Consider the following 110073-nt stretch of genomic DNA (forward strand, 5'->3'; position numbering starts at 1 on the left):
TCTTGTAATGAAGCTTTATAAATGAATAACTTGTATTTTATCATAAATTATTAAACAACAACCGTCTTAGTATTTATGAGAAATAATGAAATATTAATTACTTTATTTAAATGAGTTTAATTATGTTTTGTGCTTAAGTTCAGGACAGAACTGCCCTAGACGTGTGGCGTGAGAATATTTTGGAATTTGTATTTTCATAAACGAAGTTAGAAGCTAGTACTTGTGAGAACGGGCATCATTTTTCTTCGTCACGCATTAAATTCGAAGTTTAAAGAACGTAGAATAATACTCTCTAACGGCTGGGAACCAGTAATTACAAGAACATTGTTAAAATCACAATTTATTTGCAACGGTTGACACTGTATGTCGTCATGCGTACCCCGTTTAGTTCACTTTAAACAGCTGTTACACCGTTATACGGATAGCTTTCGTCTAGATAAAGCACTCGAATTGTAGCTGAAAGAACGTAGATTAATCTGCTGCTATTGAAAATAATAATAAACGACCAGAACACTGTCAAAATCGCATTTAATTGCGGAATACCACTATTTTTTCGACCGGTGGCGCCACCCGTGGCAATTCGCTCAAACTGCTAGCCAAATTATATCGACAGGTGAGTGAAAATTTTCTAGTGATGGAAAAATACAAATATCTCAGTAATTAAGCACTTAAAATGAACGTCATTAGTCTCAAATTGTCCCTCAAGACTTAATGCATGGACCCAATAGTGCAGAACCCCTGAATTAGTAAAATTAGTTATGCCTGTATTGCCGTAGCCCCTTATGAGGCGGCAACTCTAATTGCGAAAGATATCGATCGCATTTACACCGCTAAACGGGCATGATTCTTCTTCGTTTTGCATTCGATACAACGTTTAAAGAACGTAGATTACTATTCTCTAACGGCTGGAACCCAGTAATCAAAAGAACATTGTTAAAATCACATTTGTTTGCAAAGGTTGACACTGTATCTCGCCATGCGTACCCCGTTTAGTTCACTTTGAATAACTCTTCCAACGTTCTATGGACGAGTCACGTATTGACCAAGCATTCAGTTTGAAGCTGAAAGAACGTAGATTAGTCCGCTGCCATTGAAAATAACAATAAACGACTAGAACACTGTTAAAATCGCATTTATTTACGGAATACCACTATTGTTTTGACCTGTGGCGCCACCCGTGGCGAATAGATGAAACTGCTTGCCAATTATATGGCTAGTAGTTTCAGCGATTCGCCACGGATGGCACCACCAGTCAAAAAAATAGTGGTACTACGCGATTAATTGCGATTTTAACAATGTTCTGGTCGTTTATTGTTATTTTCAATGACAGCAGATTAATCTACGTTCTTTCAGCTTCAAGCTGAATGCTTGATTAAGACGTAACCTGTTCATATAACGTTGGAAGAGCTATTCAAAGTGGACTAACCGGGGTACGCATGACGAGATACAGAGTCAACCGTTGCAAACAAATTCGATTTTAACAATGTTCTTGTAATTACTAGTGTCCAGCCGTTATAGAATGGTAATCTCCGTTCTTTAAACGTTGTATCTAATGCAAAACGAAGAAGAATCATGCCCGTTTAGCGGTGTAAATGCGATCGTTATTTCTCACAATTAGAGTTGCCGCCCCATAAGGGGCTACGGTAATACAGGCATAACTAATTTTACTAATTCAGGGGTTCTGCACTATTGGGTCGATGCATTAAGTCCTGAGGGACATTTGGAGACTAATGACGTTCATATTAAGTGCTGAATTACTGAGATATTTGCATTTTTCCATTACTAGTAATTTTCACTCACCTGTCGGTATAATTTGGCTAGCAGTTTGAGCGAATTGCCACGGGCGGCGCCACCGGTCGAAAAATAGTAGTATTCCGCGATTAAATGCTATTTTAACAGTGTTCTGGTCGTTTATTGTTATTTTCAATGACAGAAGATTAATCTACGTTCTTTTAGCTTCAAACCGAATGCTTGATCAAGACGCAACTTGTCCATAGAACGTTGGAAGAGCTATTTAAAGTGAACTAAATGGGGTATGCATCGCGAGATGCAGGGTCAACCGTTGCAAACAATTGAGATTTTAACAATGTTCTCGTAATATTGGTTCCCACCTGCCAGAGAGTACTAATCTGCGTTCTTTAAACTTCGAATGTAATCCATGACGAAGAAAACTGATGCTCGTTTAGCAGTGTAAACCCGATCGAAACCTGTTGCAATTACATATACCACTAAACAGGCAACACTTTTCTTCGTCATGCATTACATTCGAAGTTTAAAGAACGTAGAATAATACTCTCTAACGGCTGGGAACCAGTAATTACAAGAAAATTGTTAAAATCACATTTCTTTGCAACGGTTAACACTGTTCCACTGTCATGCGTACCCTGCTTAGTTCACTTTGAACAACTATTACAACGTTACACTAACAGTTTTCGTCTTGATCAAGCATTCGATTTGTAGCTGAAGGTACGTAGATTAATCCACTGTTATTGATAATAACAATAAACGACCAGAACACTGTTAAAATCGCATTTAATTGCGGAGTACCACTATTTTTGGACTGGTGGCGCCATCCGTGGCGAATCGCTGAAACTGCCAGCCAATTATGTGGCTAGCAGTTTCCGCGATTCGCCACGGGTGGCGCCACCGGTTATAAAATAGTGGTATTCCGTGTTTAAATGCGATTTTAACAATGTTCTCGTCGTTTATTGTTATTATCAATAAGAGTGCATTAATCTACATACTTTCAGCTACAAATTGAGTGCTTCAGCTAAACAAAAGCTGGCCGTATAACGGTGTACGAGCTATCCAAAGTGAACTAACTGGGGTACGCATGACGAGATACAGTGTCAACCGTTGCAAATAAATGTGATTTTAACAATGTTCTTGTAATTACTGGTACCCAGCCGCTAGAAAGTACTAATGCACGTTCTTTAAACTTCCAATCTAATGCATGACGAGGACAAATGATGCCCGTTCAGCGGTGTAAATGCGATCGAATTGTGGTTGCCGCTCCATGAGGCACCTGCGGTATTACAGGCATAATTAATTTGACTAATTCTGGGGTTTTGCAGTATTCGGTTGATGCATTAAGTCCTCAGGAATAATTTGAGACTAATAGCGTTCATTTTCAGGGCCTAATTACTGAGATATTCGCATTTTTCCATCACTAGAAATTCTCACTCACCTGTCGGTATGATTTGGCTAGCAGTTTGAGCGAATTGCCACCGGTGGCGCCACCGGTCGAAAAATAGTGGTATTCCATGTTTAAATGCGATTTTAACAATGTTCTCGTCGTTTATTGTTATTGTCAATGGCAGGGCATTAATCTACGTTCTTTAAGCTACAAATCGAATGCTTTGTCAAGACGAAAGCTGTTAGTGTAACGTTGTAATAGTTGTTCAAAGTGAACTAAGCAGGGTACGCATGACGGGGTACAGTGTTAACCGTTGCAAATAAATGTGATTTTAGCAATGTTCTTGTTATTACTGGTTCCCAGCCGTTAGAGAGTATTATTCTACGTTCTTTATACTTCGAATTTAATGCGTGACGAAGAAAAATGATGCCCGTTCAGCGGTGTAAATGTAATCGAAATCTATCGCAAGTGGGATTGCCGCCTCAGAAGGGGCTACAGTAATACAGGCATAACTAATTTTACTAATTCAGGGGTTCTGCACTATTGGGACCATGCGTTAAGTCCTGAGGGACAATTTGAGCCTAATGACGTTCATTTTAAGGGCTTAATTACTGAGATATTCGCATTTTTGCATCACTAGAAATTTTCACTCACCTGTCGGTATGATTTGGCTAGCAGTTTGAGCGAATTGCCACTGGTGGCGCCACCAGTCGAAAAAATAGTGGTATATCGTGTTTAAATGCGATTTTAACAATGTTCTCGTTGTTTATTGTTATTGTCAATGGTAGGGCATTAATCTACGTTCTTTGAGCTACAAATACAATGCTTGTTCAAGACGAAAGCTGTTAGTATAACGTTGTAAGAGTTGTTCAAAGTGAAGTAATTTATAAGTTTCGAGGTTGTTGATACAAGAATAAATTGAAATATCATTTTTATTAAGATAATTAATTACGTGCTTAGTATTGTACTTATTTATACAGATTTCTTTAAGAAGAAATGAAGTAATAAGAATTGGGAGGAAGGTTGTGATGGAATTAATGAACAACGCATATGTACCGTTTTATTGTCTTTTATATAAACAATTCGAAGGAAATATACAGTTTATAATATAAGATCACAACCCATATAGCACACAGACGTCTTTACGACGGCTTAAAGACGTCTGTTTCAGTCGTTCCAGTCGCCTTTCAGACGTCGTGAACAGCTACCAATAACCATACGTCAGGTAATATAAGCTTCATTTCATCGATTTGCGTTAAATATAACTGCATAAACAGTGTACTATCTTATACTAATTATACTAGATATACCATCATATCCAAGATGGCGGAAAAACCTCCAAGTTTGTGACGCCCTCGTGAGGGCCTGGGGACCCCCACAAATATTATATGCTGTGTTTACATAGAGTATATTGAAGAATATTAAAATTCCTATATTATAAATTTAATATTCTCTTCTGATTTCATTATTAATCATATATCAAAGTGATGAAACTATTAGGAATGATTCATAACGCATTTCTAAATTTTTTTCAGATTTTTCCTGAATTTTGTCCAGAACATAACAAGGAAAATGATTGAAAACATAATGTTAAGATCATTGTATGATTCTCTTTGCAGAGTTAAAATGCAAAAGGTAAGAGTGATACTCTCAATTTGTGGTTTGTGTACATATATATAATCTAAAAACTAACCTTTGCAGCATTTATGGTTTCATCCATTTCAAGGATATTCTCAAGTAAAATTACAAAAAATTCTAAACGATAATATAAGTAGAGAATTACTCTTAAATAAAGAAAATGAAATTTTAATAGCAGCACATGAGTGTGATAAAGAAAAATTACAAAAGTGAGTATAATAGGTACCATTATAGGTTAACATTAACCTATTGATAAGAAAACATTAGTATATTATGTAGGCACAATTTTTAATTACTTTATCATAATTAATTTTACTGTTACATAGATACGTTAAAGGACCATATGCAGAGACAATAATATTGCATTGTGTCACAAATGGGCCTTACAAGTCCTTTAATGATTTGTTATCCATAAACAATATTGAGAATGATATAATGAAGGAAACTTCTATTTCAGTTACTGATAAGAAAGTCATAGACAGACATAAAAGATGTAAAATAATACCTACAGTGAAGAAGATGAAAGAGGTATGGACAGATTAATTGTAATATTTCAGATTATGTTCATGGAATTATATAATTATGGAAATTACTTTAGAGGCCAAAAGCAACATTAGGAATTCATGTTGGTCCTTCCATGATAAGCTGGGCATTTGTAAATAACGATTTTAGAGTATTAAATTGGGACTGGGAACCTTGGTGTAATATTAAGTCTAAAAATGTTACCTATAATACGATCAGTATGGTGAGTATTCTGACATTTAGTATCAAAAAACAACTCAGTGTATTAATTAATTTTCTGTCTGATGTTAGGCATCAAGTATAGTTGAAAAGTTACCTGAAGCCAATGCTTATGTAATTGAAGATGTGCAAATTCTAAATAAAGGAATAAATCGGATGATGTTACATCTGCAACAACAACTAATTGTTTCTGTAATGGCTTGTCTTAGACTAAGAGGGAGTATGTTCATATTTTATTATTCAGATTATCGTTGTATAATCAGTGGAACGTTAATTAAATATCATTTACTTCTCCAGGGCAGTTATCATCATCTTCTGAGAGTGATGTATATGTGATGCCTTACAGTACAACAGCACGCATGTTTAATCTATTAGTTGGGTCTGAAATAGTATCTTCCAATTCTATTGTGAAAAAGATAATAGGAAATGCTATTGAACCAAATAACAAAAAATTGTGTGTAATTATGGACATAGAAATTAAAGAGAAATACGCACGGTTGAATTGTGATGAACAAGAGCAAGCAAACTTGTCTCTATTAAGGGCCTTATCGTTTTTACGTTTAATTGAAATTCAAAATGATTTAATGCCAAAAGTCGAAAGATGGAGCTAGTTTGGAGTTTAGTGTTTTCCAACCTTTTTTTCTGTTCAAATAACATGATGTAAAATATTGAAAGAAAAAATAAAGTGAATGTCATTGTATTTAATGAGACATTTACAAAACAATAGCTTCATTATAGAACTAGAGAAAACAACATACAAAAACGTTTGCGTCTTCTAATCACAGTTACTTAACTTGAGAACCAGCAGCCAAAATTTCAGGGAATCAAACGAAAAACAAAATGGGGACTTTCGACGGAGTAATATGTGATAGGTGTACAGGTCCATTCATTTATTATATATTAATTTTCATTATACTATCTATTCATAGTACACTGTACGTCTAATGTTTCTCGCTTCTCGAATACGAACTCGTCTCGGGCAAATAAACAGACAAGTAACGTTTTTGACGTAATGGTAACGGCCAGTGTCGTGTTCGCCCATACATGTTTACCATTCACGAACAATTTGAGTAAGTATACGAGAGCAAGATGTCAGAGTAGTGACTGTTTCGTGAACATAGTCAACGAATTTGTACGATGAACTAAAAGTACATGGTTTGACAATATCTCTGTGTCGAAACTTGTAATGTCAAATTAGGTAAGGCTCGTCAATAAAGATAGTAACACCGCTACTTAATCCGGCAGTGATGCTGTATAAGAAGCATGTAACTACGTATCATTGTTTAATCGAGCACGGATAAAAGCACATTACGTCACATAGTTCTCTACTGTATGTATCCGAAGTTTCGCTTTTCAGTACAATCACATTGACCACCATCGAACACTGCACTTCCTCACGGCAAGAAATATGTGTGAGAACCGAAGACTGACTTCACCGATATTCGGTAGAGAAACGAGAATTGATTAATATCCTTGGTTACGGATTGTTTTAATCGCGTGTGTCTATGCTCGTGTGGGCTGTAAACTTGTCTCTTGGTTGGAACCAATTAATCTATCAGAAAAATGTGTGTAACAACAGAGGCAGAAAGGGAATCGATCGGGAAGTCAACCCTTTAAGCCTCTGGTCTTTTCTACATCAGTGTTATATAAACAGAATAGCAATTCATAAATGGACAACAATTGAATTTCAATTCCCGTATTCATGTGAAGAGACTGTTTCACGCACCAATTGTGTCATTAATGATTTCGTTTTGCAAACGATGACTTATCCATACCGTTTACCGGTCTTAATATAATCGCATATAATTGTTCCTATGAGTCGAACAACAGAAGCATTAACCATTGCACCATTTTTTCACTTTCATTGCCAATGGACTACGATTTCACTAAACTGTCGTCGACATGACAGTGTACGCTATACAATAAACTATATGTGATTGCACGCGCCACTTTTTCCATATAATGTTTACTCGCAATCGCATCGCTGCCAGGTTAACGCAATTTATAATTATTAAAGTAATACCCGATCAGACCAGCTGGAAACGAGTCTCGACATATATATGTATATCGACATATCTAATATATAATTCTGTGTATATATAATATATCTATATGTATATATACGTATGTGCACGTCTGTTTACGCTACAACACATCGTGAAACAGAAAAACGTTTAAGTACGTTATTAATAATTACTATCTTCTTTTTTTGTCTGTTTGCTTGTTTGTCTGTCTGTCTGTTTGTTTGTTTGCATCTTTATAGTTTACAACACTTTTGTAACTCGAGAGAGAGACATTCTTACGCAAGCGTATACGTGTATAAAATCTAAACCAGCTTAAAACGTACATCTCTCATGGACCGCGCACCGGAGCGATATCACCCGCTCGCTCGGACGTGCAAAACGATGCGGTTTTGAGCATCATAGAATAGAACGGGAACAGAACTGTGACAATCTCGGTAATATTGTTGTTGCGATCTCGAAAGTACGGATGTTCTGCTCGGTAGACATGCAAAAAGTCGATACGGTTACAACATTAAGTGATTTGATATCGAAATCCACAGTTTGCCTCAAAGTACACAAAAGTATAATACAAGTTCTTCGTACCAATCTTCAGTTGTCACGTAATCAATTTCAAACACGCATGTTTGGATTTACGACGCGCTTTCAAAACCGATTACAAATCACAAAGTATTGTACGAAGAAAATTCTTGCACACTATTCATACATTGTTTTTTTTTTTTTTTGATCACGAAAACATACAGATCGACCGTGTAATTTGAGACAGCCTGTGCAGCCACGGGGCGTTACTCCGCTAAACTCACAATTCCTCTCGCAAAACACACAGATAACACTCAAACGATCTACTACGCATAAAAGAACGGTTCTCCGCTCGTAGGCGGATTAGGGTTTTTTTCAATAACGCTGACGTGTTTTTGTAAATATACTCGAAGCCGCCCGGAATGGATTTCGCTATTCGGTCTAAAATCACGCTAAAGGGGCACGCACTCGCGACGATACACCTTGGTCCATCGCGATCAATTTCCCAACGTGTTCGACGACTCTTCAACCATTCGATACCCTGATAGTATTACAATAGTACGACTTATTTTATTCGAGCGTGTCCCTCGAATACCCGCGCGTTTCTTAGCTCAGTAGAACAGCCTCGATCCAGGCAAAACACACACAGGTGCAATATTCCATTAACAAGACAAGGTCAACGAACGGTTCGACGGCAACAGTTTTTCACGCACACACTCGTTTACGGTAAAGTTACACATCGCCGCGGGTCACCTAAACCCTCGGCGAAAGGACGAACAATTGTTTAAATGAAAGCTACGTATTCTAACCCAGTCTACCCCGTAGGTCACCTTTCTTTTTTTCAATCTCGACCGACGGATCCTTTTTCGAACCTACATCGAACGCTGGGTATTTTGAATCCGAAAGGGTCTAACCGGGCGGACGATATACGGAAATGGGAGTACATTGTACCGCTTGTCCTAGTTTCGATATCAAATATCGTTAATTCCCCTGGCCTGCATGCGATGTACTCTCCCCCCTGCCCTTTAATTACAGACGAGTCTCTCACGGTACGTCACGCATTCCATACGTCGCTGTCAGATTAAGCAAAAACGCAATCGAACCGATGCGATTGCACCGATAAGGCGCGGTGTTCGTCAACCAAACATGTGTATATAACCGTTTCGGGGCACGAAAACGGGAGCAGCATGGTAATCGAAACGCGGAGGATACATATAGACGTGACTGTTTCCGCGTCGTGCGAGAGGCTTTCATACGAATGACACCGGACGATTGTCGATACGCAATCGAGCTGTTTGCTCATATTGCTCTGTTTTAACGGGTCGAAAGATTGGGGAGATTCCCACCCTCAAGACGTCTGGCTATCGCGGCTCGATTTTCTTTTCGCTGGTAGAACCTGCAAGTTATACGTATGATACGGAGCTTTTGCCCAAGGATATAGGCAAGACAATTTGGTCGATTACGATCATTTCCCCCGGGACCGATTATGTACGTACAAAGAATAGAACGAGTACAGTGAACATCGAAAGAAGAACATTAATACGATAGAGAACACGCTTGACCATCAGAAGTCAAAGATCCTGAGATGAAACAAACTAGATAGATATTACACGGGTACTGCTTTTGGGGATCACTATGCGGTTTCCATTCTCTGTACGTGATCCACGTTTTTTTTTTGTAAGTTCTGAAATTCCCTCGTTGGAATTTTACAGAAACTGGTTTATATTTTGAACACAGTGAAACGATACGGAAGCGGTAGCTTAACGAGAACTTTTCCCTTTCTACCACGATCGCGTGAACGTCGTCGGGGGTTGTGACATTATCGTCGCTAACTGTAGGAAGTAGACAAGACGGCGGTGATATTTCGCGTTCTTCTTTCACTTATTTACTTTACACACTCGCGCGCGTTCCGATAGATGCAAGTTTGCCTAGTACGGCGTATGATCTTGTTTTTAGACACACGATTAGAAACAACGAGAGTTAGAAAACAGAAAAGAAAAGCGCGAGTAAAATAATCGCTGGTTCCGTTGCCGTTGTTTTTTTTCGATTGAGATATTGGTCCGAGGGTAGGAGACTGTTACACTTAGACAGGGCTACGCGTGTGTGTTTCAACGTACAAACAAGCTCGGTCTGTCGTAGAACGAGGCGTCGTAGAAGATTGTGCACTAGGAACACGAGATGGTTTTGTCAGCGTCGATTTTTAGAAATTTTGTTTCTCGGGTTCGGTAGAAAGCGACTGCATCAATCTGACTCCCCGAGACTCTATCGAAACACCGAGGAAGAGTCTTCGATTTTTAAAGCGTGTCTCTGGCCGCAACATAAAGAGCCCCCTAATATGATCTACGGACACACACTTCCAACGGATCCGAGGCCAACCATCGATCAACGATGGGCTCGAAACTTTCCCTCTCAATTGGAATCTCGTTAATGTCGCGGCTCGCGAATGATTTACATGGAACGGTTGGGGCGAAGCAACCAAGAAGGTAGTCAATGCTTCGGTAGCACGCGATCCACCGCTGCAACCCATCAACCTGACTCTCTTCGGTGTGCAGCACACCACGTTCTCGCGTGAAGCCAGAAATATTCATTGCATCGCTATACATGGACTAGATTGGGCGAGAAAACGGAGCACCGCGGACTCGAGCGAAACCTGGCATTCCTCTCGAGGTCCGCAAGGATCGCTGACACCGCAACGGAAGCAAAGAAAAAGAAACGAAGAGGATTCAGGAACGCCTGGCACAGCGAGGGCCGAGCTAACGATTTTCGTTCCGGATGCGGCAGAACGCGCTTACGAACGCGGTTCGGTGATTTTATCGCTGATTAGTTTTAATGACGATGACACGAAACGGTACAACCGTACGGGGACGAAAATTCGCTGACGACAGGAGAGGCTCATGCAAATCAAGTAATAAATTACTGGCTCGGTCGCCTCTCTCTCACATACACACGAAGGGCAACTCGTAACACATGTAGGATGAAACCACACTCGGTTAGAAGATACATACAGTATAACGTGAACTGGGTCAACTCTACTTAAGCGTTTACACTTAATTTATCGAATGTTGGCTCCGCACAAATAAGTACGCCGTCTAAATATACTTTTCAATTCGGTGTGCGAGAATAGTCTTCCACTATATATATATACTCGATCGTTAACGATATATATATATATATATATATACATATATATATACACGTCGCGTATCTATCCTCTTTTTTTAATTGTTCGATTTTTCTTTTTCTGTTTCTAATTAGACGTTAACGATCGAGTCACTCGAGTCGCCGATTGGAACTGCTAGTAACGATGCAATCAACGATCAATAAAGTTCGGTCAATCGTGTGTATGGGGAATACTTCAATTCCAAAGATATTTCTATAAGTCCTCCGTGTTCGTTCCTTTTTCTGTTTTCCAGTGTTCTTTTCGTTTTGGAAGCTGTTTTTAATGCGAGATATATTTTTCTGTTTGTTTGTTTGTTCGCATACATAGAGCTACGTGCGAAAGGAATAAAATACTCTGCTGAAAATAATATCACAGCCTGGAGAGACACGGTGGAAGACTAAAAGCCACTTGACTAATGCGACTTTGCGAAATTCGGAAACGATTATAAAACATTTGTGAAACGAGATGATACTAAAACAAACATGGCACGGTGCGCGCTGGAATTCCGATTGAAAATCCCCTTCGCTGTGTACTTATGGATTAAAACAAATCAGGGAGAACAGATTCATTATGCGTAAATGACGGTGGCCTCGAGAAATGCTCGGCAACATAACCTTCGCCGGTGAATACCACGAATTGTTAGCGCCCCTTTGATCGGTAATGAACGAGGAATATACTGTCGGACGTTCTAGAGAGGCTTTAGCAAGCAGCCGCGGTTAGACATTGTTCGCTGAACGTTACGGGTATCTACGCGCCAGCAAGCTGGTCTTATATTATTCGAGAGATGAAAGTTAAAGCATCGGAGAAATGAAGCACCTACAACAGAACAGCCTTGAACAACCAAGTTATTCGACTGTATTTACAAAAGTGTCTCGATACTAAAGCCGACCAAGAACATTCCTCGCTCATACCGTCGAGTAAAACCCTGTTGCTACTTTGCTCCTTGTTTCGTTTACAACACACACACTAGTCTTCTCCTCCTTTCCCCCTTGATTGTGATATTATTTAGAAAGCTTACCGTTTATAATTGAGTTTCAGTCGCACAGTAAAATACATAGTTTCGTAATAATAAAAATTACACATCGTACCGTGTCCGCGGTCGCCCGCGAAGGGAAAACATGGCGGCCCGCGCACGGCCATAAAGAGTGACTAGCATACGCACTTGTTCGCACAACGTTCAGATCAGTTTCAATCCGTTCTTGTTCATCATTCTTTTTATCACGATGCTAGACGTATATCATACATGTATAACGTGTATCATACACGTGTAACAAAAATAGGTTCATAGGTTCTTTTGGTCGAGTCTGTTACCAGGATTCACCGATAAGACACACATGATGAACGTGCCCCAGACCCGGGGGATGGTGCAGCCATTTCTTTCACGGTACCCCGCGCATGTACCACGAACCAATGGATCGCGCGCGATATTAGATAGTATAAGAGACCCTGAGAGATAAAAATACGAAGGACATAGAAAAACGTCACTCTCAATTTGTCCTTTTCCCTTCGTCAATCGCGACACGATCATCGTCCGTTCGAGAAGCGAACCGGTACTATTCTGCGAAAATAATGGCTGTACAATCGAGTCTGCTCTGAAAAGTAGCTGCTCGATTCGTTTCTCTTTTTGTTTGTTTATACGCTGGTACCATAATTTTGAAAATACCTATGAAATGGTTCAATAACCATAGACGTTGGAAACGGTGAATAACAAATTGTGTGGTGATAAAGAGTACTATCCGTAGATTGAAAATATATAGCGATGTGCGCCACAGCAAGCGTTTTCTATTTCAATTTGTAATAAACAATCATAGGCGATAACAAATATAAATAATACGGACATTATCAATATAATTCGGCGCAATCTATTGTGCGCGTCTATAAACAATTAAATAAACGGATGTCGTATTGTGCGCTACACAAATATATGTATACATATTTGTATATATATATATATTTTCCTCATTAATACTTTCTCGTTAACGCAAAGAGCAACTCGTAAAATTAGGAACATGGGAGTTAGGAAAATTGACCTGTTAAATGTAATAGAGATGGTGGTTTCTACTCAGGTATCATCGTTAGACGGAGATTAGACGAAACGTGTAATATTTGAAACAAGGCAACCCCCCTCCCCCCTACTCCTTCAACTTTGTTTCCACTCTGTACTCTCTTTTTTTGAAATCTAACATAAATGCCACGTTCTCGTATAAAATAGTTACTGTTTCTCTGTTAAAAATTGTAACGTAGATTCTAGTAATTGCTCTAACTTGCCCGTTGTGCTCTTTGCCTTTTGCATTTTAATTCATCTAGCATAGCATCATAGCTATGAATTCATTGTAGAAACACACCGATCATCGGGATCATAAAACGTGCAGTTCCGTTACGAAGTCTTCCCGAATAATTAAGCTAACATTTTCACAATAAGCTATAATATTTATATATATATATTATATATATCAATAAAAACTCTTCTTCTACTACACGAAGAAAAACATAACGCAACGATACTGTATCAGTATCTTTAATTCCCTCCGGCAAAACCAGAAGAGACCATCGAGGTGTTCGAAATAATTTAATTCATCGAATAATGAGATGTCATTGTTGTATGGTGGAATTACAGCTCCCAAAGTGTGTCAGATATAAGAATAGAGAATGGCAATAAAACATACATCGTTTGAGAACTGCATGAACCGGTCGATACGTTGCATCAATCCCGAGTATTTCTTTCCCTTTTCTTCCGTAAACATTTCGAATGGACAACCTTGTTTCGTAATTACTCAGACTTGTACGCATCCTGTGAACGATCGAGCACACACGACAAGATAATGTAATACTTGATGATCTGATGCAGTCTTTAGAGAGAGTTCCATCAGTACCGTGTGACGCGACTACGAACGGTCGAGAGAAGCCTATATATGTCGGTTAGCGTTCCATTGTATCCTTTCAGTGTGTGTCATAGGTACAAACTTGGTAACTATTAAACGACGATTCCTTACTGGTACACGTCTAAGTGAACAGTCATTACGAAAGTCGACTTGAGATGATTACTTGAAACACGCGGATGAGATTCATTTAAAGTGGGTGGTACGAGTTTTTCTTTGTGCTCATCTTACATTACTGTACCAAAGTCGTTTAGGGCTCCCCTTTAGTACAGCAGTGCAACGTATCACTACTTGCGGACAGTTCATCGGATATCGGTTACGTTAGCTTTGCTGCCAAAGATTTTGACTAGCTGATCTTCGTAATCGTCGATATTACGCTTCATGAGTTCCATGCAAGGCCCAAGTAAACGTTCGAAAGCTTCAACGTCCAAAACTGAAAAATTTGTTTTTAAACACCATGTGTCTTGTTACCAACCATACTACTTCACACAGAGACACACACCCATGCACACCAAATAACTGATCTTCCACTAGCGTAAGATAGTATTCATACTTTTAAAACTATTAATTGACAGATGATCGTGGTAGTATCAGATTGCTGATAAAACCTGGTAATACATATTAAATAATACATTTTTAGATTCTTTCAACGTCTGGTTATGGAAAGAATTGACCCACAATTTTCTGACTATAAGAATTTCTTGAAAGTTTTCGGATTAAAATTGTATATCAACACTGTAATAAACAACAACCTGATTCTACCGATGGAAACATATTGAATGATAACTTACAGGCCAGCTTTACGTCGCCCACAGCGTAGGCCGAAGCAGCGCGAGGTTTATGTGTCACGAGCGCCAGCTCGCCTAAGTACCCACCAGCGGGAACTCTATTAATCTGCGACAGCAAATAGAATACCAAATGACATCTATACAATTGACAGTGTAATTAGCGTGGCGGTCAGATGTAGCCAACCACAAGCAGTACAAGAAGCCTCGCCGTTTTGAGTTATGTAGGTCGACGATCGTTGCAATTATATTTTACGACGGAAAAAAATGGAAACCAATGTACACCAATATACATACCTCAATCTCGCGACTGAGATCTCCAATTATGGTTATCTTGACGACACCGTCTTCGACAAAGTACATCCCGTCGGCAGTGTCGCCTTGCCTAATTATTCGCTCGCCGTCCGAATACTGTTTTGGTACCAGGGCGTCCGCCAGGTTCATGCGCTCGTAGGACTAAAGGAACGGAATATCTGGTTTGTTTAATACTGTATTACTGTGGACTCACTTAAGTCGACCTTATAGAGGGAACTACTTGTTGCATAATAAGCGGGGTGGGGTCGAATCTGATCCAACGAAGGGAAAACAAAGATCATACTTTCACGAACTACATATTACGCCTTCAGCGACGAACATTACACAAAGTGTACGCAAAGTTTCAGGTGGTCGTACCGCTATAGGCAATCAGATACGACATTTTTAAACGTAGGTCAATTCGACCCCACCTTGCCAATTGTCTCTAACTCGCGTGGATCTGTTCAAGTACTCGATGTCCTAGTGAACGTTTATGTTCCCGTTCTGTCCAGTATTCTCTTCGATTATCACGAGAGGTGGTATCCTCTTTCGGTACGAGGCTATCCTGTGAAACTTGCCTCGAGAGACTTGAGCATCGGGACCTTGTTGATAAGATCCTCGTACATCTTGCGCTTCTTATAGGCGGACTTCAGGAGTATACGCCGGAAGGTTTGCCTGTCCATGGCCCACAATGTGCCACACGTTATGGCCTTGATAGTGGCCGCTCTGGGCATATTGTAAAGAAGCGCGAGCTCGCCGAATGCACCACGGTTATCGTAGACGTGTATCATGGTTTCCACGTTCGTCTGCGGGTCTTTCACGTACACCTCGAATTTTCCCCTGTAAAAACGTAGTCGGTTCCATTCAAAATATAATCCGATTCACACGGTTCTATCGGTGTTTTACATACCGAGAACGGAACAAAAAACGGAAACATTACCTCTCGATGACGTAGAAGTTGTCACCGTCGTCACCTTGCCGGATAATATATTCCCCCGGTAGCACGCTTTTCTCGAACATCGCGTCCAGCACGTCCGCCATTTGTTCCTGCGAAAAAAGAATTCGTGCGTTGCGTGTGTACTGCGTGCCGTGAATATCCGACAACTGGTGTCGGCTGTTTTCTAGCACTCAAGGCCGACAACGACGATCGTCGTAAGTAGGTTCGTTCTGTAGCGAAATTTTTAAACTTTGAGAGTGCTCCGACACGAAGAAACACCGCGTAGTACTATTCCGGAGCTCAGAATATACCCTAACCGTTAGTTGCATTCGTGAGAAATTGCTTCCTATTATAGAATACACGTAGACTAAAGAGTTAAGAATAAACTGTACTCGCGAAGAGCCCTATGTACACGATCGTTAGAGCAGGCCTAGAAATTTTCCTGATTGGCACAACCTGACTAATAAATTAGTGGTTATTAGGTGGGTAAAATATGTATAATAAGATATTGGAAGTAACGTAAGAGGAGCTGCGTGGCAATCATTAGAGGTTTATATTTGTATCTATTCAGATTGGTTCCCTCGGAGAGGCTGCACCCCCCCGGTTTCTGAATCCCAGTTGAGCAGATTACACGTACTCATTGGCATTTCCACGAGTTGGCGCGAACTCTCGGTCGCTCTGTATTCCCGTTTCAATTACGGGCAGAGGCGACGCGGAGTAGGTACGTACTATGTTTAACTTACCTCGTCTAGGGCCCGAAACAGAAGAATATTCTTGACGCTGTCGCTGAGCCTCTGCCGTTGCTCGTCGCTCTTCGGGTGCACCATCTGTAATCGATTAAAACGGAACGATTAATTCGATTTGCCCCCGTGATTACTAGGGTAAAATCTAAGCGACGTTTTGTCTCGTATAATGAATCATAGCCGATAATTTATTTGTACACGGTAACGGCGATTAGAGAGGGTTCTAATTGCAATCGATGCTCATTAAGGTCTCTGCTGTTTAATATTTCGATCGTGTCTTATTCGCGAATTCCTGATTAATCGGCTTACCAGCGAGGTACTCGGACAATTAACGCACACGATAAACATATAACGTAAAGTATACAGGTAACATATGTAATAAATAACGGGAGTAATATGACTAACGACTACTTATATAATGAACGAACCGTGCGAACAACATATTAAACAACAGGAATACCGTTCGAAAGAAAACGACAATTACCGTGAATAAACACGTGTATTGGATGACTACGAAGAACAAATAACAAGCCACGTGAGCGACGTGAATATCGAATGGGGGGAGGAGTATACGACCATAGAGTCACATATCGTGTAATTCACGAAACGAGGGCTGATCTCGAAATATTCTGGAGGAATTACGATCGTCGTCGCCGGTACGCGTCGATATTATAAATTAATTGCGGCGTGATCGATCGAAAACGGTTAGGCCTGAACACGTCTCGGTTATATAAAAAGAAAGGGTTTCCCATTAGGCGCGCGTGAGTAGGTTACACAGCACGGTAAGTTTGAAAAATATGTATAAAAAAAAAAAGAAGAGGAGAATGAACAAGACAAAAATCGAACTCTTCTACGATCGTAGGGTTCAGCTTATCATATTAACTGACTCGTGTCACGAAGAACGTGAATCGGAGTATATAATTGAAAATCACAGGATTCAACGTAATTCGAAATTAATCGAGTCGATCATCTACAGATGTTTCGAATCACACGATCTGCTTTTTTTAGATAGCCAACGGCAAGGGATAAACAAATCCCGAGTCGCTATTTCGTTTCACGTTCTCTGACCTTTCCGCTCGGGCAGGAGCCGAGCTTACAAGACAGATGGTCGATCCTCCTTTTGTTTCCATCCCGCCTTTTTTTTTCCTTTTGCCTCGCCGTTTCGCGGTGGACTGTTAAACGGTGTCGGGTGTCAACCTTTAGTCTCTACTACTCGCGCACGTCTCCGCGAAACACCTGCTACCGTTACACACAAGAGGGGAAAACGCTTCTTCTGCCTGCTGACCTACCAACGCGCCTCGGCGTTTATGCCGTTCCTGTTCTCGGAACGAACGTCTCAATTAATCTATCCGCATCTTAATCGCGTGATAATGCCGCGCGACGCTGGGTACGAACGCGCCGTAATTAACATTTTCAGCCCGCGAAGTTTACTCGGCTGCTGCGCCTGCTAGTTTACAATATATCCCCGCGGGGCACAACTTTCAGAAACTTCGTACCGATAGCGATAAACTTCGAGACAGAGGACAATTAATAACGCATCGGTCGGTGCTTAATTGCTCCAATTAGGATTTCATCGAGGAAAATATCGAATGTTCCGATGAGAAACATATTTTTTCTTCTCGAAGTGCACCGCCCTTCTGTTTATGTTACGCATATGTTATATTCATCGGGTGGTCTATTAAAAGGAACAAGAGGTTTCTACGTCTATACTATACTGTTGTCGTAAAGATATTAAACGAATGTTGTGGTGACAAATCTAGACGGTTAACGTGGGACGAAAAGAGATGCAAAGATCCAGGAGCTATTTTTTTCCCCCCCGGAGTGATCAAGGTCATCGATGTCCCTTCGAGTGGAACCAATATGTCTCCTTCGCATATGATTAGTAGTGCATGTACTGCGGAATATAGTATGACTCACTAAACATGATGAATTGTACCAGCGACCTTGATCATTCCAATACAAAAATCTGTCTGGTGTATAGGATCTTTGCATACTACTCTTCTCCCTCCTTCCCTCCTCGGCGTCTCGAATACTTTCCACGAGACAGACGATTAGATGATTCTGTTTCTAATGGACCACATTATACATATATCGTTGCCACGCTTTCGATCCAGTTTTTAACGGTTCAGGTGCCCGATAATCGTGATCGTCGATGTCTTTTGAAATGCTTTCGAGCAGTACGATCCCGATCTGACGAGGCTCACCCGTGTCTCACCTCTCTCTGTCCCGCTCATTCACGAACACGCTCACGTGCCGCGTATGTGTGTATGTATATCATACATATGTAAGTCACGTCGGTACCAGGTTATCGAACACGCGCTCTGACGTCACAAAGGTACATCGCTCGCATCGTCGAGCAAAGTAAATCATCCCGTTTCGTCACCCGCGCAGCCTGAATACGGTGTCTCGATAGGGAGGGGATAAAAAAAAAGATCGGCTGTTTTTCTATATTTCGTATATATGTACCATGCATACGCTCGACCATCCGACGAATATTCGGCCGATAAACTTCGACTCTGTGAGGCGACGTCTTCTGCGAACCGCGTGCGGTTTCACCCGAACCGATCGGCCGTGTTATTATTCCAACGAGTCATAAAGCATCCATATTTAGATGTTATACACACACACACACACACACATACACACACACACACACACATCGTTTCTGCTTGCTTATACGTGTACAACGTAATGGTGTACGAGACACGTTTAATCGTATCCTCCTCGTCTTCCAATGTACCGGAATAAAGGGTTTTTCGGTCCCTTCGCTAATGGACATATTTAACGCGAAGGTATAATATATATTAAGTCTGTCCTTAACGAATTCGTTTGTATTCTCCGCGCCCAACAGTCGATTCTTGCTCCCCTGCGTCCGATTAAATTCTGGCGATCGATTAACGATTCGATACACGCACACTCCGCTCGAAAGTAAATATCGTGATAGTATGGTTCCTCGTGTAACACGATCGAGAGCGAGATGCGATCGATAATGAAAAGGAAATTTCGTTAAACAGAATTAATGGCTGATAAATAACGAGAAAGATTGACGAAAGTATGATCCATGAATCAAACGTACCTTGGCTCCATCGTCCTCCTCATCTTCCTCGGGATTATAAGTCTCCGCGAAGACGCTCTAGCGAACCTTCCGACCGGCGGTTCTGTAACGGTAGAAGTAACCTTGAGCATTCAAATTAAAGCACTGACACTAACAATATCTTTATTTGTTAAATACTCTTCGAAGTTATCCGAGAAAACCGAAAAATGTATTTAAACCGTGTTTAAAAACGGAGCAATCTTGTAAATAAACCGAAGTAAGTCAATGGTACAAGTTCTGAGTTTTTAAATTCGATACACAATTTATAAAAACGCACATAAATCGCAGGAAAAAGTACCGTACCGATATCCATTGATAGGTGTGTATGCAAATATTTCAGAAAACCGCGAGAATCGGTGACACCGGTCGAGTTACACAGAGCTAACTGAAGAGTCGAATTTCTAAATCGAAGCGGTACCGCTAACGGCGCGTTTATAACTACACGGCGCGGCGGATTATGTGTATGTATATCGGTCGGTTGCGCGACGGCTACTGGACGCGATGGGAAGTCGCATCCCGAATGAAAATTCGCTCGCTCACCTTCATCGACAGACTCGTCCGGCGTAGAGGAGCAGGTCTGCGCAGTGGGCTGGATCAACTGAGTCTGACGGGATTCTCGTAGTTGCGTGAAAAAACCTACAGCATAGTCGATAATATCCACCGGTTGCTCCAATAGGTAGCTGATCGTGAACTCCAACAAAATGTCCCGTAGCTCGTCTGGCACCGTAATCTTGCCAGCGTTCCGTTGACAACTCATTTTTTCCCCACACCAAAACGATGTTACAAGCGACACGCTACAATGGCATACGCCGGCAACGGGCCGGCCGACGAGTCACAGGCTGGTCTATTATCACTGCGCGGAAAAAGTCAACGAGACAACTCTGTATGTCACTTGTCAAAAAACGACCAACAACCTTCTATCACGTACTACTGCTCTAGTGCAGACAGGAGAACGTAAGCCCCACGCGTTCCGCCCACTTTCGCGCTGGGCTACACTCTCGGTTACAGCTCGAACGCTATCCGGTCTCGGTGAACCGCACTACATAAAGCTGCGCGCAACATACACGACGGGCCGAACCGAAGGATGCGACTCGGTCGCAAAGATGGCGACTATTTCACGGCGCGGGTCTTGACATCAGCAGAGGGATTCTGCTGGACATTTAACTGGCAAACTGCAGGCAAATTGAGCATCATCGACGGGCCCCGATTATATAGATCGCAGACCAATAGTGAACTCCACACGGTAGACGCATACCCTTTATTGCACTTAGGTATCGCGTGTATGCACAGAACCGTCTGGCCAATGGTACTCTTGTATTTTCATGTAACCTTTCGAACATCAGTGCTCTTATTGGTTCACTAGTTTTCTATCGGGATATAGTTAATGAACCTACGACCGTGATGAACCTTGATCTATTAATATTGTAATTTCTAAAATCTTATACAGAACGAAGAAATTAGATTTATTAGAAATTAGAATGTTAATTAATATAATTGTAATAACCTTAAGTCTAGTTCTCAATTCGTTATAAGTTGCCCTCTAGAGACATTTATAGAAAGTAATTTCGATTAAGTTGAAATGGATAAGCAGCATTTCTGTGTTAAATTTTTATCTATGCCTTTAAGAGTCAAAACACGTGCACCTTCATTTAGGTCAACAGTTGGAGTAATGTCAAAACCTTGTAACGATTTATAATTTATGCACTGAATAATTTTACTTGTTCCAAGTGTCTATTAATAAAATTTTAATCTCATTTTATTTAATAATATCTAGCTACGAAAAACTACGAACGAAGGAATTCAGGGTTATCGTAGTGTAAACAAAGATTCAAAATTCTTTAACGAAGATGGCGGGGAAAGAACAGTTCGATGAATTCTTAGGTGGAGCACAAAAACTACCAAATGAAGTTCATATTATGAAACTTGTCTCTTCGAGAGCTAGCGAAATTGCTGCAATGACATATTCTATAGGTATGGTACACTATAACTGTTTCTTTAATTGAATTATATTTCCACCTATAAAATACCGAACAATAGTCTACTATATGTTATTAATATTTTATCATACGTACATTTAATTATTTGCAGAAAATCCTCAACAAACGAAACTTGTATTTCAAAAGCTTCCCATGTACATGCGCAGGCGTGTAATGTCTCACAACGTGAAGCGCTTGCCGCGCCGATTACGGGAGGCACATATGAATCAAATGACTAAATCCGGTTTGCCACCCAAAATTAAAAGACCGTCGCGTAGGTACCGCAGAAGACCACGAAATTTACTTTCGGAATATAATAGAAGACAACGAAACAAACTTTGGTTGGAGACTCATATTTGGAACGCGAAACGTTTTCATATGGTAGAAAAATGGGGCTACAGAATCGCGAGTCACGCAAACGACAAATGTTTCAAAGCAAATTACCGTGCCGTTGCGAAGCATTGCTTGATGCAGGATATTTCGTACTATACATGCGTTGAGATAATTGGACCTGAAGGGACTCTGAAGGAAACTTTAAAGAATCATTGCAATCCACTCGAGTTAACGTTCGCCGCAAAGATTTTCATTTCCGGTACAAGAGAGGGCACGTTAATGTTTTTTAAAATGAATGGTTACCCCCAATTTCCAATTGGTCACGTCCACTTCCTTTGGCGACCAAATGGTAATTCCAGTTTTAGAACAATTTGGATTTGGGTACATCCATCGTTTCTCGATGATTTTATCAATGAAATTGTATCCAGTTTCGACTTCAAATCGGATCATACAGATTCTAAATGTACAAATAATCAATCCATGAAACCTACTTTATATTCTAATAACAAAAACTGTAAAATGAATATTCATAAGAATGCTCTAAACAGATTTCGTTTTTATGGTCCTAAAACATTAAGTGTCTTAACAGAAACGTTAAGGTTGCTGAATGTAGATGAAAAAGTTTGTACCATGAGTGGAACTGAAGATGAAAAAAATCAAATGGAGTGTGAAGAAGAGGTTCAAGACTCTAATAAATTATGGCATAAGGATTATTATAGTAATCAAGAGAATATTGAGTCATTAAAAATTCAAAATCAATTGTGGGAAGTGTTGAAGACACTACAATCATCTAGTCAATTGCCACCAAATATTGTTGTTGGATTTACGGTCCTAGATCCCAGATTTTACCTGCCTGAGAAAAGAACAAAACCTCAAATAGATATTTCCAGAACGATTGAACTAATGCCAATGCCACCTACGAATGCTAATTCAAGCCCAATTTGGGATGATGAAATACGACAGAAAGTTACTAAGGCATGTGTAACTACAAGTGTCATTAATAAACTTAGAAGTAAATGTTTAGTTCCTGGTATAAATAATGATAAATATTTTAATGAAGATATCATGGCCAAGATACCCATACTTTTAATTCAGAAACCAGGAATTGGTAATACAGGTACTATAAAACTGCATCTTAATTTATTTATGAGATATTAGAAAGCATTTAAAATTAATATAAATGTTGTGTTAATAGGTTTAAGTTCAGCCATAGACATCATTCTTCCAGTAGGATGGGCAATGCCATTCTGGCTTGCTTGCATATTTCGTTGTGTGAGAGTGGGTGCACTCAGGGAAACAAAATCTGTTGCATTCGAGTATGGAAATATAAGATCACCAGATATCAATGATCCAGATACATCTGCTTACACAAGAGAAGCATTGAATACTAAATCAGAATTGAAAGAAAAATATTTGCACTACCCACCAAATAGACGTGTGAATTTTATTAAGCTTGGAATCTCGAGCCCCTTCTTTTGTGAATGGAGAATTCTAATGAAAGAATGGACAGGCGTACAAGACTTTTTTGTGTTACGAAATCGTAAATTATTACAGTTATTGCAAGAGAATTTATCACCTGAAGAAGGTAACAGAAATAAGCAGATTAAAGCAAACAGATTCAAATCAGATCTTGATTTGGACAGTTCATTTGAAAGTAGAAATTGCTTAATACGCGTTAAAGTGTCCGTTTTACAAAAGGGGTGCCCTAGGAGATTTGCAGTAATCTGTATGCCAACATCTGAGGATGTAGAAAAGTACAAAAAGAATAAGAATTGGTCAGGACCTGTAGAAAAATTGAATCCTGACCCAAATGAAACTATTAGGAAAACTTTGAGAAAGAACCACTTGGCCCTTTTAAAACGTTTAAAAAGACAGAGAATACGACATAAAAGAGCAATAACTGATAAACTAAGTCAAATGTTAAACAAGGGTTTTCAAATCTTAAATCACAATAATAAGACAAAACATGTATTAGAAATAAGTCGTGAAGTAGTCCACAGACAATCGCAAAAAATGTCAGAGTTGTACCTTCCAGACTGTAAGAATGTAAGATACTCCTGTGATAGGGAGATCATGGGATATCTAACAGAAGGTGATTTTTCTTTTGCAGAAGCAAAAGGTGTAGGTTTAGGATATGTAACATTGAATTCATTAATGACATTAATTAATGAAAAATACTCTTTTGTTCTTGTTAGAAATACTCAAACAAGACAATATAGAATCACTAGATTGGAAATAATATCTTAGTAAATAAATATAATATTCCTTTTTTCTATTTTTTCTATCTGAATAAATAAGTTGTTATACACAATAATTTGTAGTTGAACCATGATTGTTGAGTATTCATAATTGTTATATGTAATAACATTTTTAAAAACCATTTGTAATTTTATTTATATACACGATAAATGAATTGTAAAAAATTACGAGTGTAATTATCAACATAAAGTTCTTACTGATATAAATTATAAAATAACGACACTATATATAAAATATAATTGCGTTCATAACTTCGATAACCTTGAATAGTGAGTCACTCAGTGCAAGTTTGCAAGGCGAATTGTTAGCATTAACTTTTCATAACAGTTGATTATTCTTCATTTTGCATAAGTTTATTGTAAAAGGCTTATACATGGCGAGTATAGCTGTTGTACGTATTTATATTATAAATTCGATTCTGTAAATCTGTAAATCATACACTTGTTGACATGTACATAAACGTTATTAAATACATTATATTCTAAATATACACTATCGTTTGTTAAATCGAACATGTAGGTAACTGGAGGAAATAAAGGAATTGGGTTTGCTATTGTAAGAGGACTTTGTAAACAATTTGATGGAATCGTATATTTAACAGCCCGCGATACCACCCGAGGATTAAATGCAATTAAAGAATTAGAGAAAGAAGGTTTAACACCAAAGTTTCATCAGCTTGATGTTACTGAAGAAAGCAGTGTTATTGTTTTCCGCGATCATCTGCAAAAAACGCATGGAGGACTTGACATCCTGGTAAACAATGCCGCTATTGCTTTCAAGGTATACCTTGTTTCATACATATTGTCCACTCCTTGAAAGTGTTTTACCTACTCTTTCTTTAAAATACAGGTTGCTGCTACAGAATCATTTTCTGTACAAGCTGAAGAAACAATAAGAGTAAATTATTTTGCTCTAAGGAAAGTATGTAACATACTTTATCCATTACTAAGACCTCATGCACGTGTGGTACATCTCTCAAGTAGTGCTGGTCGATTATCATTAATTCCGAGTGAATCATTGAGAAAACGCTTTTCCGATCCAAAGCTTACAGAAGAAGAATTAGATAACATTATGCGTGAATTTGTAGAGTAGGTTGAGTTACTACAATGTATTAAGTAATTTAGTATTCATTGAACTCAAAAACAAATGAATTTTCAGATCTACAAAAGCAGATACTCACTTGAAAGATGGTTGGGCAAATTCTACCTATGTTGTAAGTAAAGTTGGAGTGTCTGCTCTAACTCGAATTCATCAAACTATATTCAACTCAGATCCCCGGGAAGATCTTGTGGTAAATGCTGTGCATCCTGGTTATGTAGACACTAATATGACTAGTCATAAAGGAACTTTGACACCAGATCAAGGTGCTGAAGCTCCTTTATACTGTGCATTACTACCAGAAAATACAGATATAAAAGGTAAATATATTTGGTTTGATAAGTCACTGGTGGAATGGACAAAAGATGCATAAATGCACACATTACTGCAGATTTAATATTGCTTTTTTTTGTACGTGGTATATGTGATACAATTCAATGTAAAAGATTTTCTGCGCATTTAATAATTACGTTTTTTAATCTTATATGTAAGTTCACTTTACATACTTATAAATTCTCAAATTCATCACTTGTATACTTATTGTGTATTTTTTTTTATTTTCCTAATAAAAATAAATCAATGATTTCTTTAAATCTAAGAATCCTATAAACTATCTTGCTTGCACTGCTGCTTCTTTGCGAGCAGCATCCTGCAACAACTGGGTGTCCACTTCATCTCCTGGTAATTGTACATACCGTACCACTGATCCTCTAATGAAACAATTTTTTACTGACAACTGTAAAATAATATTATTGCATATAATATTATAATCATTCTTTATATGATTTTTAATAACAAGTATTACAAACCATGTGAGGATATTTATCTGGATCAGTTACACTTATATCTGTCAATTTTATATTTAAGTACTGATCAACAGAGTGCAGGGTGCCACAAATGCTAAAAATGAAAAATTCTCATCAATCAGTGGCTCTTACTAAAAATCTTCATAAAATGCTACATTTTATTTAACAAATTACCTGAGGTCATTTTTTAATTCCACAACAACATCCTTACCGACCAAGGACTTAAAAAACGAATAGAATAACTGAAAAATACAAAAATCAATTTCATTGAAAAAATAAAGGTTATTCCGCTAAACGATGAAAGAGTGAAGTATTAAAGATTACTTCTAACTACCGGCAGAAAATCGGTGTGATGATTAGTGATGACAATTTGTTTGGAAATGTCAGTGTGCACGTTGCTAAATAAGTTTGTTAATGGATGTTAAGTTCCAGATATCTTTCGAGTGTTACGCACAACTTTGGTTCGAAAGTGATATTTTTAAATATATAATCGAACGCTACGCGCTAATCAATAAAATTATAGATAAAAGATAGCAACCAAAACACAATTTCATAATTTTACACTATATAAAATATTTCAATTGTATCGGATATTTCATTTGCTCGTGTTGCTCTTGTTCATTGGACCTGTCCATCGGCACCTAGGACGCCACCAATCGTTCTTTGCATGGTAGCTTGAAGAATACCATCAAGGTTGGTTTTTCAATAATCTTTCGTCGAAACATATTTTAACATACGTCAGATCTTGCACATATTTTTAACATATCTAAATAGAAGTTTGTTTAATTACTTATGAAATGATTGTAACGTGCTGTTCGTACAGGAAGATCACCGTTTAGCGGTTGGTAGCAGAAGGGCGTTGACATTTAATCAAAAAGGCGAAACGAGAAGATGCGTCTGTGACATTAATTCGCCAGTAGCAACCCGATCGGATTCGTTGTTACTCCTGATCTCTCATGAACTAATCGGGGAAACATGTCAATTAATTTAACGAAAAATAAAGACGCACTGGTGGCCGCTTGGCACAGCGTAGTCGACGATAAATCGTCTACTAACTGGTAGGCTTACATCTATCTTCCTTCATTGTTACATTTTATCGTTCCGGCTATGCACTAACGTCATGCAACAAACCTACTTGTTCAATTAAATTCCGAAATAAATCGTATTTCTATATTTAGAAATTATTCTTTATACTACAATGGACTGATATAAATAACACTGGGTACACAATTACCACTTACTGTCATAAAACTTATGTTCTGTAAGATTTAATGCACACAATGAAGCATTGAACAGGTTTTAAAAATTAAGAATGAATGTTAATTTGAAATTAATAAAAATATAACTTTCTGAAGTATACTTTAATTATTATTGCTTCTACTATGAATTTTATATACAATTGATGGTAATTAACAGCATTGTTTGTATCAGTATTTTGGTCATTGTTTTTAATTGTAATGATAATATGAGTCTCAATTAGGGCTGTATTTGGATATGAAGGACAAACAAACAATTTAAAGGTTGTTGGAACTGGGAACGGTGGTTTGGAGGAGATGATTGACCGTTTAAATAGTAGTCATATCATGTATGCCTTTTGTCGAGTAATAGACACTAAGACAAGCCTTCCGAAATGTCTGTTAATAAATTGGGTAAGAATCAAACCTTAATGAGCCTTATATATTCATAGTATGTATTAAACTTAATATTTATTTCAGCAAGGAGAAGGTGCTCCAATACTTAGAAAGGGGACATGTGCAAATCATATTAGAGATGTAGAAAAATTACTGAAAGGTGCTCACATAACAATTACTGCTAGGTCTGAGGATGATGTAGAAGTAGATTCTATTATGGAAAAGCTAGCCAGAGCAACTGCATCTGCCTACAAATTTAATGAGCCCAGAGGGGAGAACGAAGGTAATGCAGGTCCAGTTGGTACCACATATCGAAGGTGGGTATCTTCATTTTCTTTGCAATATAATCATTAAATTTTTACCCTAATGAGAATTTGGTTCGTAGAGTCAACCCTGAACAAGAAATAAATGCAATTGAACGCGACCAGTTTTGGCAGAAAGAAGAACTGGAAGAAAAAAAAAGATTAGAACAAGAACGTATTAAATCTGAGGCAGAACGTCAGCGCCTTGAAGAAGAAGTTAGGATGAGAGAGGAGAAAGAAGCTATGCTTAGAGAACAACAAGTAAATATATATATTGAGGAACTTAAATTCTTAAAACAAAATGTTTTACTAATGGAATTTCAATTTTTTCATAGGTCACTGCCAAAGAAAATTCAATAGCTCGTCAGAAGTTGGCAGAACAACGTGCGGAGGAGGCAAATAATATACGTAATCAGATTGCAGCAAGTCAACATTACAGCAACGATGTCGAAGATGATCATAAGTCGCGAAGCGATGAATTGCGCCGACAAAGGACTAAAGAAACACAACAATTAATTGCTCAAAGAACAATAAATGCCCGAGCAGTTTTTGAGCAGAACTCGGCTGCCGGTCAGATGAAATCTACCTCGGTACAGCAGCAATATGTACAAAAGAATAATCATGTGGAGGCGGCTAAGAAAGCGCTTGAAGAGACTCAGCAAAAGGTAATACCTCATACTACAGCACAAGAAGAAGTAAAGACTGAAGTAAATAGTGCACATAACTCGGAAGTAGCTACGAATTCTGCTATAAATATACCTGCAACTCAAAGTGAACCTGTGGAGTCCAATGCAACTGAGCCACAAGAAGACTCTGAGCAACCATCAGCGACGAAAGAAGCAGTTACTGAAAATGAATTGTACAACCAAATGGATGGACAATATTTGTACTTCGATCCAAACAACGAAGGAATGAAAGCAAGAGCTTTGTATGATTATCAAGCTGCTGATGATACAGAAATTACATTTGATCCGGGTGACATTATTACACACATAGATGCCATTGATGAGGGATGGTGGCAAGGTCTCGGACCTGATGGAACTTATGGACTTTTTCCCGCTAATTATGTTGAAGTTATCGAGTATAACACAACATGATAAAAAACAAACTTGTGAAAATAGAATACCTTTTCTTCTGATTGAAAAGAAACAGTACTTGCTTTTTTATATTCAAAAGGTGATTCAGTATTTTCGTTGTTCTGGTAACATCGCATTTTCCTTTGAATACTGAACTTACAATTCAAAGGATTTAGGTACAGTGTATTCTAAAGAATGTAAACGAGTAGTGCGTACGTATTTATAATGAAGGAGCGAATTATGTTTTAAAAATTTGATGCACGCTCATTAACGAAGGAATTTAATACGTTTAATAATAATTATGCAAGGAACGATAATTGTTAATATTTTAGCGAATAAGATTTTCAACTTTCATAGTCTTGCAATGCCAATACATAACGAATGGCGAAGTACGTCTTCCCATGTTTAACGTCACAAACGAAAATTGAATTAGCTGTAAACGAATATATGTTTTTATAACATTCTCTGTCGGAAGTCGACGTGATTGTAAGGATAGCATATTTAATAACTTAGCGAACACCCTTTAAATACCTTTACAAAGTGTAATAACTACCTATTTAGGAACATGTTTAACTCTTTAAACAATAAATACTTAAATTTGTTATAGTATTTGGTGGTGTTCTATATCTGCAATATCCTATGAATTTAAATAATTTTAGTTCTATTCTATAAATATTTTATTTTATGTGGGTGTTGAAATTTTTGTATTAGTAAGCAATTTCAAATCAATTGTATTAAACTTATTTTACTATGCGATATAGAAATTTTTACAGGTAAGTGATCTTATTGAAATAAAATAGAATCACAATATCGATGATATATAAATAAAATAAGTGAAATCATCTGCGATAATTTTGACTCTGATTTCCGCTTCCACCGCCTCCCGCGTGACTTAAAAATGCTAAATGACCTTTTGGACATTTGTTGGCATAATGACCCTTGGTTCCACATTTGTAACAAGTGACTTCTTCCAGGGGTTTCTGTGGCCCTCGTGGAGGTGGTCCATTGTGCATGTTCATATGATGAGGTCCATGAGAATTACCTTCTATTTCTTGTCTAACTTGAGCTTCCCTTACATCAGGTGGCATTTTATTGCAGTAAATTGCTTTGTGACCACCCTCTCCACAAAAGTGACATGTGATCATTACTTTCTTTCCTTCTTTAGGTTGCATATCTTGTACAGCTGGTAATTCAAATCTTGGACTGAAAGTTTTAGTAAGTATAGATTACAATATTGTTTAATTGAAATTGAGTATTTCTTAAACATGAGGATGATAATCTTACTGCATGAATTTGCAGTTTGGTCCCTCAGGACAAAAGCCAGCTAGATATGCCATACAGAGAACACGTCGTACGTGTCTGTGTCTACATAATGGTCCATGCCTACAAAATCCACGATCGTACCAAGGACAATCTCTAACTTTAGTTTCTGGGTCAATGTGTAAAAATGGACATTCCTTATTGTGACAGGCATCTAATAATTCATAACTGATTTAAACATACCCATATTGAGAAAACTTAGCAATATCATAGAAAGAAAAATATTAAATATCTCAAAAGACACAAGTGTTCAGCAATTATTTATATCCTTGCATGGAATAATAAATAATGCACTTACTAAACCTAGAATAAAAGTAACATTCTGGCATTTTGGTCATGTCGTATTCGTGTAAGAATTCACATTGATCACCCTTTTTACAAAGACCTCTTAGCCAATGTTTACATACTATTGTACGGTCTCCTCTGACATGCCTAAATGGACAAGAAGCACCTTTAACACAGGTACCTCTTGGATAAAATTGACATACTGCAGCAGTGGATTCTACAAACGATATTAGAGTAGTTAGATGAATTCAAGCAATGAAAAATAAGCTGTATAAATATAAATTAAAAGATTGAGGATGTTGTTGAAATGTTGACATATCATTCATTCATTTTATGTATAATTCATTCAATTTCATTTTACTAGACACAAATCAGCAAAGTTTGGTGCGTTCATGGTTTTTAACACCTTGCATGATCTCTATCTTATAACCTAAAGGAGAGTACATCGGTGTACACTACAAAAACAATTACGTACTGTCCATTCCAGTAAAAGGTAAAGGAAGAGCTCCATATTGTTCGTCAAGAGCAACTTCAATATCAAATCGCATATGATCCACGCTCGCCACTATACACTCCATTATTATTTTAAATTTTGCACAACAATCACAGCCAACTGTACTCGTCTACCGCTATATATAAACTGAAAACTTAATACGCATTTAACCCGTTCCACGATGGAATATTTATGTTTGGCTCTGGACATACATTTTGGCTTTATTTTTATAAATTTTCTATTAAAAAATATGCCTTATTTACACCGTTTATTGGTTAAACGAAACTGTAGAGACTCCAACTTCTCATACGCGCCAACATTCTCTTTCACGTGTACTATTGGTACTGAAAGCGTCATTGTAGTTAAAATTTCAAGTCTTTTTATTAGTGGCGCCATTTAACGGCAGGAGTATGGTACTAATTGGCTATTAGCTTGGACGTTTTTCCGTCGATGGCGTCCTAAGTCAAAATGTCAAATTATCATTCGTTTTAATAGTTTGTTGAAATATTTCAAGTTCTATCAATATTAATAAAATTGATAAACTTTACATGTTTCTACAATAAACACAGTCTTCATTTTAAGTATCTTTATCTAGATCGTAAGAAATTAAAGGGACGGAAAAATGAATTTTATTATATTATGATATTACTTGTACTTAATTTAAATATTTTGTATCATACATTCTTATATTTTTCAAATATTTTCTGTTTTATGTTTAGTATTAAAGTATTCTAAGTTTCATGTAAGATAGAAAATTCACCAAAAATGTCCGATCTCATATTCATTCTTGTAATTAGAGAAATAAATTTTAATTTTGCAGCCATTAGCTTGGCACTGTCTTCGGTTTACAATACTTTACCGAAGATAATACCCATTGCCCAGATCTCACCACGAGGAGGTTGCTTGCGCGTGGAGACCCAAAGGAAGCTAGGTGGAACTCGATCCCATCAATGTAACCGAAGTTACATCGATGGAATCATTATTTTTATCTACCTACTTGTTTACATAAAGCTACAATCGTTTTAAAATTAACTAGCTTATATTTATAAACTAACATAATTAATAGGCTTTTATGTTGATTTCCCTCGGCGGGTGTCATAAGGCATAAGCCTGAAGTACCTCGAGCATTATTGCGTCAAAAGAGTCCCTTGCATAATTCGAAGGGTTGGCACTATAATCATCTATTTTCGCGCATCCATGCGTGTTTTTATTGGGTCAGAAGCACGGCAACTTCTTCGTGTCCCTATTGTGCAGAGGTTGGTCGAAGTCAAGTGATTTCGGTAACTCGACGCCGTCTTAATGGCACCACCGGAACTTCGTATTTACCTTGAGATTCCGGCAGCACTTGTTCATTTAATCAAGTCTAGTGCCGCGGTAGATATCACGTCGGTGTATAAATTTTGGCTCTGTTCCAGAGAACAGGTAGTTTTTATTAATCTGCAGAAACAACCCGCTTGAAGTAGGTTTAGCTCAGATTTTCTTTAATGTTCTTCAGCTAACAGCTTGTCATTCCATCATTGGCCTTAGAAAACATCCATACTATCGGTAAATTAAGACCTCATCTCAAGGTAATTGTAACAATTAACAGAAACGTGGCAGCGTGGTTGGAAGAAATTCTGCACGTGCGAACAGAATTCATCTTCGTTCGTAACGGCGAAGATACGATCGTTTTTCCGTTGGTCTTATCGTAGCTTCCGTTTTTCCCGAGCGTATTTTATCAGGCTGCGTTCTCCGTGGAATATTTACCGATCTTCTCGAGACCCAGGCTCGCGAAACTCCAGTTTCTTTTTTCCTCTCTTTATCCAGGAGAAAGAGCGTGAATGTTTGTGCGCTTGAAAATTGTACGTGACATTTTATGGTATATCTAGTGGTCTAGTGAATACACGTTCATAAATTTTTCGATTATTTTATAGGAGGGAAAAGTACGCAGCTCCGCGAGTTTGCTTTAAATAAGGGTTGCGAATGATCGACGAGGAAACTGTTATAATAATCTTTAATCTTGAGAAAGATGGATCGAAATTTTCAAGATTTCCGGGCTTCTTTTTCTTTAGCCCATGCATTTTTAAACGAGCTTATTTTTCGTCACTGTTCCACCCATTTCTCTGCGGTTCCGATGCAATTTATTCTGACGGTGAATCACAGCACATCGTTATAAAGATCCGCGTGTAATCAGTACTTTAGACTAACACATTTTTTTATACAATAGTTAATATTGCAATTTAATTTACAAGCTTCTATACCAAACGATACCATTAAAAATGGAAGTTCGAGTTCCGGGTAAGATTGACCTATTCAGTGTTCCACTATATTCCACGAGCGTAAGATTTTATTTGGTCCCTATCGTTGGCCATCAAGTGTTTCTGTACAATATCGATTATTCTTCAACGAGGGGCGAGATGCCTACACGGGGCGAAACTTTCCAACCCAGGTTTGTGTCTATTAAATTTGGAATCACGTCGGTGTTCCCTGGATAAACTGGAATACCTGAAACTTCAACATTCTCCCGTAGGAACCACCTATTCCCCCCCGACCGAAAGGCAACACGTGCACTTTACAGATTATTGCGTGCAACGGTGTTTCCGGCCGAAATCTCATAGACGGTTCTCGCTCGCCTCGATATTCCCCCATTAAAACATTTGTCGCGTGTAACGAGCCGTGAATAAAATCATTCCGCCTCCGCGGCTCTTCCCGGGGCCACGATGGTAACCGTGTTTCCCGGGCGAACTTTCGCTGAAATTATTAATACGAGCCCGCGGAAAGTGGGCCACGGGAGTTTTCCGCGATCCATTCGACGACGTTTTATTGCCGGAACTCCAACCGAGTCGCGATAGAATCAACGACATTAGCGTGAAATACGTCGTTCGAACCGCGGAGAAAATTTGTAATCCTTTCAGAGCGTGGTAAAGCTGCTTTTTGTAGTGCGGAAACGCGGAGCCATCGTCTTTTGGGGTATTAACGCTTGAATAGGGGGGGCTGGTTTAAATGGTACCGCGGGAGTACCGTTGTCTGTGAGTTTTTGAAAATTGGTTTTAAGCCTGAGGAACTACAGTATATTGAAAGACATAGTAATACGTCAGCGGTTGTTAATGTGTATTAACCGAAAACCAGTTAGGAGAATAACGACATTTTAAATAAGGAGGGCAGTACAGGTAACCTCCGTATAATAAGGTGGTTCGGATTCCTGGAAATTGTCCTTGTGTCAGGCGAATTCGTGGTACAGTAAATTCTCTATGAGTGTTCGAAGGCTCCCCGGCACTGAACATTAAATATTTCATAAACTAATGGCCATGCGTGGCTGAAACAAATATCATTGGCTTCAGAATTCCAAGTTCTATCACTATGCCGAACCTTGGTAAAAAACTAACGTTACACCTGGGGACCTCTTCTTGTTAGCGCGAGACTCCGCCGATTTCAGGTTTTCTTCGAATTACTATGAACGTGGATGGTCAGGCGCGTCGGCGAATTAATTTCCAACGCAAGTGGTTAATAAATACTATTATAGGACCGTATCACATCGCGGTCTCGACGCATCCTCGTAACGTGGTCGTGTGCGCCGTACCCTCAAATGGTGCACCTTTGCTACACGTGCGACCTTCATTCGAACACGGCGGCGGACCAACGCGTTTGTGTATCGGCGCATCCACGTGCATGGGAGCGTTGTTACGCGCAACCCTCGGAACAACGAACATAGACGATCATAGAGAGAATATGCGACGATCCGTGGTGGATTACACACACGATACACGCGTGTCAGTAGTGAACAGTATATGCAGATAAAACTTTTTTAGAAGAATAACAAATAATTCCGGTTACGTAGGGTTACATTATTATTACCGATTACTTATTTAGTTTATTTGTGGGCCAATTATACCTACATATTATAAAGACGTAATTATGAACATGAATAGAATGGAACAAAGAGATGTTCACGTTACATGGTGCGTGAAAGTGATCGAGATTCGTAATATTTGCAATTATATCGGCGATCAAGCGACGGTATTCATTTTCCTAAAACTAATTGAATCGGTATGGAACGAAAAAGAAAAGCAGATCGAAACGGCAGTCCTCGTAATTACCGGCGTAATTCGACGGTGGTTAATGGCACCACGGTAGATTCTTCGAAAAAGTATTAAACGTGCTGTTCAAGCCCGCGTACATTTTGTATAATCAGCTTACATGGCCGAGGGAGCCATGCCGTTGCACGCGGAGCGTGTTCCGCGCCGATATCGACGTTAACGGATGCATTTTGCACGCTTAATAACCGCATTACGATTCACGGGTATAATGCCCGTGCCGCCGATGCGATTTAATCGAATCTACCGGTGTTGACTGCCTGGCCACCGCATTTGTGCGCCACCTTCTTTCATTTTTTGTTATAACGATTTCTAATCTGTGATTAATCGTGTCGAGGTACATTCAGGAAAACGTAGGTTTCATATTCAAGAGGATACTTAGTAATTTTGTTTCTCTGAAGATCGCTCAGTGCACTCGGCAAAATTGGCCCCGATGTTCATATTATCGCGGAAATTGCGTTCATTTTCAGTTTAGGAGATGCATTCCGAGTTTCTGCTATGGAATATTACACCATCTCCGCCTGTTACGAATTTCCTCTGCTTTCAGAATGTTTCGAAGCTCATTAACGTTATGCCAGTCGGTATTTTCGTACGGCGAAGGCAAGTGTGACTTATAGTGAAATAGTGGGTGTATTATCCGGGAAACGGGGGCGAGGAATGCGGTACGAGTGATAGTATTGATCCGAACCTTTTGTCATTCGTCGAGATTTTCCTTTCGTTTCGCGCTGTTAGGCTGCCGCAGTGAATCGTTCCAGTTCCTTTGTCGATCGATACCGTTTCCTCCTACTTTAAGTGAACTAATCTCGCTCTCGGACTAGACCCGAGCCTACTTTTTTATATCTGATCATCTTGGGCTCGAGTGAAATTTGATAAGTGGGATAAACTGAATAGGAAAATATTCTCAGATATTGGTATCGTAGTCGACAGTTGCCTTTCAGTTTCAATCTTGTTTCTACAAAGAGTGATATTTTTAGCTCCACTGAATATCACATTACGGTTTTCTCTTCTGTTTCCTGTAATTCTAGCTTCGGCTGCGTGTGTTGGCCAGGTGGATTTTTTTTTCTGTCGCGGATAAACGAGACGTGACCGCTGGGTACCTCGCGTGATGCGCGTGCTTTTGCATTTCCAACGCAGTGTCATACGCGGAACTGTGCACAGTCGCTGGCCGAGAACGTGCCCGCGTTAGACAGAATCCAGAAACACGAAACGAGTTCCTGTTGCAAGTGCCATACCGGAGAGCTCGGTAAACAACGTTGCCAACGGCATATTGCGCTGCGATGCATCCGTCCCTTGGCGAAAACACGACGACGCAGCTCGGACGTTTCGCTCGAAATCTCGTTGAATTGCGACTGTTTTCGTCCGGGAGACCGAACGCGTTTCTACGGAAAAATACTTTACAAATCGGTACCGACACGGTTTAATATGTCACTTGGTTTAATAGGAATAATTTCCACGATTTTGAAGGTCAATTTCACAGTTTTTATGAATTTATCAATTTTCGTATTTTCAATATATTTAATTTTTGTATTCTATACTTTGTAATATTATCTATGTGCATTAACAGCTGAAACAATTCCACTTGCCTAACTACAAACAGCCAGTTCGGATGGTCTGATCATAAGCATCTTATACTACTTGACCGAGCGAGACGGCGTATTGCTCCTGTCAGCAGACCTAATTATTCGACTTGTCTGATCATACCAGACGTATTCCACTTGTATGATCATACTAGGCTTGTTCTATTTGTCTGATCATACTAGGCTTGTTCTACTGGTCTGATCATGGGCGTTCCATTGTTAAAGTTTCCTGGAAATACACAACCTCTGCATGATTCATACAAGTAATTTGGAAATTATAGTCAGCCTGACCCAGTCAAGCAAAACAATTTGACAAGCTGTAATATTATATTTCGGCTTTCTTTCACCATAAAAAAGACAAATATTCTCTGCATCCGATGTTTACTTGTTTTTTTCAGAGATCCCGGAATTATAAACGTATGGAGGGATCAGTGCACGGGTAATAGAGTACTCGTGCGACGATTTTTATCCTCTCGGAGTCCCATTGAAACGAATTCGGCCCGTAACAACAGGAGAAACTACGAGTTTCGATGGTGAAAGAGCCCCAGAAACGAGAGGTAACAAGTGGGAGTGCCGTCGTAAAAAAAAAAGCGATGGACTCGATGCTAGTTTCGTTTTTACGAAGACGCGACACACCGTCTCCCGAGGCTTCGTTTCGCCTTATTAAAAAAGCAATTACCCCTCCGGCTGGTAATTGAAGCATATTTCTGTAAAAGTATCGCGCATACAATTGCCCATCCCCCGAACGGTGTGGCCCGTTTAATGCTCGTAACACCGGAAATTTATCGTCAGCCATTAGTACCGACTACGGTCTCTGTGCGACGGTAAATCAAGAAAGTAATTCCCGTGAAACAGTGTACACAAGTTTTTTGCGGTCCGCGAAATGATAATCGAGAATCGACCACGGTAAGAAGTTTAACCATGACTAATTACACATCGTCCTTCCTGAGGGACTAAAAATTAGCACGATTTACTTGTCTCCAGGATCAATTAGAGTCAATTACAGCCTGCTTCTAATTGCCCTGCTGCTTTTAATCTTTCACCGTCTCTCGAGTCACGCAAAGATCTGGGGCCAGGAGTGTTTCGTTTTTTTTTCTCATTCGTTCCTCTTGTTGCTTTTGCTCTGTTCTGTAATTTGTACCGGGAAAATCGCCGATTGTTAACAATTTCTTCGTTTGATTGATTCCCCGACCAGGCTGGTATGATTGATCTCTGTGTCGAATCGATCGCGTGTCGAACGAGGTCACGAAAGCAATCGGTTTCCGTCAGTCATTCGAACTTCCAACGTTTGAACTATTCCTTTCCTCCTTGGGTAAACAGTTTGTTCATAAGAGCTCAGCTTATTTTTTCCCACGTTTTTTGTTTTTCATCTTCACGCCCCACGGTTTCTTATAGGGGTGGAACAGATGGTTTCTCGAACCAGTCGACGACTTGCTCGGCTCTGGCCGATATTATCGAAACCCCATTGACCGTTCTAGCAATCCCACGAACTACTATGCCCAGGTTCTACGTGTACTCGTTGCATTTTTCCTGCCGTAAACGTATCAGGCAGACTTTTTATATCGGTAACAAATGTACAACACCTGTGTACTTTAGACAATGAATACCTCGAAAACGAAGCCACGAACGTAACGTCATCATTCTTGATTTTCTTATTAGCTTCGTATATAGAATGCGAAAATGTCCCACATTTTTATCAACACTCTGTATTCCCAACAAATTTCCCAATAAACATCAGAGCAAAGATTCACGGTAGTCTGCTTGCACACAGGTATCAATTCCACGCGGCTCGTTCTAAAAATCGTTTAAGGAGGGTGGAACATTCGATTTACTCGAAAGTTTAACTGTTTCGTCGACTTTATGGACGGGACTATCGATGACGAATGGGATCCCAGGAATGTAGTCTCCAGCACAGTTCACTAACCTGTGAACACGGCGGATAGGGGAAAGGTCGTTCTTTTTCCGCTTGTCTGCCGACTTCGAATTTTCCAGACACCTTTCGCGTTGTCACTCCCCTTACTCGCGGATCTCCAGTTTGTCGGCACGTACCATTTAAAGGGGATAAATTTCCGCGGAGAGGGGGGTGGTGTGTCGGGTGCCGTGAATCGGAAGAAAAAGGCGCGGTGGCGGATCCTTGCGAACAGGCGCTTGAAATCCCTGGCACGTGCGACCCTTACAGGTCCTTGAAAGGCAGACGAACGGGAACGGAGATAGGGGAGGGTGGATCCTGTGTTCCCCTCTCTAACCGGGGAATGGCTTTCTTTTTCTCGTCGCGAAAGAACGCGATCGACCTAACCGAAGCCACGTGGCCGGGAATATTTATCGAGGGGGAGAAATTTATATTCAATCGGAAAACCCCCTCCCTTCGCGATCCCCCCAATGCGCTGGCGTTCTAGAAGAAATTTTCGAAGTTACTGGGCGTAATTAAATCACCGGCGGAAGGGGAGATGATTAAACGAGAGGCATTCGGAATTGGAGATTCTTTTCGGAAATTTTTATTCATCTTGCGACAAGTAACGTGGTGTATTATTGATATAATTCTAGTTCACAAGATAACCATTTTTATATAATGATTGCTTCTTCAGGTGTATTTTTATTTCCCTAAAATAAATTGTATTTTATCCATACTTCACAAAATTGATCGTTGTGGTTGTTACGTACTGTTCACAGGGAAATAAGTCAGCCAATGATCAGACACATCATTTTTTTGTGTACACTTGTACTTAGCCTTCAGAGCCACTTGGTGGCATCAAGTGGCTTTTCCAAGGCTTCTAGGTTTCTTTAGAGTTCTCTGGAAATCTTTCAAGGGCCTCCGGGGAGACCCTTCAAAAACACCAATAAACCTGCGACGATCTCTGGAGACCGTTCAAGATCCTCTGTGGTCGCTTGCAGGACTCTGATTCTATCCACGCAACACAGACTTCTGTGAAACTTCTGCAAAAATGCACCAACTGGAATTTTCTTGAGAAACTTTCACCAGCAATAAACCCTCGTGATTCGATGGAAAAGCGATTCACCGTATGCTCTCGTGATTTACAATTGAGATGCAATCCAGAACTTTTCTTTCGAGAATCTCTGGTCAGATGGTCTCTGGCCGTGTCGTGGAATATCCCGCGATATTCTTCGTACTTCGTGTTCCAGTTTCTACGGAATCCTCACGCAGGACACGAGCAATTTGAATAAATTGTCTACTATCCCTTGTGATTCCCTCGTTGTCCAAATTTATTAAAAACTGCACGAATATTTATCGTCACGGTTCAACGAAGTAGTTAAAGGATTTCGTGATAAACTTCCACCTTTCGAAACGCTGGTAGCGAGTTATTCCACGAGAAATATCAGAATTCATAATTTACAGTGTGTAATTAGAGTTTCGTAACTCGGAGCTTAGAAGGTTTTTACTAGGATCTTCTCATCCTTCCGCCTGTCCGTACTTCGAATATCGATGCTAAATTATATTCTTCCCGCGGCGCAAAATTAATCCTCACGTTGTCTAATTTTTCAAGTTATTAATAGCCACGGGCTGGCTCGCGAGACGCCAGACGGTTAATTAATCGTCGTTGAGGGAACAGCAGCTCCGATCGGGACCTAAATAAAATCAACCATCTCGCCGGGTACTCGGGATTAATGAGAAGAGATTTTTCGTGCAGGAAAGAGACGATCTCGTTATCTAACGATATACGGGGAATTTTAATTATCATGGAGTGAATTTAGGATTAAAAGGTTGGTTCTCCATTGAAAATCCACGGTGATACTCAGGAAGCTCTCGTTTCGAAACGAATTCGGATATTTCCTTCGGGGGACGAAGGGAACAAATGATCAGAATTCATTATCTAAGTTTTTGGGGATGTTTCTTCGATCTCGATACAAGAAACTGAATTTTCGCCAGGTACACTTGCTCTTGCGAAGTTGTTTTTTGAAAACTCTTGTAACTGGCGCAACTGTTTCGCGACACGTTTTTCTTCCAAGCAAGATCGAATGTTTTCGAAAGACCAGCGTGAAATATCCCAGCTTCCATGATTCCAGACGGTGTGACGGCTCAAGGTTTCTTCGTCTCCGAGTGACCCGAATTCTTTCGAGGCAGCATTTCTCGACGAAAAGATTGCGGCAATTACGGTCTGGTCCCTTGCAAATGGCCGACGTAAATCGGCCCGAATCGTGTTCAATCGACTGGAAAATGACGATGGAGGGCCCAGGAAAGATACATGTATTGATGCAGCGTATTTTTTTTTATTATACAAGCACGTTTCTTATATTGTCAGATGGCGAAAGGGTCTTCCCGTCGTCTTTCCTCGAATCCAGCCGGTCCAAAGGGGCTGTTCGAAGAGAGCTCGAACTTCAACCGCGAGGAATGTCGTTATGGTTCGTGCTCTCTTTTAGACCCTTTCCAGTGTCGGAAACCAATGCTCTCCCATTCCGTGGAAACGTTCTCGCAAATACTTTCAGAGAGGGTCGGGAGATTTTGTTTTTCCTCGACACGAAAACAGATTTACATTATTACAATACTAACACCTAGGTATATTTATATAAAACACCATTCGGTGATTGTGCAGCGTATCAATATCATATTAGAACATCTATCAAAGTTAAAGTAGACTCGAAGAAACATTCTAAAATTATTCAAGATCCTAAAAAAATATTCTCCATAGAGTATCACACAGCCCTAATAGCCTATACGTATGTTAATACCAGGTGATAAAAATGGCGGAGAAATACCATAATCTCGGTTGAAATATCGCATTCTTATCGGCGACAGTTCGTGTTCCAATACCCGCCTTCCGCTATATTCACTGTCGCAGCAACAACTACATCATTTTTATTGAATCACCCTTTGATACCATCGCGGGGGGTTATCACTTCCTTACGACCTTCACTCACCGTTAAGAACCACCCGTAGGAATCACACGATCATCTTAGAATTAATACGTTCGCCCAGCTTTCATCCTCGTTTGCTCGCAACCTCTCCGTTGTGTCGTTCTATCATACGCAATTTTTTGCCATCCCCACTCCCCCCTTCGTTTTCACAGCCCTTATCGCGCTCTGGTTGCTCACGGTATTTGCATATCAAAGCGTCGGATCACTGGGACGGTTGGAGAACGCCGAGGACAGAGGGGAAGCCACGAGAGGCAAAATTCTAACACAAGAAAATCCGGTATTTTTTTTTTTTTTATCGCGTACGAATTATTAGTTCGTCGACGGTTTTTGTTATCGACTGTCGACGGGACAGACCGGAAATTAGAGAAACATCGGGGATGGAAATTAAAAGCCAAATGCCCGGCTGAACGCGTCGCGAGTGGATCGACGGGGGAGAATTGAGATAGCCAAAGGCTCTCTCGATTTTCCGATAAACGGAACCGATCGGGGCATCGATAACACGCACGCCACCGTTAATGAACCGTTCCCGCATGTGCGCAAACATGCCACACATTGCCATCGAATATTCTCAATACTTTTTGGCGCACGGAATGCTCGAATAAAAGAAAAACTAAATAAATACGTATGTGTCAGTATCCCTTAAGAGGTTAAGCAGTCTCTCTCCACCTTCCTACGAATTTTTTCCCATTTTTTGTGCGTGAAAAGATCCCTAAAAAAATATAATAGGCAAGAATGGGACGGGGGCAGGCTTTAGGGAGAAAACACGACGCCTCGCGATTTATGACGGGCAGTTTTTTTCGAGAGAGCAATAAGTCCCTTCAGGCTTATTAGACGCGGTAACGCGCGCTCTCGATATCGGGCGTGTCGGGTTAAGGCTTGTAATTCTCGACGATCGGAAACGCCGGGAATAAATTGCGTTAGCTTAACGAGGTACGTTACACCACGGGGTCCCCGAAGGAACACCAGGATCCGTTTTCCCAACGGCACGAGTGGAACTCGTATTTTACGTAGGGACGGTCTCCTCTCCGAGTTTCTCGCGACGGACCAGTTCTGTTCTTTCTTTTTTTTCCCGTGGAATGAAAGGAGAGAGTCGGAGGAACACAGCCGTCGGGGACAGAAGAAAAAAAATATGGGACAATTGCAAGGGAGGAGAGGGTGGAAATACTACGGTGAAATGAGGGTATCAGAGGTCGCGTGTGTACGGAAGCTGGGGTAGAAGGAAAATTGCGTGGAAGTGAAAACATGAAGGAAACGAAGGGGAATATACGGGAAAACAAAGGCTCGTGAAAGGGGTAAGAGGAATGTATTCTCTCCCTTCGAGGGGTAGGTGGAATATTAACGTTACTTGCAGAAAGATGTTTAGGACGAAATCAGGGATACAAGTGGAGGAATCGATAGAATGGTCCTTAGAGAAAACTGAAAATACTGCGATGATTATGACTTGAGCCGAATTTTGTGCATTTATAGTACAAGGGATCGTCTAGAATTTAATATAATTAAGAGTACAATTAAGTCTATAATTTGCATAAACATCCGCAGTCTAATGATGACAGAAAGCAAAAAAGAGAAGAAATAATTAAACAAAGAGAAATATTCGGTCTTGTTTTAAATTATACTGGAATGTTAAATTTACAGAAAAATTTTCTAACGATATTTAAATAATCCTGCCTCTTTACAATGTACACCCTACATTTGGGTGGCAATCAACGTGTTGAATGAACGATTGGGATTATTTTGCCAAAAGGAGACACAGCTCCCGCCCAATGACCCCGAAAATAATATCTACGTAACTGAATATAGAAAAGAATCCAAGGGGGGTGGAAAATGAGGCGTGTCTACCATGTTGGAACGAGAAAGGGGAGAGGAAGCGAGGTGAAGAAAGAGCGTTGGGAAATATCGAGACGGAGGAAATACGATTCAAATTAACCTGAGGTCACGCGGGATGGTGACGGGGTCCTGCATCGTGGCAGAACGGAACGAGCCCTCAGGGGTTAAAGGTGGTGTGAGTGACTTCTGATTGTTTTCCAATATCACGGCTAACCGACTCCGAGTGTCGAAGCCCCCGAGGCTCGAAGCGAAAAATAACGAGCAGCCAATTAACGTTCCCGACGTGTCTGAGCTATAACGCTCGGTCGAGGACATGCGGTGACGCGAGATCCTGGAATACCTCTTAATCGGGGCCCTTCGATTCCTAATTATCTGTTTAATTCGGTTCATTCGGGGATTCAGGACAGAAGACCGTATTCCATTTCCTTTGATCGGACGATCCTGTCGTTGACAGAATGAGGCCTGGACCGTATTCGTTTCTGGTGAGTAATTCAGTGACCCATTCGTACGTTCGTATACTTTCGAAATAACAATTAATAAAAAAAGAAATGTAAATGCATAAAACCCAGAGTACACTGATTAATAATTGTAATTCCGTGCCTCGTAAATATAAAAGAAGATCAGCCGTTACGTATGGGACGAGCAGATATACGCGGCGCAGGCGGCGGTGCTTTAATACCGACTATATAAAATCCTGAAACCCGTTCTCTCGCACCGTGGGTTCGCGCGGTAGCGGTTTTTTGAATAAAAAATCTCTCCCCTGGGATTCTAGTGGTGGTCTTAAAACGACGTAAAAATTGTTGGGCCGTGATGGAAGATCGAGATCATGTATGCGGGCCAGATGTCCTTGGCGAGTGTGTGGACATCGTAATTTCCGGGGCTCACGAAGGATTCGGTCCTGTAATAACAGGACCTTTCTCGGACGTTCACGTGGAGAACACTCGCCTCGAAACTTTATCGCTCGGTGATTTTCCTCCGTGTGTATGGAACGTTAGCGCCAATAAATTGTACTCTACATAACGAAAGAAAGTAAAAAGTCCTTTGTCATCGTTGAGTATTCGATTCAGAATCGGATTAGGATTAATTGCTCGAAGGTCGTGGAGAAAAGTTGCCATTTTTTTTTCGACTTGATAGGTGGAAAAGGTTTCGAGAGCATTTGCTTTCGCGGTGGAAAGAATTAACTTAAAGGGTGGAATTTAGATGTAGATTTAATCCCGTAACACAAGCTCCGGCTGGGAGAAGCTTCTTTAGCGGTGGGTATATGTATGTACGCAGCGCGCGGAGGGCCATATCGTTCAGTTTTATGCCACTAAACTTAACCCGGCTGGTCCGTTGATCTCGTAAACGTCGGCGTATCCGGTCGAATTTGCATTTCAAGTCGCGAACCTCCTTATCCCGGCCGCCAGACCGCAAACTTGATGAAATAAACCGGGCGGGTTGCTTTTCTGCATACCTTTTCTTGCGTCTTCTCGAATTCTTTGGCACAACGGGTGGCACCGCGAGATGCTTGTACAGTTTTTTTGTAACTTTACGGGGTTAAGTTTTCCCTGTGAAAAATCTGGATATCTACACTGACAATTCATTCTGTACGTCTTCCAGAATCCCTTAGATAAAACAATTTTTATTAATTTGGACAATTCGTATTTATCGTATCAATTCGTATTTACTATTGCACAGTGTACGTAGACGGAGGGCAGTTTGCACTTTATCCACGGAATTAAATTGAATTCGAAGGTAATCCAACCACTCCTGGTGATCATCGTTGTTCCTAACGACCAAGGATATCAATTCGAAAGAAGGTCACGGTTTTTCCTGACTGTGGGGTCTTAATTGTACCTCCCGTTACGCCACCTTCGCCTTATTTTCCGATTAAATCGTCCGTGGACGGAAAGGTACTACGATCGTTGCCCACCTTTAAAGTGTACACGCGATTAGCTCCGTGGAATCGTGATGTTCGTCGAGGCGCTAAATAATCGGGGACCCACGGTTCAGCTTTCATACGACTTTTCTAACTCAATCCCCTGCTTGCTAGACTGATGGCCACCTGTTGCGCAAAAATGTGCGTGCACTGTGCATTTGCATGGCTCCTTTGTTTCGTTCGCCTTTTCGTCCTCGCCGCGACTCTGGTCGCTCTTTTTGCCCTCGATCCGCGAACAAAGGAGGAATTTGTTGAATCATCACTTCAGTCTGCCTTAAAGAGGCGCTTGGAAACGGGACAGAGTCTCTATGTATATATTTCTATGTGACAATTTTTTCCGGTCAGTGGCTGATACACTACCTTGAGTAGTTTTTTGTTCTCTTCTATATATTTATTCTCCCCGGAACCAAAGATACCAACACTTTTCTCCGCTCGAGAAGCAATATTCAGCGGATCCCTCGCTCTCGATCAGCCAATCCCCTTTAATTACCAGACGATGGTCGAAAGAAGACGAGCCCCCGGATTCTCTCTTATTCTCTGCGCCATCGGTTATAAACCAAGCTTCCATCGCGGCGATTTACGACCTTCCGGCCTTTTTCCACGTCAGGAGCGAGCGCTAGATCCCAGCCACTGGTCTACTATTCAGCTTTCTCCTCCGTTGAGTTTAATCTCGCGTGTAAATGCCCGTTCTAATTAGAGCAGGATGAATAATCCCGAGCCAACGTCTCAGGCATCGAAAGGACCTGGCCGACCCGTCGCGAAGGACGTTCAGAGTTCACGGTTCTGAATTTGAAATTCGCCAGACAACCTTGCGACGACGAACGTCCATCTAGCCCAAGAGCTCGAGCCTGAGAAATTAATGGAGAGTAATTTGTCGGGAAATCAAAGCAACAAGGCCGAGTTCCCCGAGTTTGTTTTCAAGGAAAATCCCTTTTCGTTTCCCAGACGCTTCTACCCCACAGGGATGGGACGCTACGGGAGTAGGGAAGACGAATATTGGCGGATCCTCTTGGATGTCGCCGCTTCTCGTTCCGTCTGGCAGTTTCTTCGTGGGAATACTTGCTGCTGGAACAAGAGGGCCACGTTTTCACTATTTCTTGACGTTCCTAGGACACCACGGTGTTCAGACGGCGACGTATATTGCGGCATTCTCTCGATGCTGAAACGTATCGACCACCCCCCACCACTGTGGGTCCTCGCGTAAAATTTATAATTCCACGAGGATGGCTTGTATCTTCAGCCGGTGACGTTTACTAAATCCTTTATCGGGAGGGCCCCTAATAGCTCCAGGGACGCTCGTTTCGGTGGATTGTTTAACGTGTAATTCTGGAGATCCGCAGACGTCAAGAAAAATCCCATGGCAAGGGGATTAAAGAGATTAAAGAGTAGTCGGCATTCTGGGGTCTAGATGAATATTATTTATAATAGTAGATATGCATAAAGTATGAACTAAATAAAGAAAAAGTGGGGACTAAAGCATACTATTTTTTTATCGAAGAATGAATACAAAAAATGAATACGAAGAAACTTTACTGTACGTAACACCGCTTGCTTGGATCGCACGACCTTTCGCGAGACGTGTTACATAATATCGACACACCCTTCGTCGAAGAATATTGATACAACCACGTTGCACGACGATCGGATCGAATTAACGAATCAATCAACGAGCCCGGCGGCTCGTTAAGCGATCGCCGCGAAACATGCACGCTCAATTAACCAACTTAATGGGGGTTGACGTGAAATTATCATCCCCGTAGGACCGTAAACAAACACGGGCGAAGTTCGTTCCTTGTTTATTGATTACGGGTGTGTGCAGGTGACACCGTGTCGCCCTTAAATTACTGTTGACCGATAATTCTGCCAGCGTTGGTTCCCTTGAATTTTTCTCCCCTCTGTTCCGTTTCGTAGGTAACCGAATGTGTGACCGTACTCAAAATCCTCCACGTTGCATGCTCCTCGATTTTCTAATTTTTCACCGGAACCCTGTGCACTAAACCATCGCCTTCGAACAAATCGTTCGATCCTTTTATGGATCGTGAAATTTTTTGGGTCAAAAGCAATCAGAAATCCTGGCCAGTTTAGCTTTACGAACGTGGCTCCATAATTGCGTAGAAATTATAGGGAGATACACGGTTGCATAGACCGTGGTACCTTTTGATTAACAACCATATGGTCGAGTAATTGATATTCCTGTATGAATAGATCGGGGGATTGTATCGAGAACTTACTACATTATACGACCACGGTTACGTGTCAATTGTGGCGAATTTGATATCTGTTTAACTCCGATACAGGAATCGACAGATACGAACGTATGGTAATGGTCAGTTCTATAACACTGTCAATCTTATCTGCGAGGCGATTTCTGCATACTAATAATCTTAGTACCCTAAATTAATCCCACTCTTCCTGAGATTAAGATTTTCAAGAGTCCACTTTCACGGGGACAGACTCTCTCATTTAATACTTCAGAGGCGCTTTCACGAGGACGCATAGCATTAGTATCACTTTATCCCTTTGTTCATTTGCTGCAACAATCACAGAAATAAAAATGTACACTTTTTGCCAGTTGTAAAATTATTAAAAATACCAAGCCCTAAAAAATTTAAATTAACTATAGAAAATTCAAAATAATATTAATTGTATTATTCACTATTAAACAAGCCATTAAAAAACATTGTTTTAGAAACAACAATTATGTCGTAATTGTAACAAATAAGCGATACTTCCTCTACAAATTTTTATCTGCTTTATCGTTCAGACAAAAGATTCATGAAACTTCAATGAAACTGTAAAATAAATCTGTACATGGGAACGGGTCCACACGTTCGGCTTTGGAAACGATACAATACCCGAAGAACGATCCTACGTGTAGGGGTGTCCGCGAGAGGGGAACGGCTCTCGCATTTGTCATCGAAGCCTTCACGCTAATCCGTTCTGGACAGCATGACACCGAGCCTCCGCCGTTTGTGTTCGTTTAAACGACCGTTCTGTTTCTGTCTCTTTCGAACGCGACGGTGTAACCGAGGAGGGGCACCGTTTAACGTTCAGGGACAGTAATGAAATTTACATCGGTGGCCTGGGCGTTATGTAACGCCGTAACAGGCGGCGTAATCTGTCAGCTGAATGGACGTGAAATGGAGCTCGCGTGCCGATTTCCCCAGCCGTGTGGATATTCGGATGGATCGATAACCAGCGTTATTCTACCCTGTTTTTGTGTTTAAGTTCTTCTTGTTCACAGTGCGACAGTCAAAGTTCCCCTGATGCAATCAGGAAATGGACAAGGAATCAATCGTCATGATAGATCCTTTGTTTTTTTACCGAACGTTTTAGAATATAGTCTGCATAATTCTCGAACCAGGAATTTATATTTCCATGATATTTGTCGATGGATCGACTGAAATGATATTCCGTATAAAAGCCATCGCGTGAACGCGAGGTTTGATTGTGATTCGAAACTAACGAGATTTTAGCATTCGATACCGCGACCGCCTGTATGAACGTGGTTATTGTACTGGTTTGACACGTTCGATTCTTCGAAATCATTAGCTCGATCGAATCGACACGTGGTTTCCACGAATCAGCTTCTGTATGCACGCTAGGTAGCTCGGGGTTGCTAATAATCGAGGTAGTGACGATAGAAGAGCATTAGGAAATTGTTCGTGGATAATCGTCTTAGAAACGCTATCTAATTGAGTCAAGTTAGAATCATTGTTAAACAAATATAAAGAATGTCGATTTCATTGACAATCACAATAAGTCCAAGAACAATGGAAAAGCGTTAAATATTCCTGTGCAGTTTCACCCAGGAATCTACAATAATTTCGTGACAAGCTCATTCGTTATTTCCACTTAATGCTTAAAAAATCATATTTAACCCGTATATAAATATAAATAAAATTAAATTCGAAATTTCCACCTCGAGTGTATTCTCCCGCGGGGACAGCTTCAATCATCGTGGATTTAATCCTCGATCCAATTATACCATCCAGAATATTTCGCCGTGGCACCGCTTCTCGGGTGTTCATCGTTAGCAGTCGTCTCCTCTCCCGAACAATAAATGTTTTATCTATCCAACTTGATCCCTTCTCGTCTGCTTCCGTCGCTGCCCCCCTCTGTTTGCCGCCAATAATTCTGGCCCCTCGATCTCTCTCCGAGGAGCATCTCCCTTGCCGCGGTAACGGCCGAAACTCGGAGCCAGGGCGCCATCCAGTCTAGCCAAATAAATCTTTGCTGCCGTCGTCTGGTCTCGGGACTCCCGAACCACTGCGGTCCGTCCACCCCAGAACACCAGAAACAGGGTGGAACCAGCCATCGGGAACGATCTCGCGGATTCACGACAACGTGTTTCCCCCCTTTGCCTTTTCATGGTGCACTTCTGCCGTATATACGATTCGAAACTATGTATCCCTAGCGTGTGACTCAAGATCTCTGAAATATTTAATGGTCCTTGTATCAGTGATGACTTCCGTAGGTAGAAGTTGTATGAAGGTGACATACGTTTTTTTTAAACGGATTTATATATTTTTAAGTATAGTAATCGATTCGTCATGGTAGTTTGTATGTTTTGTTTATAACCGGACACCCTGAATATTAGGAGGATTTATTAATGAAGTGGCACGTTTTGTACGTAGATGCCTCCAATTAGAAGGGAGAGTTTATTCGCGTTATGAGACTGTTTGGATGTAAGTTTCCGGGGTTTATTGTAAATCTGGCTGTTTAAGTAGTGGCAAAGTGATTTCGTTGCGACGGGGGCCAGGTGTATTTGACACCGGAAGGGAGAACTCGGTAATACTTCCGTGTGAACTTCGACAATCTCACGGCGTGTCCTAGTTTTCACCTCGTTGTCCTGTGTTCCGAGAACTCGACGGGAAACTCGCCTCCGTGGATCCTTTTGACGGGAAAATCGGCTTCGTAGATCCCTTCGACGCGTTCTTTGTTCGTTGGATCATTCGGGGATCTCTTTTTTTGGGATTACCCTCTGCTACATTTTGTGATTTTTATTTCTCAGGTTTTGTTGGAAGGTTATTTGTTTCGTTTGACCGAGGATCACTTAATCATTGACTTGTTCCACTGAAAGTCTTCCTAAGGGACGTTTCACCTGGCTCGTAACTGAAGAGGAGACATAATTCTCGGTTTTGGTATATTCATTGCCTTTAATATTTATCATTCTCTCGCTCCCGAGGTCGTATTCAGAGAACCGATCATTTGTCCCCGTCTCTTTATCCTCTCGTTTCGTTTCACCCGCGTCGCCGTCCTCGCTCGTTTATCTTAACATTCGGTCCCTCGACTTTCATCGTCGAGAAGCTTCATTTTTCTCTCCTAATTTTCCTCTTCTGTAACCGAATTTTATCGCCTGCAACCACGAGAGAAGTGACTTTCTTTTCGAGTAATTTTCAAATCGTGACAATCCTCATCGAGGACAGGTTAAGCACGATGAAAAGACAAACGATGAGATTAAAGAATATAATCCGTTTGGAACCTCGCCGCAGAGCGCTCGATTTATTTCCAGTCGATAAGCGTGTTATCGAAGGCCGATCTTATCGGAGATACCGTAGGGGCTGAGAAGTGGCCCCCGAGAACACAGACGATTGATTCGAGGGAAGGGCTTCGTTAAGAATACGTCAACGCCTCCAGAAAATGGAATTTCTCAGACTTGTAAAAGCATTCTTACTCGACTCGATAAAAATTTCCCAAAGAAAAAAAATTCTCTCGAAGCATCGAGGAATCACCGTGGATCTCCAATCAAGCGATGAAAAGAGAAAATCTCGACGTTCTTACAAAGAAAAAAGAAACGATAAAGGGTAAAAATAAGATCATTCGAGTGGCTGTTTTTTTTCTCGAGGAAGACAGACACGGAACAGAACGAAGAAATCGATCGACACGGGAATTTCCCCTTGATCCTTCGTGAAACTTGAAACGGAAACTAGCGCCGGGGGCAAGCATTAGCTGCTCGACGTCCGGATGAAATCGTCGTCGGTGTCGCGAGGAAACAGAGGCAAATCGGGGAAAAAGAAAGCGTCGTCTGAGGGATGGGGAGGGGAGGCAGAGGGTGGAAAGGGGGTGGAAGAAGCGGGAGCCGTTGGCGAAAGTCTGGCAGGGGCGCAAACTCGTTTTGAGGAGAGAGAGGATGCTCTCGCTCGGGCTGCTGTGGCGGCCTAGAGGGTGGAAGACAGGGGCCGCTGGAAGGGCGCTCAGATGCGTCCCGGGTGGGGATGAGTCGGGATTGGCTTTTCGCGAGCGTGAAACTCAGTAGTACGCTACCACCCACGCACGTAGTACGCACGTATGATCCCCACGTGTGGCCACACGACGATTTTCGATTTCTACGAGCACCGGGGAGAATCAGGGAGGATCGACATTGTCCTGGTGCCAGGACGTCTAACAGCCTCGATCTATTCGAACGCGGAAGACGACACCTTTGGGTGTCTTGGGTGAACTTTGATCGATCGTTTTGAGTGATCATAAAGGAGACTGTGGATCACCAGACCCTAAAGATTCATTGGAAATTAGTAATAGCAGACAACTGCTGGGGGTTCGAAGTGCGGACTCGAGGAAACATTATTTTTATTATCTACATCCACGAGGATTCTTCTACAAGACTCAGTTTCCAAATTGGATTAGCATCTACGGCGGATGATCGAGGAGCAACGTGATGGTTAATCAACGGATGATAGTTTTTGTCGGGAAGAGTTGAATATCTTGTTTCTGAAGAACGCTGGAGTGTCATCGACAGAGGATCCACCTGGCACCAGGACGATCAGCCGAGGCTGGAGATCGCGGCGCCGAGAGGATACGATGCGAGAATTCTGCGTTCGATGAAGATCGAGCTCCTCGCGTTGGACCGGGGGAATGGATCGAGAAGCTGTTCGATCACTCTGCTCGCTGGTTCGTCGACCATTTCATGGAGGAGATTTAAAATGAAACGGGAATCGGGACGAGAAACATCGAGGCCCGCCGCCGCGGCGATGTTGGGTCGACAGATCGTTGCGACCGCGTGCTCTGATCATTTTTGAAGAGGATCCCTGGGAATTGGTCGTCTTCGACAAGCACGTGAGTTTCGATTTTTAACTGTTTAAAAACCAAAAAGTATAAGCAACATTTTATGATTTATAATCAAACGATCGACGATATAAGTTTCTGATTGATTTTAAATGCTTGCGAATCGAATGATCCACAGTGATTCTTGAAGACTGCGGATTTTGAGTATTCAAGGCAAATACTTCCTTTTTCTTTTCTTAAAATTCGGGGAACAGGAATTCTCAGATTAATATGTCATCGAGACATGTTTGATACATTTCGATCCTTCGAGTCAGCGCGATTTTCGGTTAGTATCGAAAATCGGTTGGTAACGCGTACAATGGACCGCCAGAGATTCGCTGGTTATTTCTGGGCAGTGTTCGACGTATCGAAAGAGGGGAAATTAGGTAATCGCTAGGCGATCACAGGGAATCGAGTCTCTCGTGAAACCAGATCGACCACTTTTGTCCGATTAACGAGCGATTTTCCGTGTAACGTAACGATAGAGCGAATCGAATACAGGTGGATTAATGATACTGCGTTTAGTATCGACGGCAATTTAAATGCTCGACGTGTTTTAAATTACATTCAAGTGGAACGTATTCAAGTTTATTGTTCTTTTTATACATTGCGTGACACAACTATAAAAGCACACTGAGCTTTTCAATTTTTATGTAGGTATTGTGGTTAAAATAAAAACGATCGAAATATGCTATGTCCGAAATCGTGTAGAGAAATAATGTTTCTCCACAAAAGGATAGACTATATTCCCTAGAAAATTCTAGGTTGATTTTATAATTATATACCACACAGTGTATGTACGAAATTATTGAAAGCAATTCTTTTGACTCGAGTGAAAAATTGAACTAGGGACTTCAATAGATATTCCACGGTCTAAATCCTCGTTTAATGGCCGGAATAGGAAGGAGCCTGTTCCATTTTCTTCCATGATCCTCATGTAATCCGCTCGGACACTGACCAAGGAGCAGAAGTACAAAGAAAATTTTCAAATATCCTCGACAAACTCTGGACAAAAAATCCATCTCCTCGAGAACCCCCCCTCAACGTCTCAAATATCCAAAGGAACTTGCTTTCATGGATGTTACGGACATTTAAAATTCTCGATCCCTGCCCTTTGACGAATTTAATTAAACTCATATTTCCGTTCGTGATCATCGTAAAACATTTCTCTTCTCGAAGAAGTGGGCAAGGGAGCTCGTGAAATCGGACGGGAGGGAAGTTAAGGGGGCCGACCGTGGGGGGATGGTATTCCAATAGCTCTGTCTTCCGACCATTCTGTTACTCTAACTTCAATTAGAGGTGCTAGCGTTTCCACTCGTGAATTAATCGTATTATTACGTTCAGAGCACTCCCTGGCTCGGTATAATCTTTCGTTAACGACGCGACAGCGGGAATGTGTGTACCTTTGCGCGTATATACCGTGATTCTCTGCAAACATACCGATTAATTAATTCAGGAGTTTTGATATCGAGCAAATATTACTGCTAGAAGCTCTCTGAACATGGCGTTAAAAGCGTTTCATCTAATGCAGATTTAACACCCACGGAGAGGAGAAGTTGATCCTTCAGGACTGGAAAAATCGTCGATTCTTCAGGCTCGAACGAAAGGATATCGACGATTACGTCGCTTAAAAATTATGTAACGATCCTTCCGGCTGGTATCACAAGTATCGGGAGTACGGCACGCGACGGGAGTATCCATCGTTTCACTTTTCAGGAATCTAATCAAACGGAACAACGAGAATATCAGGTGCAAAACTCGCGACAAAGGAAGAACACGAATGATTTGAATGACGAGTCAAAAACAAAATCAGCGCTTTAAGCTTTGAGAGTTTCGACGTTCGATATCCTCCAAAGTTTCAGATTCGAGTTCCGAGAATTTAAAAATTACAATCCAACCCACTTTTAGTTTTCGAAAAAAGGTACATAGCTAGTTCCGATGCTTTCTCTTCGCTCGATGTTTAGATATTACGGGCTTTTTGAGGGATGTACCCCCCTTTTTTTTTCGGGGCCTCGATCAAATGTATCGAACATTCACCGTGGACAGAAGGGGGACTTTTTTACGTCGAATGGCTGAATTTCGAATGCATTCAACGTGAACCTTCTATCTTTCTCCTCGAACGATCCTTCGTCGAAGGAAAATGGCCACAGCTTTTCACTCGACGCTTCTCCTTCCACCGCCACGGCGAAATAAATCTTTGCTACTCGATTGACTTCGACCACTGGCGCATCGTAACGATCCTCCAACGGGCGCGATCCCTTGGTCCCGACCCCACTATCATCTGGAGCTTGTCCCCCTTTCGACGATGGTATCGCTCATTTGCTGCAACAACTTATATTTTAATAGATTTCCCTTGTACTTTGTCATTTTCGCAAGAAAAAATAGCAAAGGTGGCTTTAACTTTTAGGCTCTTAATATGATCAAAATCGTTATCCCTAAAATCGTAATTTTCGAGTCATGTGTATGTGTGATTCTCTCTTGTCCAGAATTTTATTTAATTAGATTGTTACTTGTAATTTACCATGGAGGACAAAGAGCTGGAAGTTCCACAAAAGTCAGCGCTCGAGCTGACTGGTCGTGTTCCCTTTTGTATAGCTCGGTCGACCGGCTTCTCCTTTCTCTCTCTGTGTTCTTGTCCGGGGGTTACTTTCCCGAGTTTCCAGCCTGGTCTCTCAAAGACGGGCGAGAAAAGTACAAGCTTCTCGCCACGGATTTCTTTCGCAACGAGCTCTCTCCAGGGTTGAGGTGGTGGTTCTTCCTCTCTAAAAAAAAATCAATGCTGTGTTCCGAGAGACTGGAGATCCGAAGGAGAGTAGTCTAAGCAGGGGCCTCTCAAAGGATTCCACGAGGGAAAGGGGGCATTTCTATGCGCTTGACCTTCGGCATTGTGTGTCCTATACTTAGCTACGATCCGTTGAATCCGGTCCAAGGAATGGTGGAAGGACAGAGAGAGACACCCCCGAATGGGAGAATTTAACGTTCGGCGCGTGGATCACCCGCGACATTCACTACGGTTGGTACAGTTTCCGTTGGAACATTCGCTTGACTCGGTGTGTGTGTGTGGATATCGGTGAACCGTTCCTCGAGTTCAACGTTCAAAGAAAAGTCCCATTCGAGTGCGCCGGGTAAATAGATGACAGCTCCTTTCAGCGGGATGGATTCGTAAGAGCTTCCAGGTATTCCCTAGGCGTAAATGGTCCGTTCGTAGCAGCCTATCGGGCTGTCGTCTTACGCGTCACTCACCGACATCCTTCGACTCTGTTCGAGCTTGGATATTACAACGTGGGTAAATAGTCGTCCCCGCTGGAAGAGCGGCCGTTAAACTGTGGATTAAAAAAGTATATCGAGGAATCGATCGCGTGGAAGTTACGATCACTGGGAATGGCGTCGGTGACCCCGATACCAGGTACCACTGTCCTCGTAAAATTTTTTCTTATCGGCGTTTCGTATCACGGAGACGTTAAACACACCGTCTAGAGTTGTGGTCGTTGTACTGCATTTCACGAGGGACATGTTCACGGCCGATTTTGTTCGGAATTTTTAGCAAAGGTCACCTTAAATCCTTTCAAGTGAAGTTATTTCGACTTGTATATGCTACATTTCAATTCAAGTTATTTTCGAAGTTATTTTGGTAATTATATTTGAAATATCATTCAAGATGAACGTGTGCATACGAGCACACTAGGAAAGCAATGTTAAATACGTCAGAAACGGAATAACAATCTTCAAAGGACAGAGTGCTGCCAATAGAATTAGTGTGTAATAGTCAGACATGGTAGTAGAAATGTACACACTGCTGTGGGAGCTTCGTGGATCTTGTTTAATTAATACCTTCGAAAATGAAGCTTTTCGGGGGTAGATTTTATCATAGCTCTTTCATTTATATTTACACAAAGGATCACGCTCGTTCGAGTGAACCTTTAATTACGTTCTCTTTAAACTTGAACGTCCACCAGTGGTGTGGGTCAATAATTAAAGCTAAAATCGCCACAGAAGTCGAGTTCACCCCCCCGGCCCCCCTCAAAAGTGCCCGAATATCGAAAATACTGCAGCGATGCGGAAATTTCGGACGAAGTTCACCTCGTGCGTGGAATTCTTTTTTTTGTCCGTTGAAAAAGAAACAAAATCGAGAGTAAAGTGTGCGGTGGCGGAATTAAAACCGTTTTCGCTTCTTTACGCGACCGGCAATGGAAATTCACCGCGAGATTCGCTGTGCCCGGATCGAAAATAGGCTGCCAGGAAGCGTAACCCAGTCCCCAAGTGTCATGATATCCACGCATGGACGATCACGGGCCCGTGAAAATAAATATGAAAGTTGTGGGCTGATTTATGACCTACGAATTTCTTCGTTGATTTATGATCGCTGGCGCACAGGTTTATTTTCTATCCACGCGGACGTTTCTCCGCCGATGAAATTGTCAGTCACGGGACACCGGGGGACGGGCGATTCGCTCTCTCGCGGATTTATTTCTGCGAACGATCCGCCGCGACCGTTTCCATCGAGATCTATGCATCGAACGATTGCACGTGGCTCAACCTCGAATCGCGTGAACAAATACTGTACTGGATGTACTATAAACTGTGCTATAGGGAACAGAAATTCTGTGAAAAAAGTGAATTTGAAATTTTACTTTCCTGATGATTAAATCCGTGAAAAATCAGATAATACATTTGCGGCCAATAGAAATACCAAACAATGGTCAGGCATAATAACAGAACAGTCATTAAAATATTGATGTTCTCAAAAACAAATTTTCACGGAAACTATAATATTTAGATTTCCCAATTTCGGATTTTATTTCTGCATAAACGATCATTTCGAAAGGTTGTGCACAAAGCGACTAAAAAAACAATGTCTGTTTAGGGAACAACTTTTGCAGGATGTTTATTCGTTTCGGCTGTGAAAACAATTTCCCTCGTGCCAGGCATCGCTAAGTAGCTTGATTACTGTTCTGCCAGCCATTCGACGGGAAACTTGATCAGTGCTCTCGACAGTGTTTCGCACAGCACCGTGCGAAACGTCGGAAGAACGACCCTTGTTCGTCCTTACCTTGAAGATATTAACCGGATCAATTGGTTATGTTTTTTAGGAAATAATTGCTACTCTGCTATGAATTGATACTTGCAGAGAAGGAAACAATTGCGGAATATGAAATTTTCGGAGGGAAAAAGCCACTTGATTTGACTTACAATTCGCATCACGAAGAAATATTTAATATTTCTAGAAGGTTTTTAGAATTCTCGGAAGTTTTGGAAAATGTAATTGTGAACATAATACTATTGGTTCTTCAGTCACTGATGGTCCATAATTACGGATGGATGATACAGCCTAGATTTGTCTTCGTCCTCGAAGCGAAACGCTGTAAACTGGTTCCAAATGACTAAACAATTCCCGTGAATTAAATAACAGTGTGAGATTAATAATTTCCAAAGGATACCAGTTTTTGCTACCGATTTTCGCGATTGATTTTGCAATACTCGCGGGGATATCCGCGGTCATCGCGATCAATTAAATCCGAATCTCTCGAATCCTTCGTATGGTCGATATTTCCCATCTTTCCACTGCGCGACTATCCATTGTAGTCTACCGAATGCTGGCCCGGGGGCTTTGAGGATTTGCAGGATTCACCGGTACACCGTTCTGCGGCTCTATACACCGCGCTCGGGGGATTTGTGTTCACGGGATTGAGAAAGCCAGGCGAAAAAAGCACGGTAGAATAGGATTAGAATCCGTCGAGTCCGGGGCCGATCGACGACGGATAAGACCGGGCGGGGGTGGACTGGATCCCCTGCTCGATCTCGATACGCTCTGTATTGCCTAATCGCATGCAAATCGCGAACTCACAGTGTCGGTCGGCGTTGGAATTTAAACAAACGTCGATCCATCGGCGCGATAGTATCCTACAACTCGTCGATAGAAATGGGGTAAACAAGTCGGCGAAACCGAGGAAAATGGCGAATTTACATAGAAATGATACATACGAAATCGTTGATCCACGGACACTATATGTATAACGATTTAGGCATAAGGTAATTAAGAGGATGACGAACATTTGAAGTGGGAGTTGAAACGAAGGTTGAAACGGATCGATTACGCAAACGTTGAACCGTCTACGGGGCAAATAGGAATATTATACTGTGGTCGAGAGGAGTTTAATATCGAGAGTGGGCGATTCGCTTGCCGGACACGTACGGGGCTTACTGTATGGTGACTCTTCAGTGAAACGGGTAGATTTTCGATTCCCTCAGTCGGGAGATTTTATTCCTCTTATCATCCACTGCAGGTGGTAGCCGCGACAACGTTTAATCGGCTTTGGGCTAATTGGTGCGAGTCTGGGATGTTGGACTAAATATATTCAACAGGTACCCCCCACACAGTCTCTTTTCTCTGTTTAACGAAGTATTCTACTGTCAGATCCAAGGAAAGAAAATCGATCGAACTCGAGGGACAGAGGTTGATACCCTTGCACGCACAGATTCAATCCCCAGTCGACATCAAGAACACTCGCGTCGGGGGATCGAAAGGGCAAAGTGTCCGTGGGGACGTGAGCCCTCATGACCCTTATCCTGAGATTACGCCCGTAGAGATACGCCCAATTATCAAACAATGAGATTCTGAAACGTCTTTTGGGAATCCCGAGAGCTCCCATCGGGACGTCTCTGTTTGCCATACGCGTGCCTGCGGTTGGCATTTATCGGTCGACTTCGACGAGAACTTCGAACCTCAACTTCAGATATTTCCAGTCGGTACATTACACCAATTAAACTGAAGCCTTAAAAGACAAAATGTTATTCTTTGTTTTTCGATGTATTAAAAAATAAGTTGAATTATTTGCACGATTTCGGGGACACTCTGTACGGTTCTTGTTCCGTATGGATGTTGGGTAAAGAAACAAACTTCGGGTTACACGTGCTTTTTCCCGTTGTTCTTTTTTCAAAAAATATTTTACGGACGAGGGACATGTTCGACGATCGGATCAGCGAATCGATCATGTTTGCACCGATGTTGTCTCGCGGTGAACAAGAGGGCGGACCATCGAGCGACGATAAAATATCGAGCGTGGTGTCGATCAACGACGCGTTTTCCGGGAGCCATCGATATTTCCTTCGAGTCCTGTCTAGTGTCGATCGATACACGAGAGGCGTAACCGGGGCGACGCCGAAGTTTCGACCGTGGAGGGGCTTTAATCCGAAAACTGTTCCGGCGTACGGTACGCTGATAATCCAAGTTCGACGAGTTGACAATTGCACCGTGATGCCACACCGCGTTTCTCAACGTTTGACAGACTGTGAGACTTCTGTACACAACCAACGTCTGCTAGCCCGTCGTTGGATTTATCGTTCGGGGAATAATCCGGGACGCTAGGTGATTCGTACGTTCCTATGTGATTTGCGACTGTGAATTCACTGTATTGTGATGAAATTAGTGAAAATATTATTGTTATAATTCAGTTCGGAATAGTAGGGCTTGATACATATAGTAAATCTTCGATGAGGGTCTGACCAATGACGAGCCGATTCTACTTGCCCAGGGCAAGCCCTCGTCGAGCTCTGGAAGTCCCGTTTGCGGGAGTGATTAAAAGCAACGTCGACATTGGAACACTAATTGACTAGCGACGGTCCAATAGCACTTTGCGGTCAATTTTCAGTTTCAGAACAGAGCTGGCCACCGTCACGAATGCCTTTCCTTCGCGACGCATTAATACGTGGTCGGGAAAGGGAAAGCAGTCGCGGTCTCCACGAGTTCGGACGAAACCGCAAATTACACGATTTACGTGAAACTTCTAATTGGAGGGTTATTCACAAACACCACGCTTGTGTGGGAACGTTTTGTGCCTTCATGCCCAGAAAGACACTACAGCGGGGAATTAATTAACAAAACTGAATAGGGAGCCTCTAAATTTCCGCTTAATATCACGAAGATAAATATCAGGCTATTAATGGTAAAAGTTAATAGAATCACAAGAACCTTTATTCATTAAATATATTATAATTTTATTCAGTTTAGTATTTAACCATTTACGTGCTTTATCTATAACTTTAAAAGCTACACCTTCCATTTTTGCTACTTCACGTAATACCCCAAACATAGAAATATGTTGCTATCATTATCATTATAAGTAGAATAAACAGGAATTAGCTTGCAATAAGAGAAATGATAGGAGCTATAAATTCTTGGACTATATATTATGAAAAATTAAGAGGCTCTCTGTTTCCAAACTGTTGGCTCAAACTGCCTAAGAACCTTCATTTCGCTGTCATTGTCTTTCGCGAAAGCTCAGCCAGGAATATTACTATTCCTTTACCATTGAGATTCGACCCTCGAGCGATCTACTTTTTTTTCTTTTCCATTGAACCACTACTCCCCCCCCTCACAATTTCATTCCAGACTGTTTAAGGAATTATTAGAATTCGATATCACGACCGCGATTGTCATGTACGTGGTCGCGGGAAAATTTACATTTCGTCCGGGACCCCTTTTCGAGGAAAGTGTCCGCGACCAGACGTTTGCTGCATTAATTGAGTTTGCGGCGACTTCGCCAGCGCACAATATATAAATTGATTTGGTTCGTGTGCTGCTACGCCCCCCCCCCGTCCCTCTATTGTCAAAGAAACAGCCGTCGAGCGTAATTTCGAGCCGATTCTATGTACTCCTTTTCCTGTGATTCGTAACTTTGAAACTCTACAGGAGCTGCGGAACGCGATGAAATTGAGCGAGGGCTTCTGTCGTTCCCTCTAATTTTCGACGAGTGGTTTCCAAACGTGTCCATTTCTGAAAGCCTTTCCCGGTTCTGAAACGACATCATCGGTTTTATAATCGATAATGGAGCTTGACTACCGAGGTTCGAGTCTCGTGAAAAGAAATTCAAGAATCTGGGAAGAGTACTTACAAGGGAACATATCGAACCTGCATATGCCGACTTTAATTTAATTTATACATGGGAGATAGTTCTCCAAAAAAGTATTTCCCCATGTTAAGGGGGCGATAACAGCCTCTAAAGTTTAGGGATGAAAATGTGTCTCTCGGAATAACTCGGAAACTAGAGGGAGTGGAAAAGATCTTTTTCTTTTAAATTGTGTATTTTTGAATGGAGAATTTATTCACATGAAAAAAAGTACGCGTCAAATACTTTTTTGGAGTCTCTCAGATAAGTTTCAATCGGTATGCTCCCTTGTTAGATTTGAGCTCTCATTGAATTCTTTTTCTTCAGAAATTCTCCGGTTACTATAAATTTTCTGGTTCTCCCAAGAATTTCTTTATCGGAAATCGGTGATTATTTTTCGATCGATGCTCGTTTACGTAGTCGCTGCGCTGCTTAACAATCACTGGACAGGGAAATCATGCTAGTCTGGTCACACAGGAAGAAACTGGCAACGGGAATGTGGCGCGTATTTAAAACGGAAGTGTTAGAGAGGAGGCGCGGAGTGGTTTTGTTGAGGGTACACGAGGGGGGTTGGGTGGGTGCCGGCACATCGATCCCCTGGGTGCAGTCTGGTAGAGTCGACCCTCGTGGAAGGTTGCACGCCGATGAGATAGCAGGAAATTGAATAGTGCTCTCGCTTGATAGTGGGCCGAAGTGGCACTGTCACTATGCGTTCGCTCGCTCTACGTTCGGTTGAACATGGCTACGTCGTGTTTGTGAACGATTTCGCTGGTCGTTTAATTTTTATTTTTACTCTTCTAAAGTCAGAGAACTTATTTCTACCATGAATATCGGAGAACTTTATTTCTACATTGAATAATATTAACGAACGGCAGCCGAGAATTATTTATTTTACCGTTAGAGCGTTTGTGATTCGTATTACCGAAAGGAGAAACGGATTGTGTAACCGAGTCGAGTTCCACGATATTTAAATTTCGAATCTTGCGCTCGGTATGCCTGACATCTGCTACGCGGTATGTACTAATTCGAGGTGGCGGGAAGGCGATTTAAGCGATAATGCAACGATGATAGGCCAAAAATGATAGGATAACCTTGGAGGTGATTTTAAAGAAATTTATGAATCCTATTAAACATGTCACATAAGGTTCTTGTAATGCATATAAAAAAGAACAGAAACAAATTTTGTTTAGAATTATCCACTAAAAGGTAGCGGCACAGTAGCTGCACGACCGGTATGTGGAATGTTTCATGTCCGTACCGTTGGTCTTGGAACAAAAAAACGAAAAGTTTCGTCATCTAGACACTAAATACTAGAAACTACCGATCTTTGGAAAACATTAAGAAATTTTTTTATAATTAACAGATTTAGTATGGTACAACATTAATAAAGTTTCTAAATTTCTTTAAAATCACCTCCAAAGTTATCCTATCAGTTTTACTTTATCATCGTGGCGTGTTACCCCAGCGTGCCATTCCGCGCAATCACGCGAAACAATTAACTTCTGCGGCGAGTGGAGCTATTTGAGACTTACTTTGTCGGTTCACTATTGAAACGCGCGCATCCCTCTAACGTCGACACGTTCCCGTGTTTAAGCATCCACCGCGGGGCTGCCATATTAACGAAGGATTTTTTATTACTGATTGCAGAGATTAAAATGTCCGGGACGGAGGCTCATGGCGGCGACACGAGTCCCACGCGTCAGCCGAGGTAATTAAAAACCAATCCTTTACAATCTAGTCGAAGTATAGTCGGGTGTGTTTCCTCGAAGAAAAAAAAAGTTGCTCACCCGGAGTATCGCTCGTGCAATGGTTCGCCGTTCGTAATTTCTCGCGGAAACCTACAACTCGTGTCCTCTTCCGTAACTTTTCTAAACTTTCCACGGTCTTAATCCGTTTAGCTCTCTCATCAACGTCCTCCTGCGTTGTGTTTTTCTCTTGCTCTTTTTCTTGTAGCGATACTGCGTGAAACAAACGCAGCGGGACATTTAATCACGAAGACATACCCAGCTTTCATTTGTGTTAATTTTACAATTATAACCAGATACAGTTTGCACAACGAGAGAACGAAGTAAGTTTCCGTTTGCTTATTTCTCGCGACTGTTCTTGATCGATATCGATCATCGAAGTATCGAGTCGAACGAAGGCAGGTACTTATCTGGTATCTCTAGCATCGGTAAGGGAAGTATTAGTTGTTCAAAGAGGAATTGGCTGAATTAAGCTCCTTAATTAGGTAGTCTGATTCCCCGGAGACATAAGGATATTTAGCAATTAATGTGTCCTTGGGCATTATTAACGATATTGGTCGTACAAGCAGACGAGAAGCAACGGGAATTATCTGTTTCCTTTCTTGAGGTCGATACACGCCTCGAGCTGTTTACATTTAGACGACACATTTTCTACTGTGAATTTCAGACAGACGAGGATTCACAGCGTCGGTCTACCGGCTCGAACATCCCTGCTTCCGGAACCACCGCCCACCGGATGCGGCGATCCACCGCCGATACCGCGACGACATTCCGCCGCGCCCGCGGTATGTCAATTCGAACTTATATCTCTCGTCTTCTATCATTTGAAAATATAGTTTTCAACGTTTCACGCTTAATATTTACATTTCACGTACAATGTATGGAGATAGATCCGACCATAAGTCAACGGACACAACTCGACACAACCTCACGATGGTACAATTGTACCGAAATCACAATTCGTCGCTCTAGTTCGTAATTGTTCTATCTCCACTAATTTCTAAACTGAGAAAACCGAGTTTAAAGTTTACGAAGTTTAATATAATTAATCATAGAAGCAGAAAAGTAGTAAAACAATCAAACCCATTATAATAGCATCTACTGAATAGCTATTTATTACAATATTGAACCAAGTTTTATCTTATTATCAACATAAATTTGTCATTGTTATTAGGAATTGGAGATACAACCATTAAAAAGACTAACTAAATTTTGTTGAAAAATCGAGTTAAAACAGTTAGAACAAGGGCGACGAATTATCGAATCAGACTACTGTATAAAAGTACGCCTGGCACTGTCAAAAAGACGAATGAACAAACGTGGTATAATTACCGTGAAAGGGCTCGTGGGATACCTTCAAACCCTCCTGATCGCCGGAAGTAGCTTCCCTTCGAGAAGCCTGGCTATCCGAGCCCCCGTAATTACCGGAACTTGCCGCCTAAATCACGACCCTAAAGCCTAGGGGGCGGTTTAGCTGCGGACGAAGCGTGTCGACACTTCGCGAATTAACAACCACCGAGTGAAAACCGACGTCGTAGCTTCCCGAGGTCCGTAGTGCTCGTGTGAAATCGAGCGGAAGCAACAAGAGACATTCTTCCTACGTCGCCACAGCTCGTTCTGTAGAACTCGTTCGGCCGTGGTCCTCGAGAACCGTCCGTGCAATTAGCGGACAAACGAGGCTTTAATGGATCAACCGGAAACCCCCAACCCTGTCTGGGGATTCTGGTTTTTCATAGACCGTGGACGAATCTGGACACACTCGCGAACAACACACATGGACACGCATACACTGGCTCGTGGTCTTAGCGAAACATGCAAGTATCCAATCGCAAGCTCGCTTCTTAGATCGCTTTTCCATTTGTTTGACCACTTGTAATTCTGAGATCGCTCTATCGAATTGGTAGTACTTGATCCACCAACTCCGCTTAGGTCGTTGATTTCTTGCTGATAGGATTTATTTTGTCTGAGAATCACTAAGTTCTCGGTTACTTTAATCAAAATATTTAGGGTATCGTAAGTTGGGGTAAGTTTGCCTCAGCAAGGGTAACTTTGTCCCAAGTCAGAAAATGATCATTTTCGATTTTCCAGCTCTGCAAAATCTAACCCCTTTTACATGAAAAGGTATTTCATGTTAAAATACCTGCAAAATCGAAAATGATCATTTTCTGACTTGGGGACAAGATTACTCCCCTGACAGAGACAAAGTTTCCTCAACTTACGGTATTTAGTATACCGTCTCTTTCATAGTTGATCTGTCCATCATAATTATCATAAGAAGATAAGAGATCTTCAAGTTTCGGTTTATAATAGTTACCTGCCATCGGTTCGGATATCCTTCTCTATCCAAGGTAGCAAAGGGAGATGTGACTAAACCAATTAACACTTTCAGTCTGACCAGTCAGAGACCTATTCCACTGCATGCGCACACAATATTAAATTGGACTCTCAAGGGAGCTTTTCAGTCGAGAAGTAGGGGAATAGGAATGCGACAGGGACTTGAGCGACTAACTTGTTGATACAGGTAGCTCCCCCACCGATTCCTCTGCGGCCTCCAGCGATCCCGAAGAGGCGGAAAAACGAGAAACCGATACCGGTACAGTTGCCCGCGCAGAATCGACGGAAAGCCAGCGACCCGACACCGTCCACCGCGTCGTTGCTCGCCTGGGACCAGGAGAGCGAGAAACTGATCGACCTGGGCCCGTACCGGTCCCAAGATCATCAGCACCCCGCGCAAGAATACTCGTTGAACTTCCCAGGCAAGGAGGTGTCGGGGGAGGAGAGCGATTTCGTGGCGGACTTCGACAAAGCGAACTTCGAGGAGGACGACTGCAAGCTCAGCCAGAAGTCGAGCTTCGAGGAGCTGCAGAAGGCCTCTCGCGATCTCGAGAAGAGGCTGCACGAGAGGATCGTGAAGAGTGCCGAGACGAAGTTCAAAGATCGTCAGCCAGGCGGGGATGGACAACAGAGGCTGGGAGCTGGCGGGCAGAATACGAGGTGAGACTGGAGAGTTGCGCTGATGATGAACGTGAAGAACGAGACTGAAGTCTTTTGTGCCACGAAATTTTACGGAATAATTGTATAGACTGGACTACGAAACGCGATCAGCTTAGATTATTTTACTGCTAGCTGTTTGATCGAAAATTATTTTGGCTAATATAACATGATTCAAGGAGAACTCCTGGCGAGGTCTCTAAAGGTATTATCATGACTGATCAATTATTCTAGTGTTTCGTTGAAACTTTCGAAGTTCCATCGATTCTTAGATTCGACTCGAAGCTTATCGATTATCAACGTATTTATCTTCAGAGGACCTTTCAGAAACCTTTATATATTTGTTATAGTGTTATCCTACGAAAAATAAGCGACCCTCCCGGAGCCTAAAGATAAGCTTCCCGTCCTTTACCGGTTAATAAGACCTTACAGAGTTGCCACTTACACGTAGGCATCGGAAAATGAATATATTTCCTCGATTATTAATTCCGTGGAGTGCATTTCACAAAGCAAGATAAATCAATGACTGGAACACAAGCTCGTAGGCATCAAAGTCGCGCCACCGATTTCACGCGCATCGCTCTTTTTACAAAATGTCAGAAGCTACATCGAGTGAAAAAAAAAAGACTCGTCGATCATGTGGCCTCGATCGACGCGAGTTCCCGTCGCGTCAGCTCGAACTTTTTGTGCAAAATACCTGCCTCACCGTACGTAGCGAACGAAATATTATTCGGTGCTCGGGGATGTAATATTATTTCGCCCCGGAGGCCATTATACATGATGAGATTACGTCACCAGACTCTTGTAACTTTATTCAACCTCTGGCTCCAGTGGAATAATACGCGAATATTTGAAGTGAAATTTCGCTACGTCAAAATCTTCCGAGAGAATACCAGGCATTCTTCTTGGAATTTCTTCTTGGTAATTGTGATTTTAATTAAACGGTACAGAGGTACAAACGGTGGAACGAAAGAAATCTCTGACGAAATGATGATTTTTCTGATAGTTTCTTCCAGTTGAAATTTTGGCGTCGAGTTGAAAATTCCCTTTCGTTTCGAGGGGGTGCTCGAACATCGGGGATGTTGCGAGCGTGTTCGAGGCTTGGCTCGTATTAGTAGCTCGATGCTCCTTCGCTTGTTAAACGAACCGTGAGTTTCGACTTTATCTCGGCCACTCGTATCGGGTAGAAACGTTCACCCCTCGAAGTGGCTGGGGCCCGTCCTCCACGGCAAGCGGTTTTAATTCGCCGACGCTTACGCCCGTTACTGTGCTCTCGTGCACGGCGAGCAAAAGCTTCGGCGATAAAAGCGTGTTCTGCGACCTAGTGGTCTCGAGTGTTTTAATTCGATGGACTGAACGATAACGTTTCTGCGTATATCAAAGGATCTAGAAACGATTAACGTGATATTAGGTGTACCAGCAAGTAATCCACTATATTTTGTTAAATTCAATAGTTTTAAGGAAAACAGCCTATGACGGATACGGCGGATATAGCGACCTATAAAAGCGGACGTGTGTCACATACTTACAAAAGTTTAAACGCAGAATTATTAAAAAGTGAATAGTGGGTTACTTATTGGTACGCCTAATAATTGGCACGGAAGATTTGTGAATGAGTTGAATGTTATTTAGAAAATTTTATAAATACTTTTGCAAGGATATTTTTTGGGGGGAGACGATTGAAATTTCGTTTTTCGTCCGAAGAAAGATAGACAGATGCAGCGGGCTAATATTAAAACGGTAATTGGATTCTGAACTCAGAATAACGCTTCTGATGTCTCTTTCGCAATTATCTCGATCGGTTGTCCGTTCCCGCGAAACAGAAGAATCCTTTCACAACCGGTAATGGGGAAGTTTCTTCAACTGTTCTGAAATCAATTACCGATGACAGGAGGAAAGCTTCGCGTTATAGAGTATATAAAAGGAAGATATTATATACCCGTAATAACGGGGCAGGCGAGCTTTCATTATACTGAAGTTACGTTGAATTAACGTATCGAGCTTGCCTTCTGAATACAAGGCATGCCCGGCGTTCTTCATATTGTTCACGGAATAACTTGACGGTGTAATATTTCACGAACGTGTACCGTAGTTTACGGAGCTTCCCTCCAACATCAAAATTACATTACGTGTTCACTCTTCTGTAACTAAAACCTCTACAGATATTATTCCACAATATAAAAATGAAAATTTCACTATTGCTATTAATTCCTAAAAACTCAATACACTGAAAAAGAAATTTCGGGTATTTTTTTAAATAAGTAAACGGGGGAAGCCAGGGTAGTTAATTGAATCTTAGGGGGTCCTCGCGTGCACGTATCCCGTCGAAACTTTCTTTCTTATTCGTCGTTACGACACTTGGCCCGGTTCGACAGGCTTCTGTCATCGAAGCTGGGGGAGCAGGAGGCTGAGATGGACGGCTGCGAGGAAGCCGTTGACGAAAAGATTCGGGAAAAATTGGCTCAATCGCGACGGGAGGCCCAGCACGTGGACGAGACGAAGTTCGCGGCGTTGTTGAGGTCGCGTCGCGAAGCGGAGAAAAGATGCAAGTTCGAGGAGCTTCAGGCGGCCTCGAGGAAGCTCGAGAGACGGCTCCAAGAGGAGGACGAGAATCTCCGCGCGATCAAGGAGAGGCCAGCTACCAGGTAAACGGTTTTTTAATATGCCGAGAATATCGATTCGCCAAAATACCGAGTAAATCGCTGATGTTCGTGCATGGTCAAATAATTTTAAAACGAAAATAACAAAACAATAATCTAATCCAGTCACGATATTGTACCGTGCCATTTGAATTCACAAATATTTCCGATTGTTTCCCGTGCGAAAAATCAGATACGACGAGCTGCAGAGAGCCTCGCAGGACCTCGAGAGGCGGTTGCATTCGGATCAGAAGTCCCCCCAGGAACCTCGAGGAAAGTACGAGACGGAGATGGACAGAGCGAGATGCATACTGCAGCACAGCCTCAGGAAGGACAGATGCTGCTCGGAAAAACTAGAGAAACTGCCGAAGGCGACGCAGACGAATCTTCCGCCGCCTCTAAGCGCAATTTCCCAGAGCCCTGTACCGAAACCCATCAGCGTCAGACAGGACAGTAACGTTTCCTCCGACAGTTTCAGCCAGACCAGCTCGCCCAGCTACACCAGCAAGACAATGGAGGCTCCCCTCCTACCCCATAAGCACGGCAAGGTCCCAGGTAACATATTCAGTTTACGAGTATCGCATTTTCACTAGGTTTCAATGGAATGCTCGATGTGAAATCTCGTACATCGTGCTGTGTGTATACATATAGCGTTTCTTTGATACGCGGTTTCCCTATTCATTCGACGAAATTCGATTTTTTCTTAATTGCTTTTCCAATATCCTACAATGTTTTCACTCACAATCAGTGAAAGGTCGGAAGGATATCTTACAAAGTACAATATATCGCCTTGTGATTTAAAAAAATTGTGGATCACTTATCGATACACCTAATATTAATTATAGATAGTTCCGTTATGAATAAGGACACAAAGAAGCTATAGTGAAATTCTGCAGACACGGTAATATTCTTCGCGTAGAATCGACCAGGTCACAGGACTGCGTCGATCGCGGTATCTGTGAAAAGCCGTAAAAGATTAGGCCGTTCGCGAAGAGATTAACGCGTCAGCGTTCGATTAATCATTTTCCACGCGCTATTCAGATTAATACGGCCTACCTGGCGCGTCTTTCTTTTTCACTGAAAGTGTTCCAATTTAAAGTCACCGGGGGCCCGTTCATTACGAGGCGAAGCCAGCCGGCCGCGGTGGTGACGACGTGACTCGAATACTCGGTCTCATTTGTATAAACTGTCCACTTGAGCGTAAGGCGGCCACCTAAACTTCCCGTTTCGGGGGAATGTTAATGAAATTCTTCGCTAAATAATCCAGACAGGGCGCTGGTGTCCGAGCCGGACACGACGGGCAGGACGATCACGAAATCGACCAGCACGCCGGCCAGTCTTCAGGCGATCGTCAGGGTTCACGGGGGCAACAGTGGCTCGCTGCATCATAAGGTGAGCATCAAGATTTTTGATACTTTTGTACCCGTTTTAGCCGTCAGATGAAAGTCCGACGCCTATTTTCACTTCTGAACTGCCACTGACGCGGTAGATCGTTTGACGTTATCGTGAGTGCGTCAGAAATCTTGTCAGAATTGTTTCTGAAGCGTTTCAGAGAAATTTCCACGGTGGAATTGTTACGAAGCATTGTAAAAAGACAGAAGGTGCCCACGAATAATTGAGATCCCTCCCCGGGGAATCGATAATTCCCGTCGTTTTGTTCTTTCGTTTCCAATTGGGCGCGCGTGTCCGCGAGTTACGCGCTCGATATCGGGTATCGAGGCGGGCGAACGGATATCGTTTCACGCGGAACGTTTCTCGTTATTAACGCTAAAAATAGGTACCGCGATAATAAACGCGAGGCAGACACAAAATCCCGGCGAGGCGCGCGAGCCGGATGTAATGGTTATTTCCATCGCGCGGCTGTTTAATTGCGCTGGCTTTTTACGTTTCAACGAGTTCACCCTCCGAGGGTGTTATTGGGAACTACTTTTCTATGCAATCGAGCCAATTTTCCGTGCTTCCTTGACAGGGGTGCGTGATTTAATATACGACAAAGTGAACGTCGGTTGTTACATTCGAGTCGGGCGCGTCTGACCATTCCCGTTTTCTTCTACATGTAATGACCGTGTATTGTTTTATCTTGGAAGAGCTAAGAATGATTTTTATTTTTATTAATAAAGGACGGAAATAACGTAACAAATGTGACTTTCTGATACTACGAGCTTCTATTAAATTGAAGATAGTACGAATCTAACATAATGGATGTCACTATGACATAATGGAGTCTTTTATGATACTAGGAAAAAATTTGGAACTTGTACGGCTAACTTTTTCAGCGTAACAGTGTAATGTTTCTCGTGAAACCGCCGAATTCTCTAGCGACACGGTCCGTCGCCGACTAAATGTCTCCTTTGGTAGCGCGATACGACCGCGACGAAATTATAATCGATATCGACGTGCTGGCAGAAGGGGCCGAGTGCTGCGTACCAACACGTACTCGTGGGGTGCGTTGACTTCACAAACACAGAATCTGTTGCGACCTGGCGAACAGGGTACCTCGACATGAGGAACTAATATGTATTTGCGTCGATTCGTGCACCCATTACTAGCCGGCAATTATGTAACTAGGCTGCCTTTCTCGAATGATCCTCAGTAGTCGATCGACCGGTTCTGTATTGCATAACGCAGGGTAGATATAACCCCATTCTCTGTGCTGTGTTTTCTATAGAAGTAAAATAGGGAAGATTCTAGTACCCAATATCCATTTTCACCTTAATGAACACCTAAATAGTACTGATTTACCTGAAAACCAAAGAGGGCTATCAGATTGAAAAAAAAGTATTCGGCCTGTCAGGTGTTTAATTGTTCACCATTTCCTTGATTTTTCTTCCAGATCATTAGGGACATGACCAACAGCCACTACGTGACCACTGGGAGGCTTCGGTTCAGGTTCGTCCAGGTGTTCTTCAACGCGGTCGCGCTTCTGATCATCGCCGGCGGTCTTGCTGTATACTTTAAATGTAAGTGAATGTGTACGATCTAATCGTGCAGTGTGTGTTCGCCTGATAATGGATCTTACATAACGCGTGTCGGTTTATTGCGCGGGGAAGTACCTAGTCGGGTGACGAACCTAAATGTTCGTGACGTTAGGTGTAATGCACGAGTAGAACGAGGAGCTTTGTGGTACCGAAAGATCAATAGAGCTCCCGGTCCTAGTGTGCTACTTGCTTTCAACCATCAACACACTAGACTTCGCGACGAACAACTTCGGCAGGAGCTTCGTTGGTCATACTTATCCCGGATTTCCTGTTTGGGTATACGTACATTACATTAGATTACATGTATAGTCCATTTAACGAAAGAAATTAGGGGCAACTAAACCGATCATCGGTTGTTTAGAATTTTTCGTAGAGTTTCAATGTCAAAGTTCCATTTTCCCCAGAAACATCTCGTAAGAACGGACGCGTTCCCTCTCTAGGTATTTTTAGAAATGATTCTTTCGCGTCCGTAGCAATAAACAATGACACGATCGTACAAAAGAGGTCGTTAACAAGTCGAGAGAAAGCAGCTAAGCGCTGGAACGCATCAGACAGTCGGGGCTGAATTTCAAACGTTGCTACTTGCAACCCGTCGGACGCAAAAGGGTCGCGCGCGAAATTATTGTGCCGAGAGCCGATCGTTAAAAGCGAAAACGCGTGGTCCGTTATGTTGATTTAACACGCGTCGACCTACGGGACCGTATGGATGGTCCGTGGACTGATTCTCGGACCGCGACGTGTGCCTGTTTCGCGCATAGTTGCAACAGTAATTTATCGTTTGGATAATGGCGACGAGAAATTTTCCAGTTCGTGGTCACATTGCTCCGTTTCGCAATACTCTCGCCTTTTTAACTCTACGATGCATGAACTCTGGCGTTCGTTAGATATACATATTTAGTTCGTGATTGTTCTATCCCCACTAGTTTCTAAACCGAGGAAACTAATTTTAAAATTTTCAAAGCAATTTATAAATTATAAGTAAATTATACAATTATAGAAGCAGGAAAGTAGTGAAATAATCAAACAGACTGTACATGTTTGATAAACTCGTTAAACCGCGAAATTTATATGGTAGGTACAGTGGATATGATTATTTTTTATCTAGATTAAGAGCTAAAGAAACACAGTAGTCATCCGATGTTGTCGGTATTCCTTAGCTCGAGATATGACGTTGAGAACCGTGGAATAATTGGTTTAATGTATTCGACGAATTGCACCTGGGGTTGACAAGTCGATTACGAAAATACGGGGCGGTGTGAAGCGCAGGTGGAATTTTCATGGCCCTCGATCCTTCAAATTCCTTCGCAGTCCTTGGGAACGGGTTCGTCGTGTTTACTGATCCGTCGAGAAAGGGTCTCCCTAACATTCTAACGAATCGTCGATACTCTTGTATTTTAGAAATCTAATTGTACGTTAAAACTGTTTATTTTTTTTTTATTAAAACAGCCTATCCGGAGACAGTGATACGACTGGAGAACAAAACAATTTACACGAACATGATCACGATGACGGAACGGGCGCCGCGGATGATCGAGGAGAAGAATCCAGCGCCTGGGGTCTGTCTCCCAATAATAGTGACCTTCTGCAAGTACCACAAGGTAAGCCCTCCCACGTCGTTCTGCTTCTTTGGAGCAATTCCCAATAAACTCGCGAGGAATCCATCCACGGAGATTCCTGGGATTCGTCGAATCGTGTTAAAACAGATCCCACCCGCGTTCAATTGGTATTGAAGTCGGATCGATCCATACTGGACGTAACGTATCATCATTCCTTACGTTTAAACCATTCGAATCGGAAACAGAAGCTTTCATAGTCCTTGACAATGAGGCCACATGAAGCTCGATTTGTTATAAAATCTGACGGAATGCCTGAAAAAGTTTGAGGACCGAAAAAGGTTCAGGATAATTTTTATCTTCGACGACGTTGATTACAATGTTTTAAAAAGTGTTATGTTTATAAAATTTAGTATGTGATTTTACTAGTATCTTTTATGCTGAATTCATGTATGCAATCCGGTTGTCTTCATCACGCAGAGTTGTTGTATGACACACAGTTTATCATTTAATAACTAGTATAATCATATATACATATGTAAAAGCATATTATAAGCTCTATAAAATAATATTATTATTAATATAATATTATTACGTAGTACAAAGCATTATTACACAGAAACTGTGGGTGATGGAAAAACGTCTGATTGCAGAGCCAAATTCATCGTCGCAAAATACATAAGAATCAACGTAAATGTTCCTTGTGAGAAAAATCATGTTGACCAGCGTCGTTCAAGCTCACATTCACGTGTTAAACTAGATCCCGTACAATTTCACCGTCTTCCCGAATTACATGGGCAACTTCGGCCAACGGGACGCCCAGCACGAGCTAGAGCTCTACGAATCCGTGATCGACGTCAGATGCTACGAATTGGCGGCCCTCTTCCTATGCAGCATCTTCGTGCCGAAATGCGGGTCTAGGGGACATCTCGTGCGTCCTTGTCGTAGCCTTTGCTTCCGTGAGTAATCTCACTCCTCGATGATCGATCACGAAAGACCGGAAATTTCGCCGACAGACATCGTTTATCGAGTGCCACCCATTTACTGAGACTCGTTCACTTCTATACAGAAACCAAAAGACGCTGTGGGTTCTTCCTGGACGTGTTCGGTCTGACCTTGCCCGACTATCTCGAGTGCGAGCTGTTCCCGGAGAACTCGAATCCAGACGAGTGCGTGGGACATCGTGAGGTACTGGAGGCAGCCAGGAGAGCAGAGAAACCCGGTAAGTGCAATGATATTCACAGCCCTCGGTCTTCTTCGAAACGAGAAATTGTAGTCCTAACTGGTCTGGCTTCTTTCGTATATTTTTTATTACCAATTGTTGAAACGATCCTTGTAGTTTTGTGGTATTTACAAATAGTTTTTATTACCGTCGTCTATGAAAGAAAAGCGATTGGAAATCGTATTCGAGAACGATTGATCTCTGTTACGAACGGTGAGAAAGTAACTGTTCTAAGGACGTTACTACTTTGACTCACGAGAAAAAGCTTGGCTTCCGCTACAAGAAAAAGTGGCGTAGGAGCCTTCCACTATTTGATCTCCGGAATTAGTGCGATCAATGTGAAATTAACATTCGATTTAACATTTCTTTCGGTACATGCAATAAATATATTTTCGACGATGTATGACTAAAAAAAAGAGAAGTAAAATGTGTCTGGCTATGTACGGCCTTTTTCACTGTCGCAGTCAATGTGTTAAAAGGACGTGGAGATTTCGACGGAAATTGGGAGAGGGTGACATTTGAATAGATCGATTCGCAAGGGCCGCGAATTAGTCATTACAGAGGAGTGGATCGAGTCGAGACCCAGACTCATTGTCCGCCGGTCACAGGGCGCTTCGTCATTCTCGTTCAAGGCCTCGGCGCCCATTTATCCGGCTCCTTCAGCACCGTGGGGATAAGCCTACTGGATAAAGGTCCCGGGCATTTGATAAAGAGGTGGATAATCGTGGGATTAAAATAATCTCGACGGAACAGCCGGACCGACGGCCAGAATATAGGCGATTCCGCGTGTGCGAAACTCTCGGAAGGACACGGAGCTAGCTCCCGTTCTTTTTCCTTACGCTGTAACGTGTCGAACGGAATTCCACGCGGATTAGTATGTCCGTTAACTAAAATCTGGGTGACCACATGATCTATTTGTTTTTCCGATAGAAAAAAAACAATGGGGAAAGAATAAGGATGATCATGAATTAGAAAAGAGGTGTACGAGAAAAAATCATCGTCAGAAATATAAGAGGAGGAAGAAAAGCAGGCGAGAGCTTCAGGAAACGAACAATCGGCGCGTCTCGGGCTCCTGGAACAATAGAGATCGGAAATATTTATGCGACGCTCTATGAGCAGACCGGACTAATTGCCGACTAACGTTCCTAAACCGATATCCATTGTTCCGCCTCTACCATCGGCGTTCACGACTCTTTTGTCCCGTTCGTTTGTTCGTCTCTGCTGGCTGGAATGCCTCCTCCATTGTTGACCGCTCTGTGATACCGTTCGCGTGTGTTGATTCTAGGATCGTACCGGGGACGATCTAATACCGTTTCCTTAATTGTCCCGGTCTCGTTTATTGCTTCGAGGTTTTCCACGGTCGATCGGTCCACGGAACAGGAGCGATGTCTTTCGCGATTGGTCAGACGAAAGAACGTGATATTCGATATATACCGTACATGTTATTGTTCTGTTGATTAGACTCGAAAGATCGAATGGACTGATTGGAAAATCGAGTTATTGAGAGCAGTTATCGAATCCCACGGTTGATCCTTTTATGGGGGATGGCAAATATAATTTCGGATCAAGAGTCAATTAGGAGACGAAGAGTTTCGCAATTAACCGAATTGTCCCTTTATTTTATCCATTGAGATGGACTTGAAAGCCTCGAAGCTTAATTGTTTCGTATCGAATTAGTTCGCCCAAAGTCCTCTAGTGGTCGTCAAAGAGGGACGGCTACATTTGAATTCCCTATGATTTCCTCCTGTTTCAGTGGTAAAGGTCGGTTACGGTTAGACCGACAACGATGAGATTAAACGACCGGCGACCGAGTTACGGTGCGGCGCAATCACGGAATCGAGGATATATTGTGCGACGAAAGTTTCGTTATCGATCCGGCTGCATCCTGACGGCGCAATCGAGGGTCGATTTGCACTTAATACACCGATTCATTTTCGTTCGCGGTTAATTAAGGTTATATTGACCGCTGTTGATCACGGACTTGCCTTCGGTCGATCTGGCCCGATAGAACGAGGCTGTCTTTGATCTCTAGATTTGCACGCCGTTCGATCGAGTTTTTTAACGTTTTCGACGATGGTATCGAGGAGATTTAAGAGGCACATCCGGTCCCAGGTTCTCCTAAACTGAATTTACTGGACGGTCGAAAACGACCCAGTTGACACGTTGCTTGGATTTAATGGCCACTTCGAGTCGTACTGTCGGGGAATTTATTGTGGTACCGAGTGTTACTCCACTCTTTAACGGTATTTCCATTCTCTAGTTTACACCAGGGGTATTTTAAACCTTTATCTTGGCCTGTGGAACCTTTCTTCTTCTATGTATGTTCTACACATGAAAAATTGATCTGGATATTTTAGATACACAATTTACTTGCAAAACTTTATGGAATCGTAGTTAAGTACAGGAGACACCAGAAAGGTGCATATTCAAAGATTCTTCACAGGAGACTCTCCCTTGGTTACTCTGTTAAATAATGTCTCTTAACGACCGCTTCGTTCTAACTATCTTTGGTTAGATTATAAAGGTCGTTTCACTCTTTCGATAAACGACAGGTTTCTTCAGGAATGCAAGACGACTTTTCATCGCGTAACAGCACTATTGTATCAACAGTTTGATGTTTGAAATATTATCTGGAAGTTTTTCATGGAAAAGAGCGTTCCGGTTCAGTGGTTCAGAAAATTCGTAAGGGAGAACGATTCTGATTTATGTAAACGACGACGGTCGACGCGAGGTAATAACGTACGTGTATGCGTATCAGCGTGCATCAGCTTATATTACGGTTCTGCGTACGTGATATGTCGCACGTGCCGCCACTAATGGAATCTTAATGGGAAAATCTATATTAAACGATCGCGCGACGAGCCATCTTCGGCGTCTGCTCGTTGTATGGAGTTCACATCGACCGGCGATTCATCTTCCACGAACGACATTATGTATTTACACCGGATAGACATTTATCAAGAGGGAATGAACTCTCGGCTCGATAAGCTGTTGAATGTGGACTAGTTTAACAATTTAGTTCCATTTCTTGACGATTGTGCATGGAATTCTCTTGAATAAATGTTCTTCGTAAATAAATCTTCATAATAATTTTCAATGTCGACGTTCTCGAAAAAGGAGTCTCAAATAAAAAGAATTTTATTGTATATCTTCGAATTTCTCGATCACGTAGAACAAATATGTATTCCTACGATATTCCATCACTGGACCAACAACCTAACATTCTCATACCAATTTCCACTGACAAATATTCAAAGCTTCAAATTTACTTCTCATCGACCAAAAGTATTTCGAGACCAGCACTTCATTTGTGTTACCCAGGATGCATTTGATTTCGAGAAAAACCTTTTTTCCCTCGTTCGAAATCCAATTTGCTCTTCTGTATATGTCTTCCATCAACCACGTCGACCGTTCAGGAAAAAAGGGGGTGGTAAAGAACGAAGGAAGCTGGTCGAAAGAATAGGGTACATGTATGTTTCGTTGTACACAGTATGCACCAGCGGTTTCCAATGCGACGGCACTAGATGCATTCCGGTCGACTGGCGATGCGACGGCCACTTGGATTGCGCCGATCACAGCGACGAAATTGGATGCGGGGATTGCAGCTTGTTCTCACCCTCCGCTGCGTTCACCACGAAGATCGTGAAAAAACCGATCCTCGCGAAGAACAACGTCTCGAAATCGCCATGGCACTGCGGCGACAGGAGGTGCATGTCCACCAGCCACATCTGTAACGGCGTGATGGATTGCCCGTGGGGCCAGGACGAACGCTATTGCTGTAAGCGGAATATATTAACCCTCTGGCGGTTGTATTCATCTCTCAGACATACACTACTGGTCTATAAGTATCCTAAACACAGTATATTATCAATAGAGTGTGGATGTTTATGCAAAAATATAGAATTTTATGGTGTAATTTCGAAACTGGATAGAAATTGGTGACTCAAAGGACAATAAATCATCGATAAGTGGTCGAAGGATTCTCGGCACTGAACATTAAATATTTCATGCACTAATGGCCATATGCTGCTGAAAACAATATCATTGGTTCCGTAATTCCAAGCTCTATCACCGTGTTAGCACGAGTTAATGAGGTTTAGACCTCATTAAAAAATTGATAAAAAAAAGTAAAGTTTCTGAAACTTTTTACGTGCATTGAATTTTAGACAGTCATATTTTATAAATGTCGATGGGTTTCAGTGAAGCTCAGCCTGAGGAACGGGGACGTAGGTGAAGGACGACTGGAAGTTTATCACTCAGAAATGGGAAAGTTCATGCCGGCTTGCATATCGCATTGGGAACCAAACTCCGCGAAAGCGATCTGCTCCATGCTCGGTTACACGTAAGAGAATTTTCTTGGGATCAGTATCGACTTCTGAATATGCTATAGCTTTGAACCTGTTCGAAGATACAGTCGTCTGTTCGTTGATTTATTACTATTGTACACTGTCGGTCACAAGTATTAGAACATCTGATCCGTACGAAGGAAATGTGATGTTTCTTAGAAAAAAGTTACATATCTTTGGCCACGTTTGTTACTTCATAAGCGTTATCCATCAAGTTGCAATATCCCTTGAACAATATTTATTTCAGACTTTCAGCAATTTCGTAAATTCACCGTATATTCGATAAACATCGACTACTACATAACTGTTACAGGGAGGTGGATTCATCCAGATTGATAGCCCACGATAACAACGTCACCCAACGGAACGCGAACTCCAGCGAAACGAATCTTCTTAAGGAATTCCAGGAATGCATCACCGATCAGGAAGCTTACCCCACGGTCGAGCTGACGTGCTCCGAATATGGTACCGTATCCATAATAATATCACGAGGAATTGATCCTTCTTATTGATATCTTTTTGTTTAGTAATTAAAGCATCGTTGATTTTACAGCTTGTGGCCGACGAACGCCAGTCTACGGTAACTCGAAGGTGAAGACAAGAATCGTAGGGGGCGTCGAATCGGCACCAGGCGATTGGCCGTTTTTAGCTGCCCTTCTGGGCGGTCCAGAGCAGATCTTCTACTGTGCTGGGGTCTTGATCGCCGATCAATGGGTTCTAACAGCTTCTCACTGTGTTGGCAAGTGCGTGTTAATTTTTTATATTCCCTGGTAGCGAATAATTCCGTGTTTATACCACACTTGACCGATCGACCTTTGTAGTTCCAGTCGCACGGATGTGTCCGGTTGGACGATACAGCTGGGAATAACCAGGCGGCAATCCCACACCTATCTCGGCCAGAAGCTGAAGGTGAAGAGAGTGGTGCCTCATCCTAATTACAACGTGGTCGTCGCTAACGACAACGACGTGGCTCTTTTCCAGGTAGATAGCGTCGTCACTTTCTGACGTGATTAATCTTTCGATCTAACACTGTATGTCCCCCTGTTAGTTGGAGAAGCGAGTCCAGTTTCACGAGCACCTCAGACCCGTCTGTTTGCCAACCGCTGACACGCACCTTGTGCCGAACACTATGTGCACCGTGATCGGTTGGGGCAAGAAGAACGACACCGACTGTACGTGTCGCGGCGTTTGTCGACGGTTTAACGGAAATTTCATTAACAATTATTGAATGCTTGCAGCGTCCGAGTACGAACCAACTGTGAACGAGGTGCAGGTTCCAGACGTGTCAGGTAATTGTTATTGGAAGTTGATCTTGTCCCTGACGAATGCTTCAGATTAGAAATTCCCTTTGACTTTGAACGACATAATGTCGACACTTTATTGATGTGCAATCGTATCGAACCTAAAGTTTTCTCGATTCTGAGCTTTCCAGAGCTTCCAAACTCTGTGAATTTGAACTCTCAAACAAAGTTTTGACTGAAAAAGACGCCTGTCATTTTAATAGAAGTTCGAAGGATAAGGTTTTTGTATCGATTCTAATCGACAGGGCGACTCTGGGGGTCCCTTGCTCTGTCGAGACGAGCACGAGGAGGAGAAATGGTTCGTCGGAGGTATCGTCAGTTGGGGCATCATGTGCGCCCACCCAAAATTACCAGGCGTGTACACCTACGTGCCGAAATATGTGCCATGGATCCGTAGCGAGATGAAAAAGTACTCGGACGTGGGTATGGGTTAATGAATGATTTTCAACAACAAAAAATCATCCGTTATCGCCGACGAGAATATTCGAGCATTAAGAATAAGACAATAATTTTAACGACAATAATATACGTAGCGTGCAGGTTACCTTGTTGTGGGACTGTATCGCAAAGATTATGCTCATTAGCTGTACCGACGTTTAGGACATTAACGATGGGTGATAAACCAATTGATGTTTCCATTGATTGAAATTATACGGGGATACCTCGAACTTACGAGATTTTGATGTTTACTCGGTATCGACATAGGTAAAGAAACTACTCTTTTCTTTCCGAAGAGGCTGTACTTTTTTACTATATTCCTATTGAGAATAACCTGAACCTGTTGCAACGACAATACTTGGGACAATATGGTTTATTAAATAACCAATTAATGTCTTGGTCCGATCTTCAATAAGAACGCGATGTAATAACGAGGCTAGTTCTTCTAATCTATTTAAAAAGTAAACTCGAGGGGATGATCGACGTAGAAATGCCAAGATACATTGAAGTTCTTTCGATGTTAGAATATACGATAGCTGTTAAACGTAACTACGATCTTAAGTTCCTCGAACCCGACATCTATTTTGTAATGATCGACGAAGTACGAGCAAGGCTTCCCTGTGTCGCGATCGACTTTTTCGGAGGTCACGTTACGTTTAGGATAAGAAACTTAGTTAGTGGACGCGAAAGCAAAGATGAAATAAGAGGAAACATATTAACGAAGCTTTTGCACGAACACTTTCGGGTTTCGCGACGACGGACACCACTCCGGACGACGCGACGAGCTCTCGCCGCTATTTTGTAGAACGTCCGATCCTCGCGACGAACGCGTGCAAATGACGCGAAGAAAGTTTAAAGGGAAATAAAACACAGCCAAACGGCGTAACTTTTGGTAGAACAAGATAAAAAATGCAACTAAAACAAACAGAAACGTGGGTTTTTGCGAACAAAACGAAAATTCCGCATCAGATGCGACAAAAAAACACATTTGTATCGCCGTCGGTATTTCTTTTTTTCTTTCTTTCGAAAAGCCGCGTTAGACGTGCCACCAAGTGGACGGGGAAAAATCACAATTCAAAGGGTGTGCGTTTGAGTATTCGTCAATATTCTCGATTTTGGGACAATAATTAATAAATATTTTGCTTTCGAGTATATTTTTGTGAAATTCTCGGCGAGCTTAAGAAACGGTTTTTCATTTTCAAAAAGATGATTGAAATTCGATAGTAGTGGATCTCTACTTTCGGAACTCGAAGAATTGAGATAATCTGTCAGAAAATTGTTACGGTTCTGACGATTTGTTAGGGAAGATAGAGTGACTGGCATCGAAAGAATACAGGAAACGACACTTTTGTACGTGATTCACAAACGCACATCCGGTGTAGGTGAAATGTGCATGTAATGCATCAGATGCATTTATGCACAAATAACAATAGCAGTTTCGAATAAGAATAAGCATAAGAGATTATAGGGTAAAAATAACTAAAATATAAATAAGGTACATATGTGTTTGTTAATGTAACTCTGTAACAGGTAAACTCTATGTCTAGCGTTGCGTGTATTGATTGTATACTAAAGCACATATGTGTAATTTGTAAGCAGGGAAACTATATATAAGGGAATATATAAGAATATATAAGGGGAATATATAAGAACGTATGCGACAATAGTTAAAATCGTATTATAGGTAATTTAAGAAGAGAGCTGAGCAAACATTATCACTTTATTTCAAGTTCAATCAATTTAGAGTAAAAACTTTTCTTTTAATGCTGCTCTTCTTCTCCCTTACTTCGCCACGAATAAAATTATTTCAAAATTTGAAATGATTTGTTTTAAAAAAATGGGAAACACAACATGTAGATGTAAAATTTAGGTACGTTGGATACTAAAGACAAATATTTAAACATATAATAACAGCAGGGTTAAACGGATATCACAAGATCAGATGTTTTCTAAATAATTGAAAATCTAGTCACAGATATCTATGTTCCTAGAGTCTATTTCAAATATAAAAAAAGTTGCTCAGCTCAAAGAACAGCTTGACGATATACGTAATAATCTGTTAATCGAATAGTCCATGTCACGACTATTTTCATTGCCGATTATCATTCGCAGTGAGAGTAGTCGAAACGTTGATAACCTTTAATATTAATCGAGCACCACGGTGCCGCTTGTAGTCTCTCGTTAGCGCACTGTGAACATAGCATAGGATTAGAGATCATGTTGACTGAATTCTAGGGACAATACTCTGCACCAGCACTTTTTTGATCCGCACCGAAATGGTAATAGCTTTTAAAACGTGTATACTTTGTACGATGTATATTGTTTATGAGAGCTTAGGAGCCTTACTATTTGACTTAGACTTTTTCTAAGAGGTAAGAATAGCGGTATTGTTGGTCAGGACAATAATCTCTATCGGTTTTCTTATGATCTTGCAGTTTTCATCTACTCTTCTACAAGAAGCGTTACTTTTGCGTTACCGTTTGCGTGAAATTCCACGACAGGATCTCTTGATTATTCAATTTTCCAATAGAAGGGTTAATAGAATTTACCAAACATACTGGCAGCTTATAAAGGGAGCTTCTTCTTTTTCTTTGAAGACATTTTTCCGAAATTTGAAACTTTTTCATTTTATTCCGAACGATTCTTTAATCCTCTTTTTCGAACATTTGCTAACGAAAACATTGTTTTCTTCATGGAAAATGCTAGACGACAAAAGTCTTCCTTAGTATCCAGACAACAGATAGTTGTAATCGAGGAGTAATATAATTAATAATAACCGACAATACTGTGTGAGCAGACAATAAATAATTATAGGAAATGTTCCAAGACGGACAATAAAACTAGCGCGTAAGCTTAGGGTAAATTGATTAGATTATAAGGGCGAAATTGCATGTGATTGTTACATAGTTTTTGTGTATTGATTGCTATCGTTGTCTAATAGGATCGTGATGATATAAGTCGAGAGAGATGATCTAAGCTGAGTTTGAATTCGATTAGATCGTGGGAATTCTGCGGCCTCAGAGCACATAAAGTTCTTCTTTAATTCCATAACTAGTAGCACTCACTCCATTTGTTATAGGAACTCAGTTTCTGTTTCGAAGATCCACTAAATAAGAAAGTTGTGATATAAGCTTCTGCCTATAGAGTGCAGTTCAATTGATACGATACTTTTGGTAGGTTCGAGGACACAAGAGTGTGACATAAAATATCGACGAAAAATAATCAAATCGGACAATCAAGAAGTTGCGAAGATTTTCGACGGAGATATTTTTCTAAAGACTACAACTGATTCCTGGCAATAATTTCACATATTTCAGCTAGCGTTTCTACCAATCATTCTGAATTACTAGCTAATAATCTTCATTTTATCCAACACATATTCTGTTGGTGACTCTTTTCAACGTAGGAATTCAACTCGTAATATTGTGATGATCGAGTCAGTGGTTTGTACGTAAGATTGCATAAAATATACGGAATATAACCGCGTGTAATATAAGCAGATGCAACTAAGAAGAATAATAACAATTGAAACGACTATACATATATATGTCGCAGAGGAGGCGAGCATAGGTCACTGTTTCTTTCACATGTCAGTGCCAAAGTTTTTACACAAAGATAGTTCAGGTATAGAGGGAAATATACATAGAGAGAACGCAAGGATTTTTGTTTCGCGAATGATTTTAGAGGTTTTCCGTTTTTACGCAAGAGCATTAAGAGTCAATACTTATAGTCAATTTAGGAGTAGGGATATTTTCGCGTGTAGGCTCGACGGCTGTAAAGTTTGTACATATAAGTCCGTGGAACCTTCGAGTTACCTTCTGACATTCATTTTTCCTCGAGCAACCTCAGATTCATTTCCTTTCATCCATTTCGTAACGCCTATAGAACGAACGGTATTCGTTGGATTCAGAACCCACAATAACAATTACTGAAAATTTAATTCTCAAAATTACTACTTTACGTGAATCTTCTTAAGAATTACCTGTGCTTAACCCTTCGTGACTTCCGTTATTTTTACGACTTCTCTCACCCCCCAGGTCTTGTATGTCCAGACCTACTTATTTTTATTTTATAGACTTCCAAAAAATTTGAAAAAAATCAGAAATCCTTCCCAGGATTTCTACTACATGATCCAATTGCTACTAAACTTGAATGTTAAAAGGTTTTTTTTTAACAGCAATTCCTTATTTGTTTCGGAGATATTTGAGTGCGAAATTTGCTTGTGTCATAGAAGACCCGGGGGGAGGGGGCCGTCACAAAATAACCTGCATAATTGTTCAGATTGAATCGATTCGAGGGTGACACGAGAAGCTGCGCACAAAATAACGGTGTCCCTAAGGAAAGTAGTTCCTCTCGGAAAATATTACGAAACTTGCGTAACTACTCCTGTGAAGTCAATGTTGATTAGCGAGATAATATGCACCGCGTATCCATTAAAGAATTATCGATAAGAAGGTTACTCTAAGTGGTTTAAAAATAGTATACCTGTATACAGTTGAGTATTGTAAACCACGTTTGTAGTTCAATGTCGAACGATTCACCTGTAAATCGTTCGACGTTGGAAAACGAATGTACAGTTAAGGGAACTTCGCCTTTAAAGACGAAGAAATTAGTAATACCGAAGAGTGCAGAGGATAGTGAGATAACGAGTTCGATCATTAAGAGCTGCTAGCCTACGGATTAATTAGCGAAACTGCAAGGAAACGTTGCCAAAACTTCTATACAATCTCCACTGAGCTTGATGAAGGATTATATCAAATTATTCATCGCGTCGACGATCGAACTAGATCCAGAGCCGACGATATACATATAATATAGTAACGTCAATTCAGAGTTTAAAATTAGAGCCACGTTCCTGTTCACGCCGGGTGAAATAAAATATATTTTATTCGAGAGTTAACGATTAGAGAAACAAGATATAATTGTCGTTTCGAGTACCAATCAAAGTTTTACTGTATTTGATTCTTTTAAAAGATTTTTCCGCCTTGATTCATTTCCGAAGAGTACACCGTACGACAGATACGCTAGAATCCAGATTAAAGGATAATTTCCATCTTTCCACGGAAAATCAGCACGAGCCGTAGTTTGCATAATTGTAATATGATTAAACACTTAAGATAAATATACGTAAGCATGACTAACCGATTACACATTTATACGCTACGTGTCCATGCTCCGCGTTCTATTTGGCCATTTTCCAAGACCATGAAAACATGCGCGGAAGGAACGGTATCAACGACAGAAAAGAACAATCAAGAAAACTAAAGAGATGTAGGTACTTTTGTTAGGGTGGGGGGAATCATAGGTAGCAGTGGAGAGAACGTTAGAGGCGAATAAAACGCGGGGGATATTCTAAATGTGATTGCTTGTTGTGCACGACACAAATTCTAATTGTACAATCAGTGGTCGATATTCTATATCGTGTATACATACATATACATATGTATCTTTTAAATATATATAAATATATTTAAAAGACACCGCTAATGTTTGCAAGACGATTGAGTAAACTACAAAGTAATCAGCCTGAATAACTTGTAAGCCGATGTTTGTATGTTGTATATGTTATGTATATGCACATAAATATATATATATATATATATGTGTATATTTATTTATAATACGCGTAAAATTGCAAGTATGTACATTAACGTTCGCTATAAACGTAGGCAAGCTCTCCACACGTTCTGTGTCGCTGTGATTGGTACTTACATATAGATAGAATCCTTAGGTAGTGTTCAGTCGTTAGATTTGTAATTAATGTAGAATCAGAGACGGTCGGTAGCCAGAAACCTCGTATATTCTTGTTTCGTAGGCGGCTTGAGTGCTGTGAGTCGACACTTCGCGTTTTCATTCGATGATTTCGTTTTCTTTTGGTACGTGGCGATTGTGGATCGTCTGCAGATTCTTTCGAGGGTGAGATATTGATGGCAGTTTTTGAAAACTAAATTCTGGGGGGCTTACTTTGGTTCTTGGGTGTTGGTGAGGGTGCTGTGAAGAGATGAAAGACGTTTAGTTGGGAGTTCAAATGTTGGAATGTTGATTAATTGGGATGTTTATGGATTGGAACGTCGGGATGTTGATAGATTAGCGTACTGAAATATTGTTTAATTGAATAAAACGATGGGTGTACTATATTTAGGGTATGGTGACAGTTGGGTATCCAAAGGTTGGGGTGCTAAAACATTCGTGTACTGGAAGATTAGACCGTTGAAATAGAAGGTGAAGGACAGACGCAGTATAACTGTGGATTTACTCAAGGTATTGAAACATTATCTCATCAGGGAATGGATAGTTGAGGCATTGGTAGGTCATGATGAGAATACATTGGCTGTATGGTCATACAAATGTCGCGAGATTAAAATAATGACAGCTTAGAATATTAAGTTTATGGAATTTATTGGGACTTTGGATCTATTTGGGATATTGGAACGTTGATGTTTGGTGTATCAAGCCTCCGGGATATTTACGTCTCATTGTATAAGAATACGGAAGTTTCTTAGTTATTAGATAGGACAATGGTGTATTATACTATTGGAACATTAATGTATTTGGGTGTTGAAATAACGATATATCGAGTATTGGAATTTCCGTGATAACAGACTACAAAACGAGCGAGGAATATCAAAACTGAAAGTCAGTCGTGATAAGTAAAATACCAGCGTAGATTTCCAATTGATTGGCAGCTGTATGAAACTCGTGGTCAATTAAGGAGACACTGCTTATCGTGCTTAAGAAGCTTAGAAAATGTTACGTTTCGATACTCTAACTAATCTTCCACGGCGAGCAAAATTCATAGCTCTGATATATTCTAAAGAATAGAGACGTGTTGCTTTGAAGTCAATTAAATCAATCAGAAATTAGCGATTTAATAGATATCTCCTGATCACCGAGTATTTCAGTCACCGATATTGTCATTTCTCTGTCTTCAGTAAGACATGTGAATTTTCCTAATGCTTGAATTATTACTTAAAACTCTTAAGAAATCGGGGACAAGACTTAACGGAGAAAATTGACTTCAAGACGACCCCAGTAGATTTCGACGCTTGCACTGCCTTTCCCATTCATTGTGTCGTAACACATTAAAAAATGACTGTCTGACCTCTAGCGGATATCGCGGACAAAAATGAAAGAGAAAAACCTAACGGAACGATGTTGTTACACATATAACGCATATATCGCTGTTAAACTATTCTAGAGGTACTTAACGAAGAGAAAAACGAAGAACAAAAAAAAAATAAGACTATTCTGTGTATATTGATAGTAGGTTACGAAGGAGGAGATAAGTTAAACAAAAAGGAAACGAACCCACTCTTGCTGGCCGAGAGTTGTAGCTTATATCTGAATAAATATAAAAAGTATATCTACTCGCGTGATATCGCGTGTACCACAACAAAACAAACGAACAGAACATGGAGGTAAGATCGAGAGAGGGAGAGTGAGAGGAACCTCGAAGAATTTATGAAGTCGAGAAATTTCGCGTGGGTTGCACGATTGAGAATTTATAATAGGAACGAGTGTCGGTTCTCGGTTCGTGACGTATTTTTCCCTCTTCGAGAAATAATGTTTCGGTAATAATATTGCGAGCTTGAAGAAGTTGAATTGATCCTCGTGATTAATTTCGATATAAGAATCTGTCGTGTTGAGTTTAATATAATGCTCTTCTGATCGAGTTTCATCTTATGATTCTCGTATTCCGTTATGTTTCTAGAAGTATCCCGGTACAGAATGATTCAACACTTGAGCCTGTTACAAGAAAAGATATTTTTGCAGATTGAACGCATTAAGAAACGAACGATAATAAAGTACAAATAGACACGTAAGACAGGCGGCAACTAATCGGGAGAAATTTGGACGAGACATATCCGGACATATCGTTAGTGAGAAAGAAGAAAATAACGACGTATAGGGAATTGCTTTTAATTAGAACAAGTTAAATCGGTGAATATCGTTGTGATCTGCAAAAATAGATTTTCAAAGATTGTGTACGCTGTGAGTTCGGGAACGCGACTCTGATTGGTACAAAGAATAACTATATTAAGAGATTTAATGAGAACTATGAGAAAAGATTGTATGTACTGTAAAATATTATTATATGCAAGCAAAAACTATATCTGATGAAATATTGATATATGATATATTTATGGAAAATTCGTGTTGAGAAATAAATTATGTACTAAGAGTATCTGAGTGTTTCTTTTTTTACTCGATGTCTTGAAAATATTGGAAACAATAAACTGGGCTTGTTTCTGAATTTTTTTTTCATTAGATCGAAGAGGATATATTGTAATTGATAATAATGCAGAAATAACACCCACTGAATGACCAAAAATCGATGATCCATTCGAAATTACTTACCATTCGCTGGTAAATGCATGCACTAATACATATATATCGAAAATGTGCCTAAAATGAGAGTGGAATTAAGTAATGTTGTTGTAAACAGACTGAGAAAATTATTCTGTTTTATATTCAAAATAAAAATGACGCTAGAGTATCTACATTATCGAAACACGGTAATATAGGGCAACCAACGCGCTTAAACTAGATCGGTAACTTCTCCCAGAACTTACCTTGCTAGCCCCAGATGTCATTTGCAATCCAAACATTTTAAAGACTGATTACGTAGTAAACTGTACTATTGAACAATGTTTTTTTGTTATTTATTAACAAAAAAAGAATTCTTCAGATTTCAATAAAAGTATCGAAATATATGCAAATCGAGATATTCGATTAAATAGAGAATAATAATAGAAATGAAAAAAGTATTAAATATCTCTCGAAACAAGCCCCTAGGTCTTTGTACATTTTCCTCTCTCGTTTCCCAACTGAGTCACCAAGATTCTGAAGGCCCGAACTTATATTTCAATCGGATTTTTGTTGACGAGGACCGAAAGTGGAGCAGTATCAATGTCGCTCCGTGTCCCTGTAATCCCATTCGTGGTAAAAAAAACCGGGGGTAGGTAACCGTGACGAACCGGTGTCGTTCTTCTAAAAACAGTATCACCGTAATCCGGGGACGGTGATTACACACCGTTTTGCCTTCCCATCGTACGGCGTCCGTCGTTCTAGGGTGGTGTGATATAAAGGGTTCTTTTCATCGTGAACGAGCCCTGAAGTTCTTCGTGGATCGTATATAATAGAATGAAAATCCGGGCGAATGGATGCGAGAGATCGGATTTGTCGCGATTTGAAATTTATCCGCGTGAAATCCTCGATTCGGGCTAACGTCGCGCGTCGGTTCAGGGGGATCATTCAACGTTAAGTAATCTCCATCTTGACTATCAAACGACAATCCTAAGTATACGAAGCATCTCGAATATCTGAATCAGTGAATTAAGACATATCGACCAGAGAATCGAAAACACACTCATCGATAGATAGACCAATCGCGATAGGTTCCACACAAAACACCTCGATCACGTCTAAGAGAGAAGAAACCACCTTTAGTAGGTATATCCAAAACAAAAAAATCGCAGATGAAACGCGCGGAAACAAGAAGAGAAGGTCCGCAGATTTATTCGTTGCGAGCTCTCTCGGCCGCCTACCCCGAAGCAGGGATCGGTGGTTGATTTAGTATGCAGTAAAGGCGCGGCGGAAAATGCGTCGGGAACCCGTGAAATAAATGTTCTTAAGGAGCGTGCCAATAAATAACGGTTTATTAACGTACTAATGCCTCACGTGAAATTAACGGGAGTCGAGGCTCGAGTTCTCGCTCTACCCGGAGCCTGTGGGCCTCTGCGGGCTTTTAGAGGGGGTGGGGGGTGGGGACCAGAGGCGACGAACCGAGCGAAAACGGGGGCCCCGCGAACCGCGGTGTGTCTTAAATGAACGAGCCCTCACGCTGCGGTTCTAATTAAAACAAACACGATTATAAGTTTCAACTTGAATTTATAATCGCGCCGGTCGCGCCCCTGGGCCTCTACCCCGTCTTTTAACGAGTTCGCCCCGACATTCGACCGCGTTTTCTGCGACTTCGAACGACGGCGGGCACTAAAGTTTTTCGCTGGAACCGCGGTGAAACATCGGAAGATGCCGAAAAAGATGTAACTGGTAAGCAGACTGAGGACTTTAAAATTTCATCAGACGCAACAAGGTCTCTGTTCTATTTTTAACCCAAGAAGAGACTTCAGAAAAAGTCGAAATTCTAACTTTTGCTCTTGGCTTTATGAATCATTTTTTAAAATGACATGTTGCATGAAAATCCGCACTCTGATAAGTGGTTGTTAATGAACAAGATGCCAGGGAGATTTTAGTATAGAATGTAACGTTCTGTTAGGTCTGCATAGGGTAATAGTCTGTGTGAGAATAGTACATTTCCTTTTTTAAGTGAAATTACGAATAAACCTGTACAAAATGGTGGCGTCGCCTAACCTCTGTCTCGTCTGTCGCTACTTCGCGACGATAGGAAAGTTTATTGGACCGGGGCGGAAGAAATACAGTTGTTAGACGCAATGAAGTTCCCAGTTATATACGCATTGACGATAGAGAGGACCCCGTAATTGAGTCGTTGCGTACAGCACTATTGCGTGCAGATAAATATCCCGGTTAATTGGCCAACCAAGAGGAGTTTTCCTACCCCCGGCGGTTTCTCGATCCCATCCTGTGCTACGTGTGCCCGTTCTAATTGAATCTACTACGTGTGTCCGTAAACTGTGTCTTCTCGCGGTGGAATTAATATACGTGGTAAATATTTAGTGTATTCAAGCGAACAAGAGCTAAGAAAAAGTGGAAAGAAGATGCAAATTTGCAGGACAAAGAATTTATAAATTTTTCATTGTTCTTGGAGTTGTTGCCAACAGTCGTACCAGCTTTCAATTTGGGTCGTCGAAACTTCAGTTTTGAAGATATCTGTCACTAACGTTTCAACCCAAAGGATCTTCTTCTCACGCGTGAGCGGATTCCAAGTCGGTTCACAGTGTCGTCCGGCGAATTATAATATTTTTATAAGGTCCTAATGGACAGAGAATGCGGTCCGGATATATCAGCGAGGCTGCTGCTACCGAGGCAAGAAACGATCCTACGATTATATCGAGATGTTTAGGCACCCGCTGTGTGATCGGTCTAATCCGGGATTTAGACTCGCGTGCATGGAGCAAAAGGGCTTCCCCACCTTCGGTATACACGTACAGTTGGCTGCGTCCACGTGCGTATCTTCCCTTTCAATCGCGTGTCCCGATGAATTTTAGACGAATATTTGATACAAATAGCGTGTCATTTCTTTTTTCACTCCACGCCGGTAGCTTGGGCCCATTTGATCAGGGGAGGGGCTTTTCGAACGCTCTGCTTTTTATCGTGACCGATCACGGGGGAATAGCTTTCACAGAGATTTCTGATCGCTATAACGTCGAATTTCTATCCAATGATCAAGTATTCCAGTTTTGTCCCTCGATTTGCATAAGTTCCATAAACCTTCTGAATTCACAATTTAGAATTATTAAAGTTTAAGAACCAAATTCCTTCAAAGGGAATTTAATTTTAACAATGTGGCTACACTTTTACGTTTCTTATAGAGATGACGAAAGGAGCCTTTACTAATTTTCAACGGTACAGGGGTGTTTTGTTGTAAAACTCGGCGCTTTTGTAATTACAGGACTTATTATCGTCGAACAAACTTGGCCCCCGTACACAGATCACACGGAACGAACAACGGCCCGGGGTTTATTAATTTATCGTCGGGACGAGAGAACGCCGGAAGGAAAGTTGCTACTTTTAATTATTCCTTAATTAAAAGTCCGCCGTTTCAGGGCTGCCAGGCTGAGCCTGGTTTCACGGGATTAAGCGTCTCTCTTTTCCCCCCTCCCTTCCTCTACGGCTCTGTTGCGGGCGTCGACTCTTTTGTCGGACTTGCTCTCTGCCTCTTTGTGCGTGGACACTTCATTTCGCACCGCGCGAATTTCGTTAATCGGGTTAAGAGGCTCTCCAAGGATAAACCGAATTAAGGTGTCGAAGGTACGAGCATCTGTTCGCTCGATCGCCAGGGCTCTCCTTGCGAATCTCTGCGATCACGATCTACGGGACACGAAAGGGTTCGTGGGTGCTAATAACAAGGGGGTTTTGTCAGAATAATAATGGACAGGGGAACTCTGTCGAGTATGGCACTGACAATGGTAAGTAGGTTTACTGTTTGTTGTGAATCGTTCTCAAGAGCTGTTTCTAATGCTCTAGTGACACTGGTGATAACAATGATAATAAAAATAAATGCTAAATACAGGTACTAACGGTGCGAGGTAAACATACATTCATAAGCATGTAATTAGGGCACTTGGTCTCTATAGAAAAAATATGATGTTCATATCTGTGTCATATAAATGTTGTCCATCAAGCTTTAAAACTCCACAAAAAATATAACTTTGGACTTTTAACAGTTTCGTAATATCTTGTTAGGCATACTTTCTTTTTGATAAGTCTCTTAATATTTATAGACGGGGGTGTACATTAATTGTAATCATTGCTATTATTGTGTAGACTTTATTGGGCTATTGAAAAGAACTATACAGAAACACGACAAAGGTTTATCGATGTAGAGACCACATAATAACGCTTCTATATTTATTCTTCAGAATTTCTTGGTATTATTTAAGCGAAACAAATTTATCGCAAAGTAAACAGTTTAAGAACAGTCCGACAATATCCTGAAAGGGTCAATTAGACGACAAGAAGATGGTACGTTGCTTTAATTCGATTTTATCGAATGGCGACGCGCCCACGCGCGAGAGTTAATTGTTTCGACCTCAATGCCCGACGTAACGAGTTTCGTTACAATACACCTAATTCCCGACATCTAGATGAAGCTGTTATCCGGGATGATCGAGTTCGCCCGGGGTATATATACTCGATTACTAGTCAATTGGCGCGATCACTTTATCCCAGCCCCGTGCTCTTCGTTTAATACGTTGGGGGTGATTTCGTTGGCGAATGGGGGACGAAGGAGGCCCGCATGTCGTCCTGTGGATTCACCAGAAGAAACGTCTATTTTGGAAACAGAATTATTGGACGGAGTAAGCTGGTTCTGAATTATTCAACGAACTCCTTTATTTTTTATTTTTTAACAACAATGAAGGGCTGAGTGGACGATGATTGCCGGAGGGATGAATCCTCAATAGGGGTGAAAGAACTCTAGACAAAGTGGTCCTCCGTGTCGTTGAGATTCTTTAAAGTGTACTGAATTATTTATTCGCGTTACGAAACGACGATCATTTTGGTCGTTGTATAAGTTTTGCAAGTTTCATAGATTATGTTACTGATATTTTAATTTTTTAATAATAATATTCATGGTAGAATTCCCTCATCCATTTCTTGTGCCAATTTGACACATTCTTCTGGTATGAAATGATGTTATTCTGTCGTGTGTAGGTAAATGTAACTGATATTCCGTGACTTTTATTTTATTAAAGAATTTGCAAATTTAACTAGTTGTTTTTTCGTTGTATTAATTATGTTACCATTGTGTCGATTTGACTTAGGACAATACTTGGAAGACGAAGAATTCTGTTTTTAGAAGTCGTAGAATTTTGTGATTAGAGTCATACAATTTCAATCGTCCGTTCAATCTGCCAGCGAGAACGATTCAGAAACCATCAGATCGAAATGAATGGGAAGAAAATCGCGCCTGCCCTTCGAGAGAAACTAGTCGAGAAAGGAAGGCAAGTTCGGCGAATAATATTGTTTGCCTTCTGAAACTCGCCGTGAGATCGTTGCTTTCCTTTACCTGGACTGATTCCCGTGAGAAGCGTGGACTCGGGGGAGAGGCCGCGTGTCACGGAAAAACAATGGGGCCAAACGAGGCGAAACGACGATCTCCTCGTTTTGCCGTGAAATGGCGGATGCGGAAAATTGCCCCCGAAGAAGAAATCACGAGACGATTCTACGGTGAAAACTGGGAACGGAAAGAGCTTGACTAGACGCGGGAATATTCCGTAATTCTCGAAGCCCCTCGTTATTATATTCGTTATCCTTTGAAAGATCGAGAAATTGGTTACGTGCCACGAATAGGTACGATCAAGCTTCGTAAAATGGTATCTGACGTTTCACTGCATTAAAAAGTAACCGAAACTCACGATGAAAGCTAAACAGCTCTGAATAATTAGTAAAAAAAATGAAGAAGGAAATAAGTGTATTAGGTGTACCAGTAATCCACTGTTTCTTTTCAGTTAAAAAATAATAAAAAAAAAATAATCACTCAATTGAATAGAAGATGATGGATTACTCATTGGTACACCTAATATTTATTCGTTCATTGTTTCACTCAAATCGGTCACATTATCAATATCAAAATAAGAACAAATTATTTTTATAAGATTGAAAGAAACGTTTCAATCGGAAATTAAAAAGTTACCAGAATTTCAGGGCAGTATAAGATTCGTTTATTGCGACTAGGCGAGGGGCCCCGGCGATAAATTAAGAGCGTATCGATGCGCGGGTGCGAGGCAAGGGTCAGCCTTAAAACAAACGTGTAATTTACCAGTGGCTAACCTGCTTTAACCGGAGCCCAACCTCCGTAACTATAATACCTCGGAGGGGTAATGGGTCGAGAGCGAAGGAGCCCTCGAGGATTATGATGGGTTATACTTTAGTAGGCGGAGAGGACTCCCGTTTAAGCAGTAATTAAGCCTCACCACGCCCCTCGGTCACGCTTCTTCTAGGCCCGCGAAACTGGACGGGAGACCCCGCCGACCCGTAAATTATCAGGAAACCCGAAACTCGAGCGTCGAATCGCCACTGTTCGCAACTTCTCTAGCCTCCGTAAACAGTCTTACTAAAAACTTGTTACGCCTAGGTTACGCGCTCTGATTTCCCAGAAAGGAAAAATTGTTGGGAAACTTGTGCTGAATAATAAGCTTTAAAGCGTCCACTAACATGCGCAACCCCCGATCAATCGTATAATTTCTTGTCGAAATAAAAGAAGAACAGTACAGGGGAGACTGTAGCTCGGATAACGAAAAATAGAACAAAGTCACACCGCCCAGCCACGAAATGAAGCTCTCGGTTCCCCGAAAGTGTACCACCGAGGCCGCGATTCGCCCCGCTAATAAATTTATAATTCATTCAACGCGCAGACCAACAAATTACGCGCGTCAACACAGAGGACGCCGGGCGGAGGCAGAAGGAGCTTCGGCGAAGAGAGAGGATTTTGTGGAAAGGGGGTTGAGAGGGGTGGCGGTGTACGGTTCGATCGTATAAATCTCACGTATTCGGCGGTGTGGCACGCCGCGTGACGGCCTCTAACGATATATTCTGATATAATTAAAACAATAAATAAGATGGCATCCCACCGCGAGCACCGGGGGTCGAAACTTCTAGCCACGTTTTCTACCTTCCGTCCGCGACCCAGCCCCGCCGTCTTTCTTCCTCTCTTGCACGCTCGTGCCTTCCAGAAATTACTTTTACGCGCCGGGGTCTCCCGGCTGTCGCCCGCTTCCGGTCTAACTGGAGCGTCTTTCGGTTTCCTCGCGGAATTCACTGGCCACCATTGTGGCTGAACTGACCATGAAGAGCCTGCGTGTTCCGTTACCAAGAGTTTATATTACTTTTTACTACCACTGAACAACATTATTATATTTATCAGAATTCTCACAAGTCCATTACTGGTTATATCCACCATCTACTACTCGAATAAACATCTGCCTCTGTTCGGTCAGCATCGACGTCATTATTCATGCGATCCGTAGAAAAATTTTCCAAGCAAGACAAAATACGAAAGAATAACAGCATCGAAAACCGATACGGAACGTAATAGAGAAGCGGGTGGAGAAGCAATATACACACAGAGTTCCAACCCCTTGGAGCGGTCACTGCATTTTTTTTCTCCCCTACCACCCGTCTCTCTCCCATTACTTTTCCAGGCGGCGTCTGGGCGCGCGTCCGCTGGTATGTCTGGTATTTTTGGTGTGGGCATCCTCGACCGCGGCGAAACAGTTGTCCTGACTCCGAAACCTCTTGTTGGACACGCGATCCTCGTATCGTGTCTTGTCTTTGCCACCACGCCGTCCTCCATTCCTTCGAAATTGACAGTTTTCGGAACGGAAGGTTTCGTACGGATGATTCCTCTGGTTGGAAACTGAAGGATCCTCGAAGGATTCCCGATGGATGGAGGACTGGACGATACTTTATCCGTTTGGTACACGCGACCGTGGAGATTCCTATCTGGGCTTGATAAATTACTGTCCCTACTCGGGCCCTCCTCCTCTTCAGATTCCCTCCCCTCGAGGAGTTCTCTTGATCCGAGAAGTTCCTCCGCAGTGTCCCGGCGCCCTCGAGCACCCGGTTTCACCTTAATATTAATTTGCCCCTCCATTGTCCACTTTTATTACTCACATATCTTACCGGTTCGTGGTTTTGTTGCGTTCGTTCCGGAGTCTCTCTCGGATCCTCCTCGCTGCTTCTGCGGCCTTTCTTCCTTCTTATATCACGGTGTCGTCCTCTTCCCCTCCGTGTTTTCGGGGGTATCGCGGTCTTGAACGGGCGTGGATGAATGGGAATTCGGAGAAAACGAAAACAAAATAATATCTGTTTCAGATTACTTGTTTGGAACGTGGAAAAGCTGAGTGTTTAGAGACTGATTGTCTGACTTTGGTTAATCTTCGTACAAAGTGTGAAAAAGTACTCTTCTTGTTCAAATACACATTCGTAACTGAGTGCAGACACTTGTATCTGGTGTTCTTTGAAATAACATTCGTTGCTAGGGATAAACGTCATTATTCGTGGAAAAGGCGGAAGAAAGTGTGAATTCCCTGTAGGGAGAGGGACAAGTAGCATAAATATGGAGGAAACGGTGGATCATCGTGGAACAGTTCCAGCAAAACTGAAAACCTAACCGTCCATTCGTATCGGCCTGATGGGCTCTCGATTCGAAACAAAGTAATACGCCAGAGAGGGTATCTGCATTGGACGCGATCCATAAATCACTCCCTTTCTCTCTCTCTTCGCGTAAGACTCCGAGAACGGAGCGAACATCGACAGTTGGGGGCTACCTGTTGCTGGATCCTTGGGTGAATCGCTATTTTTCATCGCATGCAAAATAGGAGGAGATACGGGACGAAGGAGGAAGAATATCTCGGCCACGCCTTTCGTCCCGGAACCACGCTCGACGACAAATTCTTCCGTACCACCGAACAATCGACGCACAAATTGCATCGATTGTACCGATGACTGGTCTCTATTTCTCTCAGTAACCAACAACAGTTCCGCTGACCTCGACGGAAGATCCTCATGGGCGACAACCACGCCCGCGAGCTAGCCCACGGATCTTTCAAAAATCTCGAGAGGACGGCCAATTTCTTTCGCGGTGATGCTCCAGGGACTCGTAAAAATATCGTGGCTCGATTTGTATATTATCCTGTTGCAGAGAATTTTATGTCGTGTCATCGTGCTCTTGGGTAATTAACCCTTCCGTTGTGGATCCCAAAGGGGTGTGGGTTCTACACGCCCTCTTGCAGGTAACAGTCTTGTAATAAGTTTTCGTGAATGCTTTGAAAAATCGGAACGAATGCAAAGAGGCAGGGATAGAAAGATCATTAATGATGTGTATAGATTTTAAATTCTTTTCCTTGGGACTTTGAAGTACCCCTTCAACCAAATAAGTTCGGCTTCTTCGTGCGTCCACTGGAATCGCAGTGGTGGATCAGAACCTTAATCAACTGCGCGGACATTAGATTCCGTCTCGAAAGCTCGCAGAAAACGTCCCGGCACGGTCCTTTGTGCCCTGTTATGTCTTTGAAATCAGCGCCGACAAAAGCTAATACGCAGTTATTAGTTTGTGTATGCGGGGTCACGGTCGTCGTCTGTTTTCCACCCCATAAGTCGCGGAGAGCAGCAGCTACGGGATAGAGGATCGACGAAAGAGGAACCAGAGGGAACACGAAAGAAGGGGTGGGTACCCGGTGGCGTGTGTGTGTGTGTGTGTGTGGCAGCGGTGTCCCCCGAAGGGTTTTCAGCACAGCGGGCCAACACCACGCCTTGACAAGTATATCGTGGAATTTAATATAGCCCGGCCCCGGTTCAAAAGTGTACTCGCCAGAGGAGAGGAGTACGCGGCACCGACAAAAGCTCTACCAGCCGAATTCTTCGGGATGGAGGGGAGGGAGAGAACGATGGTTCCGTGCTTTGTACCGGAGGGACAATATTATCGTTTCGATACCAACTGTGAATGCGTTTGGGGACTCGTTGTTAGGGACATTCGGGGTGCGAATTTCGGAGTGATCTTCGATTCAGAGTTGGTAATGTAGGGAGTCGTGGACAAAGTTCTACTGACTACATATTTTTATCATCGTGGCGTAGTAGTTGAGGTCAAATCCAATCTAATGACCTATAATAGTGTGACCTTCATGTGCAACAAAATAGACTCGAATGCAATAGCCGAACCTGTATTAAAATTCGACAGGACTTCCTGCCAAAACGAGCGTTCTAGTATTGAAAAAAATATCCTTGGAATCGAGGTATCGACAGGGAGGTTCAGGGAAGGTCCCCTCGAAGCGTTTCTATGCGAGCACGTGCGCCGAAGTACGTTGGAGAGCCGAAAACAGTCGTTGAGATCGTAGAGTCGCGAGGAATCGCGTTTCTCCTCTGCGTGTCAAAGAATGCGCACGACCATCGAACGAAGCAAAGAAAGAAAGAGAAAGACAGTAAAAAGGACTTGTCGAGGGGGACTGTCCCCTCGTGGCCCCTCATCAATGCGCAACGCTCGACGAGCGATTTCGTAAAAGTCGCCTGGTCGGGGAGCCCTCCCCTCCGCCACCCATTCCGCGACTCTCTTAAAAGCTCTTTCCACGCGATTGTTCCCCTTGCTGGAACAAAACTGAGGCACCTGCACACGGCATCGAATTACTCCCCTTTTTACGCGTCCCGGGCCCAAAAGTCGAACACCTGAGAAATGTATGTATGTTCGCTGGGGGCACGACCGGACTCAGTCAACCCCTCCCCCTTATAGCCGTCTTCGTGCCATTGCATTGTGACGCTAGTATGTGAACGGAAGTGCAAATTATAGGCCCCGCGCTGACAGAAGATTTTTCTCACGATCGGGGAACGACGCGATCGCCGCGGGACAGCTTACTTTCGTTGTTGTCGCCGCGTCGTATCACGAGGAAAGAGAAAAGAATCGCGAATGAATGGAGGGGGAAAAACGACGTTTGCAACGCGAGCCATACACTCCCGGATGCATAGGTACGTATATCGGACGACGCGGGATGATTTTCTGTACTGTACTAAACGGTCGACTAACGACAACGACGTGAATGACGGTTGGGTACGTTAAAGTCGGTTGGAGATCGAGGAGGAACGGATTCTGTGTTGTTCCCGTCACCGTTGGAGACGCTAAGAAACCGATCGACGCGAGCGCACGTGAACGGAATCCACCTGGGGGCGAGGCCATTAAAAGAGCGAATTAAGAAGCCTGCCCCGAGGTGGTTCGAGTTTTCGTTTTTTGCCGGTTGATCTAGGTGTCGAGGAGCTGAACGTGTGTCGTTAATCGAGCATCGTGGTTTAATTGAGTTTTTAAGTTTTTCTGTACAAGGGATCTCGCGGAGAGGCGTTTAAACGTCCCATAGACGATAAGATTTATCGTACGACTTGGGTTGCTTCGACCGTTTGAACCAGAGTTGAGCAGAATTGTATTCGAATAATACATAATGTAAAAGCAGCAGTATCTAAGTTCGTTATCCTGGATCCACCCTACATTTTTAGCTACCAATACGGTAGGCTAAAAATCTGTCGTCCTAACCGTATGTCACATTCCCTGTGCAACTTATCGTACGACTTGTGTTTTTACGACAAATGGTATCGTCTATAAGAGCCTTTGGGACGAGAGAAAGAGAGAGAGAGAAGCAGGTGACTTTTAATAGAATGCGTCTGCACTGGTGTCGAAGATTTTTACAAGGATTAGGTGTCGAAGTGTGAGCTCTTTTCGAAACGGGAATACTCCAGCGCGAGGAACCAGTACGAGCACAGGTGTAAAACAGTAGCCATAAACACTGCTCGTGTCTCTACACCTGTACCCGGCCCCGCACGAGATTCATGAAGATATCTCGGGTTACCGTCAGACATTCCCCGGATATTATAAAGTATCCGATTCGTATCCCGAATAGGAGCAATTCCTCATGGATGAAGTATTTATTTATTTCCTCGACTGGCACAGGGAACGCGAGCGCGTCACTCCGTTTGTTTCAGAGTCGTGTCCCCCCTTTTGTCCTAAGAACTGCTGGTTAGACCGAGATTTCTATTGAGTTGTTCGGTATAAGAGCAGCTGCTCCTTGCCCCCGTGAATCGGAGTGTTGTGGTCCACGGTTTTCACTTGTAAAGCTGTTGTATCTACAGTAGTTCTTTGTATATGTATAGGAATCTCGAAACTCGAATTCTCAGGAGGGTCTATTTACCGGCTATTAAATACATCCACGTGCTGGCGCGCAACGATTAGGGTGGAGGATCTCGTGTAGGTATTTCACTAAAATTCTAACGCGTAACAATTGAAATTAATTGTCATTGAGTGTAACAATTGAATTTGTACGTTCTCCGGAATTACAAGAAGAGGAAAATTTTTTGAGAATACAGAGGATAAATTGTTCAGGCGGGTCGCTACGAAAGACGCCTCAAGGATAATCAATGAGTGTGGAGACGATAATGTCCGGTCCGGGCTAAGATGGCGTTGAGACAAGAAAACTACTCGGTGTAACGACCGTTAAAGAGGAAAAAAGGAAGCGACTGAGAGCTACAGCTGGCCCCTCCGATTGGCTGGCTCGCCGCTGGGCGGGAACTCGACAATCGACTTTTACAGTCTCTTGCTCTTTCACCCGTGGCCCCCGAGGATCACTGAACTAACTGGATCTCGCGGGGAGACGTGTTCCGTGCGAACGAACGGATCTCTCTGGGCTTTTTTGCCATTGTCGTTCGTCCAATTCCGATGGAATTAATACTAAACCTCTACCACAATTGGTCACATACCCGAATTTTCAGATCTAATTCCTGCCTTTTCGAAGGATTCGGTAGGTTTAGCCTTAAGGAGACGTGACTACCATAAAAAACAGTCAATTAACCACCATATCGTTTAAACATAACGTGAACACTCGATATACCCAAATAACAACAGAAAGTAAACCAGAAGCTAATTAGAAAGTACGATACACACCTGATATTCAATTCTTAATACCAGACTTTACCGATCAGAAACGTTCCCAGTAGGGGACATCTCCTAATAACCAAGGAAATTAAAAAGTCCAATGAAAACCTTTGCGAACTATTCAATTCCCAAGTAAATAATGGAATTGTATTCACAACAATTCCACTGGTTCAAGATTCCAGATAACGATCTAAGACACCACGCCGCGGAACAATACTGTCAACGAGATAGGGTTGCATGAAGAAAGGTCGACGAACAAAAAACCGACGATCCACCGTGGATCACGTAGGAGAAGCGACCAGGTCAACAATAGAGAGTCAATTCGTCCCAACGTATGTAGGTACATTCGTTGGTCCACATTTCGGCTTCTTTTGATAGTTTCGATCAGGCTATAATGTGTGGAGGCCACGAAAAAGGATCGGATCGGGGAGCTCAGGAGGTTCTGTGTTCCCTGGACCACGGCGCGCGATCCGTTGCACGCGTGGTGGTGTGCTTGATCATTGCGTGATTGCGGGTATATACCGACAATGACAACAAGCGCCACGGGAGGCGTGACTTGGCGCGGCGAGGACGCGCGCGGGCTCTTTAATGCGGACGCGCCGACAGGCGAACGGAGTCGAAATGGGATAACACGCGTGGACCCAGGCGACGTACGGATACGCTGGACCCACTGACAGACGGTTGCGTAATAGGTCGGTGACTTCGCGATACGTGGCCGATCGGAGAACGTTGAAACCAGCCACTGTGAACGGCTGATCCTGTCGAGGAAAATATCGTCCAAAGGGTGGTGATGATCGAGACGAGGGAGGTACAATAAATCCTCGATGAGTGCTCGAAGGCTCCTCGGCATTAAACATTAGTAGCATAGACAGAATTTAGTATCATGATTCTATAATTTTCACAAAAATTTATCGTGGAATTCGAGTTTCACGTAGACAAGGTCCTGGGAAGATTCAAGCCACGCGAAACGTAACCAAGAATTTACGATCCCTTCTTTATTGCCTCCCCGACCGCGTTTCCTTCACCGACGAAGACACATCTGGGAGGGAGGGAGGAAAAACGATGAATTATCATCGAACCTAGGGCGCGCTGTGTCTTCCGTAACGATAATATTGGATGTACGAGGCAGTAAATACAGAATTGTCACGTGGTTCCGCAGTATATAGGGTGAAAGTACCTAATACCGCCTATGTTCCTAATATCGCCTCTTGTTACAGTGATTCGTACGTTTTTTCACAAACGGCTGTCATCTCTGTTCGACCAAATTATTTACCAAAATTCGAATTTTATTACAAAATTATAAGAAACTAAAAAACTTCAACAAATTGCAGTGATGTTTTCGTATTGTTTGGTACCTGATAGAATTCTTAATAAGATAAATATCAGTCTATTAGACTTCAGCTCCTATAAATTGTTTCACAAAATCAGCATTTGCATAAACTTCCACAGTCTACGAATTATATACAAAAATATCAATTGTTATTCAATTGACAGCGATTTAACTTTTTCAGTAGTCCCTCGTCTAGTATCGCATTTGACGTAACATCCTGTGTTCCTTTTCGAGAGTGGAATCAAATCCTGGCCTGGAGGAGGGTTCAACAGTGTCATAATCGAGGCTCGATGTATCGACAAGGCTTGAATGGGCGGCGCGTTTGTGATCCTCATTAGCCGAAGGAGGATTGTCCGGATGGCGCGCGGGGATTTCTTCGAGCGGGGGGACGACGATGAGAAAGAAAAGGAGTCGCGGGCGGAGGGACCGCGTATCAATTGTATCGGATCATTGTTGCTCGACGACGGAGCAGATGAGTTTCGCTCAGAGAGATGCTTTTAGTCATTGTGAGCCCGGGCCAGATCGAAATGGGCCGGGCCCTGCGATGAATTCGGCGTTAGATGTGTAGATGGTCTCTCCCTCCTCGAGCCCTTTCGATCGGCCGCGGTTCGATCGATTCGGCCGAGAACACACGCATCACGATCGGTCCCGTGTGACTGGTCGGAATCGAAATGGAAGGTTTTCGGTGCCCTACATGACTCGTCAATCCGAGAAATTGGAAGCAAATCGGACGGTTTAACTCTACGTTTCTAGATACGGGTGACTGTCGATGTCATCTGTGGGTTCCTGGAGATCTAGGGATGTTTTATAGCACCTCTGTACTATAACGGGTGTTTACACCTGAACTCTTAATTGCATCTGTTAACAACTTGTTTCAATAAGACAATGTTTAATCGACGATGTGTTTATAGATGTACACGGAGAAGAACACGTTTATTAGGCATCTTGAGTCCATTGAAACGAAACGGAATACATACATATACGCTCGAGGGGTGTCGAACAACGGCTGTGGCGTTCCTTCGATCTGGAGCCCTTCCGCGTCGTCAGCTACCGGCCGCGGAAACTCAAAAGCGCGTAAACGCTTTATTTCGACGGCTCGCTCGCGTCGAGTGGCCACTCCGCTCGAGTTCCACTCGACTCTTGCCTGGAGTGCGAGGCCAGATGTTTCAGTGTGCTTGGGACTCCTTCACGCGCGTACAGCACGCGCTGACTCGCGCGTGTGCAAACTGAGAGGAAAAATCGTCGTAAACTAGCGACAACATGGCATGTAGTGTCGCTGGATACTTTAGGAATCGCCGCGTATTTACACGTTTCGTTATCTGAACGTGATATTTTGTCGTTGATTCTGTCTGAATTCTAAAACCATTGATTTATGAAATATTTCATGTTCAGTGTCGAGGAACCTTCGAACACTCATCGATGATTTAGCGTATTACCTAACTATCGTCAAGGTGTAGAATATACACTTATGGGGTATGATGATAGAGGAGAGTCAAAACGATCCAGAGTCACTACGGACGCCAGAGGCAGAAAAACGGTTCCAACGAAAGCACGCCAAATCGTGGCTCGAACAAACACCCAGTCTGCGCGGATACCCGTTGGTTTATCGCATGCGACGTTTTTCGGGGTGGCACGCGTGTCTGAGCGGGCACACGAAGTACGAATCTCGCATGTACATATATATGCGTATGCCAATGCCAAGTGAATCGGAGTGCCGTACAGAAGGGACCCCCCGCGAATGGGCGTTCATTGTCGCGGTTGCTTACGGGGGTTCTCGCGTCGTTGAATGCGTCTGCCTGGGTCGTCTCGAGCGTGCCTCTCTCTTTCTCTGTTCTCTATAATTTCGTCGACGATCCGGAAAAGGGTGGTGGTGGTGGTGGTGGTGACGGCACGGAATCACGTTTCTCTTCAAACGGAATTCTCGTGGAGCGAAGGATTTCGGTTGAATATTAACTCTGAAAGCAGGAACTACTTTGATCTAGAATTCTCTAATTCGATCAAAGAAAGATTCGGTTTCTTGGGATGTTTGCATCTGTAAGTGTTGGATATGGTACATCGTTGTTCGTTGTAAAGTTATTGGACGATGCTACTCCCTGAAGATGTATTGTGGGTTACAGCAACAATAAAAAAAATCATAGCGTGGAACACGAGGGATTTTCAGAGGGAGAGGCCGCGTCAATCAAATGACCAGTAGCAGACAGAGAGACCCCCCGCGAAGGGGGTACACGGTGGCCGTGGAGGAGGAAGGGAGGGAGGGACAGAGCTCGTGGCGTGCGCCATTGTCGCGGTTCCTCGCGGGGGGTTCTTCGCGATTGAATGCCCTGTCGCCCTGGGAGGCACCGCGACGCCCGTTTTCGCTCTATAATTTTAACAGCCGAGAGTCGATGATTTCGTCTCTCCGCGCTCCTTTTTTTTCTCTTCTTCCTCCTTTTTATCCTCGCCCCCTCCCCTTCGCCCGATTTTTTTTCTCGCTCGGCAATCCCGGGAGCACCGTTGCTCGCAAACAACTGCCGCCCGGGCCACCTGGTTGTTCTAAGCCGATCGAACAGAAAATCACTCGGCGTTTCTTGCTCGTTATCCGTCAGCCACCCAGAGTTAGCCGGGGGTCCAGCCGGGCACGTCGAACCAAATGTCAACGAATTTTCCACCGGTACGAATGACGATTCGAGAGCGACCTTTTAGGTATAGCATGTATGTATAAAAAAAAGGCGAACTGCAGAGATTGCTTCTCGAGAGAATTGAATCTGACTGGAGCAGATCGCTAGTTAATTCCGATTTCTCAACGGAAGGTTATTCAAACTTAAGAATGTGGAATACATCGGAGTAGCTAACAGTATTGAGAGATCAAAAGTGTCTCTAATTACTCTGAACCGAATACGAAAGCTTCTGGGACCAAAAAGGTATCGTCTAATAAGGGATGTGCCCCAACTCTCCGATTTCGATTTTAACGGGGTTTTGTCAGATGATACTATACAGGTTCCTAATGATATATGTGAAATATTAGGTGTAGACGCTTGATAATTATTGATTATAAATATAAGTCAAAGTTATCGAAGTTGTATTGGCAAAGTAAAACAAAAAATATTTCGATGAACGGGAATCGATCCCAGGACCTCAGATTTACCACCCAAACAACACTATGCTCCGACAACTTTCGCGCGAGTATCGTCTAGTTGCGCGTACCCAAAGGTTCACCGAGCCAGCCCGACAAAATGGCGGACATCTCCTGCGGCTATCGCCGCTCCACCCTCGTTTCTCTGTCGATTAATTAGGGGTTACTCCATAAAGCGGTGGCCCACGTTTCGGGGCCAGAGAGGCACGATTCCCCGTCTCGAGAATCGCGGCTTAGGGAGTCAGGGAGGTTTCGTTTAGCGATCATTACGCGTTTAGCACTCGTGTTTCCGCCCCGGAGTCTGAGGGGGGCGCCCCCCAGCGCGGGCTGGAATAAAGTAAGGGAGCCAAAGAGCGCGAGGACCCCCCATCTCGCTTTTATCCAGCATGGAGAACCAATGGGGGCACCCGGTGTCTCGGGCACTGTGCAATGGGACGCACAGAGAGCGATAGAGAGAAAAAGAAAGAGTATGTGGGACACGGTGTTCTCCGTATGTCGTCCGGTGTACCCCCCACGTGCTCGATTCCGTAACTTACCCTCACCCCCTTCACCACCTTCTCGCTCACTCTCTCCATTTTTCTTCGTTCGTGGCCCTCTACGTCGAATCGACGGACTACTGGCTCGTCTAAGTGAAAATATAAGTAGCTATCGCGTGCCGGCGATCGAGAGGGTAATAAAACCGTTCGAAGGATCTATATAAAGTAGGTTGCTTATTTTCGCTGGAGTCACTGGGGGAGATTCTTTGAACCGCGTATGGTTGTAAATGTGGTATGTGCGAGTCGATTTCTGTCTTCGTCTCACCTTACGCTGGTTGTATCTTTGTTTTTAATTCCAACCACTTGAGCATAAGGAATCATTCGTTCGGATCTTGACATCGTCATAAAATACGTTATAAGATGTTACCACGTTTTCTTTTTGTTTTTACCACATGTAGAATTCTTGTTGGACATGTTCCAGATTATCGAAAGGGAAAGCGTTAGGCGAACGATGTTCCGTGGACGTCGTAGTTTTTTTTAATTGAGAGATTAAAAAAAAAGGAAAAGAAGGATGGGACAACAGCGCGGTATGCCACGGATGAAAGATAGCCATTGTTTGACCGCACGCGGCGCGTACGCGTAGCACTCGTAATCCCAAACAAATTTGCGGATTACACTCCCAGCATGAATTATTTAATCTCAGCACGGTCTCATTGGTTTAGTTAGCGACCCGTGGGGTTTTACAGAAGAGATCGCGCGCACACGCCCGCTCACCATGATTCCACCCGGGTCCCTGTCTGTTTCCCTCCCTCTTGCTTCTTCCTCGAGGATCCCTTCCTCTCTTTGCTGGCCCGAAACTCTCGTCCATTCAGACGTCTCGCACGATGAAACGATTCAGTATTCGCATTGATCGTGTATCCCGAACTCTGGACCTTCCTCCTAAAATCTCAATCAATAATTTAATATTGAACCTACTCTGTACTACTTCATATGAATAAACCGATAAGTCAGATCGGCGAATGAGAATAAGATTCTCATAAATTATTCCAGGAGTAGAACAAGATAAAATTGCGATAGGTTCACAGAAATTCTTAAACATCCCTTGTACAAGGATCATATTTTACAGAAGGCCATTTAGAATTATATAGTCAATTTCTCACCAGGATCTTACATTCATCTTAAGGTGCGTATCCACTTGTTGCGTATTCTCGTATTATATCACTGTGATGTATCAATGTGGAGAGGCAACAATTGCATCGTTGCATATGGAAATATATCGTACGGTGGTACTATACGATGATATAACCCTCCCTGAACAACGCCGAAGGAACGAAAATATATGAAATGAAAGATTTCACACACCGCCGTATACAGAAGGGGACCAGGGACTCTTAGCTAACAAGGATCCATTTATTTATCCTTTCGTGAAGTCATCGCCAATTCTCACGTCTAATGTTTTCCACGAATTCCTAAAAAATCCCATCTCGAACGGTTCCCTCGCATCCACTGCCCCGTCTCGTGCATCGTCGTCGATGTTCCGGCCGTTCGTTCCTTGAGTCGTTCTTTCTCGAAGGGGGCCCCCGGCCATTACTTCCCCCCGTGTGTGTATGTGTGTGTGGAAGAACGTACGCCGGTGCCTAGCCATTAAATTTTCGCCCCACATAATGCGCGGGCCGATCATAAAATTTCAGCGGGGGAAAAAAACAAGAAAAAGAAGAACGAGCGAGGCGACGCGTATATTATTTACAACGGGAGGACTCGCGAATCAAGATGTAAGCGTGGGCGATACGACGAGACAAGCGTCGCTCGCAAAACCAAGCGAAAAAATGTCCCGAGGTAGCGAGCCCTACGTGCCTTTTTATACATACACGCGTGTCCCCTGGGCTTGTGGACCTGTTAAAAAGAGCGTCACGATAAACGTGATCTCCTGAACACACGAGCGCGACTGAATACATACATAGATATCTTTCTGGCCGTGGACACATCGATCGTTGATCGAACAACGATTGGCCTTCCTTTCATCGGCGAAGGCACCTGTGGACAAACGTCACGGACCCAGTTCCTGATTAGAACCCAATTTCTAATCAGTTTAGTACATAGATATCATATAATAAGTTCATTATTATACAATTTTTTCCGAAAAATTACAAAATAATTATTACGTGATCGGGAACTGTGTCCGTAACAGTATAGGTACGTTAATAACCATCGACAGAATATTCGACTATAAATAGTACGAATGATGCGATTGTTCCGTGTCTGTCGGAAGAAATCATGATGATAATGCGACTGTAAAGGTTGTTTTAGGAAGTGGTTCTTCTGACGTTTAAACGGAAAACGTCTGGATGATGTACGAAAGGTTGATAAAAAAGAAAAACACTCGTAATACAAAGGGAGATCGTAACGGTAATACGGGCGTACAATTCCTGGCGCCGTTCGACCCTGGCCAGGGAGGCGGCACAACACACTACAGTTCATAATTTTCACGTCCCAGGCTCTTATCTCGCGGAATAATCACGCGTCTCGCCGATGCATAAATTATTTAACTGCGAGGACGCGCGCAACGTGACCGGGTAACGGCCCCCAGGGATGTGGGGTTAACGTCGTAAAAGGGGACGCCCAATAAGACAATCTCCTGGTCTTTTCTCTCCAGGGAAAGACACACGCGAGAAAAAATAGTACATATTTCACGTTTCGTTTTTTGTACTGGAAGTCCACGGTGTTTCTTATATATACCTACCTACGCCTCGCCTTCACTCACGAACAATCCGAAAGGGTTGTCGTCGTCGTCGAGCCAGCGAGTGGCTTGGTCGAACAAGGATCCAAGAAAAAGAAGACAGGAAGTGGAAGACAATCGAAGAAGGGGGGAGAAGAGAATTTAATCGACAGCATTCCTTGAGACCGCGTACGCCACACCTTCAGCTCTCCCTCCGATCCGGCCACAGGAGGAGGAGGAGGAGGATGAGGAGGAGAATAAAAAGCAAAACCGGACGACGACGGAACCCAGGGCCTACGTGGAGTTATCAATGAACGAGATAAGGATCGTCGATGCACCATCGGAGACACGACGAACGTCCTGGAGGTGGCGAGGGTCCGGCTAACCCTCTCTTT

At 42.1% G+C, this 110073-nt stretch overlaps 8 protein-coding genes across 9 annotated transcripts; 5 read left to right on the forward strand and 3 right to left on the reverse strand.

The window, feature by feature from the left end:
- Window positions 1-4708: 4708 nt before the first annotated feature.
- Window positions 4709-6126, forward strand: LOC107185634. Its single transcript, XM_015573368.1, has 6 exons — window positions 4709-4771; window positions 4838-4983; window positions 5101-5302; window positions 5373-5519; window positions 5588-5735; window positions 5813-6126. Exons 1-6 carry the CDS (start codon window positions 4709-4711, stop codon window positions 6124-6126), a joined length of 1020 nt encoding a protein of 339 aa, XP_015428854.1.
- A 7650-nt stretch (window positions 6127-13776) lies between these two features.
- Window positions 13777-20979, reverse strand: LOC107185646 (cAMP-dependent protein kinase type II regulatory subunit). Its single transcript, XM_015573380.1, is given in 9 exon segments — window positions 13777-14527; window positions 14886-14988; window positions 15177-15335; window positions 15752-16013; window positions 16114-16220; window positions 16854-16937; window positions 19930-19988; window positions 19991-20011; window positions 20488-20979. Coding segments are annotated over 9 exon segments (1143 nt in total). The 5' UTR covers window positions 20705-20979; the 3' UTR covers window positions 13777-14396.
- A 634-nt stretch (window positions 20980-21613) lies between these two features.
- Window positions 21614-24503, forward strand: LOC107185650 (ribonucleases P/MRP protein subunit POP1). Of its 2 annotated transcripts, XM_015573385.1 has the most exons (4): window positions 21619-21629; window positions 21722-21918; window positions 22036-23373; window positions 23452-24503. In XM_015573385.1, the coding sequence occupies exons 2-4, from the start codon at window positions 21795-21797 to the stop codon at window positions 24501-24503; spliced, it is 2514 nt and encodes an 837-aa protein (XP_015428871.1). In that variant the 5' UTR covers window positions 21619-21629; window positions 21722-21794. The 2 variants fall into 2 exon arrangements, with proteins under 2 accessions (XP_015428870.1, XP_015428871.1); XM_015573384.1 differs by having other exon boundaries at window positions 21614-21918.
- A 281-nt stretch (window positions 24504-24784) lies between these two features.
- On the forward strand, window positions 24785-25986 carry LOC107185635 (carbonyl reductase [NADPH] 1-like). Its single transcript, XM_015573369.1, has 4 exons — window positions 24785-24906; window positions 25035-25295; window positions 25365-25603; window positions 25674-25986. The coding sequence occupies exons 1-4, from the start codon at window positions 24889-24891 to the stop codon at window positions 25984-25986; spliced, it is 831 nt and encodes a 276-aa protein (XP_015428855.1). The 5' UTR covers window positions 24785-24888.
- A 237-nt stretch (window positions 25987-26223) lies between these two features.
- LOC107185636 (U6 snRNA-associated Sm-like protein LSm2) lies at window positions 26224-27183 on the reverse strand. The gene is made up of 4 exons (XM_015573370.1): window positions 27157-27183; window positions 26594-26661; window positions 26423-26513; window positions 26224-26349 (listed from the first exon to the last, which is right to left on the reverse strand). Exons 1-4 carry the CDS (start codon window positions 27181-27183, stop codon window positions 26224-26226), a joined length of 312 nt encoding a protein of 103 aa, XP_015428856.1.
- On the forward strand, window positions 27146-29744 carry LOC107185647 (drebrin-like protein). Its single transcript, XM_015573381.1, has 5 exons — window positions 27146-27477; window positions 27900-28068; window positions 28135-28367; window positions 28436-28613; window positions 28688-29744. Exons 1-5 carry the CDS (start codon window positions 27395-27397, stop codon window positions 29447-29449), a joined length of 1425 nt encoding a protein of 474 aa, XP_015428867.1. The 5' UTR covers window positions 27146-27394; the 3' UTR covers window positions 29450-29744.
- A 477-nt stretch (window positions 29745-30221) lies between these two features.
- On the reverse strand, window positions 30222-31844 carry LOC107185651 (cleavage and polyadenylation specificity factor subunit 4). Its single transcript, XM_015573387.1, has 4 exons — window positions 31509-31844; window positions 31047-31250; window positions 30713-30902; window positions 30222-30631 (listed from the first exon to the last, which is right to left on the reverse strand). The coding sequence occupies exons 1-4, from the start codon at window positions 31609-31611 to the stop codon at window positions 30268-30270; spliced, it is 861 nt and encodes a 286-aa protein (XP_015428873.1). The 5' UTR covers window positions 31612-31844; the 3' UTR covers window positions 30222-30267.
- A 1940-nt stretch (window positions 31845-33784) lies between these two features.
- LOC107185637 lies at window positions 33785-80931 on the forward strand. Its single transcript, XM_015573371.1, has 20 exons — window positions 33785-33803; window positions 63370-63430; window positions 64135-64252; window positions 65989-66461; window positions 68834-69103; window positions 69291-69652; window positions 70365-70489; window positions 71931-72057; window positions 73522-73673; window positions 74389-74587; window positions 74698-74850; window positions 78341-78628; window positions 79051-79192; window positions 79510-79661; window positions 79750-79939; window positions 80024-80177; window positions 80245-80368; window positions 80435-80485; window positions 80536-80642; window positions 80743-80931. The coding sequence occupies exons 1-20, from the start codon at window positions 33785-33787 to the stop codon at window positions 80929-80931; spliced, it is 3456 nt and encodes a 1151-aa protein (XP_015428857.1).
- Window positions 80932-110073: the final 29142 nt, after the last annotated feature.

This window comes from Dufourea novaeangliae, unplaced genomic scaffold (assembly GCF_001272555.1).
Source record: "Dufourea novaeangliae isolate 0120121106 unplaced genomic scaffold, ASM127255v1 scaffold70, whole genome shotgun sequence".
In the NCBI taxonomy this organism is placed as follows: Eukaryota; Metazoa; Arthropoda; class Insecta; order Hymenoptera; family Halictidae; genus Dufourea; species Dufourea novaeangliae.

Excerpts from the sequence above, each read along its gene's own strand:
- LOC107185634 (XM_015573368.1), top strand. The coding sequence starts at position 4,709 with ATGATTGAAAACATAATGTTAAGATCATTGTATGATTCTCTTTGCAGA. Across the intron at positions 4,772-4,837 it reads GCAGAGTTAAAATGCAAAAG|CATTTATGGTTTCATCCATT; the intron begins GTAAGAGTGATA and ends TAACCTTTGCAG. Across the intron at positions 5,520-5,587 it reads CCTATAATACGATCAGTATG|GCATCAAGTATAGTTGAAAA; the intron begins GTGAGTATTCTG and ends GTCTGATGTTAG.
- LOC107185650 (XM_015573384.1), top strand. The coding sequence starts at position 21,795 with ATGGCGGGGAAAGAACAGTTCGATGAATTCTTAGGTGGAGCACAAAAA. Across the intron at positions 21,919-22,035 it reads TGCAATGACATATTCTATAG|AAAATCCTCAACAAACGAAA; the intron begins GTATGGTACACT and ends AATTATTTGCAG. Across the intron at positions 23,374-23,451 it reads ACCAGGAATTGGTAATACAG|GTTTAAGTTCAGCCATAGAC; the intron begins GTACTATAAAAC and ends TTGTGTTAATAG.
- LOC107185635 (XM_015573369.1), top strand. Across the intron at positions 25,296-25,364 it reads ATGCCGCTATTGCTTTCAAG|GTTGCTGCTACAGAATCATT; the intron begins GTATACCTTGTT and ends TTTAAAATACAG. Across the intron at positions 25,604-25,673 it reads ATTATGCGTGAATTTGTAGA|ATCTACAAAAGCAGATACTC; the intron begins GTAGGTTGAGTT and ends ATGAATTTTCAG.
- LOC107185636 (XM_015573370.1), bottom strand. The coding sequence starts at position 27,183 with ATGTTAAAAATATGTGCAAGATCTGAC. Across the intron at positions 26,662-27,156 it reads AAATATGTGCAAGATCTGAC|TTATTCTATTCGTTTTTTAA; the intron begins GTATGTTAAAAT and ends TGTATTTTTCAG. Across the intron at positions 26,350-26,422 it reads CAGATAAATATCCTCACATG|TTGTCAGTAAAAAATTGTTT; the intron begins GTTTGTAATACT and ends ATTATTTTACAG.
- LOC107185647 (XM_015573381.1), top strand. The coding sequence starts at position 27,395 with ATGTCAATTAATTTAACGAAAAATAAAGACGCACTGGTGGCCGCTTGG. Across the intron at positions 28,069-28,134 it reads AATGTCTGTTAATAAATTGG|CAAGGAGAAGGTGCTCCAAT; the intron begins GTAAGAATCAAA and ends TATTTATTTCAG. Across the intron at positions 28,368-28,435 it reads GTTGGTACCACATATCGAAG|AGTCAACCCTGAACAAGAAA; the intron begins GTGGGTATCTTC and ends TTTGGTTCGTAG.
- LOC107185651 (XM_015573387.1), bottom strand. The coding sequence starts at position 31,611 with ATGGAGTGTATAGTGGCGAGCGTGGATCATATGCGATTTGATATTGAA. Across the intron at positions 30,903-31,046 it reads TTACTTTTATTCTAGGTTTA|ATGCCTGTCACAATAAGGAA; the intron begins GTAAGTGCATTA and ends ATGAATTATTAG. Across the intron at positions 30,632-30,712 it reads CCAAACTGCAAATTCATGCA|TCCAAGATTTGAATTACCAG; the intron begins GTAAGATTATCA and ends TAAAACTTTCAG.
- LOC107185637 (XM_015573371.1), top strand. Across the intron at positions 74,588-74,697 it reads TTGTCGTAGCCTTTGCTTCC|AAACCAAAAGACGCTGTGGG; the intron begins GTGAGTAATCTC and ends ACTTCTATACAG. Across the intron at positions 79,662-79,749 it reads GCTGACGTGCTCCGAATATG|CTTGTGGCCGACGAACGCCA; the intron begins GTACCGTATCCA and ends TTGATTTTACAG.